At 44.7% G+C, this 111,291-nt stretch overlaps 14 protein-coding genes across 15 annotated transcripts; 8 read left to right on the forward strand and 6 right to left on the reverse strand.

Annotated features, from left to right (window-relative positions):
• Positions 1 to 7,578: 7,578 nt before the first annotated feature.
• LOC133883510 (expansin-A17-like) lies at positions 7,579 to 8,889 on the forward strand. The gene is made up of 3 exons (XM_062322859.1): positions 7,579 to 7,828; positions 7,922 to 8,240; positions 8,349 to 8,889. Exons 1-3 carry the CDS (start codon positions 7,618 to 7,620, stop codon positions 8,674 to 8,676), a joined length of 858 nt encoding a protein of 285 aa, XP_062178843.1. The 5' UTR covers positions 7,579 to 7,617; the 3' UTR covers positions 8,677 to 8,889.
• Positions 8,890 to 16,995: 8,106 nt separating this feature from the next.
• Positions 16,996 to 18,025, forward strand: LOC133883488 (B3 domain-containing protein Os06g0107800-like). Its single transcript, XM_062322829.1, has one exon. The coding sequence runs from the start codon at positions 17,190 to 17,192 to the stop codon at positions 17,799 to 17,801; it is 612 nt and encodes a 203-aa protein (XP_062178813.1). The 5' UTR covers positions 16,996 to 17,189; the 3' UTR covers positions 17,802 to 18,025.
• A 4,796-nt stretch (positions 18,026 to 22,821) lies between these two features.
• LOC133931017 (WAT1-related protein At5g64700-like) lies at positions 22,822 to 26,560 on the reverse strand. Its single transcript, XM_062377830.1, has 6 exons — positions 26,292 to 26,560; positions 24,621 to 24,683; positions 23,698 to 23,814; positions 23,363 to 23,612; positions 23,078 to 23,236; positions 22,822 to 22,977 (listed from the first exon to the last, which is right to left on the reverse strand). The coding sequence occupies exons 1-6, from the start codon at positions 26,534 to 26,536 to the stop codon at positions 22,822 to 22,824; spliced, it is 990 nt and encodes a 329-aa protein (XP_062233814.1). The 5' UTR covers positions 26,537 to 26,560.
• A 7,055-nt stretch (positions 26,561 to 33,615) lies between these two features.
• LOC133931016 (ferredoxin--NADP reductase, leaf isozyme 1, chloroplastic-like) lies at positions 33,616 to 36,059 on the forward strand. Its single transcript, XM_062377829.1, has 8 exons — positions 33,616 to 34,095; positions 34,201 to 34,334; positions 34,467 to 34,545; positions 34,976 to 35,067; positions 35,154 to 35,231; positions 35,328 to 35,390; positions 35,489 to 35,723; positions 35,824 to 36,059. The coding sequence occupies exons 1-8, from the start codon at positions 33,774 to 33,776 to the stop codon at positions 35,889 to 35,891; spliced, it is 1,071 nt and encodes a 356-aa protein (XP_062233813.1). The 5' UTR covers positions 33,616 to 33,773; the 3' UTR covers positions 35,892 to 36,059.
• Positions 36,060 to 37,978: 1,919 nt separating this feature from the next.
• LOC133931014 (WAT1-related protein At3g30340-like) lies at positions 37,979 to 40,212 on the reverse strand. Its single transcript, XM_062377828.1, has 6 exons — positions 39,641 to 40,212; positions 39,435 to 39,497; positions 39,223 to 39,339; positions 38,713 to 39,121; positions 38,462 to 38,613; positions 37,979 to 38,376 (listed from the first exon to the last, which is right to left on the reverse strand). Exons 1-6 carry the CDS (start codon positions 39,823 to 39,825, stop codon positions 38,229 to 38,231), a joined length of 1,074 nt encoding a protein of 357 aa, XP_062233812.1. The 5' UTR covers positions 39,826 to 40,212; the 3' UTR covers positions 37,979 to 38,228.
• Positions 40,213 to 43,171: 2,959 nt separating this feature from the next.
• Positions 43,172 to 45,157, forward strand: LOC133931019 (large ribosomal subunit protein uL6-like). Its single transcript, XM_062377832.1, has 3 exons — positions 43,172 to 43,619; positions 43,769 to 43,891; positions 44,798 to 45,157. Exons 1-3 carry the CDS (start codon positions 43,257 to 43,259, stop codon positions 44,882 to 44,884), a joined length of 573 nt encoding a protein of 190 aa, XP_062233816.1. The 5' UTR covers positions 43,172 to 43,256; the 3' UTR covers positions 44,885 to 45,157.
• Positions 45,158 to 45,449: 292 nt separating this feature from the next.
• Positions 45,450 to 47,410, reverse strand: LOC133931018 (uncharacterized). The gene is made up of 5 exons (XM_062377831.1): positions 47,043 to 47,410; positions 46,712 to 46,941; positions 46,522 to 46,632; positions 46,272 to 46,424; positions 45,450 to 46,187 (listed from the first exon to the last, which is right to left on the reverse strand). Exons 1-5 carry the CDS (start codon positions 47,294 to 47,296, stop codon positions 45,610 to 45,612), a joined length of 1,326 nt encoding a protein of 441 aa, XP_062233815.1. The 5' UTR covers positions 47,297 to 47,410; the 3' UTR covers positions 45,450 to 45,609.
• A 1,629-nt stretch (positions 47,411 to 49,039) lies between these two features.
• LOC133931020 (deSI-like protein At4g17486) lies at positions 49,040 to 52,004 on the reverse strand. Its single transcript, XM_062377833.1, has 4 exons — positions 51,760 to 52,004; positions 50,756 to 51,017; positions 50,456 to 50,523; positions 49,040 to 49,962 (listed from the first exon to the last, which is right to left on the reverse strand). Exons 1-4 carry the CDS (start codon positions 51,886 to 51,888, stop codon positions 49,621 to 49,623), a joined length of 801 nt encoding a protein of 266 aa, XP_062233817.1. The 5' UTR covers positions 51,889 to 52,004; the 3' UTR covers positions 49,040 to 49,620.
• Positions 52,005 to 57,422: 5,418 nt separating this feature from the next.
• Positions 57,423 to 59,752, forward strand: LOC133931387 (uncharacterized). The gene is made up of 3 exons (XM_062378258.1): positions 57,423 to 57,740; positions 58,130 to 58,356; positions 58,914 to 59,752. The coding sequence occupies exons 1-3, from the start codon at positions 57,446 to 57,448 to the stop codon at positions 59,481 to 59,483; spliced, it is 1,092 nt and encodes a 363-aa protein (XP_062234242.1). The 5' UTR covers positions 57,423 to 57,445; the 3' UTR covers positions 59,484 to 59,752.
• Positions 59,753 to 61,729: 1,977 nt separating this feature from the next.
• LOC133930295 (uncharacterized) lies at positions 61,730 to 62,440 on the forward strand. Its single transcript, XM_062376929.1, has 2 exons — positions 61,730 to 62,056; positions 62,141 to 62,440. The coding sequence occupies exons 1-2, from the start codon at positions 61,730 to 61,732 to the stop codon at positions 62,438 to 62,440; spliced, it is 627 nt and encodes a 208-aa protein (XP_062232913.1).
• A 10,690-nt stretch (positions 62,441 to 73,130) lies between these two features.
• Positions 73,131 to 76,667, forward strand: LOC133931021 (probable polygalacturonase). Its single transcript, XM_062377834.1, has 6 exons — positions 73,131 to 73,288; positions 73,969 to 74,313; positions 74,803 to 74,923; positions 75,114 to 75,288; positions 75,379 to 75,449; positions 75,572 to 76,667. Exons 1-6 carry the CDS (start codon positions 73,253 to 73,255, stop codon positions 76,279 to 76,281), a joined length of 1,458 nt encoding a protein of 485 aa, XP_062233818.1. The 5' UTR covers positions 73,131 to 73,252; the 3' UTR covers positions 76,282 to 76,667.
• A 971-nt stretch (positions 76,668 to 77,638) lies between these two features.
• On the forward strand, positions 77,639 to 80,361 carry LOC133931024 (uncharacterized). Of its 2 annotated transcripts, none has more exons than XM_062377839.1 (7): positions 77,639 to 77,880; positions 78,797 to 78,903; positions 79,017 to 79,058; positions 79,139 to 79,226; positions 79,668 to 79,761; positions 79,847 to 79,953; positions 80,052 to 80,361. In XM_062377839.1, the coding sequence occupies exons 1-7, from the start codon at positions 77,750 to 77,752 to the stop codon at positions 80,173 to 80,175; spliced, it is 693 nt and encodes a 230-aa protein (XP_062233823.1). In that variant the 5' UTR covers positions 77,639 to 77,749; the 3' UTR covers positions 80,176 to 80,361. The 2 variants fall into 2 exon arrangements, with proteins under 2 accessions (XP_062233823.1, XP_062233822.1); XM_062377838.1 differs by having other exon boundaries at positions 77,640 to 77,880; positions 79,014 to 79,058.
• A 303-nt stretch (positions 80,362 to 80,664) lies between these two features.
• On the reverse strand, positions 80,665 to 82,889 carry LOC133931023 (septum site-determining protein minD homolog, chloroplastic-like). Its single transcript, XM_062377837.1, has 2 exons — positions 82,405 to 82,889; positions 80,665 to 81,463 (listed from the first exon to the last, which is right to left on the reverse strand). The coding sequence occupies exons 1-2, from the start codon at positions 82,883 to 82,885 to the stop codon at positions 81,027 to 81,029; spliced, it is 918 nt and encodes a 305-aa protein (XP_062233821.1). The 5' UTR covers positions 82,886 to 82,889; the 3' UTR covers positions 80,665 to 81,026.
• Positions 82,890 to 83,012: 123 nt separating this feature from the next.
• On the reverse strand, positions 83,013 to 89,325 carry LOC133931022 (uncharacterized). The gene is made up of 10 exons (XM_062377835.1): positions 88,711 to 89,325; positions 88,514 to 88,615; positions 88,225 to 88,421; positions 87,679 to 87,860; positions 87,481 to 87,586; positions 87,117 to 87,391; positions 86,525 to 86,899; positions 85,871 to 85,955; positions 84,044 to 85,519; positions 83,013 to 83,528 (listed from the first exon to the last, which is right to left on the reverse strand). The coding sequence occupies exons 1-10, from the start codon at positions 88,734 to 88,736 to the stop codon at positions 83,359 to 83,361; spliced, it is 2,994 nt and encodes a 997-aa protein (XP_062233819.1). The 5' UTR covers positions 88,737 to 89,325; the 3' UTR covers positions 83,013 to 83,358.
• Positions 89,326 to 111,291: the final 21,966 nt, after the last annotated feature.

Consider the following 111,291-nt stretch of genomic DNA (forward strand, 5'->3'; position numbering starts at 1 on the left):
AGGGAAGAAGAGAAGAGAAAAGAGAAAAAGAAAAGAAAAGAAAAAAAAGAAAAAGAAAGAAAAAGGGGGCTGACGTGGCAAAAAAAACAAGCGATATGGCGTTCACATCATCAAAACCGCTTAGTGAAACCACTCTAGAAGGTTAAGTGATCTGGTATTGAATCTTTGAAAGAGTAAAATAGACGGTTTGAAAGTTAAGAGGGTTATCCGGACCACTCGCATAGTTCTGTAGAGTAAAGTAGACTTTTCCTGTATATATATAGCAACTGAGCGGGGCATAAAATTAAAGCTCACACTGAAGCATACATTACTCTTGATAGATGGTCACTGACACAATTTTTAGTTATATTTGATAGAATTCATGATTGGTGCTATATAGCTCACTGTACAATGAAATGAAACCTAACTGATGCCGACAAGAACAAAGTTTTGCTACACCGAACCGAAATAGCAGCCGCGCGCACGCGCATTTTAATTCCAATCATCCACACAGAAAATTGATGGGTAGGGCCATGCAAGGCAAGCCAATCCATCTCCTGTTCACACGCAGCTAATTCAATTAATATTGTCAAAAAATGTTTTATTTTCTCAATTTTTTGCTTTTGTATTTTCTATACTATGTGAAGAAATTGAGTGAGGTATACATACATGCATGAAACATTCATGCATATCTGAAGCAAAAAGTGTCAACAGATGCCGTACTAGTGTAGAACAAAAGATGACTTAATCTGGATTTGTCGCTCATGAGGGCCTATTTCATCAGAAATTCAGTTAATTCATCAGAATTTAAGCACCACATTTTCTTAATGAAATATGTGGCATGCACGTTCTCAAAAAAACAAGAAATTAAACAGCACATAAATTTGCTCTTAAGTATTAGTTACGTGATGCTTTCATGGAGGACCTACAGAACATTTAGGCCTTGGAGTATTTCATTAGTTAGCGGTTCTTCCTTCAATTTGTGGCCCATTGATATCCATTGGATTAGATCGATGATCGACAAACAAAACCAAGAGAAAATAAAATGGTGTCACAATCCAAGGATGGACCAACAAGATGCAAGTAGCTGGAAGGGAACAGCTGGTCCACCGAGGGGTCGATGTCGAAGGCAAATAAATTCGGTGGCATATATGTGCAATACATATATAGCACCAGCACACACAATCTTATGTAGTTTCCAAATTAATATAAACCTAGGAATCGCCTCTTTTAATTTTGCCCCCAACATATAGTAGTATTGTTCAGTACCTAACTATCAGTAATTTGTCTGATTAACTGATCAAATTAAGGTGTTAGCTAGGGGTCTGATTTAGCATTTCTCTCTCTCTCTAAATATGTGCTTGTTCGATCAAGATTTCTTGGCAAAGCAAGCAAGTGGCGGTTAGCACATCTGTTGTGCTGAGAAGAGAGAGAGAGAGAGAGAGAGAGAGAGAGAGAGAGAGAGAGAGAGAGACACATCTGTTGTGCTGAGAAGAGAGAGAGAGAGAGAGAGAGAGAGAGAGAGAGAGAGAGAGAGAGAGAGAGAGAGAGAGAGAGAGAGAGAGAGAGAGAGAGAGAGAGAGAGAGAGAGAGATAATAACCTAGCTAGCACAGAAATTGGCGTGCCGAATGAAGATGATGTTGATCCATATCCATATATCCTAGGAGACCACATATCTAGTGCATCATAAAGAAAGCACAAGCCAATGCAACTTCTAAAGAGGGCATGCAGCTGGCCTCGCTTTGCAGCAAACAGTTGTTAGGAATTGGGTGCGAATGATTCTTAGCCCCCACAATATAGCAGGAGTAGTACTATCCTATCTTGTAATTATATTCTCCTCTCTTTTGCTGTAGTTGTTTGCTGCTAAGCATGCATGCACACACACAATAGCTTCCTCCTCTGATTTGAGTACTTCTCTAAACTTCTATTAGAGAAGGAGTATGTACACTTAAAAATATATAAAAAGCTTTCTATATACCATAACAAAAAAATTAACGAAGAAATTAAAATAGATAGTAGCCAATAAATCAATAGATTATGTTGCTCAAGTTAGCTGCATGAGACTATCTTCAACGGTTTTCTTCAGTGGACAGAATCCCTTCACGACAGAGTTTTCGTTCACTGTAGCGCTTAAACAGTTTCCTTTCACGGTTCCTGTCACGAAGGATTTCACAAGGTCATTCCCTTCAGGACGAGATTCTCTCTTCTTTCCTTTCACAATTTCTGTCGAATATAAATTATTAGAGATGGATGGAAATAAAAGAAGTGGGACTGGAAAGTAACAGTTAGGAAAAGAAACGAAAAAAAATGGTTGGAAATAGTCCGAGTAAGGAAAAGTCAGTGAGGACCATCTTCACTGGTGGGCCCCCGAGGCAGGATCATGAAGGGGCGTGATGTGAAGCTTCACTTTTTTTTTAGTACAGATGTGAAGGTTCACCTGCACTACCCTGGACACTCGTTGCTAAGCTATCGTGTTGCTTGCACATAAGTACAGTATTTATTTTGCCACCGACACGACACGACACGACACTGTGAGAGTGAGAGAGGGAGAGAGAGAGAGGAAACAAAATTAGAGTTGGGCCCATCGCGGCATTCACAGAAGGCTGCCGGATAAAGCTTGTTTCGGCCCTGCTGGAGTAGATGTCTGATTTTCAGCTTGGCAGGGGTTGTTGCAGTGTGCACATCCCGCTGAAGCTCCAAGGTCTTCGTTTAGCATCACTGCCGGTGATTCTTGAATCCGACTGCTCCAGGGTGGTGTCTGTCTGCGTTGAAGCGTACTAAGGTGGATAGGTCAAACATTGCTATTAACATAGGAGCTAATGCAGGTATTCCATGATATAGAGATAGTTCAGGTAAACCGTGAGCGAAATAATTGGACGCACTTGTTGGCGCAATTAGCTTGGAGAAATATTTATGATGCCGTCTCGTTGAGGCACGTGCCCATTTGTATTGTCAACTAGTTAAACCTGACTATAATGTTTCTCCTTAATCAATAAAGCTCATTTTACCCTCAAAAGAAAAAAAAGAGAGTATTGCCTTCGTTTTTAAATACTTGTCACCATTGACCGTATTGTTTCAACTTTAACTAATAATAATTTTCAAAATATCTAGCCAAGTAAAGTGAAAATAGTACCGTTTGATTTTTCATCAAAAGAACTTTAAGAATGGTGTATATTTGAAATGATTTATGATTTGCATGTGCATTTGTGAAACATTAGGGACAAATATTGATGCATGAAATCAACCGTGGTAGTTTTATAAAAACATGGGTAGTAGCTTTCTTTAGAAAACAGTGGACTAGTCCAACTTTATATAGAAAGCCATACTTTTCACAGAGAGGTGATGAGATGGAGTACCACGAGTGTCACCGCTGCACAGAAAACAACATGGGAAAACATTTCACCCTTACCTACTAAAGTAGGGCTGGAAATAAAGCTCGAGGCTCGCGAGCCAGCCCAGGCTAAAAAAGGCTCGGCTCGGAGGCCAAATGAGCCGAGCCCGAGCTGCCTCCCCAACTCGGTGTCAAAATGAGCCGAGTCTGAGCTAGCTCGCGAGCGGCTCATTGGCTCACTTGTCGGTCCAGCCCAATAGCCCAGCCGCCTCAGCCTACCGTGTCTTCGCTTGTGGCTGCCCGCCCGCTCGGCTGACATGTCTACGCTCATGGACGCTCAGCCGCTCGCCCAATGGTCGATGCCTCTCCGCCTATAGCCGCCATCCGCCGTGTCTTCGCCAATAGCCTCCCACCCTTGGCCACCCAACCGCTCGCTGCCACCTCTCCGCTCAGCTGCTCGACCGTCGCCGCGTCTCCCAGTATGTGTACGCCCACTGAGGTTTCACCGCCAGGGTTTACGGAATCTCCTTCCAACCCAGAAGTCCCCTCTTGCGCCAAACGGTTATCAGGATCGTCGATCCCTTCCCCACACGTCCACTACCACTAGCCAAATGGTTTTGGCTCAAGAGTTGTCCTCACACATCCACTCCTACCGTTTGGCACACACAAACTGGAATCCACTAATTAATAAGCTAGCCCCCCCCCCCTCATTAGGGCTCGTGGTTGATACTTTATGTCTTAGGTTGTCACTCCACAAATTAGTCCTTACTTAGGTTACTTGAGCAAAGACTAAACTAACAATAATAACCATTATCATCATGACCAACACCTATTTGCTCGAGGTCTAAAGTTTCATGTTGCTATATCAAATTCGTCATCATATTTACTATCATTGTTAAATGTGATCATTAGTCAAGTATAAGACACTTCCCGATACTCCTGACAGCATGGCTAAGCATTTATACCCATAAAGATATCTAATCATAAACCACTTAGGCTTCAAGGAATGACAAGAGAATATCTAGGTAAACCCTACCATAGATGACTACCCATCAAATTGATACTGCATGCAATTTTGTAAAATAAAATAGTTTAAAACATAGGTTCAAGACGATCAAGAAGTGCACTTGCCTTTTACCCAATGCTGCTAAGTGTTGTCAAAACCTTGGTCTTGAAATCCCTCGAACAAATCTGAAGTATTATCGACTAATCGTAAATTCTATTGACAAACAAAACCAATACCGAATAAACGCCAGATAAACTATAAATTACAAACATAAAAGAGAGAGAATGATGGACTGGGGTTTTGATTGGGCTAGGTAAAGAGAACATAATTGACTGCAGATTTTATGAGGAAGGGTAAAGTGATAGGATCTAAGGTTTCATATGAATTGATACAAAAGACTGATCGAAGCATTAACATGTGTGACCTGCAAATTAATATATTATTTTAATATCATAAAATTATGTTTGCGGTGCAATGACATGCAGTTCATCAACTATATGTCATTGTGCAACCATAAATTTACTAATAAAAATAATATCTTTATGGTGTAGGGATCTAGATGTTAATAAGAAATAACTACTATAAAGCTGTGAGAATTTCTACCTAAAACTAAAATGGTTGGATAGATCTTGTTTTTAGAAAAATTTGAGTGTAAGAATCACTCAATCGGAGCTAAAACAAAAAAGATATGAGACTTTGAAATTTTAGGGGCTTTTCTGCAAAAGAGCTATTTTTAGAATTTCTAAAATTATTTTTGTACTGGAAAAGATTGAATTGCTGACTCGCTGTTGACTGGGCTTGGTTGAGCTGATGTGGCAGGCACGTGGGTTGACACATCAACATGGTTGCTGTTGTGGTGGCTGATATGGCAGAGTGAGGTGGCAGGCTGATGTGGCATGTGTGCTGACTGGGATTAAGTGGACAGGTGGGGTGGTTGGCCAGCGAAGGGGGTAGGTTTTGAATCTAATCCTGGACTTTGATTTTGGACCAGACGGTTGGGGTTTGATATGGTGGCCGGAGGGGAATAGGACCACGGCGGAGCGAGTCGGCACGATGGTGGTCAACCGGGAGCTCGCCAGACTTCAACTCAGACTTGCCGGCAGCAACAATGAGCGGCAAAACGTCACCAGGGCAGCACAACGAGCACAGTGGAGTGGGTGATGATAGCGGGGATGTGGCAATGTGAGCTGGCGACATCGAGAGAAGGGTGGACGGAAAGTGATGAGAAGCGATAGAATAGAGAGAAGAGTGGACAGAGATTTTACCTAGGGCAACGGTGAGATCGGGGAGGCGGCGAAGCGGCCTATCGACGGTGAGGAGATGCGTCGGTGGAGCTTGAACATTGTCGAGGAGGGCTCTCCCGTGCACAAATGACAACGATGAGGCTCAGGGAAGCTTCACTGACCTCACACGATGCTTCTAGGTGACTTGGCGATAACAATGTGGCACAGGCACGGCGGATCAACGAATTCCGACGAGATGCTTCAATTGTGTTAGTGGCGCTTAGGGTTTCTCGATGTCTCCGTGAAATAGAGCACGAGGGCGTTGGACTATGGTGGAAACGAGATGAGGGGCACGTCGGGGTGCTATATATAGGCGACCGCCTCGAGGAAACCATGGCACGCACGGTAAGAAGGGCGGCGGACTCTGGTTCGGATACGGCGTCGGGAGAGTCCAAGAGGACGACACACGTGGGTAGCTGGGCTGAGCGGACCCTGGAGCGGGAACGGGTTGGAGCGCGGGTGGGGCGTGCAGCCCGATGGAAGGGAAAGGAGGGGGAGAGAGGAGAGGGTTGGCTTGGGTTGGCCCGAAAGGAGAGAGGGGAGGGAACGGGCCGGGCTGGGCTGGACTTTAGGGAATCTGTTAGGACTTCTATTATGTTTTGGAATTTCTAGAAGAGAATAAAATCCAAATAAAATACTAATAAAGCCTAAAAATTCTAGAAAATTTTCAACAAGCTTTGAAAACATTTAGAAGACAAATAAAAATATTTTGAACTCATGAAAATATTTTGATATTTTAGAAATAAAATATAACTCAAATAGAATCTAAATAAGCTCAAATAAAATCCAATAAAAACCAGAGGAACTCAATAACTCAAAATAAAATCTAAATGCCTATTTTCAGCATGAATGCAAACAAATAATAATCCTAAATTAAATTTGAATTAGAATTAGAAAATATGTTTTTTCCTATTCTAATTATTCAACCTATAATCTAATCTTGAATTTTTTTTAAAAATTGTGAAAATTGAAAATCAGGTGTAACAATCTACCCACTACATCACCCACCACTTAATCAAACCCCAAAAATTCTTATAAAAGGTTACTGGTAGACCATCAAGGCCTAGAGCAGTATCTGTTTTCATCTCCTTAAGCACAAACTCCCCTCCAAAGTAAAAGGTTTAATCAAGTCAGCACCTTGTTCTTATGTTACTAATCCATCTCGATCCCAAACAGATTCATCCAGTCTAACTGATTCCCTTTCCTTAGACCCAAAGAGCTGCTTGCAAAAATCATAAATGCGATTCATCAATTCTTCTTGGTCAGGAACCACACCATTTTCAGCTTCATCAATTCTTCGTGGTGCTGTAATTAGACACTTTTCCCCTTCTCTTAATTAATATAGACAGAACTCCTGCCACTGCCCGCAAAAAAAAGTCTCAAGGTGATCAATTAGCTAGACATTTCCTCCTCCCATTAGCTACACTTTGGAAGAAACCTGTGTTAGCATCACCTTCAAGGATCCATTTCTCCCCTCCTCGTTGTTGCCAATAAACTTCCTCAGCCTTGTAAATCCCAGTCAACTAATTCTCGATCTGATATTTTTGTACCCACTCTGCCTCATTTAGCCCCACTAGGTCTGCCTGTTCATCTAACACCTTCTCTATCTTTTTTTTTTTTTTAAAAAGATCCATCCAGATCATAAAAGTAGAGAGATTATTTCGAGTTCGAAACAAAAGACGTCGGCAAGAAAAAAGAAGCAGAAATGAGACAAACACACCGGACAGACAGACGTATACATGCATGCCTAGCACAATGTTGCAATGGGAATAATGGATGGCATGCAAATTTGGATGAACAGAAATTAAAAGAAATAACAATCAATAAACTACCAGAGTCGTGCGCCCAACTCGTGTAGACGATCCAGATGATCGAGACGGCCGGCGTGCAATGCCCATATATCCGATCCATGGCTGCCTGTCATCAAGGCACTCCAGTGTCAACGCGCGCGCATGCAGGTGATGCATCCATCCCGACGTGCTGCCCAACACTGCACCGGGCAATATATAACATATATATGCATGCCGCGGTGCAGTGGCACACACATACCACGCTCTTTGGCACCATGGCGACTACTCCGGCGATCGTCGCGGCGCTGATCTTGGCGGCAGCACAGCTGGCGAGCGCGAGATACCACCGGCAGCCGGCAGCGTCCTTCAAGACGTCCGATTGGCACGACGGCAGCGCCACCTTCTACGGCGACTCCTCCGGCCTCGGCGCCGACTTCGGTACGTACCTACATTTTCATTTACACAGTGTGATGTGATGTGCTTCGCACCATCGACGACTCACACCTACGAATGCATCGATCATGCATGCAGGCGGCGCGTGCGGGTTCGGCGCCAACGACATCGTCTCGCTCTACTCCACGAACACGGCGGCGCTGAGCACGCCGCTCTTCGCCCAGGGCAACGGGTGCGGCCAGTGCTACGAGCTCCGCTGCGTCAAGTCCCCCTGGTGCAACCCGGGATCGCCGTCGGTGATCGTCACCGGCACCAACCTGTGCCCGCCCAACTGGTACCTCCCCAACGACAACGGCGGCTGGTGCAACCCGCCGCGGCGGCACTTCGACATGGCCCCGCCCTCCTTCCTCAGGCTCGCGCAGAGAGTAGCCGGCATCGTCCCCGTCCAGTTCCGCAGGTACTACCTAGCTACTTCTTCTTGTGTACAAAAACATACGCATCTTTTAATGTGATTTGATACTGCGATGAAAAATATATACTCATCCATGTACATTGGCTGCTGCAGGGTGCCGTGCCAGAGGACGGGCGGCGTGAGGTTCTGCCTGCAAGGCAACCCCTACTGGCTGCTGGTGTACGTCATGAACGTCGCCGGCAGCGGCGACGTCTACGACCTGGCGGTGAAGAGGGCTGGCGACTCCGATGGCTCCTACGTCCCGGCGACCCACAACTGGGGGATCACGTACCAGGTGTTCGCCGCTCTGGGCAACGATCAGGGGCTCGTCGTCAAGATGACCAGCTACAGCTCGCCGCAGAAGACAATCATCGTCAACGACGCCATCACCGCCGGCTGGACCGCAGGGCTCTGCTACCAGGGATCCAACAACTTCTATTGATCAAAACCGATCGATCGATCTACAACAGTCCGAATCAATCTCTTCGTTTTGTTCTCATATTCTGGCCCTGCGAGCGTTGATAAACTCTCTTTGGTTTCATATAGGATGGTGCTAATTCACCTTCTCCGATGCGTTTTCCTTAAAAAAATTGTTAAATGTATCGTATGTTTTGTACTTGCTATCTATGATTGAGTACAGTATATATCCCTTAAATGTGCTTGATTCTTGATATCGTTTCTCCTGCAAGAGTATCTTGATCTCTGTAAAACCGTAAATTAAGAATCAGTACAGGAACATCTAAAAAATAAGGAATTGATCTGGAGTTTTATGGTCTATATTCCATTTGATTATCGTTCCTCCGGAAATTTCAGTCCTTGGCAGGCACAGGGCCAGCCATGAGTTCGTGCCAACAACTACCTTTGAAAATAAACATCTAAAAAAAGGTATTATATCTTAGCGGTTCAAAAAAAGGTATCATATTTTGGCTGAGCCTGTTGTTTTTTTTTAAAAAAAAATAGTTGCTTAGATTTACATGTGTTGAATTCAAGATGAAAACTCCAATTGTATATTTTAGGTTGTATATAAGCCACAGGAAGATGCTAATTTTTGCAACTTGATTTGCTCCAACTTGGCTTACAATTCTGCTATAATGGGGTGTCTAAAAGGTCGCATCGATCTCATGCCGAGATACAACTTCCTGCTCCCACTTCACCCTTTACCATCCACATCATCGTAAATATAATGTACTCTCAGAGTATATACTTTCACATAAGTATCTTATTACATAGAGAATATCTCATATAATAAATAGTATGTATATGGAGCATGTGAGTATATAAGATCATCTAAATGGTATGTATAGTTTTTTAAGTTGGTTTGCACATGTTTTTTTAAGTGTATTACATTTTATGTACAAATACGAAGGTATTATCAAAATCTAATAAAATTGATGGACTTCTTTTCTATTTTTTCATGTAGTTCACATTGGAGTATCTTATAATAAGTATATAAGTATACTTATAGTGATAAATGAGTATATCTAGTTTATTTATATAGTATATTATAGTAGGGAGTACAAACTAGTTCCTCTCTCTCATATATATATATATATATATATATATATATATATATATATATATATATATATATATATATATATATATATATATATATATATATGAACTGAATTGGTAAAAGAGCTGTATGTTATATTAATAAGAAGAAAGTCCGATGACAGGCTGAAGTACTCGGTTAATTAAGAAAAACTGAGCAAAAATCACAGAACAAAGTGAGTTAAGAACCTAGCGAAAGAGCTAGGACTAGTGGTTTGTATATGGCCCTAGATAGCTGACCAGATTAAAGTGGCAAAGTGGCCAAGCCCACGCGTCAGCGATGAAGTCACCGTGACGTCGACGTCAGGGGATTCGGATCCGTATACTGCCCCTGAGAAGATAGAGGGGTGCATATAAGCTGAAAATATTGTGCACCAGTTTTTGGAAAATGGTGCAAATCTTTTCTAAAGCCTATTTAGAAGTTCCCATTTTTTATTTAAAAAAAGTGAATTGTAGATGTAGTTGTAGTTGTGTTCTACATCCATGCAAAATTTCTGTTTGTGAGATAACAAAACCCAATTTTCAGATGCAATAGCACCATAGGACAAAAATTGTCCTGGAGTGATATTGCACCTGAAATATATATGTCCTTTTTCTATCATGCAAACGGGATGGAATTTCAACTAGAAATTTTGCATGGAGGTAGAACGCACCCTCACCTGCAACTCAAGAGTCTGTGAGAAATCCTAAGTAGGGCTATAGGGAATTTGCACCATTTTCGAAAAGTAGCACATTCTCATCTTTTATTTTAGGGATTGACTATCTGCTGTCGACAGATTTTAGGCTCAAAATCTGTTAGATTTTAATCTAATGAACTGTTGTCATATTAGTTGCCTGTTTTTTTTTTTTTGGTCAAATACGCCCAACAACTATGGAGCAGCCTCATAGGTCTGCATAGGCAGCCCACAAACCCATATACAAAGCTGAACAAATGAAACGGGTCCAACAACAAGGCCCAAAACTAATCGAACATGCCTTGGACCAGGACTATGGGCCCGACAATTACAGCCACACATATATAAAAAAACATAGACATAGGGAGAAAGAGATGGAGAGATAGAAACACATGAGAGAGGGGGGCATAAAACACAAAGATAAGGGGCAGAGAGAAAGAGAGATAGAGAGAGAAAGAGTTGTAGGTATATTCATAAATAGAAACACATACACACAGAGAGAGATACACATAGAAAAGAGAGAAATAGATGTAGAGATAGATAGATAGATAGATAGATAGACAGACAGATACACACATAGATATAGAGAGATACATAGAGAAAGAGAGATACACATAGAGAGAGTGCTACACATAAATAGAGAGATAGAAATATAAATAGAGTTAGAGAAATAAATAGCAGTCATACACAGAGATAGAGAGATATACAGAGAGAGACACAAATAGATACATCAAGAACAGAAATAGAAACAGAAGTAGAGAAGGAAGGAGAGACATAAAAATAGGAAGATACATAACAAAATAAAGATAAATAGAGAGATGAATAGAAAGAGAGAAAAGATATAGTGAGAGAGAGAGATAAATAGTGTGAGAAAAGATAGACATGTTACCAGGAAATGCTTGATCAAAGGCAGCACAAATGTAGTAATGGCACACAAAATCACCAAAAATATGTATGAAGAACCGGATCAGTAACAAAATGAGACCAAAAACAGGGGACCAGCACAGAACCCTTATAAAATTGAGAGGCGCTACTCACCCGAACCGAAGCTGAACTCGTCGATTCCTCCATTGGACTCCTCTATCTCCAAAACAACCCAACCCTAAACAAGTTCGAGTCAAGAATGTGGCTCAACATGGATCAACTTGGACAAGAACAAAGATCTAAATTCACAAAAAATCGCTAACTATTTATGATGTTTTTGAGCCATTCAGGTTCTTTTTCGGTTCTGTATAACTGACAAAACCATGTTTAACAATATTTTACAGACACCCACGTCAATGGGAAACTCCCTAGGTACAAAGATGGAAAGAACATAAGAACTACTTCAAAAAATACTTTATAAGCATAGCAGAAATGGTTTATGAAAAAAAAATCATAGTTGCAGAACTAACTTGACCATAGTAGTTCTTAGTTGCACTTGCATCAACAATGTTGTGCTCACTTAACAAATAAATCATTGACAATTTAAACTCGAATGTTCTTAATGTCATCTAGAGAGAACTCATTAACCAACTTAGTGTCGAATTTCCATGGTTCCATGTACTTGATCATGAAAGCAACACAATCAACACCACATAAACAAAATTGTGAGAATACAAATTGTTCAGTGAATAACAGATTAAAATGAGGAGATAGAAACATAGGAATGAGGACAGTTCAATGAACTGACACATTATTTTATTTAGGAACATATGGATAACCAATCATAAACCTTTGAAAAGACATCTCAGCACTGGCAAGATCATCCCCCACACACCTAACACATGGCACATATGTTCAAGGTATAAAAGTTTATGAGATAGACAAATAGATGCAGCTACAAAAGAGAGAGATATATAGAGAGAAAAAGAGATAAATTAGTCAATGATTAATAGAGATAAATATATATAGAGGGAGATAAATAGAGAGAGAGAGACTAATAACTAAGTTTCTGTTTAGCATAAATTCAACATCAACATGTACAGCATCACAAAAGGAAACAAGAACACACAGCACATCTAAAACCTACTACACCAGTATATAGTAGAGATAGCACCTAAAAAACTCTGAGCATTTGAACAACAGAACTGCATATATAGTGTCTTAGGGGAAGCATTGTTATTGACACCAGTTACAGCTACAGATATGGTTAACACAATTTCGTGTACTCACCATTAGTGTAGAACTTACGAATCATGGATCATTGCAAAAAAAAGGAAAATAAGGTTCATAGACTGCATATATAGGCACTGAGAAACACTAACAAACATTCAATGAGCAGTTGAACACTCACCAATTCAAGCTCCTGATGGCGATAGAACCAAACACTTGAATAAAAATCACAACAGTAGGACCAAAAATAAGACAGCGAAAACAAGAGGATCCAGCACAAAATAACACAAAAATGCAAACAAATACACCTGAAAAAGGATCTTAGACTCCCTCAATTACCCTCCTGACCTCCCCCATCGAAGATGCTCTCACATGAACAGACCCTAAAACAATGAAACCAACTGCAAATGCTTAAAATAACCCGATAAAAACATCAATAGATCATAATACGAAACATTTCAACTCGTCAACCCATAAAAACAACCTATACTCCTCTACAACACTAGATGTCACTCAAAATCAAACCCTAAGCACTGAGGGGAACAATAATAGCACGTGAAATGAATGAATATCACATCGAATCATAGTAGACCCAGGGACAATGCAAAAATTGAGTGAATCGCACCTTCATTCTCTCTGAGAATGGAAGAGATAGAAAGGGGAATAGATCTGACTAGGGAGATGGGAGAGGGAGAGCAGTGCCATCTGTGCGTCGCTTTGTGAAAGACTCGATGGAGGGATAGAGAAGCGTCAGTTACAGAGTGTGGGTGAGAGAGAGGAACCCATCGGTTGCCAGCCAGAAAAATAAGAGAGAGAGAGAGAGAGAGGAGCACATATCAGATTCTCTACACTCCATGGGTTGCGGGCAGCTGGGTACGGATCAAAAACCTGATAGCACGCACATATTGAAGAAGAAATAAATTAAAAAACCACGAAGATTAAAGCAGATCAGACTGTTTAGGATTAGACAGATTTTGTTGTCACAAATCTGACGACAGACAAATAGCAAAACTCTTTATTTTATTTTCTGTAGAGGAAGTCCATTCTTCTCCTCTGAGTCGCACCCAAGATAGAGAGACATTGAAGTGGTTGCGGGCTGTATTTCTGTTAGAGCGAGGCCCTGCGCCCTGGTCATCTACCCAGCCCAATCATTTGTGTTACTGCTTCGACTTGGCCCAAGGCCCATTCTTTGCTCATCAGTACTTTCTCTTCTTCCAGGTCTATCAAAATTAAAATTATGTAAATAAAACTGGAAAATTGCAGGAATTATATATTCTGATCAGCTCCGTGTAAAGGTGCCAGAGGTTGCGTAGGCATCTTCTGATTTGTGCCAGACAAAATGGGAAAAATGTTATGTCAAGAGCCCCCAAGCCAACTTGATTCTGGAGCCAACCAAGACAGCGAACTAGCTAGACAGCTCAAGATGGGTACTATAGATACTACCTACTGCACCCTACACTACTTGTGCTTTATTTTTTTTCGGGAATTCTGTTTTGTTAATTACTTTAATTTCCCTTTCAAGGAAAGCAGCCTTGTGTTATGTATTGCATCTTGTGGCAAATGAAAGATTTTTCTTAATTTCCTCCATTGATTATCTTTGACTCTGAGCCGCTCAAAGCAAGTTCAGGTAGGGGTCTGGCCAACCTTTGGGCAAAAGCAAGGGTTGTTAGAATCTTTTCTATGCTGCCACTTCTGCTTCATTTTTATCTCTTCTTCAGAAATTAAATGAAACATGAATTAAGCCCCGCCTGGTCAATTTCACATCCAAGAATTAATCATGGTTTCAGGGAACATTATATTTAACTTGTGGAACTTATATATAATCTAGACAAAAAAAGAAAGTATTCTTTTTAGATCATCTTCAGCAGATACTCTAAAAATACATCCTCATCTATAATACTATTATAACATCCTTTAATATTATTATAGTATTTTCTATTTTTTCATCTCCAACAACTATCATATTTACTATCTCCAGCACATCCGTTAAAACCGTGCTTCCCCAAACCAGGAACCGATTTAAAAGCGGTTTCAGGCCAGGGGACAAGAACAGTGGGAAAATATACAAAACATGAATGCAAATGCAGTACTGCAGTACCACCCTTACGAAGTACTAGATCTATACAAAAATCTGGCGATTTAGTTGAGCCTACATTATACTAAACAAATTATATTGAGCTATATGACCAACAGGGTAGTTTTTGGATGGGTATCAAGTACCAATTGGTGATGTTTAGTACACCTAGGGTAAGGCTTGTATCCCAAATAATCTGGCCTGGTCAAGGAACTTAATATAAATCCATTTGCCATAAACAATAATGTGCTTGGTTAGGCAGCAACATGCAGCTTGGAGTCCCTTGAGGTGTCCCTGACCAGGGCCAAATAGCCAGGATGCACGCCTGGGATGACATAGGACACCTATTAAAGGGTGACATCACTCTAGGCCAGCTATCTAAATATCGCAAAAATGGCTGTGCATGCTGTTAGTTTACTCCTCATTCTTCTAATACTCAAGATTGTTTACTCCTAATCTGGGCGAACAATGGTTGTTGTAGGAGGGTGGCGAGCCCCCCACAAATCACATGCCCAAATTGCAATTCTATTTTCGATACACTTATTTATTTTTGTACCCTTCCATTATGGAGATTAATAATAGCTAGTAGTAATGCTACGTATACCGTATACGTACCCTTGGCTGTATTTTGAAACTTGCTCAGCTGGCATCAGTTTATGAATGATTGGAATGGGTAGTAATCAACATACATATATTTCAAAGAGGTATCATCCAAAAAGTTGCAAGTTTCACAGAGGTTTGTATCCATGTTATAGTTTTTTTTTCGAATACGCAGGAGGGTTGTGTATCTTTATATTAAGAGTAGAAAAAAACATGAGTTCTTACACATCGATCAATTTAGGTCTTAGAACAGAGCGAATAGTTTAAGCTGACTAACTTATACCAAAGCGAAGACAACCGAGGGGAGCTAAGAACGTTTCATCTAAACTATCCTATCCTGCCAACGATAGGTAAGTGCTGAAGGAGCAAAGGTAGACTCTTCGCTCCAGCAGAGCTCCAGAGTTCCGCTTCTTGCCATAAGCGGGCCACCAATGCGTCCGAAGAGGTGTGAATCCATGTTAGAGTTTCAGAAACGTTCCTTCAGGGAGGCTTTGAGGAGGTTTCATTGATATCAGATATCCCATTTCGACCTGCTGATCCCGTTGGCTAGACTTTGTAATATATAGTTTATGTGTGGTCGACATGCCTAGCTCGCTCAATTAATTGAGTTTAGTGCTACATATTAAATTATTTTGTTTAGGCTGGATACATCATAGTTTTCTAATGCACGCTTTGTCGATAACCTCCCGCGTTGGCCCCTAATAATTGCAGTAAGTTGTAACTGATACTCTAAGACTAGCTTGCAGCGCTATATATTTGGCTACACACATCCAGCTTGCAACTCATCTAAGCCTAATCTATCCTGATCTACAGATTAGATACTTGCCAATTTGTCTTTTTTTAAAAGAGGAATACCTGGCGCCTCTTGTCATGCTGCCAGATACATGTATGCATGTGAGCATTTTGTACTGGTATGTGCTAAATTTGAGCAGAGACTTTTCAAACAATCCGACAAATCTAGTAGTTGACCTTGCTAATCAATTTGTTCTTCTGCATCATCTCCCAAGAGTTTACTAAATGTGTATAGCTAGCTAGGCACGTAGAGTGTGGTTGGCTCATTCCTGCAAATGGAAATTGTTTGAAAATATAGTTGATCGAGGAAGCAGCTTGATCTCCCTCCGCTGGCCTGCATCTGTATGTATGGAAAGACTCGCTATATAAGCCACACGGTTTTGTATATATAATTAACCTGACCATCATGCATGTATGACGACCTGTTCAAATATTTCTTCCTAAAGTTTCATATATATTTTTAACAAATTGATCTACCGAGCTAGGCAGCTAGCGCGTAGATTTTCACCTGCCTGAAGCAGTCAGTGACTGACCAGAAAGCAACTCATGGTTTCACGTTTGTATTTTCTACTACCGTACATGAAATGATGGAAGCACATGACACAGCACTCTTGCATCTTCAATTCTACCAGTTCCACGCCGAATGTTTCAAACATATAACTAATCTTGTAATTAACAGCGGTGAAGAAGCATTCCTGGTTAACGAGTGAACAGAATTGAGCAAGTAAGTAATTGAAACAATAGAGTATAAGCAATGTGTAGCAGCTGGAATCTAAGCTTAGTTTTATACGTGCTTCCGGTAATATTTGTGGAAAGAGAGAAAGAAAAGAAGAAGATAAGAGAGTACATGTACATAGGGGTGGTCGGCGAATCAAAGACCAGCCACCCTTTGACCTAATCGAGCCAGCGAAATCAACGGCCTTGATTCGGTCAACACTGCGCACGGTCCATACAGACCGTTCGATCCGAGAAACCAACGGCCTTGATTAACGATGTTCGTTGCCCATGCAAAGTGGAAAAGTCGTCCGAGCGAGCTTCAACTCGTCACACCAATCCCGGCTGTCACATATCTAGCTAGCTAGCTAGCTATATATATTGAGAGTTGAGACCAAGCCATGACAAAATCACACAAGCTCGCATTTTCTTCACAATTGAAGTGCATTGCAGATGGCCTTGGCGCTTGCACCGGAGAGCAGGTCACATGACCGAGAGGTGGCCGGAGGCCTAGCAGAAGGCAATCAGTCGGGCGGCCAGCGGCGGGAGCGCATGTTCGAGAAGGTGGTGACGCCGAGCGACGTGGGGAAGCTCAACCGGCTGGTGGTGCCCAAGCACTTCGCCGAGAAGTACCTCCCGCTGCCGCAAGCGGCGAGGGGCGGCGGCAACCCGGCCGGTCCGGTGGGCACCGTGCTCAGCTTCCACGACACGCGGGGGCACGCCACGTGGCGGTTCCGCTACTCCTACTGGAGCAGCAGTCAGAGCTACGTGATGACCAAGGGGTGGAGCCGCTACGTCCGCGACAAGCGCCTCGCCGCCGGCGACACCGTCTCCTTCTGCCGCGACGGCCCTCGCCTCTTCATCGATTGCCGCCGCCGCCGGACGCCGCCGGACGTGCGGGTCCTTGTACCACGACAGGCCTGCTTGGTCCCCCAGGTGCAGCACTTGGCGCCGCGCGTAGGCGGGGTGGCCGTCGTTGAGGAGGCGCGCGGCCGGTGCCTCCGGCTGTTCGGCGTCAACCTGGAGCTCCGCGCAGAGCCGGTGCTGCTTGATTTGCAGCTTTAATTTTAGTTGCATCAATCCATTCGTATACATGCACTGGGAATTAAGGATAGATCCAATTCTAACTGCTAATGAGTGCCTTGGCATTCATGATTTCATCATCTATAGTACTGAATTTTGGTAGCAGGGCCTCGATCGCATGATTTCGATTGTAACCAGAATTGCTCGAGCGGTGTTAACAAAATAAAACACCATGCAACAAATTCTTGCACGAAACTCGAAACATACAGCGCGTAAGTATACAAGATGTACGATGATGAAGATAAGAATCATGATCACGAGAAGAGAATGGAGGCATAGAGATGAACGGAAGTGTGGTCGTGCTCGGCTCTGGTAGAGGTTAGAGACAAACGACGTTGACCAGTTGAGTCGTCCGCTCTCATCCGTACGCGCTTGCTGATTCCCTGTGGTCCCCACATGGCCACCTAGCTAGCTCCACGTAGGCATGCAGTCCACACCAGCAGACAGGACGGTGGTAGTCGCTTCCCGGCTCCCGACCGGTAGCCGATCGAAGACCACGTCAGCGTCACCCCCGCCGGCGACCACCGCGTCGCCCCAATCTTTTGCATGGCGGGCAGCTGGCAGGAAACGCAAACAGGCCTGCAGCAACGGGCGCGAAGTAGCCCATCTTAGCCCACCCAGGAAACGATGGATCGCGGTAAGAGGCCCACCCCGTTTTGAGGCCTTACCCCGGTCCATCAGCAAATTTCCTAGCTCTTTTGATTGATTCCCTTTTTGAGTTTTTAGAAGCACATGTACAACTCGTACTTGTATGCGTACACTCACATCACTACATGAACACACTCATATAGTACCTACTGAAGACTAGATATCCATGACAAAGTCACCACAGACTTCTCGCTATCGACGGATATGTTAATTGCCCACCACTGAAAGAAAATTATGCCTTGGTGAGATACAAATGAGCAAACCCGAGGTTTGATCTATGATAAGTAGGAGGTACAACCACCTCAACTAACCATCGAACTTTTGGGTTCTGATCATATTAGAACTACTCCAAACTAATCTACTTTTTATCGATTCCCATGCATTATATTGAGCGTTGTCATCTGAACCTTAGTTTAAAGTGGGAAATCACCTTCTTCTTCTTTTTGGAAAGACGGTATGAGTTTGACTGATTTTATTAGACTAGAAATAAATAGGTGTTCTAAAAGCAAACACAAAACAAACGGGGACACTCACAGAGGAGTAAACTGTCGGGACACAACAAAGGACCCAGGACAACAACAACGTGAATGACAACAACAACCTGAAAGCTGGAAAGATGAAGAATGCTAGAAGGGGGCCAGCAACCGCCTATCTGAGTTTTGCCACTAGCATGTATTGGTCAAAATCCTCTTTGATTTTAAGTACCACATCCAGGGTCGGACTGCTTGGTTTTTTTCTTTTTTTGAAAATTCTAGCATTTCTCTCCTTCCAAATGTTCCACCATAGGGTGATCGCAAGCCCGTCGAACTGGCTTCTGTGGCGTTTGCCAATCTTCCTTGCTGCTACTCGCCACCAACCACAAAGGGTGCGAAATCGGTCCATCCTAGGCAAATTGTTAAGTTGTAGCAAGGAAAGGAGATACGACCACACCTCTTTTAGGAACACACAGTCTTTGCCAAGATGATCTCGGGTCTCATTTTCTTGATCGCAAAGGTACCACACCTGATTATGTGGCCATCCTCTTTTTGCCAAATTGTCTACAATCAGAATCTTTTTTTTGCAGGAGAAGCCACGCAAAGGTTTTACACTTTGGTTGTACTTTCGCTTTCCAAACGACATTCATGTTGTTTTTCATCATGGTTCCATGGAATTGAGCCTTGTATGCACTCCGCGCCGTGTACTGACCATTAGTCTTCCAGCGCCAAGTAATTTGGTCAGGTACTTCCTGTGCCAAGTTGACCTGTTGGATGTTTTCCTAGAGCTCCGTTAGCTGTAATAGCTCCTCCTACGTGGTGATTTCATCCAAATAGTATAACCACTGATGATCATAGAGCCCTCGTTTCACACATAAATTCTTCCTCTTTGATTTGGCGAAGATTAAAGGGGCTATATTTCTGGGTGCCCTCCCATTAATCCAACTAGAGCTCCAGAAGTATGCTTTCTCTCTATTTCCCACTGATACTATTCTAGATGCATGAAAAAGGTCGCAGTCTGTCTGATCGCATGATAAAGGAAGCCCTTTCCGTGGGTGTTCTTCGTCTTGCCATAGAAACCAAAGCCAACGGAGGTGCAAAGCCCTTGCGAATATCTGAAGATCAACAATACCTAAACCTTCATTCTCTTTTGGTCTGGTTACGGTCGCCCAGATCACTAGGTAGTGGCCACCGCAAACCTTATCTGGCTCCTTACCTTTCCATAAGAAACTCCGTCGAACGCGGTCGATCTTCTTTTGGAGCCATTTTTGTAGAGGTAGAAATGTAAGATGGTAAGTTGTTTGTGAGGAAAAAATAGATTTTACTAGAGTCTCCCTTCATGCGATCGAGAAGAACCTACCTTGCCAGCCCGATAGCTTGTTTTCGACCTTATCTATTAGCGGTTGAACATCAACTTTTCGTAACCGTCTTGTGTGTAGAGGGAGTCCTAGGTATTTACAAGGGAAAGATCCAATTTCTCCTGGGAAATCTATTATATCATCCATATTGATGTCGTCGCACCGGATTGGGTAAATTTTTGTTTTCTCAAGGTTTGTTGTGAGCCCTGAGCATTTGCCAAAAGTGTCCAAGATCATACGGAGGGCATGAAGCTCCTCTCTATCCGGGTTGGCAAGGATCGTAGCATCGTCTGCGTAAAAGGAGCAATGTAGGTGAGCTGCTCTTGGAAGGATCTATTTGAGGATGTTAGCTCTAGCTGCCTCAATGATTAGTCTGTGCAATGGGTCTATAGCCAGGATAAAAAGCACTGGCGACAGAGGATCACCTTACTGTAAGCCTCTGGCATGCCAGAAAGCAGGGCCTGGGATCCCATTGAGCATGACCTTTGAAGAGGAGGTCGCTAGGATTGCTAAGACCCGGTTCCTCCATCTTTGACCGAAACCGAGCGCTTGTAGGACTTCAAGCAGGTAAGCCCAATTAATAGAATCAAAAGCTTTAGAAATATCTAGTTTGACGAAGAGTGTCGGTCGTTTCGTTTTGTGAAGCTCTTTGATCACATTCTATACATATAGGAAGTTGTCGTGTATGCAACACCTTTTTATAAATGCACTTTGGCATTTGGGTACCAAATCATGGAGATGGGGCGCAAGTCTATTCGCGAGCATTTTCGTGATGATTTTGGAGATGCTACTAATGAGGCTTATCAGTCTATAATTGGTTACCAGTTTAGCTCCTTGCTTTTTGGGGAGTAACACAATATGCGCCTCATTGATCAAGTTAAGTTTGTTCGAACCCAAGCGATGAAAGCTGTTTAACACTTGAACAAGATCCTCCTTGATTATTTCCCAACATTGTTTGAAAAATAGCCCTATAAAACCATCATGACCCATAAGCCTTTTTGTGGTGTAAGTAATTGATTGTATTGTGTATTTCCTCCTCAATGAAAGGATCTTCCAAATCCGACAGATCAAAAGGTTCATAATTCAAAGCTTCCCAATTGATGGCAAGTTCCATTGGTAAGTTTGTGCCTAGATGATATGTGAAGTGTTTGTGCAATTAGGCTTCTTTCTGCTGCTGGGAGGCAGCCATGGCATCGTTGGATATTAAGGTTGAGATGAATTTCTTTTTCCTCCTAGCATTTGCCGAAATGTGAAAGAAGTTTGTGTTAGCGTTCGACAATCTGATCCTCATCAATCCTGCTTGCTGTTTCGCACCAGATTTTTGCAGGACAACAAGGCCGGTCACCATCTCTTGAAGGCACCTACGAAGTTCTCTTTCATCCAGTGAAAGCAACCGGACCTCTTGCACAGCATCAGTCAAAGAATTATCTCTCGTGCTATTTGTACACGTAAGCTTAAATTCCCAACGTTCTATTTCCTCTAACACTTAAGCGCTTTCATCGTCCTGTTTAGCTTGACATGGATTTTGAGTATGTCATGGGAGACAAGAACCGGTTGTTGCCAGAAGTTTTGGACTGCTTCTTGAACCCAGGCATTGACGCCCAGAAAGACTCCATGCGGAAACCCGTATACCTGTATTCCAGGGCTTCTCCATTGAGGAAAAGCAGACAATGGTCCGATCCATCTGAGGAAAGCGCCAAGAGATGCACAGCAGGGAAGAGCAGGTCCCAATCGGTAGTGCAGACGAAAAGATCAATTATTGTCACGGTGGGCTGCGCGTGCTCGTTGCTCCAAGTATACTTGCGTATGTTCGATCAGTTCTGTTCAATCATTAATTTTCCGCTCTGAAATCTAGGAGTTGTTCATTCGACAACGATGCATTAGTTGTAGGAGACGGAGGCAGCCCTGCGGGGCGGGGGGAGCATCGAGCATGTCGTGCCAGCGCGTTGGAGAAGAAGAAGAAGAGTGTCACGGGGAGGGGCAGCTTTGGAGGAAGAAGAAAAGGCAAAAATCAAGCGCCTGGATTATAGCATCTCCCTTAATTCTCACCATCGTCACAAGTACTACTGCAAGGGCAATCACACTAGAACTAGATAATGTCTGCCAAGCCACCTGCATCTGCTTTGTTCTCTTCTGTTGTGTTCATCAGCAGGATACTGGGATTAATCTCTTGGTCATCTCGCAATCCTACAGCTAGGTAGCTTGCCTGCAGTGCATCCATCAGGATAGCCACCCAGGTTAGGCCATCTAATCTCCACCCCGCTGCTGCTGCTGCTGCTGAGCAGCCGCCGCGACGGCGAGCTGCAGCTCCTTGCCTTTCCCCCACAGGAACGCGTACAGCCCCACGATGATGAGCAGTGTTCCCAGCACGCTGCATAGATGTATTTGTCATCAGAGCGAGATTAATCAATCACACTGCTAGTTAGTTACTCCATCAGTGGTCGTATTTGCTACTTAATTCTGATGTAAATATATCGATCTTAAGGTCCCCAATGAAGAAGAGGTACGTGGTAGCTGCCGGCCTCACCTCCCCAGGTAGACGTTGGTGCCGAGCAGCACGGAGTCCATGACCGTGGTGATGATCAGCGACAGCGAGTTGAACATCGGAGGGTAGATGGGCCCACGGCGGCTGATAGACCACGAGATGAGAACGAAGGTGATGCCCGTGTTGAACACACCCTGATGATATATTTGAAACGGACACCAGGGGATTGATTAGCTTAGCTAGAGTGAATTGATCGATCCCAACACTGACGGCCAATCTTGGTTGAGTAATTACCGAGTAGACAACAGTCAAAAGCTGCAGGTCCCACTTGAGCTTCCACTCTGCTCTGTCATAGCTGAGAAAGACGCTCACCACAAAGGACTCCATGCTTCCCAGCAGGCACGTCAGCGTCGTCGCCCAGTACCTTGATGGGAACACCTTCGCAAGCCTTGCCTGTTTTTTTTCCCATCGATTCAATTTGTAGTGACAAGTAAGGATCATAATCAAACGTTCATTTAATTACAGGCTCCACGACCAAAGAGTTCATTGCAGATTCCATGGCTGAAGAGCCAGCAGTACCTGCACGATGAACCACAAGGCGTAGCTCAGGCAGCTGCCGCACAAGAACAGTGTGCCGGCGACCCCGTCGTGGTGAACGCCGGTGGGGCTCGCCGGTGGCTGGGCGTGGGAGTATTTCAGCAGGTGGGTAGGCCACAGGTGCAGCAGCCGGCCTTTGATCAGGCTCACCACCATCGTCCCACCCACGCACATCAGCGCGCCCAGGAGCTTCATCCTGCCAGGCCACTTCCCCAGCGTCAGCTTCTCCGCCCTGCAGAACATTGTGCGAATACATTTATGTGTTAATGGCTGCATGTGTAACATTCTGTATATTTTCATGCTTTGTTCAAATATACCGTAGTACGATGGCGATGACGAAGGTGACGATGGGGATCAGGTTCAGGAAGTTGACAGAGTACGCAGCGCTGGTGGCCTGCAGCCCGTAGTAGTATAGCCCCATTGCCAGGACGACTCTACAATACATGAGTCACGTTTTTTGTTTTATATATATATATATATAAAGCATATTTGGTACTCCCAGTAGTATGTACTTACATACGTATCTCATAACATAGTTTATATCTCATGCGATAAATAATATATACATAGAGTATGTGAGTATATAAGATCATCCAAGTGCTATGTATATTTTTTTAATATATTATATTTTTATGTACAAATATGAAAGTATTATCAAAATCTATTAAATTGATGGATTTCTTTTTAATTTTTTCATGTAATTCACATTGGAGTATCTTAGAATGAATATATAAATATACTCATAGTGATAAAGAGTATATCCAGTTCATTTATGTGGTATATCTTAGTAGAGGGCATGTACTCCCGGGAGTACATACTAGTTTATATATATATATAAAACCGAGTTCCTTTGAAAAAATTACATGTAACTGAGTTCAGAATTGCCATAACAATGTACAGGAAAAAGTAGTAGAGAGTAAGATAATTGGCAGTCAAGTTCATTTTTAGGTATTAATATACTTCAGGATCTGAATTCAGGTCCAAGTTTTCTTTTGTCTGGCGATAGTTCAGATTTAGACAGAGCGCAAGGAATTCACTGCAGAGCCGAGTAATTCCAAATTTTAGTTCAGACTATGTTAGCTAAACTTCTCTCCGCTCAAATTTGGGTGACTTTCTTCTTTTTAGTGCAAAGATGCCAAGTTACTCCTAGGTGTTCTTATTTCTATTTGCACGTCTAACATCAGCTCAAAAAAGAAAGAGGTATGATTACTAAAATCCAAGGCTGAGTGTGAGTGCGGACCCGAATGTAGCATTTAGGGAAATCCAGCCACACACAACCCAGTTCACTTTTCTCCACATTTCCCTGCAACATACAAAGATGACAAGAAATTATGGATCAGAGAACTGAAAGATGAGAGGATGCATACTTTGAGGGGAAAAAATCATGTTGTAATATTTGCAAGAGTACATCTTTCTCAATTCTCATGGGAAATCACTGTATGGACAACGATTTCCAACTGTTCTTTAACAGGTTAGTAGTATCACGAAGAATTACAGGAACGGCAGAAAAACATGAGTAAATATTAATCTATCATTTAGCCTGGCATATACATTGAGCAGCGCTTTATTCACCTTGTTTTCCCTTCCACCTTATCATGCAGATAGTGCAGTAACAAGCAGGCTGGCAGTACAACTTACCTGTTGACTGTGCTATTAATTCTGCTCGAGTTCATACAGATTTATCAAGTGTTTGATCATGGCTTAGGGCAAAATGGAGGTGGAGACAGCAAGGCTTGATCTCATCACTGATATGGGCGCGGAGAAGTAGTTAGGGAAGGAAAGAATTAGTTTTCTTTTAGATTTTGGAATAGTTAGATTTCAAGATTGATAAGTTTAGTAATTTAGGATAGAATCAGTTAGTAGATAGACTTGAATTTGGTTTAATAGTTAGTTGGGTTAGGATTAGAACTATTTAGTTAGCTGGCTATATATATAGTGGGTAATAGCTGTGTATTAGAATCAAACAACGAAATAAGCAAAATAAATATCAGAGCCCGCAAGGTAGGATGATCTAATTATCCCTGGTTACCGTCTTCAATATCACCATCACCCACCACTCCAAGAACGTTGCTATCTGTCTGTCTGTGAGCCATGAGATAAGATGATGACGGTCTGACAGACAAATTTCCTCTTGTGCCTCCTGCTTACTAGTGCCAGGTTAGTTGGATTAGCACCGCAATTAGAGGCAGTTCCAGCTTGGCAATCAATCATGCCTTTCTTCATCAGGGAAGTAACTAATGAGTCAAAAAAAGACAAAGACGCAGATCTAATCGCTTTGAAATTTGCCGGTTCCGTCGAATCTGAATACAGCAGCAGTCACTGGAGATGTGGGACTGGTTGTCTCGATATTGGCTTGCGGTCGAGTACAGTTGGTAGTCAACAGCTACTACCTGTTGCGCCTTGGATTCCGGGTACAAACAGTAAGAAGAAGAAAAACAACAGAGAAGAGACGAAGAAAGAAAGAAAGGGCCACGAATGCTTCAGGGTGTGCAAGTCCAGCTCAAAATTCTTATTCTGCTCCTTTGCACTAGTCCAGCGTGTTCATTGACGTAGCAATGGCGAGAGTCAGAAACCCAGGATGAAGTACCTACTGACGCGCGTACACAGAAAGAGCAGACGCGTTGGCTCTGTTCGTTCTTGAACGAGGCCTAGGAGTAACAAGTTGAGGAACCTGAACTTCTCCTTCATCACAAACACAAATAAACTAGTGGCAGGTGCGTGCATTCAGTTATCGTATTTTCTTGTTGCGGTACTGGTGTTAGGTCAACCACGTTCGTAATCACCGATCGTCCATAGGAGTTAAAATGCCAGGTCCAGATTAAACAAATCGTCAGGGGAAGATGATCTTTTTTTAATTTGGAGGAAAATTGAGGAGGAAACAGAACAGGTATTTTTCAAGTAGGTACCGTACCTCTCGAAGATGAGCGCGAAAGGCGCGACGAAGGCGGCGGCGGTGAGGTTGCGGTAGACGAGTAGGACGAAGGGGTGCATGCCGGTGTTGAGGGCCAGCTTGGAGAGGAGAAGCATCACCATGGTGAACACCTGCACCAGCACCATGCTGAGCGGCAGCGCCGCCGTCTCAAACGCCCCCGCCCGCGCAGCCATCGCCGGCTTCACCGCCACGGCGTCCTCCTTCTTCCTTGATTCGTCTGGCATATCCGCCGCCGCCGCGGAAGAAGAGAGACGGGCAACACAATGCACGGCAAGGTTGGGTGGAGGAGGATCGAGGCGTATATATATATAGCATGTAGTTAATGTCGTGCAAGCCTGAATTCCCCTGATGATGACGTGCTGTGTACGTGATTGCTGCAGAAAAGAAACGAAGGACACGCGCGATCTCGCCGATCGATCGATCTGGTTTTGCTGATGATCCTTGCCTGGGTTATATATTTGGGTTCTAGGTCCATCTTGTTGATATGTGCCGGTGCCGGGGCTGTCCTGATCCTCGCTTGGCCCGGATGAGAATGATCCAGATGGATGCATGCGCTTTACTCTCACTGCATTGACGGACTCAAGACTGCATGCTCAATGAGATGAGGCAGCGGAGACAACGATGATGACCTACAAGCAGCTAGCGGGTAGTACTAGTTGTTGTACTTGTAACAAATATATACTTAGTTAAGTGTGACAATATTACACATGATAATATTAAGATATGTAGATATGTTATGAGACTGTTGTGGAACTTAATTTAATTTTAGATTAGATCCGAAAAGTAGAACTCATATTATATATATAGTAAAAATTACTCACAGCTAGTCAGTGTTTAGCTTTGTGTGCACATACAAATATTATGAATGTACGTGGCAAATGAGATGACGACGGTTCAGTTTCAATGTTGAAACCACCCGAATCACGAGGCGCACTGGAGGGCTAAAATGGCGCATGCATGCATGCATGTACCAAAACGTAGTTCTAGCCCTCTCGAAGTTTCTAATAGAAACTATATATGACGGTTTAGAAGAATTAAGCTTATTAGATGGAATCATGCATTTGTTGTAGGAATTGTTTTCGTCTTGTGCACGTTCTAGCTGGTGCTAACATACATGCACACACACATATGAGAGAGAGAGAGGACATGCAGATCTCCCTGGCCGTCACCGTCACATATATTCGGGTACCCAGTCTCGATCTGCATCGATGCGGATATCCGATGCAGGTCTTAGTTTGCGTGATGAACATGCATGTAAGTGTGTGATGCGACATACTCGATGAACAAGAGGCAGCCGGATCGGAGTTGGAGAAGAAACGGCAGCTTCGCGTGGTTATGCGACTGTGAAGAAGAAATGGCCCGTGGTAATTCGTAAAAAGGGCCTCGGTGGCGATGCCGCCACACCTGAGATTTCGTCGCCACTGACTCGATCGATCCATGCAGCAAGTTAATATATCGATCGATCACATTCATGTGGCCCATGTACTTTTTGGTTCGTTCATGTCCAAGTCGGGAAAAGAGTCTTTGTGCATGGCCGGTACATATGCATGGTACAGGTACAGATTTTACTGGTAAAACAGGAATCCAATGAGGCAGCAGAAGATGCATGATCGATCGATCCATCAGCGGTTAGGCAAAACATGGAAGGAAGCAAAAGCAATGAGGGAGGGCAAGCAGGGTTGGTGCTCTGCTGCCCGTGTCCGTGTACAGTAGCTTGTTTACGTGTTGGAGTCTCATCGGTTGTCGGACGATCTGATCAAGTGCATATATGGACGTTTTCTTGGTTGTACGTAACCTAAGTGTGTCATGTCTCATCACATATGTATGTATGCGTGCAACACCTCTCTCTCTCTCTCTCTCTCTCTCTCTCTCTCTCTCTCTCTCTCAGTAGCCCAAGTTGCTATGATTGTGTCCATCTGTCCGCCATTTTCATAAATATTCACAATCTAAACATTTCTACACAGGAGATATCTTTTTCTTTGCGGGAATTCCAGGAGATATCCGCATCCAAAGTTTATAAGTTTGACCGAGTGGGTGTATCTGAAAACAAAAGGTCAAACACCTTTAATTTCTTCTCGTGGATGGATGATATGGACTCGATGAAAAGATTTGTCTAATCTTCCATTTCATATATAGAGAGCTATTTTACACCCACAGCACAGCCCAACTCGCCCACCCACACCTGTGTGCCACCACGTGTCCCCGCACCCTATGCCCGACCCCACGCACCACGACGCATGTCATGTGTCTCTATTGCCCGCGCGCACACGTCCCTCGTTCTGCGCTTGTGCGCCACATGTTCCCGCGCCCCCGTGCGCACCACACGTAATGTAGTTTATAGTCCAGTAGCGTTCAATAGCAGTTTTGTAGTTTGCTCAGTAGTGTTCAGTAGTTTAGTAGTTCAGTAGTACTCAGTAGTTAAGTATTGTACAGTAGTTTTAAGCTATAGAAAAATTATTTAATAGTGTCAATAGTTTGTGCTAGAGTATCAGTAGTTTGTTCAGTAGTGTCAATAGTTTTTTGCCAGTAGTTTGTTTAGTAGTGTCCAGTAGTTGCTAGTAGTATCAGTAGTTTGTTCAATAGTATTAGTAATTTTGTGTTTAGTATTATCAGTAGTTGTTCAGTTATTTTAAGTTATAGTAAATTTTGTTCAGTAGTTTATGTCAATAGTTGCCAGTAGTATCAACAGTTTAGTTTAGAAGTGTTAATAGTTTTTTTTAAGTAGTTCTCAGTAGCTAATCACGTCCTAGTGGTTAGTAGTTGGGCACAGGCGGAGGTGCGTGGGGGCATAGGGCGAGGACACTTGCCGTGCGCTAGCTCGTGGGCGCAAGCGCAAGCATGTGGCGTGTGCAGGCACGGGGGCACTCCGGCACGTGGGCGCGAGGGGCAGCTGCGTGGCGTGCTTTGGTTGCTTGCGGGTGGGTTGGGCATAGGGGCTACTGTGGCGGAGTGGTTATTCTACAAAATTTCAGTAATAAAATATGATTCAGTAGTTACTATTAAAATTTTGTTCAGTAAATATAGAATAATATATTACACCATAAATATAAAATAGCACTACTCGTATGGGTGTGTATATATATATATATGCGCACGCATGGTTAATGCACAAACAACCATTAACTCAACAAAAATAACTAGATACATAGATCCGAAGATTGCATGCGACATTTGCATCCATGGTCAGAAATCACAATAAGAATGAGAGCGACAAGGCATCATAATTCCTCTTCTTCTCACTCCCGCATATCACACTATAATACGATTTTTAACACAAATCATAGACAGAGAATGAAGCTATCTGTGTAAAAATGTCTATGATATTAAACTTGTCACATACAGGTAATCATCCATCTGTAATATGACATAGCACAAACGATTTTCAATAAAAACTATATGATATTATTTTTAAAAAATATTTTCAACATATAAAAATATTAAAAAAATATTTTTGCACCTGAGCCACCCCGCGGGGTCACACGTCAAGTCACAAGTCACACGATTTTCCGCATCCTTATTTGTAGACGTCGAAACCGTAACTTCATACCTTGTGCGTAGCTTCCTTATTATTTCACATGCACATTATTGCTAATAGTAATATAATATTTTATACTTGTGACCCTTGTTATACAAAGCTTTGAATAATTATTTGGGTATCTAAATAATTTTAAATGAAAAGGTTATAAACTACAAAGTTGTAGATCTTGTTGAAAACTATAATTTTCATATAAAATTTTTCTTCATCCGACTTCATATGAATACTTTATAAATTTTTAAATATATACTGCAGACAGATATTTTTAAAACTATTCTGTTTTGATCACCCAGACACAAATATATATTTATAAAAAACAGTCTCTGTCTAGAAGAGTGATACCACATAAATGGCTTTACTAAAATACTCTGTGTATAGATGACTACTAGACATATACGGTTTTTCATACAGAGACGTATGTATCGTTCAACAACACATAAACGATTTTAAAAAAAACTGTTTGTGTCTAGGAGCTGTTAACACACTGACAACCTTTAGTAAAACTGTATGTGTGTTCGCTCTCCTACATAGTTGTGAATATCACAAACATTTTTTCTTATCAACCGGCTATTCCTAATTTATTAATGATGACTTTTAAATAACTGTCTACGACGTTGTTGCTTTTAAGTAACCTTGTGTGACATAATATCTATTATTGTTGTTTTTTGGTAGTGTCTTCTTCTTGTGTCGACTATGACTGTTGGGGGAGGGCATGGCCGGAGCCAGGTGGCAAGTGAATGGTGTAAGAAAAACTCGTGCCTCGTGCCATACTCACTAGGTACGATCGGCCTATCGTAACATGCTGTGTCAATACGAGTTAACTCTAGAAAGATCTAAGTCTATGTGGCATGATAATACTTACATATTTATCTCTTATCATCTCACACTTATATATTTTATGCTCACATATCTTTTTTATGTCTCACACTTTGTACGAGAGAGGTTAGAGAATAAGCAAGATAAAATAGTCATACAAATTATGGTATATCCTTTTTGTGTTGTAATGGCATGTGTACAGCACAAGCTATCGTACCGTACCGGCACGCTCACGGTGTCAAGGTTCTAGGCACAACACGACCCTCCGTGCCGACCCACTTCAAAATATTTCATGCCATATTGTGCTTTGTATCGTACCAGAACTCGTACTGTGAGCAGTCCAAAAATGATATAGTCCAAGTTCCAGCTCTAGCTGCGCCTGTACTGGCAAGCGGCTCTTCTGCATGCATATATAGATGTCAACATTAAGATCGAATTAGTCAAGGGCGGTCCTACCTTGAGACAATTAAGGGTGTACCGTTGCACACCCAGTAATTTTTAGAACAAAATTTTAGTTTAGTAGTTATATTATATTGCATATATATATATATATATTAATTGATAGTTTGGTCACTTTAATTGTATTTGAGTCCAAAACTACAAAACAACTCACATCCATCTCTCCCCTGGCATCCCCTCTCGTGTTGGGCCAGCCCAAAATTGCATGCATATAAGAGATTATTGAGTGTGCACGACAAAAAAGAAGGGGGAGAAATTCAAAAGGCGTGCATCTGACACTGCTAGCCGTGAGTTTCACTTGAACCGCGGTCGTCAATGACTCATAAGCTGTACGTCGTCAATGAACTATATATTGAGTCCTATATATGTATGCTGCCTGATCGAAGAGAGAGCAAGCAATTCTTGAGTGGAAACCGAAGACGGAGAGGAGGAGGCGATGCTGGTATATACTCCTATGTCGCTTCAGCTGTACATGTGCGGCATGTCGATGACAGCGGACGGCTCGGCGATGATCGATCTGCGCTCCGCCGTCCAAGGCCAATCCTTCCTTCATTCCTTGCCGTGGACGTGGCGTGCTAGCTTTTGCGGTAAATGTCTCCAATCTCACGAGCCAGGACAGGAGCCTCGATGGCTTTATCTTATTTATATAGGCCATGAGGGAACCTGTACTGTACATCGATTGAAAAATGGAAAGAGCAGACCTTAGTCCATCTCCAACAGTAACCCGACAGTGTTTTCCCCTCAGGATTCACTGGCAGCCTCCGTAAAAAAGTATTACTACAGTATTCCGGATGCTACAGTATTCCGGCAAATCCACAGCTCACTACTCTTTCCGCAACACTGTAGCGCAATGTAGCACTGGATTCGGATATGCTGGAGATGCTACAGTACTGCTACAGTGGACTGTAAAACACTGTACCATCGAATCTGCAAATTTGAGGAACCTGTTGAAGTTGGCCTTACGTTAAGTCGGTTGCATGGAAATGCCCTTTTTGTCAGAGCAGAACTAGCATATATTCCAAAGTCCGAACCGAGAATTGATTCAGGTTTTATTTGAAGAATAGCTCCATCCAAACAAGATCAGACAAGTGTCGGTATCATCTCACAATGAATTTGAATACTACCTAACGACAAGCGTGTTGATCAATGTTTTTGTAGTTGGATTGACATAACGTAAGAACGTGAGAATTTATTCATATTTAAGTCTTCTGTAAAATAATAGCTTTAAATTATATGTATTTTTTATAGATTGGATGAACTTGATACCAGAAATATTCTATTCCTACTCAGTCTCTCCTTCCCACCTTTATATAGCAAGAGAAAAAAAGAACCTTACAAACGGCCAGGGTTAAGGGGTACGCACGTCTGGCCTGCTCTGGTCGTTCTATAAGTCATGTCCTGTCCATTAAGAACCGTCACGCTCATCTACCAGCCATCTCCACGCCTGCCCACGGCCCTGCTCACCAAAAAGAGATGTCTAAGAAAGAAAATACTTGAGTGGACGATATTAAATATGATTTGACTGGTTAGGTGAGTACATGCTAAAGATACCCAAGTGAGCCGAGCCAAATAGCCCGGTACAAGACACGATCATTTCGGTCCGGCTTAAGCACGGCACGTCATGACAACTAACGGGCTAGGATGGTACAACACGACAACCTCGGTTATGCCTGGGCTGCAGCCGCGGCACGCCGGGCCGGCATAGCACGATCCATTTATATTTTTTTCTTTTTTTAAAGATCTTATATTTTGTTTAGACCTAATACAAACAAGACTTCGTGACGCAGTGGTAGCGCGTCTAACTTGCTCGCACGAGGTCTGCTGTTCGATTCCTGACGGCCTCATTTTTTCTTGATTTCTTGCGTGTTAACGGGCTAACGAGTAAAAAAAAACCATCAGGACTACCGTGCCGTGAGCTAGCGTAGCACGGCTAGACCTTAGGTGAGTCGTGCCTAGACTGAAGTCTCAGCACGTGGACTGACACGATACGATCCGCTTAGCTAACGGATCTAAATGAACCGTGCCTAAATGGGCCCAAGTTGTGTCGTGCCAGGCTATCCATTTTGCCACCTTTACCTGCCCTACGACCAGCGAGGACTGATCAGGTCGATTGAGTCCTATCCTGATCGTATGGTGAGACTATGGTCTTAAGAATATCTGTCTGTCAACTAACATGTGGCAGTAGAGCACCCATCTAGTGAGACACCTCTTTACCTATTACACCAATAAGAAGTAGCCTAATATTTCGTATATTCAGACTTATTAGAGAAATATTCGGAGATGTGGAGCCACATGTCATAGCACAGCCACGATGTAAATATTTGAAGGGATTCAAAATGTTACACGCCGAATAAAAAAATTACTCCGTAACATGTATGTCTGTCTTTCTCTATCTCATCATTTTTTCTATAAAAATAGCCATCGAACAAGGCCTGAATTGAGATGAGAATTCCTTCCCTCCAAAACCAACTTAAAAATAAAATAGAGCAAAGCAAAGCTGCACCACTTGGTCGTCATCTCTTCCGCCTTCCACTCATCATCTATCTACCTGCACTCAGCACTGGCTAGAGTATCTTCTCTTCTCCTGGATTCATTGGATCCATTTCCCCCCTCCCCTTCCTCTCCCCACGCACCCCAGTAGCTCGCAAGCCATGGCCGCCGTCACGGTCGCGGCCGTCTCCCTGCCGTCCTGCTCCTCACCCTCTGCCAAGGCCTCGCCGTCCCCTTGTACCGCACACTTCCTCTCCTACCACCGCCCGAGGACCGCGCGGGCCGTCATCCGGGCGCAGGCGTCCGCCACCGACGTCGCCGCGCCCGCCAAGCCCAAGAAGATCTCCAAGAAGCAGGACGAGGGCGTCGTCACCAACAAGTACAGGCCCAAGGAGCCCTACGTCGGCAAGTGCCTCCTCAACACCAAGATCACCGGTGACGACGCGCCAGGGGAGACATGGCACATGGTCTTCAGCACCGAAGGTTGGTGGTGGTATCCTATCCACTCCTCCTGCTGCCTCCTCTGCTTCACCAGATCAAAGAGGCCACTCAACTGCAACACATCTCTTTTGTCCACTCTTCCTGCAGACGAGATCCCGTACAGAGAGGGCCAGTCCATCGGTGTAATCGCCGACGGCGTTGACAAGAACGACAAGCCGCACAAGCTCAGGCTCTACTCCATTGCCAGCAGTGCTCTCGGAGACTTTGGCGACTCCAAGACAGTCAGTCCTTCATCTCTGCTGATTTTCTTTCGTATATATACACACACTAGGGAGGGTCGCTGGCCACGGGGAGACAGAAATGTTCAAGTCGATGCAGTTTGGCACGTGTGCTTTATGCTTCATCATCTGTAGGTTTCACTCTGTGTCAAGAGGCTTGTTTACACCAACGATCAGGGAGAGGTTGTCAAAGGAGTCTGCTCAAACTTCTTATGTGAGTTGCTTGCATTTTTCTTCTTTGTCTCTCTTCTCTCAACAGAGCACTGCATTTCTCTGTCCTGAAGAATTGTTTTGCCAAGACGTGAGAATTCAGATCTCGACATCTGTTTCTGAAGGCACAGGCTTTGTCAGTTTACAACTTCATTTCCTTATTGTGTATAATGTATTAATGTTCCACCAATTCACTGTTCTAATGCCATCCTTCAGACTTTATTGTATACTTTAGTTCATTAATCATGACTGCATTGACCTGACAGTGTACCAAATCAAAGCCTTAGGAAGTAGTACTATCATCACCTTGTATCATCCAAAATTCTCTGTTGATTAACATGTGTTTGTGTCTGCGGCTCTACGCATTATAGTTTCTCACTTTGCAGGTTGATATCTGAATATATGATGCAGTTTGCTTCCCCGTGCTAATGCAGGCGACCTGAAGCCAGGTGCTGACGTCCAGATAACAGGACCAGTTGGTAAGGAAATGCTCATGCCCAAAGACCCCAATGCTACTATTATAATGGTAAGCTTGCACGCTAAAGGGAATTCATCAAACACATGTAACACAAAAAAGTTTAATTATCATGTCAAATTGTCAATTACTTGCAGCTTGCGACGGGTACCGGTATTGCTCCATTCCGCTCATTCTTGTGGAAGATGTTCTTTGAGAAGCACGACGACTACAAGGTACAATGGTGTTTTTTATCCCGGTAGTTTCAGACTTCATATCTCCGAATAAGCTTACTTAGAAACTGAAACGACGGTGCTTGAATTCTTGTGCAGTTCAATGGTTTGGCATGGCTCTTCTTGGGAGTTCCGACAGGTAGTTCATTGCTCTACAAGGATGTAAGTGCATCTCTGTTGTTTCCATGAGTACTTCACGAGTATTACTTATTTCCTGTGGTACTCAACCCCCTAGTTGTACTGCATTTGTGAACATTCAGGAGTTTGAGAAGATGAAGGCGAAAGCGCCGGAGAACTTCCGGGTTGACTACGCTGTCAGCAGAGAGCAGACCAACGCTCAAGGAGAGAAGATGTACATCCAGACCAGGATGGCCGAGTACAAGGAAGAGTTGTGGGAGCTTCTCAAGAAGGACAACACCTACGTCTACATGTGTGGGTTGAAAGGCATGGAGAAGGGTATTGATGACATTATGGTCTCATTGGCTGCAAAAGACGGTACTTATGCTTGTGATTTTTATTTTTATTCTTTTTTGTGCTTGAGCAGTTTTTGCTATGTAAGTGGTGCTGAATTTTGTTGCATGGTTTGCAATGTTAGGAATTGACTGGATGGACTACAAGAAGCAACTGAAGAAGGGAGAGCAATGGAATGTGGAAGTCTACTAACTCTTGCATTTTACGTCTCAAAGATCTTTCTTTTCTGTGTACCTGTGGGCACGCCTGCGCGTGTGATCAGCTGTACGTATGTAATGTAAAATGTAGATAGTGAGTATGTTCACTGTTTTACCATTGTTGTTTATTTTGAGTTCCATATATACTCTTTGTAAGATACTATATCTCCTGTATCAGTTCTAATTAAGTGACTGATACGTATAGTATAACAATTATGACATCATAGTCATACAATATATATAAAAAGTATTAAGGTTACAACAATATAAATGTTATAAATCATAGAGTATTACAAGCCTGGTCAACAAGCCAACAAAAACATAACAGAACAACAACCCAAAGCCAGGATGGCTAAGGTGCAAATGCGACCATTAATCTACTCCTCATCCGCGTCTTCGTCTCCAGCAAAGTCGGCATCAGTTGCTTTCTCATCTAAATGGTAGTGAGAACAAGTACGGAAGATACTCAACAAGTCCTCTACTATTACAAAGGTTTGATAGATGACTCAAGGATAAATTTTTATGGCTTTAGTTTTAAACGTAAAGCAGTTTATACAGGTATCAAATTATATTCTCTATTGTTACCTTTAAAAATAGTGTAAACAAGTTAACATGGTATATCTGGGGGGTTTCGGTTTTGAAAGGGGCTACATCTCACTCCACAGTCCCTATCATTATGTCTGATGTACCTCTAGTAACACACAACTCTTGACGGACTGAGCCAGTAATCTCATCACGTGGACATCTAGTCCACACACTCACTCATCAAAGATACATAAGCCCCGAGTCTAACCAAGTGAGGTAATTATTTTGCATGTTTATGACCATAGGCACTACTATTCGAACAGATTTACACTCTGCAGAGGTTGTATATTATACCCACACGATATGCTCAACCTCCAACTGTTGAAAGCGGATGAGCGAATTATATCGAGATGCTTCAATCACCTTCCTTTGCCAGACACTACTTTGAGATATCCCAAGTGCTCTAGGTCTCGTATAGAGTGCACTCCCCCACTAACCATCGCGGCGTGGCTGAGTTGGAAACACCTACGTAGAGTACCTGACATATGCTTAGGTTCTTGTTGCTCACCCGGCCCTTCTAGTAGGATGCCAAGCTCGGTAAGGAGAAAGAAAAGTCAAGTCATGCCCCATACAGGACACATGATTGCACTGGGTGGCTTAGCATGACGATGCAATGATTCGGTATTTATACGGTCGAGGCAGGTATCATCAACGTTGACAATGAGTAGCACGTGGTAACTCAAGTCCCCTAAGAACATCCTCACCGGAAGACTACTCTATCTGCCCCCACGTGGAGGACTACTCGTCCTGCACGTCCTGTCCCATTACCAAACACCATCACACTCACACGTTTGACCATCCCGCAGCATTAAATGCTATAGGATGGGACATTGCAACACCACACCGCTCAGCAACCACGCATCGCCGAAAGAGAGCGTCTAAGGAAGAAAAATACTCGAGTGACATCATTAAATGAGACTTGACTAGTTAGGTGAGTATGTGCTTCGCGATCAGTAAGGACTTGCGACCAGCAAGGGCTGGTCGCAGGATTTTGCTCTGCGACTAGGGGTTTGGTTGCACGAGCCTCGCCCTAGTCGCATGATGAGCCTGTGATCTTGAAAATACATACCGTCGGCAGACATTGGGCGGTGTGAGGCCCACCTCGTAGGGTATATACATTTCCCTAAATTTATATTGTTTTAATTATTCAGATTTTTTTTAAAAATAAAGTGAATTTTGCTATATTCTAAATGCTAAAACTTAAGATATTACACTCTTCTATTATGTATACTCAAATTTTATTCAAGAGTAATATCATACATTGTTTCTCGTGAAATCCGTCCTTTGGGGGGGAGGGTCCGTTAAATCTGAGTGAATTTTAGAATGAAATTTTGTAGTTATGCATTTTTTTTTTCCTGAGAGCACACAGTTACACAATAAAAGTACAATAGCATATCCATAATTCTTTTTGCACATTTATTGGATTCCTTTTTGTGCAGTAAATGTAGTGATGTAGTATACGAAAAGGTGAACAGCTGCTTATATGTGCCGAAAATCTGTTCCCCAATATTGCGCATATTATTATGTATTTCTTCAAAGGACTGCAACAGGCTGCTAGCAATTCGTTCCTAATGTTGCTATTGATTTTGATTTACGATAGCTCTACTGTTTGGATTTGGATCTAAACACTTTCTTGGCACCAGACTGATTTTACAAGAAGATTGCTCCCTGATACACCAAAAAAAGATGGAGAGCTTATTGCTGCAGCTGTTACAACCGAACTGTCAGAGGATGCTGTCTTCACCCTTCAGTTGTGCACTTGCTGCTCCTCCTGCTGCTGCTGCTGCTCTTTATCATCATTTTGAGCAGCTTTTGGTGGGCAGTTCAAGGCCTCCTGCCTCTTGCCCCAGAGCAGAAGATACAGACCACCAATCACAAGAACAGATCCCAGCACACTGCACAGCACAAGGTCGAGGTGAATTCAGTGCCTGAATTCTGAACATGGTGGCAACACATGCTACTGTAATTCAGTACTTGTACCTTCCAAGGTAGAGCTGTTCGTGAAGGATGCAGAAGTCGATGACCGAGACGATGATCTGCACAATCGGTATGAAGGCGGCGACGAACACGGGGCCACGCTTCTCGATGCACCATGTCAACAGCACGAACGACACGCCGCATCCCAAGATGCCCTGAGGAGATGACAAGCACATCAAGTTCAGAGCAGTCACAACCAGACTGAAACTGGAAAACAACTTTAAGCTGCCAAATTCTTCAGGCTTAGTGATTACAGCGTATAGGACGGTGAGGATCTGGAACTTGCTCTTGACGATCCACGGGGAGATTCTCCTCTGGGTGCAGAGGCCGACGACGGCGACCTGGAGGAAGCTGAGCGCGGACATGAGCGCGTTGCACGAGTACACGTGCGGGTACTTCCTGGCAAGCCTGCCGTGGAACAGGAACCAGCAGGAGAGGCACACGCAGTTCCCCAGGATCGCCACCGTGCCCAGCGTCCACTTCCCGCGGCTCATCGAGTCTGCAGCTCCCCCATGCTGCCGGGAATGGAGGTGCTGAGGCGGCGCGGCGTGGGTGAGGGCGACGCCCTTGTAGAAGGTAAGCACCATGGCGCCGCCCAGGGAGACCAGCGTGCCCACCAGCTTCGCCATGCCCATCTTGCTCTTGAGGTTCAGTGCCTCTGAACTGTGATTGTTTGATGGAGAACACATACTTAGCAAATTACAGTAACATGATTTCTCCGATCTCTCTTATGTGCATGCAAGAATCTGGAGGTGTTCTGTTACCGTGTTGCGACGGCGAGGAGGAAGGTGAGGACTGGGGCGATGTTGGAGAAAGCTGTAACGAAGGTGGCCGTGGTGTACTGCAGGCCGACGAAGATCATGTACTGCCTCAGAGCTGACCTGCGATCGAGCACAATTTCATGCACGTATATGAGCTTTTCGTTCATGGATTCCATGAAAGAAATAGCTCTGCAATTAGTTGCGTTAGGTGGTACCCGAGTGCGGCACTGACGAAGATGTAGCCGAAGATCTCCAGCGTCAGCTTTGGCCTCGATTTCCTGAAATTTGCAGCAAAAGACAAGCAACAAACGCTGAGCTTGAACTGAAAACAAAAGGAATTCAGAAAATAGAATGTACCATTCGCTCTTTGCTTCTTTTTTTTTCAATGTCAGTTCTTGCTGGGGTCAAGCGATAGATTCACCTCTCTTTGAAGTAGGCGATCGGCGCGAGGAAGGCAGACGCCGTGAGCTGCTGCAGGGTGACGAGCACAAGCGGGTTCATGCCGCCGTCCATGGCCACCTTGACGAGAGACACCATGATGGCCGCCACGATGTTGAGGCAAAGCATGACAGCCACCGGCAAGCCATCGCCAAGCAAAGACCCCATGCTCAGCTCCACTCAGGCACACAGCTGCCTGCGTTTCTCTTGGGACAACAAGTGCAGTTGCAGCTCGCGGAATTTATAGGCAGTGTAGTGTTTTCTTCCTCTGAGGAGCTAGCGTACGATGGATCCGACCAGACGATACTGCCCTCTCGTCCTGGCGAAGAAGAATGTGCTCAAGAAGACATGGTGATGAGGACGTGAAATGGGAAAGAATCATTTCGGGTACATTGTCTGACGAAAAAGATGGCTCAAATTAGTTTTTTAGGTAACATGATCTACACACCTCACGAAGCTCCACGTACGCACACGCTTGCGTATCCTAACTCACATTAAACTAAATTAAAAGGTCTAAACTTTCAGTGTGCGAACACATATATCCTATTTAACGCTCACATATGTGCGTAACTCTAAACCTAGCTCGGACCTATTCGGAAGCAGCTGGGGTTAAAACCCGGAGTCAGCACGCGCCGAAGCCAGAAGCATAGCTAGTGCACAAGAACTGTAGCACGTCTGTGATCTCCTTTTTTCTTTTGTGTGGGCAATGATGCAGTTGCCATTCGGGACAGCGAGAAATGTGGCCACCTATCTATCTTTCTCAAAGGCAAAAAAAAAAGCCCTTTTACTGTGTGAGATGGGTGATACATATCATATCCATTTGCAATGATGTATAACAAACACTTTGATATGCATATCCATGTTATTCCTCACTAGCTAGCTCCTAACTCAGTGCAGATAATTAAGCATATGCATCTGTTAGGTATATATGTCGCAGTTAAAGTCTCTATTATATAAAACGCATATTGGATTTAATCCTATATCAAAAATTGATGATAGAGAAGCACGACTTAAAAGGTGAAGGATCACTTAAACTAGTTTTTTTTAACACATATTGGATTTAGTCCTACATAAGAAATTGATTACAAAGAAGCATGACTTAAAAAATGAAGGATCTCTCAGACTAGTTTTTTAGGTTGCGTTGACCCATGACCTTGGTTGTAGCTCTGGTTGGGTCTGCGCGCATAGCAGTCACATTGAGATTTGAGTTAGGGGCGCCGGCTCGTGGTTATAGCGAGCTGAGCCAGGATGTTGTGCACTCTAACAACATGAGTTGGTTCATGTGTCATATCTTCCCTCTACTCGCCTCACAACTAATAAAAATCTCTAAAATTTAAATAATTTACCTATTTTTACTATCTATCCTCGTCCTCCACGTCTTGTTACCGGCTACCGATATGAGACATATTTTACTCATGAAAATAAATAAAGAAATTAGAAGGAAAATTAGCAGATAATATATATCTCCTCTTTTTTTGGATCTCATTTGAAATCAATTTACGACATCACTCCTGACGTATCCGTTCGACATTGCTCCTATGACGTATATATATCTACGTATATTGAGTTTGTATTTGATGTTACCGTGTCTAGTGCTTATATTTTCGTTGCAACATATGTATACTTAACTAGTAAGAGAGAATATAGGGGTAGCATTTATCTTCTCTTGCGCTTGCGGAGTCGGAATAATCGGAGGGGATTCTTTAAACTAACATTTAACAGAAATTAAACTTTATTCGATCCCTTCCGGCGTCACCATGTCGGCGAAATGTTAGATTAAAATTTTTGCAAGACAAGGCGAGGCAGGAGGGAATTGTCCACCTCAAATACTGTGGATTGAGATGAGAGGTGAGAAAGGAATGGTTGGGGGGAGGAAAAGTGATAATCACCTTGCTACCACTTTGTGCCTGAGATGACTAGAAATGAAAACCCTCAGGGCATGGGGCAATGGGGCGTTGCACTTTCTTCCCTAGCTAGTAGCTAGTGCAGGAGAGAATCAGTCAGTCGCTTGAGCTGCCGTTTCTTTCCTTCCTCCCAGCTAGCTGTACGCATGTAATATGGTAATGCACCTGCTGGTTTGCTAGCCCTCAATTCAGTTGGCGTGAAAAAGAGTGTCACAGACAGCATGGATCTGATGCTACTCTTTGGCTGCAATTGCAAGAAAAAGAAAAGAAAAGAAAGAGGAGTCAGCTTTCAAGCACATCTCACCGAAACGACATCTTCGGTCTATACTTATATCAGTGTACTATCATAAAAGAGAAAGATATCATGTGACCTTTTCTTATTAACGGAAGATGAGTAGTCTTTTAATTGTTGGGATCTTTGCACGACTACTAATTTGATTAAAAATAGTTAAGTACCTTTGATTTATTCCGCACACGTAGGACTTTGCCTTCATCACCTTGGTAATTTCATGATCCTTCGCAGCCTTTCATTGCCTTCTAAATGAGCCTTTCACTCTCTGTGTGTGTTCTTCTGAATTCTGAATTCTGAATTCTAATGGAGAAACAACTGAAGAACTGTATCTGCGTGCTATGGCAAGGTGAAAGTCTGAAACAGCAAACAGTCTGACGTTTTCAGACATGAAACGTAGCCTAAAGGATACGTAACAGACAGGCTCGTACTTGTTCATTTAAAGTCAGTCGTTCTCAAATGGAGCATCTGCATCAGTTCAGACTTGAGATCAGATCCATGAGAGTGACCAGATGATCAAAAGATCCAACCCCCTATCTTGAGAGGGTGAGTGATCCGGAGCAGTCCAGCACATGGGTTTTCTTTTTCTTTTGTGCATGATCAACACTACTAGTCCTGCTTCAGTTAGGCCATCCATGAGTAGTTTTCTTTTGCAGGATGAGAGGTACCAAGTGTTGTTGCCCAGCTAGGCCAAATCCCTGAGTAGTTGCTCTTATGTTCTTTGCCCCAATCATCTGATATTCTGATTAGACACCGCACACAGCTCGATCTGTAACATAGCATAGCATTGGTTTGGCTACTCCAATATTTCACCCATGAGCAACCTACCCTAGGCGCTGCTCCAACAGTACCACTCTTCAGGGCCACATTGCACTGTCTCCTCATTTTTTCTACTAGTAAAATATATAGAGCCATATACATATCGCCCCTAGTAATTTTACTACTCCAATTAAATAAAAATTCTTCACAATTTTATCTTGATTTATAACGTGTCTTTTTATCAAAATCGAAACCAAAGAAAGGGATTTGAATTTCAAACTAAACAGTTCATCAGAAAATATAAAGAGCAACACAAAAAGAAGAAGAAGAAGAAGGAATGCCTTTGTGTTCTCTTAGGCCTCCACTCCACTCAGAGTCACACACGGGGCCCATATAAAGCCCACACTGGTCCATAAGCGGCCCAGATAAAGCCCACACTGGACCAGCAGCGGCCCACCTCTTGGAAGGCAAACCCTAACTACCCAGCGATCCAACGGCGCAGATCGCCCGATCAAACTCTCAAAACCCTACCCTTCACCGTCCCACTATATAAAGGACCACCCCTCTCCGCGCCGCCGCTCCTCCGCGCACACAAACCCTCCTCAGCCGCCGCCGCCGAGGAAGAAGGGTGAGAGAAGCCGGCCAAGATGAAGACGATCCTGGCGTCGGAGACGATGGACATCCCGGAGGAGGTGACGGTGAAGGTGGCCGCGAAGGTGGTCACGGTGGAGGGCCCCCGCGGGAAGCTCACCCGCAACTTCAAGCACCTCAACCTCGACTTCCAGCTGCAGGAGAACGGCCGGAAGCTCAAAGTCGACGCCTGGTTCGGCACCCGCCGCACCATGGCCGCCATCCGCACCGCCATCTCCCACGTCCAGAACCTCATCACCGGCGTCACCAAGGGCTACCGCTACAAGATGCGCTTCGTCTACGCTCACTTTCCCATCAACGCCTCCATCACCAACAGCAACACCGCCATTGAGATCAGAAACTTCCTCGGCGAGAAGAGGGTAAGCGCATGCTCATGTCCTTGTTTTTCTTTTTTCTTTTTCCCTTCAGATGCGCGGATCATGCTAGATTTGGGAAAAAATCTTAGATGAGGGGACGGAGATGGGTTGTGATGTGTTCTTACTGGTTGATGTGATCCCTTGCGTTTCAGGTGAGGAAGGTGGACATGCTCGAGGGAGTGACCATCCTCCGGTCCGAGAAGGTGAAGGATGAGCTCATCCTCGACGGCAACGACATCGAACTCGTCTCTCGCTCGGCCGCCCTCATCAACCAGGTGAGCGATATGATCCTGTGCTTACTTCCTTGCGTATGATGCAAAAGATCATGTTGTTGTATTCATGCCTGCTTATCAGTGATAAAACTTAGTGTAGTAGATGTGCCCACAGTTGTAGGAATCTATGTTGCTAATCTCAGTACCCATATGATGGTATGGAAAGAGAACGGTCGATAACCCACCGTACTACCCATTTTGCGCTACTGCTGTCTGCTAATGCACATGCTCTAAGTGAGGTTGTTCATAGTAATTTTTAGTTCCTGCTTCTGCTGATTGCTGTACAGTTTTAGGTTGAATGCAACAAGAGGTCACAAGACTAGTTTATCACATTGGTTGTGCCCATTCCATTGTTTACAGTGGTCTACTTGAGGTTATCATGATGTTTTTTGAGTAGGTAAATCACATTTTTAGTTTATGTGACCCTAGTTCTGCGAAGCAAGTACAAACTAAGAGAACCAAAATTCCACATTGCGATGTACATATCCATCATCTATGTGTTTCTGTACTGCTCAAGTGTAACATCGTAATGCATGGCAGTTTTTTTGTAGTAGCACGCACCTAAAGCCCTTTGAATTTCATGACCGATCCTAGTGCAAACATGGGGTAGTAATGGACTTTCTAAAGGTGACATGTGATGTTATATTCAGTAAGGAAGCATATATTTATATTCTGGTATGCCAGTTTTGTTGCTTGTTTCGTAATAGTACACTGGAAGATGATTGTTCTGTTGGTTGTTTAGATGTGTAATACTGTGGTTGTGACTTGTCTTTGATCTTTGTTTTGTTTCATGTCATTTGTAGTATGTGCATTTGGTCATTCATCATGAGTTTGCTGGTCTCGTTGATTCTTGTGCTATGATTCATATTACTGATGCAAGTTTTCTTTGTCTTCTACTCTTCTCCGCAGAAATGCCATGTGAAGAACAAGGATATCAGGAAGTTCTTGGACGGGATCTATGTGAGCGACAAGGGTGCCATCAATGTGGAGCAGTGAGCTTCATTCCCTGCTTAGTCAGTAGCGAAAATGCCTGGATATGGTCTTGAAGTGTCGTTTCTGCCTGCTGTGTTTCTATCATCCATGTGGTTGCAATTTTCTGAGACTGAATTTTGTACTGGGTTAGGACGTGTAATGTAGCATGCTATCTTATCTTACATATTGTCGCTGTTTGAGAGTCTGGACCCTGTTTATCGTCCCCTAAAGATAGTTGACTGCAAGCATTCGTGGTTGAAACGAAGATGAATTATCCAAGAGACCAAGAGGTTTTTTTATCTGAATTTGGTTATGCATTTGAATTTCCTGACTGCTTCATCCCATAATGATTTTGTTATAAATGTCATGTTTGTGCTGGATTAGCTGTGCGATATGTGAACTCCGTCATATCCCACGAAACCAACTCTGGAGATCGAGAGGTGGAACAGCGAGAAATTTGTAACTTGATACTTTTGAACTTGAGTCCGAAGTTTTCAACTTTTTCTACAGTTGTCGCTCTGCATGAGTTCGATGTATGTGTGTGTTTTATTCTATCAAAATCATGCATGCTGAGTTGCACTTATCGGAATAATCTCCATATATCATCTCTTCCATAAGATGGCCAATAATTGCCAGAAACAAATTCCAGGACAGGCTTTTCTTGGTTAATATCCCCTTCACGCATTGCATACTTGTATGGTGGCGTGAATTCTATAGACCTAACAAGTGTGAGATACATCGACCAACAATTAGTAGAAGCCGCAAATTCTTCTCAGGACGAACATGCCAAAGCCGATGCCAAGAAACGTGGCAATGGAGATCCCAAAGATGCCGACGAGGATCCCCGGCACGATCAGCGAGCTCCACCCCTTGGCCGTGGCCATGGCTGCGGCCGTGGTCGGCCCGCCGACGTTGGCGTTGGAGGCAATGAGCAGGGACTTCCTCTCCAGCCCCACGAGCTTGCCGATCCCGAGCACCACGGCGAGGTGGACGGTCACCTGCACCAGCGCGAACGCGAACACGCTCGGCGCCTTGGTCACCGCGTCCACGACGTTGCCGTTGGCCCCTACGACGGTGAAGAACACCTGCATCAGGATCAGGGCCATGGTCTCGCCGGCTGGCGCCAGCCTGCCGAGGTACCCCGGGAACGCCGTCGCCAGGAACACCACCAGCGCCGTGACGCAGGGCAGGGTGCCACCCTGGAAGCCCAGCCGGTCGGCGATGGCCGACCCGGCCTTGCAGATGAGGAACGACAGCGCGATGGCCGTTCCGCCGTGCAGCACCGACAGCCGACCGCCGCCCTCAGACTCGCCGTCCTTCTTGGCATCTGTATCAGAATTAAGAGGCATGGATGATGAATATATGATCACAAGAACGTTGGCATTAGCTCTACAGCTGGTTCAACTGTTACCTTCAGAAGTTTTAGCTTCTGCTGGTATCTTCGATGCCAGTGAGAAGAGGGTCATGAAGTAGAGCGCCGAGATGAGGTTGTCTGCGGCCACACCGGCAGCGAGAACCGACGGTGAAAGGCCGAGAGCTTCCGAGATGGCCACGTAGTTCACCGCTATCGCAATGATGAAGCACAAGCTCACATCATGATGGATCGAACGAATGTGGAGTGGTAGCAGCAGATAATGGTTTTGTTCAGTGATTAGATATACCTCCACCAGTGTAGCTGCCCATGAGTGCAGCTGCAATCTTCCAGCTATCTTGGCCGAGTGACCTCATCGGAACCAAAAGATAGGCCACCGTTGTGCCGATTACAGTAGCAACTATTAAAGATTCAAAATTCATTCAAACTAGTAATCCCCAATTCCCAAGTCGTAGTAATTCCACTGTTTGAGTCAATACCTGATCCGATCAAGAAGGCCTTGAGGAGGTCGCCGGTGGTGCGGACGACGCGGCGGAGGTCAGCGCCGAGGAGCAGCAGCGGCACGGAGGCGGGGAGCAGGTACTCCATGACGGCGTCGTGCGCCGGCGCGCCGGGGGTCACCAGCCCGGCCGCCGTCGCGGCCAGCCCGGCCATGATGCTCACCAGCGCGCCGCTCAGCGCCGCGCCCCACGACGTCCTCTCCTCGGACCTTCAGCAGTTCATTTCATCCATCACACACACGAGCTAGATCTGCCCATGAGCGAGCTCACGTAGTCACGCGCGAGAGTGCAAAGCAGAGGCTGTTGTTACCATGTGCCGAAGGCGGCGGCGGAGAGGAGGAAGGCCCAGTTGCCCCAGTGGTCGCCGGGCGCGATGGCCACCACCGCGGCCGCTCCAAGCGGTCTGGCATGGCGAAGGCGAGGGGGGGAGGAGGAAGAACACCTGTTGTCGCGAATGTGTGGGCGAGGCGGCACAGAGAGCAGTACGGGCGGGCGGCCGGGGAGACGGTAGGACGGCGAAGGTGAGGAATGGCTGGACAGGAGCAGAGCGGCGGGTGGCGCCATGTGTCCTGTTGGGCCAAGTGTTCCCTGCTTGCTGTTTCCTTGTCCACACACTCTTGTTTTGCTCTCCTTTTCCTTTCAGCTGTAATTCTTGGGGGCACATTTGTCCCACGAAGAGCGTTGGAGAAATATCTTAGCATGCATATATTACTAAAGGGTCGGGCTCCGGATCCTCACCCGGGGTTCGATTTTTAAAGACCATGAACTCTCCGGTCACTGTCTTTTGAGATATGGGAAGTTGTTGGTCTAAAAAAAATTGTTAGGGTTGCTTTTAAGGACCTCTAATGCCCTGACCTCGCCTGTGAATATCAGGTCCTCGAAGACCTCTTAGGTCTATGGGCTCCGAAGCTCTCCAGAGCCTCAGCCTCCTGGAGGTTGGGCAAGCTCTCTATAGCCCGAGGAGTGGGCTCTCAAGCCTCGGATATTGACAGGGCCACGAATTCAGATATTAAGTTTTTTTAAAGTTCCACGAATGCTGCTATTTTAATTTTTAAGGTTTTTTTTTTCATATAAGAATGGTTCAACGAATTCTTCTGAAAACTCTCCTTTCCACTACTTTGCAGAGTGTTTAATGTTGTTCCTGTGTATTGAGTTCTTCAACGAAGGTGTAATTCAGGAACCGTCTAAAACTCATGCGTCCCAAATAAGGCTTGATGTGCTATCAAAATAAACATGAAGCTCTTTTAACGTTTTGAGTTAGAAGAGCGTCGAACTCCTGCTGAGCTCAATCCTAATGTCCAAGCTGACTGGACCCAATGGTTTTGCATACCACAACTCCAAAAATGCCGCCGGCCCGAGGCATAATGCTCTGCTGCATCTGTGTGGTCACTTTGTCACTTGGCAGTTGGTGTAATGCAGCAGCCGAACTGTTTCTTGGCTTCCTTGCCTAGGATGCTCTGCTACTGGCCTTTTCTCGTGTCGTCTCCGAAGCCTCCAAGCGTCCGCTGGCCGGCGATGCAGCTCGTTTTCTGCTCACCTGGCATATTTAATCATGAAAAACAGAGGTCTGTCATGTTCTCTCATCACACTGGGAGACTACTTCCTTGATTGCTAGACGATCACTCCTTTCCCTCATCATCATAAATGATTAAACGTGTATAAAATGGAGAAGATGATGTAATATCAGTTGGATCACAACCTGAAACATGGCATCCCAGTAGATTGCTTACTAACTTGTCGTTGATCCCGGGAGACAGCCCTCCATGAATTTCAGAAAACGACGTGATATATGAATCAAGGTCCAGGAAACTTCTTCTCCATCAAACCACAAACGACTTTCAACCAGTCAAGGCCAATCAGTCTGTCACAGGACTGCAACTGCCACACAGGGCGCAACTAATTACTAATAAGATTGAGACATTCCTACGAGCCTTGTAACCGCTGCAATTAACAAGCATAATCACAGATGTTTGTTCAGCGACGAATACTCGGATTTTGGGACACGGCAGGCCGGCAACAGTTCTCTGCTCTTGAGATACATACACATGACATCACAGTTGGCAAATGCCCTTGTGTCTAGTACCTGCTTTGGCCCTAAATCAGCTGCAAGTCACAAATGATTGTTCAGCAGCAAACACTCAAGTTTGGGGACATACCAGGTTGGCAACAATTCTTTGCTCTCTGGATACATGCATATGGCATCACATGTCGCAAATGAGACAAATGACAAGTCAATCATTTGTTCTACAGATGCATACGTCTCTGTTTAAGAGAAACCAATGTCCAAAACTAAGTCAAAGTTTTGCAGATTCACACACACAGACAAACAGCCCAATCATGACTGAAACATACATACCAGTAAAGGTTTCTCATAACTACAGAGACACTGGATAATTATAAAAAATAATGGTATACAGATGATACTACAAAGAAAAAAGAATTTAGTTGTCATGTCTTGCATCCAGATAAACTCCTCAAGGTCTATAAATACACCACAGGAACAATGATTAAGCACAGCGCAAGAAAGCTCTCAAATATCTCCTTCATTCAACATCTGGTTCTGCAGAAAAAATATCTCCTTCACCAAAATGGAAGACAAAGCAAGCGCCTGTCATCTCATCAAAGTTTACAGGGCTGAAAGACAAAGGAGAGTCCGCCCACTGCCGCGACGTGGACAAATCAAGTACAAGATAGCACAACTTGTGGTGCACTCCATAGCTTCAGCGCTTCTCATCGCTTTTCAGGGCCTTTTCACAGCTTCCAGTCCTCAATCAGAAGTGAATGTTACAAATTGTAAAGTTAGTTTTGCTGTAGATTTCTCCCTGTGTTGTCAGAAAAATGGCAGTATGTAGACATTGTTCCTCTCTCTGCACATAATGGTGTGAGCTTCATGAATGATGGCGTGGTCCATTCTCACTTCTCATGTCACGCTCCTGTGTTGCATCTTGCTGGTCAGCATTGTGAACACTACTATCAGGCTGATTGTCATCTGATTCTGATTCACTCTCATCGCTAGATTTTTCATCATCTGAACCATCTAAGCAGACAAGGCTCCTTGATGGCTTCATACTGATACCGATGATACTTCTGATCCATGTCCCCTCAAAAAGAGAATTGCCTGTTGAGCCGCCCGTATCTTCCACATTTGATGGGGTACTTGAAGACGTGCCAGTCAAAAATGTTGATGCCGCTTTGCATGCAGTCACGATTTCCTTTTTCGCTTGTTTCAGCTGAGTGGAAAGTAAAAGATTAATGAAACTCAAAAGGTCAGCCAATAACACAACAAATTTGATTCAGGACAGTACTGTCAATGGATAAGGCCATTGCTATTGTTGCACATACCAACATATGGTTCTTTGCATACAGATTCTTAAGAAACAGATTTCCAACATCGTGCGATAGTGTGCACAACTTTCTTTTAATCTTTCTGCAGCTAGCATGAGTATTCGTTTTTGGGTCTTTGTTCATGGGTTCACACCCTTTTGGTTTCAAATTGCCATATTCAGTTATTTGTTCAAAGTTTGGTTAACATGATGACACAGTTTACTTGCTACTGAGTTTTCCAACAGTGAGATGCTGAAAAAAAATCTAGAAGATACACAGAATTTGAGGACAAATATATCAAGTTTCACGGCAAATATATCAAATTCCAGTGGTACTACAAGTGATGATAAGATTTTCCAGAGAAAACATAAAAGTAGCAGAAAAGCCTGGAATGTTTACCTTCACTGCTGTAGTTTCAGCAACTTCTAGAGCAGCATCACCAGCATTCGCAAAGCGATTCACCCAACCTGCATATAATTCAGTTGTACATGAACTAAAGAACTTGGAATCATTCTGGAGTTGTAAAACAGTCTCATTTGGATTCTCGAAAAACTGTCTTTATCTTGAGTGTTTACTTCGAAACTGATTCATGATGTAACTTCAGCTAAAAATAAATGGCATTTGTCTTTCAGCAACCATTATCAAATGGAACAACCAAGTAAATTATTTAGGAACAATTCAGTAAGCAATTGGAAGTACCTGGAAGTTTTGGCACATCAAGCTTTTCGCAGAAGGTATTGCAGAAGTGATTGCAGTTTCTTGACAGAAGTCCATATGAGCCTCCAAGCCACTCCCAGCTCAGTTCCTGCAGTATCTGATTTACTGTGAAAATAGAGCAGTTCGTCTTTCCCAGCACTATAGACTCGTGAAAAGTGTACATGGGGTTTTTGCATGGGGGGCAGCTGAAAACCCCAGTGCCCCGTTCGCAGTAACCAAATGACCATTCTTCATCTCCGTAGACCTGTTAGTTGAGATGCTCGGTAGTTCTTAAAAAAACTAAGGACTCATCTAACTGTAGAGCCTCAACAATAAGCATATAATAATCAACACTTAGTAGCTAGGAACATAGGAGTGCCATTGCAGATTTTATCACTCACACCATACATAACTTGTTTGGTAGGATGAATCAGCAAAATTTTATTAACGGGAGCAGTAAGGCAGCCTACAAATCTGTGTTCCATTTCTAGAGGGCCAGGAGTTTAGCCAGTTCATAAAACCAGGAGGATAATGCTTATGTATAAGTGGTTTTGCATAATTCGTTGCATCACCGTTAACCTAACTCTGATATCTCTTTTACCAGAGCGCTGCATTCAATCCAACTGGCTGGGTAGGAAACCTCCAAGTTCCGAGAGAACATTACAGTTTCAGATTATACTCTCTGCGAGGCGTACGGCATCAATAAAAATGGTGGCTTGCAGAACAGATATCGATCAGAATCACACTGCGTCACTTTTGCGATTCCATGCGGAAAATCAAAATAGCTTCTTAACATAGTCGGCCAGATGCAGTAACAGCAGCATCCAATTTAGATTAGAAAAAAAAACTCTTTGCCGCATCAGAATCATCATGTACGAGAACACATTTTTTCCTCTCTGCAAGACGAGCCCACTCGCCTCAAGATCCAATCTTTCTTTCTGAATCGGCTGTGCAAACGCTCCCAGAGGAGAAAGGATGGGGAATGGGGATTGGGAGTAATGACGGACCTGGATGGCGGTGTGGAAGATGCCGCCGAGGCCGATGGCGTCCTTGAAGAAGCGGTTGATGTGGAGCACGGTGGCGTCGGAGCCGGCGTTGGCGACGTCGTAGACGTGCGCCACCACCTCCTGGCCCATCCTCGCCGCCGGAGTCTCTCGCCGGGTGCCGGGCCCCACCAGTCCGTCGATCTCCGCCTATGTCGTGTCAGGCAGTGCGCACTTTTGTTGGCGCTATTCTGTTTTATGACTTTTCCCGTTCTTATGCGGGGTCGAATTCTTTCTTTTCTGCATAACAAGTGATTAAAATTTTAAATTCATTGAGGATAATGTGCATGAAATTTAATTAGCAATAAAAAAGGTTAATTGAACTACGGTAACGATTCTCCAGTGAATGATCTCCAATATACAATTTTCTTCTGCTGCCCGTGCTAATTAAATTTTATTCTGCTGCGCTGAAGGTGGGAGAAGTGCGCGAACTTGTGTAACAGCCCCCTTAGAGCAACTCCAACCGACTCCTTTCTTGGGCCCTTACCCGTAAAAAGAAGGAAAAGTGTAAAAAAATCGTCTCCAACCGACTCCCGTTACAGCCCCCGGTCCGTCGGGCATCCCTACTCCTCCCCTCTCCACCCCCACTCGAAGGGAAGCTCCCAGGATTCCTGATTCGACCGATCGGAGCAACCGCCGCCTCTCCCGCGCCCTCTCGGAGGTTTCATCCTGGAGGTACGTTTTCCATCTCCTCCTTCCCCATGCTCCACCTCCCGCTGCCGCCCATCGTTGCCTCGATTTGGGCCGGCAGCCATGGGCACCGCCTCTGGTTCTCCCACCGCCGCCCTGCACCGCGCCAGGCCAGATCTGGGCCGCTGCGCTCCCCACGCCCCCTTCCTGCCCTCCGCCACAGAGAACCGGAGAGAGAGAGAGAGAGAATCGGAGAGAGAGAGAGAGAGAGAGAGAGAGAGAGAGAGAGAGAGAGAGACCAACCTGGGAGAGGAGGAGGGCGCGGTCGATTCGCCTGGTCAGCCCCCTGCCGCCGTGCCCTCGCGCGAGTGCAGCTCGGGCCACCGGCCCCTGCACCATCCACCCCGGTCGGCCGCGGCCCCTGCGCCATTCGCCCCGGTCGGCCGCTGCCCCCTGCACCATCCCCTCCTCGAGTCCCCTCCGCCCATCCGCACAGCACACCGAAGGGGTCGGCCCCTCCACCCGCCGCGGTGCACACCGGAGGGCACCGCCCCCTCCGCCCCTTTGCGCCGGAGACCAGAGGGCGCCGCCCCCTTGGCCCTCTGCGCTGCACACCAAGGGCGTCGGCCCCTCCACCATGTGCGCCCCCATCAGAGAGAGAGAGGGATTGGAGAGAGATTGGAGAGAGGGAGAGATGTGGGGGAGAATTTGAGAGAGGGAGAGTTGCGGTTCAGAGAAGAGTAGAGAGAAGAGGGAAGAGAATGTAGAGAAGAGAGCAATTCAGATAGAAGAGTGTTTTATGTTTGCAAATTCAGATAATTTTGTTGTTTTCACATGCATATGATTTATGATAGCTATACACTTGCCACATGCTGTAATTTAATTGCTTTGCAATGTGATGTTGTGATGCAGGGGTAGGAATGGCTAGCTTCATGGACTTGTTGAACGGAGGAGCTGGGGGCGAGTGGGATGGCTCCCAATATGCAAGCCCCCCTGAAGAACAACTCATTGCAGGACATCAAATTGTCGAAGCTACTCCGGTTGTGACACAAAAGGCGAAGAGAGGTGGAAATTTTAGTGAGAAGGATGACCTTTTGTTGGTCTCGGCATGGCTTGAAATAAGCCAAGATGCAGTCCAGGGCATTGATCAAAACTGTAGTACGTATTGGAAGCGTATTCATGATCACTACCATGCCCATAGGAATTTTGATTCGGATCGTAATGTTAGCTCGCTCTCTCACCGTTGGGCTCTCATTCAAGAAGGTGTAAACAAGTTCTGTGGCTGGTATGCTCAGATTCAAAATAGGAGGTAAAGTGGTGTGACAGAGCAAGATAAGGTAGAAAGCAATGTATTTTTGTTGGTTGACACATGTCTATGTTTCCTGTATAGCTACTAACTCATATTCACTTGTGTAGGTACAACAAGCATGTGCGATCTACAAGGAAAAGGATCCGAAGAAGATGTCATTTCCTTTCTTGCATTGTTGGAATGTGGTGCAGCACACACCAAAGTGGAATGACGCAATCTCTCATAAAAAACAGAAGACAAGCTCCAATGCAAGTCCAAGCTCATGCACTTCTGGAACCAATGAAAGCCATCATGGTGATGAGGAAGATGGTGTCACTCATACTTCTCCAATGAAAGGAAGGCCGGATGGTAGGAAGAAGGAGAAGACCCGGTGATATAAAAATACTATCTCACAAGGAGATACCCTTTACATGGAGGCAATGGAAAATCATTGGTCGAGGAGGGAAAAGGTTGATGAGTTGAAAGAGATGAAGAAAAAAGAACGTAATGATGAGAAGCTTGCACTTGAGACTAGGAGACTTGAGTTGAAACAAGAAGTTAAGAATAAAAAGATTGAGGCCTACAAACAAGTAGAGAATATGAAGCTTGACATTCAGGAAAAAGAACTTCAGTTGAAACAATCCATGGAAGATGAGCGAGTGATGAATATGGATCTGAGTGGTTTGAGTGAGAGGCAAAAAAGATTCTACATGAGCCTACAAGATGAGATCATTGCTCGACGGGAGCGAGGTGGCGCGAGTTGAGATCTCATGTATGAACTTTGATGTATAAACTACATGTTTGGACTATGTTCTATGTTTCCTGCAGTTTATTTATGTATGATCTATGTGTTTGGACTACGTGATTTGTTTCCTTCATTTTTATAATGTGTCAACCTTGATGTTTGATATGTCTGTGTTGCCTTTGTGCTATTGTTTAAAAAAAAAATACAAGGATACTTTATTGAAAACAACAGAAGGATACATGGATGAAAACGAAATACATGGTAGGGAAATAAAACACAAGGATACATGATTGGGAAATAAAACACAAGGATACATGATTGAATAAAAAAATACTACGAGCTCTTAATCAATACATGTCTACATGACGTTGCCAGAGGTGCTCAACTAGATCTTCTTGAAGTTGAGAGTGAGTTTCCCTATTCCTGATGTTATTATGAGCTTGAAGGAAATCATGTAGCTCCGGAGTACGATTACGAACTTCACGCGGTGTAGGTCTCACAAGTTGGCCAACATACTCGTACTGCATCTGTTCATCTTCATCCCTCTCATCTTCAACAATCATATTATGCATTATGACACAAGCTATCATAATTTGTCTTAGGTTATCTTTATCTCAGAATCGGACCGGTCCACGAACAATGGCGAAACGAGATTGTAGAACTCCAAATGCTCTTTCAACATCCTTCCGAACTGCCTCCTGTGCCTTGGCAAAATATTTTCTCTTATTTCCCAGTGGCTGCGGTATGGTCTTCACAAATGTCGCCCATTGAGGATAGATACCATCTGCAAGGTAATACCCCATTGTATAATTATGACCATTGACAATATAATTAACTTGTGGAGCTTCCCCTTCGGCTAGCTTTGTAAAAAGATGAAAACAGTGAAGAACATTGATATCATTGTGAGACCCTGGTAAACCAAAGAAAGCATGCCGAATCCAAAGATCTTTAGAAGCAACAGCTTCAAGAATGATTGTTGGCTCATGCGCATGGCCGGTGTACTGTCCTTGCCATGCTGCAGGACAATTTTTCCATCCCCAATGCATACAATCTATGCTCCCAAGCATTCCGGGGAAACCTCTACTCTCTCCAATCGCAAGTAATCTAGCTGTGTCTTCCTCATTTGGGGATCTTAAATACTCATATCTATAAACTTCGACAACCGCTTTGGCAAACCTTCTAAGACTTTCTATGTTCGTGCTTTCAGCAGAACGGACATATTGATCCATAAAATCAGCTGCTACTCCATAAGCTATCATCTGGAATGCTGCGGTAACCTTCTGCAAACATGATAACCCAAGACGTCCATTTCTATCTCTTTTTTGCATAAAGTAATTATCATGTTGCTCTACGGCTTGTGCTATGCGAAGAAACAGATCACGTTTCATTCTAAACCTGATCAGAATACGATAATAAGAAAACAAGCGGACTCACAACAGAAAGAATATGAAAGAAAGGTTTGACTGATTGCAAACCTGCAGCGAAAGAAATTTGCCCCGTAGGTCGGAGCATCTGAAAAGTAGTCGTTGTACATCCTCCAATGCCCGGCTTCTCTATCGCGATGAACATACTAACGCCCTAGTACAGACCCGCCCCATCGAGGAACTTGCATAGCTTGATATTGACTGTGTGCTTGCTGCAATGCGATGAACAATTCTTCGTCTTTGTCATCGTCCGACGAGGACGACGACGACGAAGCTAAGTGAGAGAAACGACTCATTTCTGGAAGAGGTGAAACAAGAAGGCCAATGGATTGGTGTAGGAACCAGACGGTTCGAGCATTCATATATAGAGCAGGGAAATATAGTCATTGGAAATTGAGCCATTGGACATGTAGCCGTTAGAAATGTGACCGTTGTAAAAATAGTTATTTGAAATATAGCCGTTACAAATATAGCCGTTGAAGAAATATCCATTCAAATTGAAAGTATGACTTGTTAGTTACATGATTAAAATAGAGGAGAGTGGATTTTAAGGTGTTGAAGTAGAGGTTCGGTTGGAGTGCGCAGAGTAGTAGGGGATGAAATCTGGATAGGGAGACCCCTACTTGAAATAGTAGGGGACCAAAAAAAGGGATTCGGTTCGAGTTGCTCTTACACGAGGTATATAACAGGCTCATTTTCTCATATTGTGTCTTCTGTTTCATTAGAAGTAATAAATAATATAAAAAACTGATTCTTTGTAACACCCTAAAATTTTATTATAATATATGGGCTAGATCTACCGTAGATGGTAACAAAAACACCTTTCACCCCCACCATCGATGAGGGTGACGACTCGAAAACGAAACCCTCGAAAGGGGATAGCAAGAGCTCCCTCCCATTCATAAAATAGGAAAAGCAAATCTAAAGATCTCAGCACAAACATGAATGAGCCAAGAACAAACAAACCTTGATGTCGGCCTGAGGGTGTGCCAGATCCAAAATCGACATGGGGCTTTTGTATTAACCCTAAACACTATGAAAATTGCTAGATGTATTAGGAGGGCTCCCTGCTCCTTCCTGCTGCCGGTAAAGACGACGGTGTTGGTGGCAAAAATTATGAAATGAAGGGGAGAAGGATAGGGCCGAGGAGGTGGCGACGTGTTTTCGACCAATCACTTTATGGTCCAGCAGACCAGACTCTCCAGTAGCTTTCATCTAGCATCCCAGGTTAGAGTGTGATGGATGATGCTTCGAAGGAGGACGCTGAGTAGAGGCCATAAAGAATCGAGTTCATGAAGCAGATGCTAATGACAACAGTTGCTTAGACAGATTTCCTAGGTTCTCTTTCAGATTTGGAAATTTTTTTCTAGAGGATTTCACATCTATTACTCTGTCTGTAGATGAATACAGTGGGCTGGGCTGGGCCGGGCCGGGCTGAAGCTCGTGGAGTTATCCGGGCCCATCCATCCATGTAGGAGGATAGCGGCGGCTATAAAATAAGGAAGCCCTCGTCGGCTCGTCCTCCCTCACAAACCCGAGAACGGATTCCTTCCCCTCGTCGGCATGTTCATGACGGACGCGGAACGTGCGGCCCGGATCCGGGCCGCTGTCGAGCGGTGCTCCGCGGTCAAGGATGAGGATTTCTCAGGCATGACCGAGTCTCAGCGAGCGGCGGAGGCGGAGAGGCTGAGGCAGAAAGCTCTGGAGGAGGCGCGCCGTCTTCAGATGGAGGGGCATCCACGCGGTCGGGCCAAGGAATCGCTGGCTCGCATCCTCGACTTCGATCCCAAGCAGGAGGGTCGCTACTACAACCGCATCTACTTCGTCGACCACGCAACATTCGACCTCGACGAGGAGTGTAAGATGATATCTTCTTCTTCCCTCAATTCCATCCTCACTCATCACATGCATTCTACTACTAGGCTGCTGCATCTATATATGGTGATCGATTGGTTGTTGTCTACTCGATCGATGCTGAAATTTATTATTTTTTTTCTTTGTTTGTTTGTTTTGGGGTTTAGATCAATTGGTTCCGCGTTCAGGTAATCTATTAGGTCCTAGTTTCAGTCTCGTTAGCCTAATTGACCTCCCTCTGCATGCGATATTATCTTCAATTTTAAGCATGAATCTAGCTATTTGTAGATTTCAATATGCAGAGGCTGGAATAAGTTTCCACTTTCTAAGAAAGAATTAAGCTAATATGTAGAGAACCTTAATTCCTTTGCTTTTGTTTTTGCCTCGCTGCAGCTCCCATCGGTCCAATGAGATACACTGATAGAGTCAGCAAGCCGGGCGGACGTCAGTACGAACCGTGTGATGCGGGGCTAAACATCTTCTCCGTGAAGATAGGCTCCTCGGATGTTGGCTTCCCAATCCATGTGTATGGCACTGTCATTGCCAGAGACAGCATTGACAACAAGTGTCTTTATCTCTTCCGTCGTGATAGAGACCATTGCCAACTCATCAACTCTGAGGTACAACTTCCTTTTGAACTCCTAGTATGCATTATGTTCTTTCGTTCTGTATACTGCCCTGCAGTAGATCGACAATATGTAACTGCTAGTGGTTGTTATTTGTCAATAAACATATGCAGTTCCCCTTTGTTATATGATATACATCCTCATTTCTCGTTCTGAATTCATACGGTGCTGGAAGTTGAAATTTTACAGGTCAGTGATCAATCATCAGAATATCAGATGATCGTATCGTAATGTTACTAAAATGCAGATGTTCATAATGAAGCATATTCGTGTTATGCGTTTGTTTTTTAGTGCTTGTTTGTAGACATAGTGGGCATTCCGTATGTGCATGGTAGTACTGGTAGAACTAGATGATCCATATGTGGCTTCTGATCGATCTTCATGATACTATCCATCTTGAGACCTACAATATAGTTATAGCATCGGTCCATTAACAGTTTCATCTATAATAATAGTTTGATCTGCTGTGGCTGAAATTTTGTCTAGTTCGATAGCAGCACTATATATTCAGAGAAATATACCGCTAGCTTATCATGTAAACCTTTTCGTAGGATGAATCGTTGATCTTGACTGGCCCAAAAAGAGGACTTTTGTTATTAAATGATGATTATGTTGAGATGGATCTGAAGATCAAGGATCATGGAGGGCAGGACAGAGAACTTAGTAAAGGAATCTTAACGATCAGGGGCGTAGCAATTCGATATTTGGACCAATGTGAGGTTGAAAGCAAATCTCTTGCTACCAGGCTCAGTACTGTGGATGTGATGTATGCAGTTGTGAAATGTGCAGTGGAGGCTACTATTGCGATTGAAGTTGTGCAGGGAGGTTTTTATGGAGAAATAACTGCCCACACCACCAGCGTCAAGAACAACCTTGTGCTTTACGATAGTGAAGTGGTTGGTGGCATGAGTGGCGATGGTAATGGTGTTATCCAACTTATGCGACCCGTCATATGTGTCTATGTGAAGGATATGCTGATAATTGTTGCCCAGAATGGTGATGGTAAGTCACAGACCGTTGAATTTACTCCAAGGTTCACCGGTGGAGAGGAAGATGTTATTACTGTTGGTGGTGTCACTAAGATGCGCGTGAAGGTTACCTGGTCGATAATGGACCTTTGAGTGTGAACTGTTGGATTGGCTCGTTGTTAAGCATTATTGGCATGATCTGTATGCTCTGGTGCAACTATATTCCAGTCATTGATGTTGCGGTTACCATTAAGTTATGCTGACTCTGTTGGACACTAGATAAGTAATATATATATAGTATGTAACTCGTGTGTACCGTATTGGCTTGTTATGTTGAACTATCTGTCTTAACGTGTTGGGCTTGTTATGTGGTAATCAATCATGAACGTATGCAACAATTGTGCCAGATTATTCTGGTGGATGGTTTGGTGTTGAATAGTTTTGCCCGTTGTGCTTTGATCAGATGGGCGATAAGGGAGCAGGAGGGCGATGGATGGAATAGGCAGCATCCATCTTCATGGTGAGGAGAGCAGCTGCTTAGGTCGGTCCAGTCGTCTGAGCCCATCAGTTGGAACTGGGGTAAGTCTAGTTAGTTACAATGAGCCCACGTGTGGATGGAGAAAACAATTATAATAAATATATGAAAATATCAAATAATGAAGCTGTCACTCTATAGCATGGCAAACCATGATTACAATATTCGTAGTAAATAATAATATTACGGAAACCAACCTGGTGTACCTTTGATCAGTGCTAATCCGTAATCACTTGTAGCAAGCATAGCGATAGCATGTTGGCCTTAGGTATTTGCATTCGTGAAGACAGATAAATGCAATCAAAGCATAACAATATATGTAAGTGCATATAGTGTGAGACTGAGTCTTGGTAATGCAACTCGCTGTTGCTAAATGACATCTTAGACCTGGAATAACAGAGATTGCTACAGGGCTCCACAAGATGTTTAAGATCCTTCCCAAAATTATAGTGGTTGTCGTTTTGTTCGAGATCCATATTTAGGGCCTTTCATCGTTCGGATCAGCTACTGGGAGCCTGGGATTCAGGGTTGTTTTCCTGCATCTGGGCTAGGAGTAGATTGCTACTAGTTGATCTTCTAGTAGAATGAATGTTCCTACCAATCTTTATGATATCATATAAGCAGTGCAAGGACAATAAACACACATGATATGAAGCTTCCAAGTCTAAGGTTTACAATTTATGGAAATTAAGCTCATAACCTAGATATTTAGGCTGTAGTTTTATTAGAGGAAACTAATTCTAATTTGATTTGAACCATTAATGAATTGAATTTCTAGGAGTGAAGCGTATAGAAAAAAACCAGCCAGAAGAGGGTTTACATGGAACTACTATTGATAGTAAAAAATGGTATGATCCAGGTTTTTTTAATACCGGATAGTTCGATGATCTATGCCGTGATTTTACCGGATTATCCGGTGTGTAGAGAATGTTTTTTGTAGAGAGGTTGCAGAAGTTTTGCTCTGTAAAAAAATTAGTCCGATGCTAGAGCTATGTCAACACTGGACTATCTGATGCTTATAGGTCAATTCTTGTCGAAAACTTTCTCTTTGGAAAAAATAGTCCAGTGAGGTGCCCCATGGTCGCCGGACTGTCTGGTGAACACAAAGATGATTTCTTGCAGGGCGACATGCTATCTGGAACAATTGGTCTGGCGAGGGCTCCGGCATTAGCGCCGGATTATCCGGTGAATATAGTTTAGAACTTGCAGAGAGAATTGTTCTCTAGAAAAATTAGTCTGGCGATGTATCCAGTGGGTGCCGGACTATCCGGTGTGAACAAATGAATTTTCGTACAGAGAGTTTGCTCTCTAGAATTATTAGTCCGACGATAGTATGTAGTGAGTACAATTAATACATCGGAATATCCGGTGAGCTTTGGGATGGAATTTAGGGTTTCAACTGAAGTAAACTCGCTAGATGGTCTGGTGTTAACATTTTTGTTCTCACTGAACCATCCAATGTTTAGTCCGAAATCGAATCGAGGTGGATTCGTAGATCTGTTCGGATTCCTTTCATGTCTTTGGCCGAACATGGTGTGTTTGCCTAGGTTTTAGGGTTGAGAGTCATATTTTCATAAGGCAAAGTCCAAGCCGCCTTATATATAGTTGAGGGGGTGGATGCCAATTCAACAACTCAGTTAATCGCAACATCTATTTTCGTTCTCCTTTATTTTCCTGCACATTAAGGTAGTTCTTCGCTGCTAATCAACCAGCGACACTCTACCGTCGCCCTAATCCTCTGTGCCGCCGCTGCCAATCAATCCTCCGCTGCCCTATCCGCTCTTCGGCTCTAGCAATGCGCGCTTCTCTCTCGGTCACCGCATACATCGCACGACCTAGGCCCTGCTTCGTCTACATCCTAGCGATGTCTGTCACAAACGCAAGCACCAGCGCAGGAACTGGTAAGGGAACTGGCTCCGGCCCTACCGGTGCTGATGGCACCAAAGGCCCCATCGTCAATGCCGCACCGACCGTATTCATCAACCTGTACTGCACCATCGTCGTCCGCTCTCATGTCCCCGTCGTCCTCGATCTCAAGAACCCTAACTATACCAAGTGGTTGTCTTTCTTCCGGACCATGTGCGGCAAGTTTGGGCTTCTCCACCACATCGATGACTCCGCTCTGGCTAACCTGGATGATCCTAACTGGGTCCAGGCGGATTATTCCGTGAAGAGGTGGATCTTAGGCTCTGTCGGTGATGACGCCCTCAACCTCGCCATGGACGACGACTAGCGCGCACACGACCTTTGGGTTGTTGTCCGGAACTTGTTCCAGGACAACAAGGAATCATGTGCCATCTTCCTCAGCAACCAATTCCACTCGCTGGTCCAGGGCAAGCTCTCTGTCTCCGACTACTGCCAATGCATCAAAGCCTTGGCTGACTCGCTCCGTGACGTCGGTCACGCCGTCCGTGACTCGCAGCTTACCCTCAACTTGCTTCGCGGCCTCAACCCTCGCTACTCCAACACCGCCGACGATATCGCCAATGTGACGCCCTTCCCCACCTTCGCACAGGCTCGTTCCATGCTCGCCCTGAAGGAACTTCGACTAGCGACCCTTTATAGCACACTATGATGAGACCTTCAGTTAAGTGGTCAAGCCAACCACCATCCGAGTTGTATCAATACATAACTCTTTATGGCACACCTGTATATTGTATACCTAACTATTTATTAGCTTTCCTAATTGTATTAGGGTTAGGATCCTATACATCATTGGCCGCTGGCCTTATATAAACGGTGCCTCTTTGCCTAGAGCCGTGCGTGGCCTAATTCTCTCTCGCTCAACCTCTCTACAATTCTAGGTACGTACTGCCGACCTCCTATATCCAAACCAAAAATATATACAGGGGCTACTCGATGCATGCAAAGCAATGATGACGTGTGAGTGTGTGATAGGCTAATTAAGGTAGAGTGCATGCTTACCGTACCAATCACTCCGTCCTGATCAAAAGCTAGTATAAACTGGGTTAGGTCGTCCATGCATGTTTTCCGTCCATAGGAAGGAGGCATTATTGAAGCTAATTTGTATCCTTGTGTCTGAAATTGATTGCTAATATATATGCCATTGAGCTCTTTTTTCTTTTCTCGAATACGTGGGAGGGAGAAGTGCGCATCTCATTTGTGCTCCCTTGGTTTCAAAATATATACATGGCGTAATAGGATTTTTTTTAAAGTCAAAGATTGTAATTTTAGTTAAAAATGCAGTGTACATAAGATGTATCAGAGTATCTCACATATCTCTTAATACGATATTAGTTTCGTTGTGATTGATAATATATTATAATGATCAAAATATACTTTGGATGACTTTCACAAATCCTAGCTAATATGTATATTGAAAAACAAGTTAGTTATCAAATTATACCTTGAAATATTTTCACAAATCCTAATACAACCTGATCTGTAAAAAAAGAAAAGAAATAGAGGATATATATATATATATATATATATATATATATATATATATATATATATATATATATTAAAGCTGGAGAATTAGAGTGCACACACACAGACAAACGCGTGTTGCTTAATAATTTGGCACCGTACCCTCGCTCTCCTCTTTCATATAGGCTGTGCTTAGAGAAGAAGAACATAATACACGACCTGAGCACGCGATAGAAGTAGGGTAGGAGTAGGACGGACTAATCATCATCACGTAAGCTGTGACCTAGCTAGTTTTAATTTCTTCTCGGATATATTACGACTAGTTGTAACTTGCTATTTAACGGATCATAACCTAAGTACTTTTGATCGTAGTTAGGGTAGAATAGAATAGATACCCTACTAATATGCATGCGATTAGGGATAGCAACGAATACAATAATCTATGGATAGAAACTATATACCTATTCGTGAGCTAATTCTCAAATCCGCACCTATACCTATTATCCGCTATGAATAAAAACTGGAACACGTACCTCTCACCCACGGGTATCACATTCCCGCGGGCACACTTGTATAACCACGAATATAAAGGATAGGTTGATACAGTCACATCTGATGTTCTCCATTTTGCAAATTTTCTTGCTACGATCATAAATGTTTTCCTTGAAATTGCTGCCAGCTTGGTTTTACCACTCATTAGGTACTTAGAGGGCAGTGACAAATAGAACAACAGAAGCTAAAAAATTCAAATATAAAGGATTTGCCCTAACAATCTAAGCAAGAACACTTTCAGGGTAGCTATATCTATGCCCTATGAATATATATGATTTGAGATGGCCTCCATATCCTAATTAAGAGTGAGTTAGTAACTTAATTTGTTTTGATCATAGATGTGTGGAGCGGGTACACAGGCGAAACGCATACGGGTATGCCGATTTCAAACCTGTCTTTCTATACCCGTTAGATTCAACTTCAAATCCGCACTCATACCCATCGGTAAAAATTGAAACACAAACCTACATCCATTAGGGTTTTTACCCGCAAGCTCGCGGGTAAAATGTGCCCACTGCCATCCCTACGAGTTTAATTAACTACACTGCAAATTAACTCATTTCCACATATCACCATGCATATATCCTGAGATCGGAGGACTAGAATTAAGTAGTGCTCCAAATCACGCGTGGTTAGTTGCCTAGGACACGTACGTTTGCATTGCATTGCATGCGGAAGCAAAGAACAGGAAGTCCGGTCCGCCGAGTGGCAGGGGCATGCATGCATGCTGATAACTGAAAGTAAATTCTATAGAATCCGATCTAGAAAGACTCACGTGAGATCCTATCTATATTATCTATCTTGTGATCTAATATTTGAACTGAATAGAAAAGAGAGAGTCTAAACATGTATCATCACAAGGAAGAGGATCTTTCGTAGTACTATGTCCTATAGAATTTGCTTCCCTGATCGCCTGATCTCTGGTCTTTCACCGCAAAGTGGGCCCGGGGATACAAAGTGATGGGGCGGGAAGATCGGTCAGGTTGCGGCATTGTACGTCTGGTAACTGGGACAACTGGCTCCCACCACCCAGTTACCCTCCCTCACCTAGCCACTCCACTCCGCTGGCTACAGACAAGGAAGGGGGTTTTAGGGATCTTCTTGGCCGCTCCATCGTGTTGATCCCGTCGCCGCCGTCACGAGGTTGCTGATGTCGGGTGAGTAGGAATGCGATAGGACACTTGAAGCCATCCAAGATGGAGATCCCTATCCTTAACCCATTGTTCCAAGGAGTAAGTCGATCGATGGTATACCTAACGTCAACCATTTATTATTGTCTGCTCTGCTTTGTTTTAACGAGATCTATCTCGTTTGATAATAGTGGGGTAATTTATTGTAGGCTTGGTAAGGATGTTTTGAGATGCATGCTTGTGCTGCTGTGTTGAACATTGATTGGGAGGGATGAGGCAAAGCTTTAGTTTTTATCTTTTTTCTTTGCCACTATGTGTACGTATGTTCTGTTGTTTGCATAGACATGTTGCTGTCAATCCTAGTCCACTCTAACTTGATTAGGCTTGTACTGATGATTTGAGAGTAATAGCAGCAATCATCAATACGTACGTGGAGTAACTTCGTACCTTGGTATAGCACAAACTTAGTGCTCAGACAACTTGATGCTTTAGTACTCTGCCTTTGGATAAGGCAAATGTTGGTTTTTTCTTTCTTTCTTTCTTTGTCACTTGTATGTTCCGCTAAGTGTATGAGTTTGTTGTTGTCAATCCTAGCCCACTTTTACTTGTTTACGCATGTGCTAATGATTTGAGAGCAGTAGCAGCAATCATCAGTACGTACGTGGAATATATTACTCCCTCCGTCTCAAAATAGATGATGTTTTGGAGTTGTATATAAGATTAAGCTAAACAATAGAATGATCATTTTATTCTCTTTTAATAACATTTATTACGTGAAAAATGAGACTTTTATTGAAAATGAAGTTACTTAATGAAGGTGATAAGATTGGAAAACTTGGACTAAAGTTACCTTAAAATCGTAGAATATCATGTGTTTTAAACATTGTAGAAGATGTTTAAATGTCATCTATTTTGAAACGGAAATAGTACTAACTAATGTCTTAATCGAGGTTTGGTGAATCTTAGTACTGTAACTCTACTAATTAAGCTAGTGTGCGAGCTAGTGTACTCCAGTTAAGGGCCCCATACAGTACTAAGTGTCTTCGGTTAGAAGTTAACCAGCTGAGTTGCGGCAGACCATTCACTCTGTTAAGACTTTGTTTCTTGGAAGTTTGATTGCTCTTGTGTTCCATATTTTGCTGTCGGACACTATCTAATATTACATCCATTCTCACATATATGTTTTTTTTAAAATGTCTGCGGTCAAACTTTAAAAACTTTAACCATTATTAAAAAAAATGCTATGCTTGAAACATGCAAATGATATGAATGGATTCGCCATGAAAAATAATTTCATTTGACTATATGTTTAACATATTTCACTAAAAAATAATATTAAAACATGTGTATTGAAGACCATATCGATGTCTAAGTGACAAGTAATAAAGAATGAAAGTAGTATTTGATAATACAATATTATTGCAGCGGTTTAATGATATGGTATAGAACATATCGAATACTTAAGTCTTCACTCTTGTGCCTAGATATTTCAATCACATGTAACTTTTTTTTATTTGAGAATTAAACAATTATACTACAATTGTGTTCGATGAAAATTGGTTTGCCCGTTCATATGCGGTAATTAAGGACCTAATTTCAATTTTGCACAGGCCCTGAGTAGCAGCAATTTCTTCTTTATGGTACTGTAGTAGTTTTAAAAAAATGTAAATGGTTTGATCAGTGCTTGATTTGATTATGTAGGCGCCTGTCCGAGTGTGGGAGCTGCACTGGGAGCCTCTGCGGATGGCGGCATCCCATCAAGCCCTGATGGCATGGACACATGAGCAGCTGGCCACGCAGGGTGCGGCACAAAACGGTGGCAACCCAATGGTGTTCATCGTGGTGGTAGACTCGGGCTTTTCCATTGTCATGATGAGAGTGCCAGGGAAGGAGGACGTCCCACTCGTGTGCAGCTTCAGAGACCTCTACTTTTTCAGTAGGGTTTCTGCATGAGAACGTGTGGTATGTCTTGGACGACGCGAGCCCTCAAAGGCAGCGGCCACCTTCTGTCAGTTTCCACATGCTTACCAGCTGCTGGGCTTCGACGGATCGGAGGATACAGTTCGGGTAGGCTGGCTGGACTCGGTGCCGGTGGGGATTGACGAACTCTTCGTCACTCACGACTCACTCGACGACGACGACTCCCGCCGTCGGGTGCACCGGCTAGGTGACATCAAGAATGCGCTCTTCAGGCTTATGGTGAGGCCGCACGGTTCCCGTTGTGGAGGTTCGAGTCCGTTAACAATGTCAACACGTTCTCGTTGCTATTCAAGGGCTGGAGTAGCATCAGCAAGAGGGTGATGGCTGGCCCAGATGTCTTCGATGCAGGCGATGGCTTTGCCACATACGCGGAGCTGCTAGCGGCATTTCGCTTCTCCTCCCCCGGCGTCTGAACCAGAAGAATTGAGCTGCTAGCTTCTGCTGCAGCTACAACTGGGAGACCCCAACCACTACATTGATTACGACTTTAGGAGGAACTCTGAATGTCAGTTAGACTGCGTCAAAGCGAAATTCTCGTTATGAAAGGATTTTTGTTTTCTTCAACGTTTTAATGATTTCACTTTACAGTTTCCTTCACGACGAGATTCACAAGATCATTCCCTTTAAAACAAGATCCTTTCTCATTTTTTTTCACGATTCCTATCAAAAAAGAGCTATTAAAAATAAGAGAAAATAAAAAAAATAAGAACAGATAAAAGAATCAGGAACGGAAAAAAATAAAGAAAATACATGCAAGACGTACGTGTCTGTCTTAAACTATGCTGCTACTTTTAATTTTGGCACATTGAAATGCGTGACGCAGGTGAACTGTTTGTGGCTTTATCTGAGCTTGCTTGCTTCTTGATGGTGTTTGAGATGCTGATTGGTTATGAGTTATGACTCATGAGTGCCTCGAGTGGAAAGTGGTGCTTCATCTCTTTTCAATACTACATGTGGACAAAAACGGGTTCTCTGATCATGTGCACCCATCTGAAAACCCTGAGAAGAAACACAGGGACTCTGATTTGATTATGCCAAGGAAACCTTAAAAAATTATAAGACGCAAATGGAAGGGGAAAAAAATCGTGCGTGAACTACTTTCAGTGAAGTGTTCAACATTTTCAGTGTCACCGACTCTGAACGAAGAGGAATACCTGTAGAAAGAGAGACTGACACTCGTGTTCATGTAACCTCATCTGATTGTGATCAGCAGGAGCAGTATAGTCAATGGCCCAGGCTGCACACGGACGGTACTGAGCGCAACATCTCTCACAGAGAGATAGTCACATGGTGCACTTGATACCAAACTGGAAAAGTACCTTAGAAAAATTAGATAGTTCAGAGTACCCTGAAATTAGGAATATCAACATGTACAGTTCAACCTGCTGTTATAAATTTTCTCCTACATCTCACACGTACAGTACAAATGGAATGCGCTGAAAATGTTCTAGGATTTTTCTACGGATTAAGGAGAGTAAACTCTTCCAATGTCCAAGCTCCATCAGGTTTCTTGGGTTAAAATCTGAAATTTGATTTTGGCACCTCTGTTTGATTCTTCCTGTCGTAACCTATATATGTTATGTTACTATTTTCCAGACTTGAAGCTGAATGAATCTTCTAGAATAGACATGAAGAAAAAGTGAAGGCAGAAACTGACGAAGGAAAACAAATTAAATGCTATAGAATCTCTGATTCGTCTCCAGTTTAATTATGTCCAAGCATCCAGTATAAATGCATATAGATTATAGCATGCAAACCGTACCGTAGAATAATGGTCAGAACAGTATGGTTTTCTCCCCTTGCTGTGGATCGGTGCAGCCGTAATGCGCAGTCCTCAGCTGTTTTTGCTTTTGTCACGTTTAAACTGGGTTGGTTTCATTTGTAACGTTGGAATCTGACATGCGTTGTTGCAAATGTGGGCGTGTCGTACGTAGGTATGTATATAGATGATGATGTCTTGTAAATATGGCGTATCAACAGAGCGAGATCGTACGGTCACCAGCATTCTGAATTTCTGATCAGCAACCTGCTGCAGCTGATCATTGTCTGCAGAATAGAGAAACTCTTTTTTTTTGCCGATGTTGAACTTCTAATTCTAGCCTTTAAATAGAAAGCATTACTATTGTAATTGTAGATCGATAAAAATAGTTGAAAAAGAACGCCCGTAGTCATATACTGAAAACATAGACAAATTGATCGAACTTGTTAAAAAATATCATATCTTATGTGTTAATTTTATATTTAACTTGTTGATTTGATGATGCTTCCACTGCATCCATCGGGCATCAACAATAGGAAACAGGACAGAAGCCCGATCCAGATCCAAAACTGAAGCTCCTGGTGGCCTCCGCACGCGCTGGCGGCAACAACGAGCTGGCTTCCATTCTCTCTCTCTCTCTCTCTCTCTGAAAAAACAAAGGTAACAAAAGAAAAGCTGTGGCTGTTATTCATGTAAAGTGCACGTACAGTAATCAGCAATAAGATCTAGCAATAACCAAACAAATCTCTGCCTGTGGTATATATGGAGAGGGAGTGGAGTATATGTATATATGTGATGGGTTGCTGAGTGCAGGCCGGTCACTTTTAATTTCGGTGGTCAACGATCGATCGTGTGGATAGAAAGGCTATATACTCCGTATTAATTGGGTTGGCTTGCCGCCAATTCCATCGTAATATAATCTATTATATTATTATTTGAGTGTTAAGAGAAGCTACTATATTTACTCTTAATAAAAAATAATAAAAAGATCTAGATCACTCATTATTACGAACCTGAAACATTTTAGATTAAATCAAAGAGTTCATATCAAATACGATTAATAAATAACTAAATTCAGAATTAAAAATTATAAAAATTTAGCATTTCGATTTTCATACGGCTTAGGAAGCAAAATATCTAAATAAAAACTCTAAATAAAATAAAATTAAAAATAATTAAAATTGGGGTAATCAAATACCTAAATAAAGAGTCCATATAAAATACAACTGGTCAATAGCTAAAATTTATGATAAAAATTTGAAAACTCTTACTAAGACAGTAGATTAAGAAGTTTCGTGTAGTTCAAGGTCATCGTATCAAGCAGCCAGTAGACAAGACACAACATGCAAGTGAGATAAACTTATTATGTTTTTGATTGGGTTGTCTATGCTTGACGCGTGATTTTAGCAGTTGATCACAACATATACGAATCGAACAAATACATGTAATATATGATTTGGATATAAGTTTAGAACATAAATAGTTTTCTCTTGTAGTAACATATTTTTTATCTCTTCTTCTCATTTTTATTTATTTTGTAACTAAACAATATTAACCTCATAAAAAAGCTAAAAAGATTGTTTTTACATTAAAGATTATCGTAACAAAATATTATAACAAGGCTAGTCACGTCTTTAGTGTAAACTACTTTGCTAGGTTGCTAGTATAATATAATATATTGTTCTTTACACTGTGACGGGGGAGCAAGCAATAAGCTAGATGAGGATGTGCACTAGCAATAAGCTGCGATGCAACCACTTGATTAAATTTCGGCATGCCACTAGCTCCTAATCTTGGGAGTTCTGAATGGGCTCTCCCCAACCTTACTATTCCATCACCATAAGCTATATAAATAGGTCATGGATCTTTAAAAACAATTTGGAAGAAGGAACATTATCATGCATTCTCCTAATCTTTTTCAACTAATCTCATTAATTAGCTAGTCCAGTAAGCACAGGCCGGTTGGTAATTAAGTGTAAAGAGTTAGAACTGCAGTGATGAGCTAGAGGATGGCAAGGCATGGCTGTGGATCGATATCAGCATCAGAGAGAGGCGGGAGGAAATGCAGGAAAGATGGAGCGGTGGGCCGGCAAAAAGGCCACGACAAGATGAACACGACCGAGCAGCACCACAAACACAAACACTTTCTTTCTCTTTCTTTTGGATCAAAAAGCAGGCAGGCAGGCAGGCAGGCATAGATCCAAGTAATTTGATTTCTACCCCTTTTCGTCAGTGCTGTTTCTGGTCCAGTCCGGGCCTCTTTTCCACGGAGATAGAGAAGAGAAGAGAAGAGAAGAGAGATAGAGAGAGAGAGAGAGCTGCGGCTGCCACCACCGACCCACTGAGGCCTAAGCACGCATGCACTCGTGACATGGCATGCATGATCCAATTCGTCCTTCATTTGAGGCTGCCCAAGCATGCCTGCCTAGTAAACGGCGATATGACCAGCAGCATACAGGATTTTGTTTCACCTTTTGTTTCCAAGTGAGTAGGGTAGGAATCCATTTCCGGATCACATAGCAGACAACTACGAAAAATAGTACACTACTTATCTATTCGCTGCTTCTGCCTTTTTCTCTAAGCATGGCTCAAATGTTGTTACTTGCTTCCTAATAACTAATAGTGATTAATTCAGGAATCTCAGAAGCAGCAAAATTAGAATTAACCTCCCCAATTAAATTATATGCTCAAATTTCAGCAAAATGCATGCATAGCCAACGCAGTCGCTGCTGCGTGCATTTCCGGATGAGTAGTCTCCTCGATTTGAGAAATTTGATTATATGTTTCGATTGATTTATTTTGATAACATATCTGAAGTTGATTATCTTTTAATTATATATCTTACATAGACTAGTTTATAATAAAGTTTATATGTCACCTTTATTATTCAATACGAAATTTTATTACAAACTAGTCCATATGTGATATAAAATAAAAATGATTAACTTAGGTCATATAATCATTTTTCACGTTCGACTAACTTGGTTATAACAATATACATTAGCTGGTCTAACTTGGTTAGTCCGGCTGGAAAACTATATAGGCCACATTCCCTACACTCAGATGGCACTAGGAGTGGCACCATGGAAAAGATCCAGAGATAGGAGACAGACCATTTCTCCATCGTTAGATTATCTTTAACGGTTTTTTTAGCTAAAATTATTTTAAGATAGGATTTTCGTTTCCTTCAGAGTTTTAACATTTTTTTATGGTACCATCATCAAGGGATTTTCAAGATCATTTCATTCATAACGGAATTCTCTTTCATTTTACTTCACGATTCCTTTCGAAGGAAAACTGTTAAAGATGAATGGAAATAAAAAGAATAAGAACGGAGAATGAAACAAAATGAAGAAAAAATAGTTAGCGATAGTCTTACAACATAGATTCTGAGCGGCTAATTTCAACATAGTCCAAAAAAACGCAGCAATGCACGCGCGGGCTTTGGTGGATTGGATGGATGTTGCTCGTGATCCAGCTCGCGTAATGTGGAGGCCGAAAGCAGCATGCATCACTGAGGTGGGACCCACAATAATGTCACGTAAGCACCACCCGTGATGTACCATCCACCACTTGAGGGAACAGCGGAGGGGCTTGACATCTTTTCTTGTCTGAATTCTCCTGTAATTTTGTCAGTAACAGTAGCCGTTTCTACTAATACATAGTAGTTCTAGGCCAGTTCAATACTTCAATCCTACATACTAGTCCAGTGTACTGTTCAGGGTAACAGCCCAACAGACTTGCTAGTATAGTAGTAGTGGACACTGAACACACAATGACAGAGACGCCCAGACTTCACAGTGACAGAGACGCAACATTACCCACCTTCACAGTAACAGTATTACAGCCAGCGCATATTAACATAGGACGGTATTACTCCTACTACTCTACTTGGTAACCGAGAAACACTTAATTCAGAACCTGGCAAATTAAGCTCAGGAAACAATCTCACAGCAACAGGCTTCTCCTCAGTCATTTGTAGTGCAAAGTAATTTCCAAAGTTCAAACAACTCCAGTACTCTCCACTCTGTCAGTCACCATGCTAAAGTGCAATGCCCCGTGACAAGTACGGTGTCATTTTTTTTTTTTGGCAGAGCTGCGCTGCAGAACAGTCTAAAAAGGGCATTGCGCTGGATATCAATAAGCAACGACAAAAGTGACTGAAAATAAACAATAAGAATTATTCCATAACTGATATACTAGGTTAAGAGTAGGCCGGTAAAAAGGAGTAGCTAGATTCAGGCGACTGAAACGTCCGTAGAAAGAAAAAATGTACTGCGTAGCAAGCAGGAGACTTGCGAATTTTCATCGGTGGTAAATACTGAAGAGTCACTAGTACAGAAAAGATAATGCATGAAATGTCGGTTGTGGATTGCATAGATTAATCAATCAGTTAATGAATTGAGCAGCTAATGCTCAACAGTGCAGAAATGACTCCTATAAATGGCCTGCCGCTCTTGCCACTACAATCCAATCCACTCCACCACATCTCCTCTCCTCTCCCGTGAGGCCGTGACTCACGAGTCACTACTCACTCACTAGGCTACACTGCGGCTACCAGCACAGGGCAGCAACAATGGCGTTGCGGATGCTCAACGCGTCACCTCTCCATGTATGATTTCGCTGCCTCCGTTATCATTCGCTGCTGCCTCTTGCGAGTCGCAGCGGTTGCGTGTTTCTTGTTCCAGCACAGTTCTAGTCTTTTGGGTGTCCTGAAATATTTGTAATAGCAGTTGCAAGTACGATCCATCTGATTTCCAATCTGTTCCTCTCATCGCTGTTCTTGCGCTTTTCCTATGTTGCGCCTTGGTCACTACCCGTTTCTCTTGTGCGATGCCTTCCCGTAGATTGCTCACACGCACCTTCTGGCCTCTACACGAAATGGCGCGCTGAAAAATACCACCTTTTTGCTCAGATTATAGAGAAATGTCTCAACAATTTCCCTTGAAAAACTTATCTTGTGCGGCGTCCTGATTTGCATCTGCCATTTCTCTCTCGGATTTCCAACAAGACGATGCTATTTTCCCCATGCACAACCAAAATTTAGGCTTCACATTTTTGTTTGCTCTAGTGCTGCATACAGCAGTACCAAATTTCCGAGAACCTTCAATCAAAGTCTGTGATTCTTCATCTTTTCCTCCAAAAAGATCGGTTTTTTTTTAAAAAAAAACTTTGCTGAAATTGAACTCCATCCACCAAATCAGATGAGCTCCTGTGAAGAGTTTATAAAAGAAGATGCAGAATTTTCAAGTACAATAACACGGGACTGACAATCTCCGTTTCTTGGTACAGCTTCTCCGCTCCCTATGCTTCCTCCTCCTCGCCGCGTCGGTGACGGTCGCCGCGCGCCGCCACGGCGCTCCAGCGGGCGGCGCTGCCGGCCAGAGCATGTACCTGGCGCCGAGCTGCCGGGAGCACACGGCGTCTCTGGCGGACTTCGGCGGCGTGGGCGATGGCACGACGTCGAACACGGCGGCGTTCCGGTCGGCGGTGGACCACCTGTCGCAGTACTCCGGCGAGGGCGGCGGCGGCGGCATGCTGTACGTGCCGGCGGGGAAGTGGCTGACGGGGCCCTTCAACCTCACCAGCCACTTCACCCTCTTCCTCCACAGCGATGCCGTCATCCTCGGCTCACAGGTTCGTTCTTGCGTCTCCTCTCCCCTCCCCTCCCCCTTCTTCTTCTTCACTTCACAGGACATTACTATTACCGGTGCTCCTCTCCTCATGTGTGAAACGGCCGCTAATATTGTCTTATTATATGATAACCAGCGAATATAATAGCATGGGTGTACTAAGCATTGCAATTTGGATATCTGTACGTTACCCGACACGCTTAGTGATCTGAAAGATTGCAAGTTTTTAGTTCAGTCTTATGCATAATGCGGTGTCTGTACATCCAGTTGTTCAGATGTTAATTTGTGCTTGAACTGAAAATTACAAAGTTCCCATCAAACAGTGCAGCAATGCTGGAAATAAGTAAGGCATATAACCTGCTCGTGATGATTTTCCATATGCATTCACATGATCTTGATTAAACTTCCTTGAAAGTTTAAAATACGTCATCGGGCTTCTTCAGTTTCCTTTGCTAGTGGTGGTGACAAGTAACAAGCTAGTTTGGTGGTGCAGGATGTAAACGAATGGCCAATCATTGATCCTTTGCCTTCTTATGGAAGAGGGAGGGACAAAATTGGAGGAAGATACGCTAGCCTTATCGGTGGATCAAACCTCACCGATGTAGTCATCACTGGTGAGTAGTCAGTCTTCTTCAGACTTGAGCCTGATTAAATGTTCAGAATTTCAGCTGTTCTCTGTAAACCGAATTCAGAACCCGAAGCAATGCTTTTACGATCCTGCAATAACTTTTCCATTTGACGATACAATTGGTATCCATCTGATTTGCTGCTGCGATGACCAAACCATGCAACCACTTCATTCAGGCAACAACGGGACAATAGATGGGCAGGGTGCGATGTGGTGGTCGAAATTCCACAAGAACCAGCTCAAGTACACACGCGGGTACCTCATCGAGCTCATGCACTCCGACACCATCTTCATCTCCAACCTCACGCTGCTCAACTCGCCGGCGTGGAACATTCATCCGGTCTACAGCAGGTGAGCTTCTGGAATTCGCAATCTGAACAGTATGCACCATGCATGTTTCTGTGGTGAGATTACTGACTCAAAGAAATTGTGCAACTGCAGCAACATCGTGGTGCAAGGCATCACCATTCTCGCGCCGACGCATTCTCCAAACACCGACGGCATCAACCCTGGTATGTACTGTATTTTGTTCATTCATGAGTCGGAACATATAATATAGATAGTGTTGAACCAAAGCGAAGAGCATGCAGGATGGATGCAGATGCTGGAAATAAGTGATGCCTCTGTATTGCAGACTCGTGCTCTCAAGTTCGCATCGAGGACTGCTACATCGTGTCAGGCGACGACTGCGTGGCGATCAAGAGCGGGTGGGACGAGTACGGCATCGCGTACGGCATGCCGAGCCAGCACATCGTGATCCGGCGGCTGACGTGCGTGTCCCCGACGAGCGCGGTGATCGCGCTGGGCAGCGAGATGTCCGGCGGCATCCAGGACGTGCGCGCGGAGGACATCACGGCCATCAACTCCGAGTCCGGCGTGCGCATCAAGACCGCCGTGGGGCGCGGCGCGTACGTGCGGGACGTGTTCGTGCGCGGGATGAGCCTGAACACGATGAAGTGGGTGTTCTGGATGACGGGCAACTACAAGTCCCACCCGGACGACAAGTACGACCCCAACGCCGTCCCCGTCGTCGACAACATCAGCTACCAGGACGTGGTGGCCACCGGCGTGAACACGGCGGCGCGGCTGGAGGGCATCCAGGGCGCGCCGTTCAAGGGCATCTGCATCGCCAACGTGACGGCGGAGATGGCCAAGTCCAGGAAGTACCCGTGGACGTGCACCGACGTGGAGGGCGTGTCGGCCAACGTGAGCCCGTCGCCGTGCGAGCCGCTGCAGGGCGCGCACGACGGCGCCTGCCCGTTCCCCACCGACACGCTGCCCATCGACCAGGTCACCGTGCAGCAGTGCGCCTACGACGTCCCCACCCCCAGCGGCAGCAACTGAAGTCGATCGAGCTTGTGGCTCATACTGACTGGCATGCATCCAGCTGCTTGCTGATCGATACAAGAAACAAGACTAGATCAATACTTACACATGCATGCTTCTCCAAGTAATCTGAAGACAATAACGAGCGAGTGGTCCCATCCCATCTGCTTAAGATGAAGATGAAGATGAAGATGGTGGCTATTGCTCATGTTTTAGTTTCAATGTCCTAAATTAAAGGTCCTGCACTGCTCTGCAGCATCGGTCCTGCAAGTCGTTCCTTGCATTGGCAGTCAGCTGTTGTTCAGGCCAGTCGTTTGCTCATATATGTACTTACCAAAACTGTCTGAAGAGATCGTGCCTGTTGTTGAAATCTGCTATGAAATAAGAATGCAATTGTTGCGAAATGCATGTGAAGTAGGACAGCTGTGATGAATGTGGGGATCACATAAACACCCCTCTGATTTGATCGAGACAGTTGATGCATGGATCTCAGGTCCAATGTGTGTACGTGTTGCACATCTGAAAGTAGCATGCATGTCTCGTTGGCCGTGAACCTAGTGCACGATCATGCATACAAATCAATCATTTGTAGAACTTTGCTACCTTGTTGTTACTATTTTAGTTTTGAGGGACGACCAAGGCGCCGACATTTGCATCAGGTAGAATACAATGCACCCATTCCATCCTGGATGACGTACTTTCTTCTTCTTTTTTTTTAGGGGAATTGGTAATTCCATCAGTGACTATAGCAAAGCTTGCCAACAAAGTTTCGATGCAGAGACAGTACACAACTTGAAATTCAGAGTTGCTCCATGTGAAACAAGTTCATGAACCCGGAGACAGTTGACACGACTTGAAATTCAATAAAATTGCATAAAAGCAAGAACTTAGCCTCCCTAAACAGCACCCCGTTGTAGGAGTTATCATGGATGATGTACTCTTACGAATGTTATTATGATGCGCTTTCTCTCTGAATGACTTATGACTCCATGCTGTTTCTCATCAATACAATAACACAGAAAGTTAGGACTCAACGTTGCCGCTTGGAATTAAACCCTCGGATAGATTATGGTTTATTGGGAATGGGATTTCCTGACTTTACCGAGAGTGGTGATTTCAAATAGCTGCACACCGTTGGATCATATAAATTGACATAGCAGAGTTCAATACTACAGTATCTTGTGAACAGTAAAAATAACAGAGGTGCTACAGTGCAGCCGGTAGAGTGTTTTAACGTTATGACCATCTCACATTTTATTGTCCACCGTGACTTAACACGTCTGAAATCAGGGGATTCGCATCCAATCTGTCCGGGTTTCTGGCTTCTCGTGTGTAAGGGACGCGTAGGTGTGGTGTGCTTAAAAAATAGAGAGAAGCTTTTCGCCAGGGTCCTCTCCGCAATTGTGTCGTAACGCAGCAGCTGCTTGCTTCTTCGTCTTGGCTAGGGTTTCGATTCCGAGCAGAGGAGAGGAGGAGGAGGTGAGAGATGACGACGGCGGCGCGGCCGACGTGGGCGCCGGCTAAGGGCGGTAACGAGCAGGGGGGCACCCGCATCTTCGGCCCTTCCCAGAAGTTCTCCTCCCGCGACCTCGCCGCCCACACCTCCCTCAAGCCCAGGTATCCGTCATACCCCCAGCACCCATCCTTCCTTGGGACCAGACCGTCTTCGCTTGGGATTGCTTGCTTGGCTGGAGATCCGCTCGCTTCAATTTTATTACCCTTCGCGCGTAGCTCGACCAAGGATTGGGGAAACGGCTAGGGTTTGTTACTAGGGGAATCTTGATTTGGGGTGATTTCCCAATCAGAGCGGCCCCCCGTCTTTGATCCCAGCACCACAGAATCGCCAAGTTATGACGGGTATCCAGCAATAGGCGCCTAGCGCTTACTTCTATGTCGTCGCTGGCTAATTGCGGTTGGCATACCAATTATAGAGTGCCTAATCAGTTTGGTTGCTAGATACTAACATCTTTTCCCCCATGCTGGCAGCTTGCAAATAACAATACGCAGTTGCTCCAGCTCTAATGATCATTTTGACTGCACCGGGTAATTTGGATTACATTTGGAAATTTGGATAGAGAAAACTAGTATTTTTAGAAGGTGCAATTTTCTGAATGTCGAACTACTATCGTGAGATTCCATGTTGTCGTAGGAAAATAAGGCTAACAAACTAGCCGTTTGTTATATTGCTAGTCCATTGTACAGTGCGTTCTTTTCGGATTTTGGATATGGGATAACTATATCATAATCAAGTGTAAGCATTTACAAATCTAAATTGCTGCCTCTGCTGCACCAATACAAAGAAAATCTGCGCACAACTTATTGTTTACAGAGATGTATATGTTCTCTGTTAGTATCTGTCAATCAGAATCAACCTCCTCAGATATGGCTAAGATATTCCTTTTTATTTTTGTCTCACCGATTGTCTCTGTCAAAACCTGAGAGTAGGATTGGCCGCATATTCTCATTGCCAATTTGTCAGACTGAGGGTTCTTCCTCTGTGACACATATTGACTATTTGCACCCTTATTTACAGAAAAGAGGGCCAGCAGACCCAAGATGAGCTACAGAAGAGGAACCTCAGGGAGGAGCTTGAGGATCGTGAACGCAAGCACTACTCTTCCAAGGATAAGTCCTATGCTGGTATTACCTATTTTCTCCCTCTTTTGTTCCCTTAGATGGCTATCTAATTGTAGATGGTAACCTGAATGCTCAACCTCTATTCCTCTAACAATGCATGTTCTTGCTTGAAGAAGAGAGAGATCAGCGGAAAAGTTCAAGTCAGCTACTCTTAGAAGGTTGGTGGCACTAATGCTGCGTGAATATCTACTACGATGTGGCTTAGTGATGACTTATTCTTTCTTGTTGTAAATCATAGGTTCAAAGAGAGAGGCTGAGGATAAGATAGTTCCACGAGAAATTGATGCAGATGACTCCGACTTGGAGCCTAAAAGTGATGATGAAAGGTCTGAGCTGTCTCTTGGTGATTTATGAACCTTGCTCTTGTGAAATGCTGCTTAGATGCTTCTTGTTTCTGCATCAGTAGGATGAACTGTACCTAGAACTATGCTAACTATTTTGTAGGATAGGATTAGATTAGTTTTCTGTGTCATTGACAACAATTTGTTGTATTAGTCAGAAGGCTACTTGCTAGTGGTCGATACTCATTCTTGTACATTGCCTGGCATTCTAGTTGGTTTCGGTCAGGCCGTCTTCACAGCAAATGGCAGATATTATATGTCAGCAATTTTCTTGAAATTATTTAGGATTACTCACTAGTGGTCGATACTCATTCTTGTAGGTTGCCTGGTATTCTAGTTGGTTTACAGTGGTTCATGTTCTTGTAACATAGTTCACTTTCATAATGTATTCTTTCTCTTACACATTGAATTACAAATTATATTCAGTGATGAAGATGACGACGACGATGATGACACTGAAGCTCTGATGGCTGAGCTTGAGAGGATCAAGAAGGAAAGAGCCGAGGAGAAGTTTAGAAAGGTTTGTTATTTCCCTATCTCTATCATGATTTCATTGCAATGTTTATTGAGGTTTTGGAAACATAACGGAAAATGTTTAATTGCAGGAGCGTCAACAAGCGGAAGAGGAGGCCAAGATGAAGGAGGCTGAACTGATGCGAGGAAACCCATTGATCAATGTTAACAATCCTGGCTCCTTCAGTATTAAGAGAAGGTAATGCTGAGCTTGTGCTAATCGCTTTTGTCTTACCATCTAATAGAAATCAAGTGGCTTATTGGGAGCCTAATCTTGTTTTATATATGTGTTTGCAGGTGGGATGATGATGTCGTGTTCAAGAACCAGGCACGTGGAGAGGCTAAGACTCCAAAACGGTTCATTAACGACACCATCAGAAGTGATTTCCACCGCAAGTTTCTGCAGAGGTACATGAAATGATGCTGCTGTGACACGCTGTATGTGGCCTGGCAGCGTATGCCGTGGCTTCCTGGGTTGAGCTTGCTGATGTTTCTGTATGAGTGGAAGACCAGTCTGTAATCTGTATGTGACATGACTATAACATCTGAATTATTTCTATGATACTTTTACCCCGTTCCAGAAAAAAAATCAGTGTGCTTTGTATAACCGATGTTGATGTGGCAAAGCTGACGAAAAACTTTCAAGTATTTGTTTGAATACATTCTCAAATATGTTACCTGCTGCTTTTTAAGCCACTTCCCTCTGGTCGTTCTTGCTAGAAACTGCTGGCGATATCTGCTTATGGTACTCCCAATATCCGAAAAGCTTGCGGCACTCTCCCTCCGACTTTGAGAAATAAGATACATGATAAAAAAAAAAATTATGCGATTCGCACCCCCGGCCTTTGCATAGTATATAATTGCCATATCTGTGATCCACTTGCGATACGCTCACAATACAAACACATACAATTGGACATTCTTATGATATATACAAGTGTGATTCTGTTACAATTCTCGAAGAACATACAGCACTATGATGCTTATATTATCAACTCGCACAACAACAATCTAGTACACTGTGCACATGATCGTGCAGTTCCATGTGAATAAAAGAAAAGAACGTTTTCTGTTCTTGATGCTAAAGTCACCTAACGTAGAATCAAATCTTCCAACGACCAACAATAAAAGCATCAAGCCAGAGTTATATATTTCTTATACTCAGCACAAAACGACTCATTCTACCCTAGAACAAGGCAAAACGGGAAACAATCGGAAACTCCAGATTGCTAGCCTATACACCACCTACAAGTCTAAACTGCACGACTGGACTCACCTACTAAAGAATGAAAAGAAGCCGCCTTTCTTCTTGGGTCTCTCCTGCTCCTCGACCATGACTGCTGTCATCGCATCTCTTTCAATTAACCGCCAAGTAGCCTGCTCCAGAGCAAGGCCAGCCGGTGTGGGCGGGTCGTTGAGCACCAATGGCACACCCCTATTTGTACTCCGGATCACCTCCGCATCCTCTGGCACCACACCGAGCAAAGGCAACCCAAGCATTTCTTGCACGTCAAGAGCTGACATCATGTCCTCTCCTTTTACCAGGTCTGGTCGCACCCGGTTAACAATAATCTTGATGTCTTTGATGCCGTCGCACTCCAACAGCCCAGCAACACGGTCAGCATCACGGAGAGCCGTAATGTCAGGGGTAGTAACAAGCACGGCCTCTTCTGCCGGGGCAATGGCAGTGACGAACCCAGCATCAACACCTACAAGGCAAACCTCAGTCAAGCAACCTTAGATAACAGGAGTAGATGCAGATTTCTTGTTCTAAATAGACATCATAACTTGTTTTGAGAAAAAAGAAAAATCTACATCTGGTCTGCAGCTTTGGTGGAATAGGATTGAATCACCTGATGTGGCAATATATATAGACCAAAGAGGAGAAACATAGCACACAACTTTTTATCAAACAGATCACAGGGTAAAGTTGACAACGCACATTACATTAGGACTAGAATAAACATGAAAAGGTTGAAGGTTGCATATGACCACAGTTAGACTTCTGCATCGAACAATTTGAGACCCAATCAGAGAAGAGGAAAGTCACAGATAAATTAGGTACCCTGATCTCTGACTCTAATAATGCCTGTATATGGAAGTTTTGAAATGCAACTAAAGATACCACAATCTAAGACTAACCTCATAATAAATTGGCAAACAAATGGGTAAAATTTGACAAATCTGAACATCACATCGTGAAAAACGAAGTAGTTTTATTAGAGGAATGATGAGTATCCAGGCTCTAAAATCCTTAGTCTTGGATAATCAATGCATATTAATGTGGGGAAACTATGAGGTTGAAATCAACATTACAACTGCTGTTAGCACTCCTCGAGCGAAGATCCTAGACCATACCTTCGAGGGACTAATAAAAATTATCGAAATTGGACTAGAGCGAGGCTCCTGGAACATCCCAATTCAGTTCATTTCATACGATTAACTAATGGGAGTCTAGGGTACATGTATTCTTAGATAGGAAATTATATAGCATCTCTAACAATAGGCGAAACAGTGAGTTAAACTCATCAGAATGGTTCCTTAATCCGCTGCTAGTAGATGGAGACAGTAATTAATCACGCTTAGGATTAGATGGCGCCCATGCAACAATAAGGAAGAGAAGTGATGCAGGGTGTTAGGAGTGGCTGACCTGCGGGGCAGTCGATGAGGATGAATGCGGGTGGGTTGGCGGCGCGGCGGAGCGCGTCGGCGACCCAGGTGAGGGTCTTGGATCCGAAGGCGAGCGGCAGCTTGGAGCGGGGCTTGGAGAGGCAGAGCAGCTGGAGGTCCTGGAGCGCGCGGTGGCGGACGAGCGCCTGGTCGAGGCGGCAGTCGCCGGCGAGAACGTCGGCGGCGGTGAGGTGTACGCGGTTCTCCAGGCCCAGCAGCAGGTCGAGGTTGCGCAGGCCCGCGTCGGCGTCGACGGCGACGACAGGGAGCGAGAGGCGCGCGAGGGAGGCGGCGAGGTTGGCGGTGGTGGTGGTCTTGCCCACGCCGCCCTTGCCTGAGGTGACCACGACCACCCGCGGGGTGGGGCCCGAGAGCTCCGGGCCACCGTGGTGGCGCGTGGGGGCGCTGGCGCAGCGTGGAGGAGGGGGGAGGGGGAGGAGGCGCGGCGGCGCGAAGGCCATTGGATGGAGACGGGGTAGGGTTGGCGAGTGTTTGGGGAGGTCACAGCGACGAGTCCGAGGTAGTGACGGCCATGGCTGCGGCTACACTACTAGAGATTGCGTTGAGGAAGAGGAGACCTGTTGATCCTTTTGCAAGCAAGCAGCAGGTCACTTGTGAATTTCTTCTTTTTTGCAGAATTCAATAGCGTTTATACAAAATCGAAAACGGGTAGGAATTACAGAGGTGGCTGCTACGACGACAGCATGCATTCCCTTCCCCAGTAGACCAGACCAGACCAGACTTGCATAACTAGTAGTACATACATGCTACGCTACTACCAGAGAAACAACCATCTTGCAGCAACCCAATGTCTGTGTCTGTCAATTGTAGAGGCTAAACCAAGTTACACAGCGATTTCTGTGACGAGTACTGACACACATACAACAAACCACGCTTCTCCATCCCTTGGATCGCACAACCGACCTCGTCTCCATCATCTGTATCTCAAGTTCATGTCAAGCTCATGCCCGTACATCCCACCGGGTACAGGGCCGGCCATTGCAGGGTGCACCTGCTGCTTTGATCTGGCGGCTGACATCTCCATCTGCATCAACATTTCAAAGGCCTCTGCATGATTGCCTCCAACATCTGGGCCTGATGGGCCTAAACAGTGCAAGCAAAAAAAAGAGTCTTTAGAAAGCTGGCATGTGTGGCTAAAAATGCATGTGATACACCCAATCTCACAAATGCTAAAATCAAGATAAGATTTACCCATGATACTTTGAAAAACGAAGAAAGACGAACTAAAAAACAAGGAGCAAAAAAGGGATAAGGCTTAACCTATTCTCCTCGACTCAGAAAATAATAGAACAGGTCAGTTATTTGTTTCTCCTATAACAACAAAAGTCCAAACGAAATCTTAACCGCCAAAAGAAGCGAATATCATTCCATTCAGCCTATGTACCATCTAAATTAAACTATGAGCGTTGTGCTTCTAAGGTGAATTAGTTAACTTTGTGCCGTGTGACCAGGGATATCAGATTTAGGAAGGTAAGCACTTTCTCTTAGTGCCTTGACATTTATAGCAGGCCAGCCATTGTGCCATCTAAACTTGCAAACAGTGACAGGTACAATCTGTAAGAAAACACGACATACAAAATCAGCATGTAGAGACTCACCTGGCATCATCATTCCAAATTCTCCATAGCCGGGCTGGCGAGGGTGCATATGGAAATTATTTACATTGCTCATCTCAGGCCTATAACCACGCATGTGATGCACAGGCTGAGACTGAGATGGTGGGACACCTCTTGGCAAGCCTTCTGGTGGAAAACTACGAGGCATGGAGATGTGTTGCAGCATAAGATGATGGGCAGCTGGGTCCAAGTGGGGGACCCCTGGAGCATGTAGACTATGTTGCATAGGATTCACATTAGTTGGGAAAGAACGGTGGGGATCATGTCGTATCGATTGTGGCATGTCAAATGGGGATTGCTGGTTTCTATTAACAATGCGATCCATCATAGGACGAGGTGCCATCATAGGTGGTCTACCCTGTAGGCGATAAAGATTCTGAGACTCAACCTGATAACGCTGTTCGCGAGAATGAGATCCAAGCGCATCAGGACCAAGTACTTGAATGTGTTCTGCGTCGCCAGGCACAAGACTTTGAAACCTATAACTGAGACCATCAACTGCCTTCTCAGGCAACAGCCCTTCAACCCTACTGGATTTCACTGATGGCAGAAGATCAGAATTGTGAATAGGCAGAGAGTCATTCATTGTAAACAAATTATCTTCTTCAGGCAGTAGAATTTCCAAACCTTTCTTGTCAAAGCTAGCATTTCCCTGACTTGGACCAGGTAGTGCTGAATTCCTGAACTCAATTCCTGATTCTTTAGGAACAGCAGCATCCTTAGCGCTATTGAAGGGTAGGGTTGGTTCAATAGGGTAGTATACTTCATGGCAAGACGACTCATTACGACCACCAGGTGCAGATCCTCTAATAGAAACTGGTGCATCTTTGGAATGCAGCTCATTCATAAATGCAGCCCCAAATAATGCTTCCAGTGTCAAGTTCTTCTCTGAAGTAGGAACATTTTCAGCCTTATTAACTGGATCACTTGTAGATATCCCACCATTGGCCATTATATTTGCGTCAACACTCTGCAGTTCATCAGCTGATCCTATCTGGAAACCCAACGACGACAATCCCTTATTATCTGGTCCCTTTTGTAACAATGAAAGAAGATGCTGTGATGCATGATTATCTACAGCAACTTTCTGCGTGGCAATTGACTCATCCACAACAGTCTGATGCTCCCGTATAGCATTTTCCCGAGTCGAGCTGCTATTGCTCTTAACCTGAGCCAGCATCGTCTGCTCAAGATCCTCACACGTCATCATTACTGGAACCGTCTCTGGAACATCAGAACGGTTGTACTGTTCCAGGATTCCATCAGCAGGTGTAGGAGATGTAAATGAGAAAAGCTTGGATGCAGAATCAGATTTATCAATAGGTGATCTCGGTGATAAATTCTGAACAGCACCATCAGATAAAGGAGTGTGAATTATATCTTCTGGCCCTGAATTTTCATTTTTGACAATCATGGAGAGCAGGCTCTTTGAAGATAAGTCTTCTGCAGGTTTCAAATCTGCAGGAAATACAAAGTTTGAAATCATCAAAAGAACGGATCACCAAATGGACGCTGTGGAGTAAAGAGGGGCATGTCCTCAGCTCTTTTTATTTTGGGGAATTTTTGTGCATGATGATTTACCTCGACCAACCTAGGAGGAAATAGGTGGCTTTGACATTAAGAAGAAATAGGCACCCAAATTCGAGTTGAAGAGGACTCGAACCTAGGTGGTAGAGATGTACAGCCACACCTTCCACCAACTGAGCTAGGCTCAGTTGCTCGCATGATGATTTACAAAGATGCTAATACCACTTTGACCAAATGTCTGACATAATGAAACCAGCTAGCAAATTAACGAAACAGGGTTACCTTCATCAAGAAACCAGCGGGCAAATTTGGATGATTCTGGTAAAGAAGAAACCATCATATGGTCATCAGTTTTCAGTGGCTGACTCTGCAAAAGGCATCAAAGTCAGAATAAACACATGACCCATGCAACAGGTATTTGAATGCCCAACAAAATTGGAACTCTTCTTTCCAGAGCACCTTGGTGCTACATGGCAAGGACCAGAAACAAATTGTAATTTCTAAACTGTAGCTGTAACCCACCAAATGTTTCTTTACATTTAAACCTAACAGGATAAGATGTGGATTCAAGGCCATTTGAGCAAGTAAATCAACAAAGTAGGAAGCTATCACATCAATGCGCAAAACACAAAGATGTTTTAAGTTAGATTATCAACTGTCACCTTTCTTATAAACAATAATAACTGAACTGGAACAGTAAACGAATTATATCTAAGACCTAACTGCATTTTAGAAAGCATGAATTGTGCAATAAAATCAGATATAAAACTGTGAAGGTGCAAGTTTAAATCACAATTACATCACAAGATTTGGTTGGATCACATTGCAATTCATAGCTTATATAAATATACACAGAATCATAAAGATCCATGAGAGGCTTCTGCACAGATAAGGAACTAAGACTAAGCAGGACCAAACAAGGATTTGTGGCCGTACCTCAACATAAATCGGTACATTGCTGCCACTTTTTGATAATGCATTGCCAAAGAACTGTTCCAAGATTGAGATTGAATTGTCCTTCCTAACTGGATCAATATTTTTTGATTTGCCTTCCTTTTCAATAGAATACTTATCCATTACATCAGCTTGCCAATCTTTGCTCCCTTGCAGTTTGCTAGAAGCAAATTCAGTCGAAGAGGTAACACCCACAGATGGAAGCATGTGCTTTTGAGCCATAGTAGAAATGTTATCGGAAATACCCTTCTCTTTGCTTTCACATGCAGCAATCTCTGCTGCTGACTGGTTTCCCTCTAGATGACCACCAAGTCGTGCAATATTCGCCATGTTAGCCTCACTAGTTGCATTGTGAGCCTACAAGTACAAACATAATAAGTAACAATATGGCGTTGGTGGATAGTAGATTTGCTAAGGAAAAGATTCTATCAGAGAGAAGATGAAGAACTAAAGGTTCAATCTTCAATGAACTCAAATTTTTCTAAAGGCAACAACTGCATGGTAGGAACAAACTGTGTGTAATTGCTGGCATTCAACTAATCTGTTAACTATTGAAAGAATGTCTGGATACTACCTTTGGTTCAAGTGAGATGTTGGACGACTGTGACTGAAGCTTTTTCTCCACAAATGCATTTGCAAAACCAGGCGGCACAAGTGGCCTGGCTGCGGGAGCTGGTAGAACTGAAGATCCATCTAGCTTCTCATTTTTGGTTTTGGCATTTGCCTTTTCAGTAAACGTCTGTAACTGTGAAATGATATCATCACTGGGATTTTCTTTCAGGATATCAGGACCATTTTTCTTTCCTTGCATGGTTTTATGTTGCTCTTTCCTCATCAATTCAAATGACGCTGCATATAAGGGCAATGTGAGACTCAGACACTATAGATGATTGTGGTGCAAAAAATGGATATTTTATGTTGCAGTAAGAGACACTGACCCCTCCGTTTCCTTTCTTCTTCTGCTCTGTCGTCATTTGAGCATTCAGAAGACCCAAATGTCTCATCATTTATTGAGTCAATATCTTTCCGTGAAAAGGGAGCAGCCTGTCATTAATGTGTAACGTACTCACTAAGGTTGCCGAGATTGTCAATCTATAAGAGGAAGGAAGGAAAGGCACATGCATGCAAGCTCAAACCTTGAACGGACGTGGTGGCTGGTAACGTTCAGAAGTCCTGTTTAGCTGATACGCATTACCATGATCCTTCGATGCCAACTGTCCAGCATATCCTGATGGTTTAGGGAAACCACCACTTCCCAGTAGGCCGGCATGCTCCGTGTTCTGCCAATTCCGTTTGAATTGGTTTCCACTGCGCATATCTGCATGGTAACATTATTAACTCCACAGCAGAAGGACCTAAGTAATGCAGTCGACATTCCTAATATGCCCATAAATAGGATGGGCAACGTGAAGTAAAATATGGCTAACTAAAAAAATAATAATCATGCAATCAATGTATCTCCACCTTCCTCTGTTTACTATTATTGGTTAAATAAATGCACACATCTATGAGTATACACTTGAAAGCTTCCGAATGGCAAGTCCACAAGACACTGAATCATTTCACAGGCGAAAAAAGGGCAAGGCGAACAATTCTTTACTAATCTTTCACAGGCTACCAACATTGACAAAATAAGGAAGTAAGGAATTACGTAAACACTGTCCAAAAATAAACAAGCTTACCCTGTGTTAAAGACTCGCGGTCAGGTAACTCCCCATCCCGGTCGCTTGATCCAGTCGAGCGAGTGTCCCACCTCCCTCCTGAGTTCCCGCCACGAGAAGAGTAAGTATAGCCTCCTGACACATCTGACCTTCCTAGGGGAGTATTGTAGTAGCCCTTGTTCCTCTCAAGCACACCTGATGACAGCTCCTCCAGCTCACTGTTGGACAAGCAAACACAAAGATCATAACATACAAAGCCCCCGGGCCACTGGGCAAAATGCATAACCAATATACAACAAGGCAAAATGACCTAAGGAGCGCCGAATCAAAGCCGGCGGGCAGCTTCTTGCAATGCTCCAACTCGCCAAACGACAGCAGAAAATCCCTGGAGTACACTATCCTCATCTTCGTCCTGTCATAGATAAACAGACACATGTACAACAGGTCACGATTCACAGAACTTTCAAGTTGCAGGTAGCAACAGTGAAACGAACAAGGGATACTCACTTGGGTTCTGGGGGCTCGGAGCTCATCTCGACACAGCACCAAGGACCTCGGCTGCCCGCCTCTAAGCCAAATCTAACAGCTCGGGCGCTACCCTCAAATCACGAGGACTCAAGGGCGGCGGTCAGCGAGCGGCATGTGGGTTTCAACAGAAATTCTGGAAACTAAACCGCATCTGCACCTCGGGCGGGCTAATCTTGCGCGCTGAAGACGACGACGACGAAGAAGAAGAACCTAATCGAAGCATGGATTAATCGAGTAGACAATCAGGGTACCACGCAGCAAACAAATCCGCGACTAACTAAAGGGGGGGAGATCCGTCCAAGCAAGCTAGGTTAGGGTTTCTTGCCAGCAGAAGAAGAAATCGATCCTGAGTCCGGGTGGATCTACACTCCACGCTAGTCCAGAACCAGTGGAGGGCGGGGAAGAGGAGGATGTGGACGTCTCTCGACGGGAGGAGGAGAGCTAGGGTGGAAGAGGGAGGCTTGGATTGCCGTCGGTGAGGTGAGGTTCGCCGATGATGAGTCGCAGCGAGCGAATTGTGGTGAGGGAAGGAAATGGTGAGAAAGAGAGAGAGGAGAGAGACCCTCAACTTTGGTGATTTCCAGATCCACCCCTGGATCGAGGCAGAACAATAAATACTGCAAATGTTGCGTTGATGTATTACTACTTCCTTCGCTCAAAAAATGCATGATGTTTTTATTTTTTTTATGGTTTTATACGCATAACTTTAATTATTATTTTTATTAAATATTTTAGATGCTATTGACAATCAAAATGTTAAATTTTTATGATCGAAAAGAGTATTACTCTTTTGTCCTAGATAAAAACATGTTGGCGGCGGTGACCCCTTTAGTAAGCCCCCGCCGCGAACTCCCTAACGTCGTCGTCTCAGCGCCGCCCCGGTGACCACTCGCTCCCGTGATGGCATGTGTCTAACCACAACACCAAATCGATGCCACCTCAGCACCGACCCCATCCCTTTAACCCAGTCGGCTGCCATTTCAGCGTAGTCCACAGCCCCGATCCACCGTACACCATAGACTAGATCTCTTCTGGTCCACAGGTCCATGAACCTAGCCCATAGTACAGTAACCTTTCTTTTTTTTTTCCAAAAATCTTTTTTCCAAAGAATATTCTCCCTTTTTCTTTTTCTCGGATTTATTTTACCAGCCAACTTCTGAAGCTCATATCTACTTCATTTCAACTTCGATTTTTGATGATTTTTTCATCAATATTCATCTAAATTCAAACACTATCCATTTTCAACAGGTTCATAAATTTTGGAGTGTAGTTGTATTTTTTGTTTGTATTTATTTGTGTTGTTTGTGTGCTGTATTTTAGAGATTGGAGAATTCGAGGAGGAGGAGGAGTCGGTAACACAAGACTTCAAGCAGAACCCCCTCGAGAACTTCAGTGGAGGAAAGTCTCAATCCATTTTCTCTCGTTGATCATATTATACTCATATTTATTACCACAACTTGTAGCAGTCGTTTTTCCACCAAATAATTGCATGAGTATTGTTTATTGGTATAATTTGAATTGTTAATCTAGCTATGTCCTATTGTAGATTAGCCAGCATGATTGCTATCATTCCGAATATAACCTTGATAACCCTAGAATTATCATCTCGGTAATATTAATTACGCTAAGATGAATCCCTTATTACTAGTATGCTTAGGCTATGTATTACACTTTACACTATTATTTCATGTTCTACCATAATTAGTTTTTATGAACTGTGTAAAATGTGGTGCTTTGGTGATGTGTGGATTATCGGGATGGGAAGAGTTATTAGATGGCTAATAACAAAAGAAAACCTGATAGAGCTGAGGTAAATCATGGTTCCCGTCGGGAATACCTTGGAAGCTAAGTGTTGCCTGTGTGGTAGGCTTATTGCGGAGATATTTACCTTTGTTCGGTTAAGGACCGAGTTGGTATGACATATTACCTAATCTTCACAGTACAGCCACTCGACCCTGTATATGGCAGGGCTTAGTCTAAACCCCACTAGCTGGTCTGCTAGTCATTCAGAGGCAGGAGTGCCACAAAAGACCATGGAGTAGGTGCAGACTTGTCGACCCGGTTGGAGGCCTAGCTTGTAGGCCAGGAACCCCTGGTTAGTGTCCGTAGGCAACTAGTGGGGTAATGCTATGGTGGGTAATGGCTTTGTTGATGGTGGTATGCTGTCAAACTCAGCTTATGGGTAAAGTGTACCATTCTATAGAGGTAAAATTATTTAAATAGTCGTGTCCACGATCACGGACGAACTATGACTCGATCACCACAACTAGCATGGGTTGTGTGCATTTTTTTAGAGTGTGAGTGGGCAAGGTGTGCCCGTTTTTGAAAATAGGTCTGGCTGTAAGCTGTGGGTTGTTGTGTACAGAGTGTCCGGCAACATTAAAAGTTATGCCCTAGTGACCTTCCACCACGGTCAAACTCTCTTTCATTTAATAATGATGATATATTTTTTTTACAAAATCCGTCTTATGAAAATAAACCCTTGCATATGTAAAATTGGTATTTTCACAAAACTAAATTTATAGCATTATGAAAATAAACCCCTTGATGTAGAGCAAAGGTTGGGACTTGATGAGTACGTTTGTATTCACCCTTGCTTATGATTTTAGAAGAGGATCCAGACTTCACCACGCTGACGGTGAGGCTGATGCTTAAGGCTGTGTTTGTTTGCTGCTTCTGAAACTGCTTCTGCTACTGGCAGAAGCCAGAAGCCAGAAGCCAGAACAAACGAGGTTCTGAAGAAGTGGCTTCTGGAGAAGCCAGAAGCCTGTTTCTGAGGAAAATGAACTAAAGCTGAGAAGCTCGCTGAGATGTGCTTCTCTGAGAAGCTATGTGCTGAGAAGCCAAAAATTTATTGTAGAAGCCAACAACCTATTTCCAAAAGCAGCTTTTCAGAAAAGCCAAAAGCACTGCTTTTCAGAGAAGCTCAAAAGCAGAAGCTCAAACAAACACGCCCTAAGTCTTGGTCGCGTCTGCATCCGAGTTGCTTTTAGAATGACATGATGCCTCATGATGTGCCCTATGGTGATGTGGACCTGGTTGTTCGTGAGCCTTAACAGAATTATTTATGTATTATTAGCTTGGTAGATTTATTTCACTACTTCTTTTATTGTAGAACTATGTTACCATATGTTGTAAGACTTATATTCTAACGATGACTGATTCAAGGACTAGTATAATAAAGTTTAAGGCACCAAGGACGACCTAGGGCGCTTCAATACCACATCAAGGATTCCACGAACACAAAGTTTTATGGCGTATGAGTTGAATTGATTAATCAGTGAAGCGACATTTTTGAAGAACTCAAGAACAAGGGAACAAGAGAGGAAACACAAGATTTGTTTCCCGAAGTTCGGATACCTCATCTAGAGATTTCTACGTATTTGTTGAGGGGCTCAGTTACACTTGAGCTGGATCTCTCTCGATCCTTTTTCTCATCAAGCTCGATCACATTTAAGCTTGGGTTTTCACTTTTGATTTCTTCCATTCCGGAGGTGAAATAGAAGCTTTCACAAACTTTCTATAGCACACCACAACCTTGGGTGCTCATCGGCGACGTCTAGCCACCTAGGAGCTTCAAGCTTCAATAGTAACAAACGCGACGACAGACTTCTTGTCAATGAACTCAAGTGCTCAAGAATATAGTGTAGCTCACTTGCACTTAATCTTCCAATTTATCAACCCAACTCACTTTTCTTCTCAAATCTCACACTAAATCGGAGTGGAAAGGAGTTCTTTTGGCTCTAGAATGTTCTTCTTTTGTACCCTAAGCAGCAATCCCTTCAAAAGGGGTGAGGGGTATTTATACATAACTCCCCAAAATTAGCCATTAGAGAGTTTTCTAGCTCAATCCGGAACTTTTGGGTTGCTAAGTTAGACCCACCCGAGACCCCATCCAGATCAAGAACGGAACCTCTGAACTGACCGCAGAATCCAGAACTTTCGGGTTCAACCTGAAACATTCAGATTGAAACTTCAAACCAAAACCGAGAACCCTAACCCAAATTTAACCTGGAACTTCTGGACAATCTGGAACTTCCGAGTTAACCTGGAAATTCCGAGTTCAGCACAACAAACCCTCTAAAAAAAATGATAATTTTTTATCTCGATATTCGATTTCGACGAGTTTAGACTCTACAGAAAGCTTATTCAGAGGGCTACACACCCCAACTGAATTCATGATATCAAACACATTGGATCAAAACTAGAAACACTATAAAACACGATTCAAACACTTCCACACTTTCCGCACCGGACTCCTAAAATGAACTCTCACTTTGAGTTATTTAGAAACTTGTGAGCACTCAGACATGACAATTAGCTCTATGTTGCATCCCTCTTAATAGAGCGGCAAACGCATACTTAAATTCAAAGATAAAACTCATTTGAATCACTTTGAGCTTTTGAATACCTTTAAGTACTGCTTCTTTTCTTCAAACTTAGAGGGTTATTGTCGGTAACATGGGAACCAGGGGTCCCCGAGTCCTGAGGCCGCGACAGTAGTGTACGATGCTATTTTGACGTATTTTTGCACCCCGTATTCATTCACATATGCACATATACAAAAGAAAAAGAAAAAAAAAGGAAAAAAAATAATATCCTTTTCTCTCCACACATCAACTTTAGTCTGTACGAGAGATGGGGGCCTGTCCTTTTCTCTCCACACGTCATGGCACATCAAGGTAGCCCATGCCTTTCTTTTGCCGATTGGGCTGTCCCCTCCGGCCTTTTTTTTTTTCTTTTTCTTTCTTCCTGCCGCTCAAGCCCAGGGAGCGCCCCCTCCTTCTTCCTCACGCTCCACATCGAGCAGCTCCTTGCAGCCCCCTCTCTCCCTCACGCCGCCACCAAAATCAGCCCCCTCCTCCTCTCATCTCTATCCAAATCAAAGCCCCATCTCCTCTCTCTATCTCTAAGCCCGATTTGAACCAATTCCGGGTGGGATTAGAGAGGGACTCATCCGGATTTGTTTGGATTTGGGGAAGGTTCCGGACTGTGTCTCTCGCAGGGATTTCTCAACGATTTTCGGTTTGGATTCCCCTCTATCTCTACCCGACCGGCGCCCACATAAAGCAGGGGGAATTCGGCTGCAGAGGGGAAAAAAAATTCTCTCCCACCGACCCCCTGCCACATTGCGCCCTCGCTCTCTGAGACTTGCCGCCGCCGTTCAGTACACGCCGCCGACGTACAGTACTCGCCGTTGCTGTCCAGTACTCTCCGCCGTTCCTCAGTGCGTGGCCGAGGCCTTGAAGGGGTGCTGCCTCCCCGCTGTCCGTCCACATTGACGATCGGAATTCGCTGTTGCCGCCGTTCTCGCCATGCCGTCGACCCAAGGTGAGCCTCGGCCATGACTGCTCCTTCTTTCTCCTCCCCTGATGCGCTGAGGTCGCCGGGGGGCTGGCCAGTGATGAAACCTGAGGCCGCCCCCGGAAGTCGAACTCGTGCTATTCTCTGCGATGGATGGTGGCTGTCCTGTGATGGTTGTCTCTGTGCGCGTGCCTTCGTGCCGCCGTCGTTCTGCATGCACTAGCGTCTGCCGCGGCCGATAAGGAATAATCCGAGGCCCGGTTGTTCTGCTTTGCATTTGCGCTGTGATGGTGTTTTCACTGATGTGGGCATGCTTCTGATTGCCCCAAATACTAAATTACCCCGTAGCCGATGGCCGGTGATGAAAGTTCTGAGGCCCGACGACGATCTATTCTTCTCCCTTCTATGCTCTGGTGCTCAATGGTGAAGGCCTCTGTGCCCGTGCAAAAGCAAAAGAAATACCGACCGGCGTCGGTGCCGTGTTTATGCAAAAATCAAACCGGCTTTCATGCCGTGTTCATGCAAAAAATCAAAACAATTTCTACGCCATGTTCATGCAAGAATCAAACCGGCCGGCGGCGCCGAGCTCGTGCAAAGAAGGTGGCCTCTGTGCTGTGCTTATGAAAAAACTGCAAAGGGCTCTCTTGCTGATTGCCCTGTTATTGATCCTGAGCTATCCTACATGCCTTGCTCAATGGTGATGATCCGTTTCAGGGAAAAGAAGCAAAAGAAAAAGAGGGGCTGTTGTTGGCATTATCTATTTTGATCTTGTCATTTATGTGGGCAATTTCATACTGTCCCTTATGCATTTTGATCCTATTCCATGTGGCTAGTTACGGCTTGTGATCATTACTTATCTTGTGCTGCTAGCTTCATGTTGAGAAAGAAGAAAAGAAAGAAGAGAGGAAAGAAAGTTCAGTGGACTCAATGTTGATGGTCCATGAATTCTATATTGACGCCTTTCGATGATGCTTACCACGAAAGAAAGAAAGTCCCTACTGTTGCTTCATGAGATCTGTTGAGACCGATGAGGTCGATGATGACAAAAACATAATTCTGAGGCCGACGAGGCCGATGATGACCCGGGATCCATATACAGTCCCGAAGCTTTGGCTGGACTGCTTATCCCGACTTTTATTACTTTTGATTTCTAATTCTGTCACTTTGCTTGGTCTGTTTTGCGTGTGACTACAACCTTGCAGACTCGGAGACGACCTGAATACGACGACCGCCAGCAGCTTAATCGGAGGTAGCCCGAAGACGGGCGTAATTAACCGGAAGCGCTTCACGAAGCCCCGGAAACCAAAAGACAAAGGAATCGCCGAAGTAAAGCAAAAAGTCAGATAGCGTGTGCGTATGGGTGTAAAACAACTGTAATCGAAGATGTACTTTATGAATTCTACACGAATGAATAAAGTTACGATTCCATTACATTGTCTCCCGTGTTCTACTTTTGTATACTCTGTATACTGGCACGCTCGCAATACATACAAAGTCTCTGTAATACAAACATCGACGCATGTTTTCCAAAATGCGCGAAACAAAATGGCACGCCCAGTGGGACATGGTTCTCCTCCCATCTTTGCTGCACTGCGCTGGTCGTCAAGATGGTCTCCCGAGTCTACAAGTGCTACTTGCAAAGAAATCGTCGGGAAAATACTAACCAAGAGACGCTGTGGCTGCAGGTGGATTCGTTCATGCCCGCGACTCGATTCCCACGATCCTACAGTTCGGAACACTCCCGCCGGTGGTCATCATCCAGCACGAGGGTGCCATCTACTCCAAAATGACGAAGGAGCCAGCTCAGGCTCCTATAACAAACATGGCTCAAAAGAGAGCCTTTTCACAAATCAAGGATGAGTGCCACAGCGTTATCACTAAGACCAAAGCTATGCTAGAGGGTTTACCCCTCTCCGAGAAAACAAAAGCTGAGTTGGTCGTGGCACTAGACGCGGTTTGCGAGAACTTGCGTCGAAGCGTCACCCTTGCTCGTCTAGATAGGAAGGAACATGCACGCCGGAATTGCCGGCGTAAGATCATTAAAGCTCAGAGGCTCCGACAGCGGATCGCCTCCCGTTTTACTTCAAATTGCATCACAGATGAAGAAGCTGCTTCGAGTGAGCTCATGCCTCGCGCATGGATTCATCACGAGACACGAGCCAGACTCCCCGCTCGAGAGGCCATAGTGGAGGAATTTTTGTCTCATCGCCTTGGAAGGAGGCGCAGGCTCTACAACCCCAGTCTTGCTGGCTGCCAGCACTGGGTGCCTTGTTTTCACGTCAGTGTGACGACTGACCCTTCTTCGTCCAAAGACACAAAACAGTTCACCGTGCTTCCAAGTGAAGTGCCGGCGCCTCGACCTGATGAGCTACAACGACAACTACAGCAACTTAGAGACCAAATGAATGGTCTCGAAAGACAGCTTCGCAGTACAACTGTGTTAGAAACTTCACGGACTGGAGGCAATCCCCGTCCTACAAATCATCATGAACATCAAGATCGCCACGCCGAGGCTCCTCGACGAAGAGGCCCTCCGCCAACAACATATCGGCCACGTCAAATGCGGCCACCCACTCGTTGGGATCAAGAGTCACATCACCAAGACTACGCGTATCCAAGAAGGCCCTTTGGGCGCGATCGAAGGCCTCCCTATGAGGTGGCTTCCTCCAGTCATGAAGCCCCGAGGCACGAGGCTCCTACACGACCGGCACGTCGTCCCACTTCATCGGCTAGATACTCAGCCCCGTATATTCTCAACGAGAATCAACGTAGGCGCGAGCGAAGAAAGAGAAACCGGCAAGCCTGGTTTCGCGAATTACAAGACCTTGTTCTACGTCATGTACAAGTCCGCGTTCGGGCAGATGGCCAAGTACACCCGGAGGATGGAAGAGTTAGCGTTCGGGTAACGCCGAATCTCGAACAAAACCCGAGATACAATTTCCTCTTAGAGCGCCTGGCTCCAAAACCACGTCAAACACAAGACAATGGCACTATCCCTGTTTCAACAGGGCCTGCCATGCACCAGCAAAGGGTTGAGCCAATTCAACCCTCCCAAATTCTCGCTACTAAAGAAAATGAAAAGCCAGTAACGGAGGACAAACTTGCAACTGTCCCTGAGGAAACGACACCGCCATCTACTACTAAAAGGTCCCAACAGCCTGTAGAACCAAGCTCGGATGCTTCGACAAACTATGATACTACGTCCGAGAGCTCTAAAAAGTCCAATGACGGAGACATCATGATGTGCGGCACCATCGGGGTCTTCAACCCCGAAGAATCAGACTCCGACTGGGAACCCCTTCCTATCACACACGAGCTAGCATACTCCTCCGAGGAGGAAATTTTGCCAAATCCAAAGGCTTGCTTCGGCAGGTCCTCACAAACTGCTGCAAGACTACAGAAGGAGGCCATAATCGCCCCTTGTTTCCCCGTGTCCGGGAAATACAAATCATTTGAAGGAGGGTCTTCTTCGTATGACCACCCTGATACCTACAGAAGTATTTCTTCGCATTTACCACAAGATCAAGATCAGTTACACACGGTGGCTACACGTCCTGGCCCCGACACACGCTTGAAGATGACTGCTCGACATCGAATAGAAAGTAGCCCCGTCACATCCGAGGATGAGGGACAATACAGTCCCGGGGCTCATACATCAGACTCGCTTGAAGCACGCTCTCAGTCGCCACATTACTCCCGGCTAGCACCTTCGGCGTTGTCCGGAGACGAAAAAGATCCAGAAGGCCTAAACGTTGCGCCTGTAAATATGGCCAATGAAAATGAAGGCATTTGCGAAGAACCACCCCTGGGCGCGGGTACAATACCATCTACAGTACCCCTAGGGGGTACAAGCAGTCAACATCAGCAAGTACCTCTACCACATTTGGGCACTCAAAATGAGCATAATAGCGCTCTTGGAAGACAAGTAAGCGAGTTGTCCGCGAGAGTGGACCAGCTCTGCTCCATGATGCTACACTTTACATCAGGAGGTGCACCGCCACCACCACCTAACGTACTCCGGGTCCCTCAAGTTGATCCGCAGTTTACTGAGTTCGAAGCTGCGTCTCAGTTGCGCAATCCTCCTCTGATAGGGGCAGGGGGCACGCATACTCATCAAACGGGCGCCACTCCTCCACATGTCATGGCCATGCCGGCAAATTCAGCCACACATGTTGCGCCGGCTGTGACGCTAAGAGACTACCACAGTATCGCAGAAGACGTAGTCAACAGAAGAATGCGTCAATTGGTGGCCGAGCAGGCTCCAAGACCATTAGAGAGTGAGCTCGACAAGCCATATGAAGTGTGGCATGATCGAGTCGCATTCCCTGCAGGTTGGCATCCACCGAAGTTCCGTTTGTTTGACGGAACCGGTGATGCCACTGAACATCTTGTTTACTTCGAGTCAGTGTGTGGAGACACTGCAAATAACCCATCACTACTACTGCGCCAATTCTCAGCTTCCTTGACGGGAGCTGCCTTCCACTGGTATAGCCGTCTGCCTGCGGGTTCGGTGCACAGTTGGGTTGCTATGAAAGAGCTATTCAAGTCACATTTCATCACTATGAGAAAGGACATCTCGATTCTAGAGTTGTCCCAAATTAAACAAAGACGGGATGAGAGGATCGAAGATTACATCGTCCGTTTTAGAAACAACTACGTTCGTCTCGCAAGAGAGATGCATCCAGAAGATGCCGTGCAAATGTGCATCCACGGCATGCTACAACACTGGTTGGTCGGAGTCTCAAGACGTGATCCCAAGACATTCAGTTCACTTGGAGATGCCGTTGCGGCTACCAAGCTTGAGTTCGAGAAGGTACCACACATCATGGAGATGTACAAGAACGCAGGCTCCACCGACAACACTAGACGGTTTGGGTCTTCGAGTAAGCCGGCCGGAAATGGCAATAAGGCAAAGGCATCAATTGAGGCAAACGCTACAAGTGCCGTTCCAGTCTTTGGCCCGAAGAATGAACGGCCAAGACCAACTGTGCGTCCTAATGTCCGGGAGATGCTGAATAAGCAATATGTCTTCCGACGAGACCTCATCAAAAGTCTCTTCGAACAGATGAACGAGCAAAAGCTTGTGAATTTACCTACTCCGGCAAGACCTGAGCAGGTCGCCATGATTGAAAATCCTTTGTATTGCCCGTACCATCGGTACGTAGGGCATGTTATTGAAGATTGCATCGCTTTCAAAGAGTGGTTGCAAAGAGCGGTCGACGAGAAGAGGTTGGCCCTAAAGCCTGAAGCCATGAACCCAGATTACCATACTGCTAATGTGGTAACAGTGAGACATAATGGCTCATCATCTATTCATATAAATGAAGAAGAAGAGTATTGGGTGCCATTCGCCCAAGTAGAAGATCAGTTCGAGAGGCTTCGGCTCACGCCCATCACTCATCGCGTGAAGGAGCAACAGTGGCAGCAGGTACCGCAAAGGCGCCCTTCAAGGGCTCGACGATCAAACTATCAAGTTAACCCTCCTTCAGCGCAGGTGCAAATTGCATGGCGTGATTCAAGTCAACGGCGTATGCCTCCCCGATTCATTCCCGAGTCGGAGGGAGATGAGGCTTTCCCGCGGAGAATTACCATGTTGCCTACACTAGGTCAATTCTTCCCTAGGACCTGGGGGCAGCCAACGACGTCAAGAGATGAACACATTCTCGACACTACTCCATCCTCCGAGGCGGCGCAATGTAATGCCATCGCCGCAAGTGAAGATGATGAGGATTCAAACTCGGGAGTCGCTATTACTCCCGAAGAGCGTGAGGCTCTTGAAGCGGAAGCTGCATTTACTGAGGAGGGTGACATGGAAGAAGTACATATGAACTTGAGGAATGGGAGAGAACTTCCCGAACCAGCAAAGCTCCAACGGCCTCGAGTTGAGAAGGCCGATGGGTTGCAACGTGAAAAGATCCCCACTAAAGAAGCCAAGCCTTCATCATCAAAAGCGTTAGGAAAAGAAGATGATGGCGTAGAGTACAATGTTATTGCTCACTTAAAGCGCATTCCAGCATTATTGAGCGTTTATGACGCATTGATGCTCATGCCAAATTTAAGAGAGGCCTTAATCAAGGCCCTCCAAGCTCCTCATGTATACGAGACGGCTATGGCCAAACACCGGCTCCTTAGCACTCTTGCTGAAGCCAACGAAATTTCATTCTCCGAGGAAGACAAGATGGTTGAGACGAGTAATCATAATCGGCCACTATACATTGAAGGCAACATTGGGAGCGCACATCTTCGTCGTGTGCTCATAGACCCTGGCTCGGCAGTCAACCTTCTGCCTATTCGCAGTTTGACACGAGCTGGGTATACGATGGATGATCTCGAGCCAACCAGCGTGGTCATATGTGGCTATGACAGCAATGGGAGCAAGGCGTTGGGCTCCATCACCGTGAGGTTACAAATGTCCACCTTCAGCTTTAAGGTGAAGTTCTTCGTCATCGAGTTTGTGACATCATACTCGGCGCTATTGGGTAGACCTTGGATACACAAATACCAGGTTGTTCCCTCTACGTTGCACCAATGCTTCAAGTTCGTGGATAATAAAGGAGAACAACATCAAATCATCGATAATTTGTCCCCATACACGGTGCAAGAAGTGCACCATGCAGATGCTAAGTACTTCTTCCCTAGCGCCGGTGGAGAAGATCGTTTGGGTCGCTCGACCCCAACAGTGGATGTCATGATCACACCCGACCCAACATCCTCCAGTTCCGAGATGGAGTTCCTAATCACACCATGCTCAAGACAACGAGGCTCTTTCCCTCGCGTTCGTGGCAGTAGGGACCGAGGAAAGCCTCGATCGTACGCTCCCGTGTCTCGACGACAGCAAGGACCGGGGGCAATCAAAGAGGACAATTCAGGCACGTTCTGGAGTTGGAACTCCGCATCTCCCACCTCCACGACGCCCTTAATCTCGGGGAACTTGGAGGCCTCTTCGTCAGCATCATCAATGACTACTACCCTGACAAGGTCAGAAGCAAGGCCCTGGATAGAGGTGCCTTCCGTTAAAGTTGAAGGGAATATATCTTCCCCGATACTTTTCGAGTATAATGCTAATATAGAAAAACCTCTTATAACAGCGCATGAGGGCTCAATAGATGCCCCTCCGGCCGCTGCGCAAACACTTCAGGTGACTAATAAAGTAGCCACCTCTACATCCCCTGAGCATAAAGAGGGGAGAGTGAAGAAGATAGTCGCTAAAATAGAGAAGGTGGCCTCGAGCTCCCCTCTTCTTCCGCTTCCATCACTTTACACTTCAGTTGCTACACCATTAGAAGTCTGGGCTATTCCTGATCCTCAGGGATACACAAGCCCGACCCTTTTCTATAAGGTTCCACATACTCAGTGCTGTAACCTTGTGTTGAATTTTCCAGATACTGAGTCGGATAAGGAGGAGATCATCGGGACTTTGAGGGTGGAACCAAGCATGGTCCCCTTACTCGAGAGGTCCGGAATAAAGCTCCGAAGGAATCAGCGATTACCATCTCCACCCAACGTGTGTGAAGAATGGTGGAGCCAGTCAGAACGACTCGTGAAAAAGGGTCGTCTCCCTCGTACTAGGTACGGACTCGGCTATCGTCCCTTCACCTCGTGTGAGAGCGATGAAGAGTGTGAAGATGTTTCCGAATTTGTTATGTGTAATACTACTTGTACAGGTGAAGACTGGGGGCACGAGGATGATGAAGAAATGCCATCCGATGAAGAGGACTTGATCGAGATATATGAAGTCCCTCATCAACCTCGATCATTCTGCGCTGCTGCGAACGCGCGACATGGCTTGAGAGACGAGCAATACCTCTTGGCCAAGATACATGAAGCGACGCCAATTCATTATGGAGAAATCCTCAATGCTGCCCCGGCTCCTTACCAGTTGGAGGACGGCGGGCAGCAAACTGTAGATGAGCTTATAGAGATTAATCTCGGGAGTGAGGATGATCCTCGCCCCACTTTTGTAAGTGCTACGCTCTCACCCAAAGAGCGCGAAGATTATAAGCAATTTTTAATGAAATATCGAGACTGTTTCGCATGGTCGTATAAAGAAATGCCGGGCCTTGACCCATGTGTTGCTACTCATAAACTAGCGATAGACCCACAATTTCGTCCCATTAAACAGCATCCGCGGCATTTTCGCCCGGAATTACAAGATGACATTATTGCCGAAGTCGATAAGTTGATTAAAGCAGGATTCATCAAAGAGGTGCAATATCCTCGATGGCTCGCTAATATCGTTCCGGTAATGAAGAAGAACGGGCAAGTCCGGGTTTGTGTAGACTTCCGTGACCTGAATCGCACTTGCCCGAAAGACGACTTCCCTATTCCGATCACCGAGTTAGTGATCGATTCTACTACAGGTTTTGGAGCCCTCTCTTTCATGGACGGGTTCTCTGGCTATAACCAAATCAAGATGGATCCGCACGACGCCATCGACACAGCATTCAGGACCCCGAAGGGTAATTTTTACTATACAGTAATGCCCTTTGGTTTGAAAAATGCAGGTGCTACATACCAGCGCGCTATGACGATCATCTTTGATGACCTCATCCACCAGTCCGTAGAATGCTACATTGACGACTTGGTGGTCAAGACCCGAGAGCGTGAGCGTCATCAAGAAGATTTGCGCGTCGTATTCGAGAGACTGCGTAAGTACCAACTCAAGATGAACCCGCTCAAATGTGCCTTCGCCGTGCAATCCGGCGTTTTCCTAGGCTTCATCGTCCGCTACCGAGGCATTGAAATCGAGCCTAAGAAGATAACGGCGATCCTCAGGATGCCTCCACCGGAAAATTTAAAAGAACTCAAGTCCTTGCAAGGAAAATTAGCGTACATAAGACGCTTTATCTCTAATTTGTCCGGGCGAATTCAGCCCTTTTCCAAACTCATGAAGAAAGGTGCGCCGTTCATTTGGGACGAGCAGTGCCAAAATGCCTTCGATAGCATTAAGCAATATTTGCTTCATCCACCGGTGCTGATGGCCCCCATCAAAGGGCGGCCTCTCATTTTATACATCGCAGCACAACACGCTTCCGTCGGTGCTCTTCTTGGGCAGATTAACGACGAAGGAAAAGAAGTTGCATGCTACTACTTGAGTAGAACCATGGTGGGAGCTGAATGTAATTACTCCCCCATTGAAAAACTTTGCTTAGCACTAATCTTTGCACTCAAGAAGCTACGACATTACCTGCTAGCACATGAGGTCCAGCTTATTGCGAGAGCGGACCCTGTGAGGTACATCCTCAGTCAACCCGCCCTTATAGGCAGGGTCGGAAAATGGGCATTATTGATGATGGAGTACGACATCACGTACGTTCCTCAGAAAGCCATTAAAGGACAAGCTTTGGCTGACTTCCTAGCGGCGCATCCCGTTCCGGATGACTCGCCCTTAGTCACAGAATTGCCCGACGAGGAAGTATTCACAATTGTCATGGAGGCTCCATGGGAACTCTACTTCGACGGTGCTTCACGCACGGAGTCCGACCCCGACGGGACTCCTCGTAGGAGAGCCGGTGCAGGAATAGTGTTCAAAAGCCCCAAAGGAGAAACTTTATACCATTCTTTTTCCTTGCTTAAGGAGGAATGTTCCAATAATGAAGCCGAGTATGAGGCCCTCATCTTTGGGCTCCTTCTCGCATTATCCATGGAGATACATATTCTTCACGCGTACGGAGATTCTCAGCTCATTGTGAGACAGGTTAATGGAGTCTATGAAGTGCGCAAACCTGAGTTGGTAGCATATTGGGAAGCCACTCACAAACTCATGGAGAAATTTGAACTCATACAAATCAGACACGTCCCTCGAAGCAAGAACGCCTCAGCGGACGCTCTTGCAAAGCTAGCCGCAGCCCTCGTATTACCCGATGGGCAAGCAGAAGTGAAAATCGAAGAAAGATGGCTTCTACCAGCCGTACTCGAGCTCATTCCCGAAGACCACGAAGTGAACACCGTGGTGACTACCGAAGTTGATAAACAAGATTGGCGCAAGCCTTTCTTAGATTATTTTAAGCACGGTAGTCTGCCAAGTGACCCCGTCGCAAGACGTCAATTGCAAAGGCGACTCCCCTCATACATATACAAAGCGGGAGTCCTGTATCGACGCTCTTATGGGCATGAGATGCCTCTTCGATGCCTGTCCCGAAGCGAGGCAGATAAAGCCCTGAAAGAGGTACACGCAGGTGTTTGTGGTGGACATCAGAGCGGGCCAAAGATGTACCATAGCCTAAAGCTTTCAGGAGGCTATTGGCCCGGTATGATGACCGATTGCATTCAAGTGGCACGATCTTGCTATGACTGCCAGATACACGGGGATTTCAAGCATCGTCCCCCAGTTCCGTTACATCCGACTATACCCTCTTGGCCTTTTGACGCTTGGGGTATCGACATAATTGGAAAAATTGAGCCGCCCTCTTCTAAAGGGCAGCAATTCATTCTCGCCGCCACTGATTACTTCTCCAGGTGGTCGGAAGCAGTTCCTTTGAGGGAGGTGAAATCCGACAACGTCATCAACTTCCTCGAGCGTAACATCATATACCGTTTCGGAGTTCCTCATCGCATCACCTCTGACAATGGACTGTCTTTCAAGTCAAGTAAGATCTATAAGTTTGCTGAAAAATACAAGATTCAATGGAACTATTCCACAGGGTATTATCCTCAGGCCAATGGCCTGGCTGAAGCTTTTAATAAGACCCTCGTGGGTATTCTGAAAAAGACAGTCACAAAACACAAAAGGGATTGGCATGATCGTCTCTTCGAAGCATTATGGGCGTATCGGGTCACCGTTCGTACCCCCACACAATCGACGCCCTACTCACTTGTCTTTGGTACGGAGGCTGTTTTGCCACTAGAACTGGAGCTTCCTGCGCTCCGGATTGCCATACACAATGAAATCACACAAGATGAGAGGGCTTGCCTGCGGCTCCAAGAACTGGATGCCCTTGAAGAAGAACGCCTCAACGCTCTCCAAAATTTACAATTCTATCGACAAAACATGATCCGAGCGTATGACAAGCTTGTCAAACCTCGCGTATTCAGGAAGGGTGAGTTAGTACTCGTTTTGAGGCGCCCGATCATTCTCACCGGCAAAAGCAAAGGCAAATTCGAGCCAAAGTGGGAGGGGCCCTATGTTGTAGAGCAGGTTTACGATGGAGGTGCGTATCAGCTTATTAATCAGGAGGGCGTTCGTCCAATGCCCCCTATTAATGGCCGCTTTCTTAAAAAGTTTTTTGCTTAAAAAAAAAAACGTCTTCCATTCCCCTTGGATTAACATTGAAAAGGGAGAAATCCGAGGATCGTTGTGTATTTTCATAAAATAAAGGGTGTTGATTCACCCAACAATAATCTTTGCCTTTCTACCTGTCACCGAGTTGCGATCCCAGGGTATGGCTACTTGCAGGATTAACCTCCAGAGATGTATGAAGTGTCATGACAGCTTTAAGCTATGATAATAAACACACATTGCACAAAAGACACATGTTCCTCTGTCTACGCTTGGGCGTCGAGGCTGACTCATTCTGACTTTGAAGCGACCAGTCGTTGTTAATCCTGTACTCTTCTACCCCAGCATAAGTTCACCCGGGGACAACTATAGGAAAAGAGCGAGAGATGGCTACCTTCCCGACACAAGTCGTGGGTATGTGTGAAGCTTCTTGCCACCCCGGCATGATCAAAACAAGGGCCTTGCTACACCAAAAGTTGCCCGCGAGGTTTAGTACCACAGAGCGTGGATGGTGGAATCTCAAAGGCATTCACATTCTCAAGATCAAGCTCAAGTTCAAGCAAATTCAAAGACTCAACGAAGGTCAACCAATGATCAAAACATCCAATCTAATGTATCATCTGGTCAAATTCATCCCAAATTTAAGAGAGAAGAAACATCAAAGTGCAAGAGAGTCACCATCAATGGGTGGCATGAAGACTGCGAATGCCGGCGAGTGATCATCATTCACCACCCTCGCAGAAAATGGAGGCAACAATGCCACATCTTGCTTTCTACCCATCTTTGATCCATGCCATGCACAAATTCAGCCTCCAAGGAGTACAGGATTGTCAACTTGCTTTAGCCGACGAGGCAGTTTTGGGGAACCCCCATCGTTTTCAGAAGCACTTTCAGACATGTGTTCTTCACACGTACACTGATGTGTCATACAACTAAATGCAACTGTCATGACTCTTCGTCGTCTCCTGAGGAAGGAGTCTCTTGTGGCTGTATCTTGGGATCACCTCATAGCTCAGTGACACAAGAAAAGCCCATATTTCAAAATATCAAATGCATTAAACGGGACTGTTAGTATGCATTTTCTTTTTCTTTTTTTTTATTAGTATAATTTAGCCATATTTTCATAGCTATTGCAGCTTGATGAAGCAGAGAAGTATGCCATCTTCGTGTTTACGGATCTGCGAAATCTACACCTTCACTGGCTGGCACCTCCCAAGGTCGCAGTGGAGTTTACCCTTCTACACCTTCACTGGTTGGCACCTCCCGAGGTCGTAGTGGAGTTAGTCTCTTCCTCGCCTACGCTGGTTGTTCCTCCCAAGGTCGCAGTGGAATCAAGGATCCCCTCGGAAGTGGTGCCAAGTACGCCGTAACTGAGAATTTCTGGGAGCAGTGAAGCGTGCCAGTGCGGTACACGTGGAACTGTGACACCCTTCAACCCTATTGGCTGACACCGTGGCTGCTACATGGTCGCAGTAGAGTTGATAAAACCTCTCCAGATGTCCTTCACTGGCTGACACCTCCCAAGGTCGCAGTGGAGCCTTCTGCCTTCTATGACAACGTTGGCTGGCATCTCCCAAGATCGCAGCGGACTCAACCCCTTTTCAACGATACTGGCTGGCGCCTCCCAAGGCCGCAGTAGAGTTCATTAGTTTCCTCTGAGGAGTGGTGCGTCTGTGCCCACAAATCAAAGATCTTCATCGCTGGCTGGCTCTACAAAGCGGACGCAGCGAAAGGCTGGTTCCGGAGTGATACTCGGCAGCTATTCTTTCTTCAAGTTCGTGCACCAAGTAAAGCTCCGCTTTGTTCCTCGCGTGAGCTCAACTTGGTGGGGGGCATTTGTACGATGCTATTTTGACGTATTTTTGCACCCCGTATTCATTCACATATGCACATATACAAAAGAAAAAGAAAAAAAAAGGAAAAAAAAAATAATATCCTTTTCTCTCCACACATCAACTTTAGTCTGTACGAGAGATGGGGGCCTGTCCTTTTCTCTCCACACGTCATGGCACATCAAGGTAGCCCATGCCTTTCTTTTGCCGATTGGGCTGTCCCCTCCGGCCTTTCTTTTTTTTTTCTTTCTTCCTGCCGCTCAAGCCCAGGGAGCGCCCCCTCCTTCTTCCTCACGCTCCACATCGAGCAGCTCCTTGCAGCCCCCTCTCTCCCTCACGCCGCCACCAAAATCAGCCCCCTCCTCCTCTCATCTCTATCCAAATCAAAGCCCCATCTCCTCTCTCTATCTCTAAGCCCGATTTGAACCAATTCCGGGTGGGATTAGAGAGGGACTCATCCGGATTTGTTTGGATTTGGGGAAGGTTCCGGACTGTGTCTCTCGCAGGGATTTCTCAACGATTTTCGGTTTGGATTCCCCTCTATCTCTACCCGACCGGCGCCCACATAAAGCAGGGGGAATTCGGCTGCAGAGGGGAAAAAAAATTCTCTCCCACCGACCCCCTGCCACATTGCGCCCTCGCTCTCTGAGACTTGCCGCCGCCGTTCAGTACACGCCGCCGACGTACAGTACTCGCCGTTGCTGTCCAGTACTCTCCGCCGTTCCTCAGTGCGTGGCCGAGGCCTTGAAGGGGTGCTGCCTCCCCGCTGTCCGTCCACATTGACGATCGGAATTCGCTGTTGCCGCCGTTCTCGCCATGCCGTCGACCCAAGGTGAGCCTCGGCCATGACTGCTCCTTCTTTCTCCTCCCCTGATGCGCTGAGGTCGCCGGGGGGCTGGCCAGTGATGAAACCTGAGGCCGCCCCCGGAAGTCGAACTCGTGCTATTCTCTGCGATGGATGGTGGCTGTCCTGTGATGGTTGTCTCTGTGCGCGTGCCTTCGTGCCGCCGTCGTTCTGCATGCACTAGCGTCTGCCGCGGCCGATAAGGAATAATCCGAGGCCCGGTTGTTCTGCTTTGCATTTGCGCTGTGATGGTGTTTTCACTGATGTGGGCATGCTTCTGATTGCCCCAAATACTAAATTACCCCGTAGCCGATGGCCGGTGATGAAAGTTCTGAGGCCCGACGACGATCTATTCTTCTCCCTTCTATGCTCTGGTGCTCAATGGTGAAGGCCTCTGTGCCCGTGCAAAAGCAAAAGAAATACCGACCGGCGTCGGTGCCGTGTTTATGCAAAAATCAAACCGGCTTTCATGCCGTGTTCATGCAAAAAATCAAAACAACTTCTACGCCATGTTCATGCAAGAATCAAACCGGCCGGCGGCGCCGAGCTCGTGCAAAGAAGGTGGCCTCTGTGCTGTGCTTATGAAAAAACTGCAAAGGGCTCTCTTGCTGATTGCCCTGTTATTGATCCTGAGCTATCCTACATGCCTTGCTCAATGGTGATGATCCGTTTCAGGGAAAAGAAGCAAAAGAAAAAGAGGGGCTGTTGTTGGCATTATCTATTTTGATCTTGTCATTTATGTGGGCAATTTCATACTGTCCCTTATGCATTTTGATCCTATTCCATGTGGCTAGTTACGGCTTGTGATCATTACTTATCTTGTGCTGCTAGCTTCATGTTGAGAAAGAAGAAAAGAAAGAAGAGAGGAAAGAAAGTTCAGTGGACTCAATGTTGATGGTCCATGAATTCTATATTGACGCCTTTCGATGATGCTTACCACGAAAGAAAGAAAGTCCCTACTGTTGCTTCATGAGATCTGTTGAGACCGATGAGGTCGATGATGACAAAAACATAATTCTGAGGCCGACGAGGCCGATGATGACCCGGGATCCATATACAGTCCCGAAGCTTTGGCTGGACTGCTTATCCCGTCCTTTATTACTTTTGATTTCTAATTCTGTCACTTTGCTTGGTCTGTTTTGCGTGTGACTACAACCTTGCAGACTCGGAGACGACCTGAATACGACGACCGCCAGCAGCTTAATCGGAGGTAGCCCGAAGACGGGCGTAATTAACCGGAAGCGCTTCACGAAGCCCCGGAAACCAAAAGACAAAGGAATCGCCGAAGTAAAGCAAAAAGTCAGATAGCGTGTGCGTATGGGTGTAAAACAACTGTAATCGAAGATGTACTTTATGAATTCTACACGAATGAATAAAGTTACGATTCCATTACATTGTCTCCCGTGTTCTACTTTTGTATACTCTGTATACTGGCACGCTCGCAATACATACAAAGTCTCTGTAATACAAACATCGACGCATGTTTTCCAAAATGCGCGAAACAAGTAGAATGCCACGTGGCGCTTTCCCTCGTGGACTATCTCCCCGAGGTCCAAGAAGGCCCAGTTCCGAGAGGGGTGCTCGGGGCCATGAACAGTAGCCCCCGAGTACCCGAGTTCCCCGAGGACCAGATAAGACAATTGCGGGAGTGGGCGCTCGGGGTCATGAACAGTGGTCCCCGAGTACCCGAGTTCCCCGAGGACCCGAGAAGACAGTTCCGGGAGAGGGCACTCGGGGCCATGAACAGTGGTCCCCGAGTACCCGAGTTCCTCGAAGACCTGAGAGGCCCCTTGCCGGTGGACCCCACAAGGGCTCAGCGGTGATGTGTCAACTGGTGAGAGGTCCGATGCTACATTTAAGAGGGAGTATGGTCTATCACTTCCAACCACTCCCCCCACGCCTGTTGTCAGACCCTGCCACCGCCTAGCAGGGAGGCGTGGGGACATTTAATGCGACGGGTTCCATCGTGTGTCATCCTGCGTGGCTTGGGGATATTGTCGCTGGGCTCGAGGCATATCGCCTGCCGCCCTGCTGTGTCAAGCTTGCTCTGATCGGGAGGGCACGCGGGTTGCTCGGTGGCTGCCCGGTGGGCCCCCCTTGCTGCACCCGCTAAAAGGTGGCATGATGGGCAACAGGACCGGTCGGGGACGTATTTTCAACCCCCCCCCGTAACATCAAGCTACAGCCCCATGATGGTTGCTTTTCATTTATGGCTCATGGGAACTCGTGCCCTCCTTTCCGGGCACGCCAAGCCTCCCCGACGGGATATAAAGGAGGGGTGCACCTTGGAGGAGGACAGAGTTTGACAGTTAACAAGTCAGGACACACGAAGCACAAAGAAGAACAAGCTCAGAGAGATCGACACTTGAAGACCGAAACCCTAGACTTAGACAAAAACCCTTGTAACACAAGAGATTCAGAGAAAGGTATTCCCAGAGCATTTATAGCATACACACAGGAGTAAGGTATTACGCTCCGTGCGGTCTGAACCTGTCTAAACCCCCTCGAGCATTTACTCCCTCCAACATCCGATCATCCGTCCCACCTACATTCCATTTACTCTCATTAATTCACATACGAGGTAGATTCAGAATCATTCCCTCGGCCGAATCTTAAAGGGGGTCCCTCAGGATCCCCGCTTGAGGAGTTCATCCTCCGACAATTACTAACTTTTATATCATCTTCACTCTATCTCTTCTTGATTCTTCATGTGATTGATTCATCACTCGTAGCTTCTCGTTGTCTCGCACGATATTGACGTAAAATCCTTCACTTGCTCTTCACCACTGCCTTGGTCCTTCAGCGTCAAGCCATTTGCTTGCCCTTCACCACTGGATGATCCATCACAGCCGAGTCTTACTTGTCCTTCACCGCCTTACCATAGGCAACAATTTTGTATCCGAAATCTTTAATGAATTCACTTTATCAAATATGAAATCCAATATTTGTTCTTCACTTTTGGCATATTGGATTTCAATTTAAATTATGACTTCTTATGGATCATAACCCCTAACTCACTCTCAATCACAAAACACATGGGTTAGTCCATAATTATAATTGGCAACTTTATACCTTAAGTTACTTGATCTCCACAAGTAACTTAGCCTTCATACTTATTGTCATTCTTCATATAGAACCTAACTCCACTCATTTTCAAGCACATAGCACACATGTGAGCTCATAAAACTCTATTGATAATGACATATCTTTAGTTACTTTTCTCCACAAGTAACTTAGCCTTCATTCTTCAAGCTTCTTCTTCTTCTTCTTATGAGTATCACTAAGATCTCAATGACTTTGATGCAATTCTTTGAACTCATGACATTTCTCAACTAATTCATGCTTTATCATTTATGCATCTC

The sequence above is a fragment of the Phragmites australis genome, chromosome 10 (assembly GCF_958298935.1).
Source record: "Phragmites australis chromosome 10, lpPhrAust1.1, whole genome shotgun sequence".
Lineage (NCBI taxonomy): Eukaryota > Viridiplantae > Streptophyta > Magnoliopsida > Poales > Poaceae > Phragmites > Phragmites australis.

Excerpts from the sequence above, each read along its gene's own strand:
- LOC133931024 (XM_062377838.1), top strand. The coding sequence starts at position 77,750 with ATGACGACGGCGGCGCGGCCGACGTGGGCGCCGGCTAAGGGCGGTAAC. Across the intron at positions 79,227-79,667 it reads CCTAAAAGTGATGATGAAAG|TGATGAAGATGACGACGACG; the intron begins GTCTGAGCTGTC and ends AATTATATTCAG. Across the intron at positions 79,954-80,051 it reads TCCTTCAGTATTAAGAGAAG|GTGGGATGATGATGTCGTGT; the intron begins GTAATGCTGAGC and ends ATGTGTTTGCAG.
- LOC133931387 (XM_062378258.1), top strand. The coding sequence starts at position 57,446 with ATGTTCATGACGGACGCGGAACGTGCGGCCCGGATCCGGGCCGCTGTC. Across the intron at positions 57,741-58,129 it reads ATTCGACCTCGACGAGGAGT|CTCCCATCGGTCCAATGAGA; the intron begins GTAAGATGATAT and ends GCCTCGCTGCAG. Across the intron at positions 58,357-58,913 it reads GCCAACTCATCAACTCTGAG|GATGAATCGTTGATCTTGAC; the intron begins GTACAACTTCCT and ends ACCTTTTCGTAG.
- LOC133931014 (XM_062377828.1), bottom strand. The coding sequence starts at position 39,825 with ATGGGGTCTTTGCTTGGCGATGGCTTGCCGGTGGCTGTCATGCTTTGC. Across the intron at positions 38,614-38,712 it reads TCCTCACCGTCCTATACGCT|GGCATCTTGGGATGCGGCGT; the intron begins GTAATCACTAAG and ends TCATCTCCTCAG. Across the intron at positions 38,377-38,461 it reads GAACAGCTCTACCTTGGAAG|TGTGCTGGGATCTGTTCTTG; the intron begins GTACAAGTACTG and ends TGTGCTGTGCAG.
- LOC133883510 (XM_062322859.1), top strand. The coding sequence starts at position 7,618 with ATGCATGCCGCGGTGCAGTGGCACACACATACCACGCTCTTTGGCACC. Across the intron at positions 7,829-7,921 it reads CGGCCTCGGCGCCGACTTCG|GCGGCGCGTGCGGGTTCGGC; the intron begins GTACGTACCTAC and ends TCATGCATGCAG. Across the intron at positions 8,241-8,348 it reads GTCCCCGTCCAGTTCCGCAG|GGTGCCGTGCCAGAGGACGG; the intron begins GTACTACCTAGC and ends TGGCTGCTGCAG.
- LOC133931020 (XM_062377833.1), bottom strand. The coding sequence starts at position 51,888 with ATGGGCCAGGAGGTGGTGGCGCACGTCTACGACGTCGCCAACGCCGGC. Across the intron at positions 51,018-51,759 it reads TCTTCCACACCGCCATCCAG|GTCTACGGAGATGAAGAATG; the intron begins GTCCGTCATTAC and ends CTCAACTAACAG. Across the intron at positions 50,524-50,755 it reads TGATGTGCCAAAACTTCCAG|GTTGGGTGAATCGCTTTGCG; the intron begins GTACTTCCAATT and ends AATTATATGCAG.
- LOC133931021 (XM_062377834.1), top strand. The coding sequence starts at position 73,253 with ATGGCGTTGCGGATGCTCAACGCGTCACCTCTCCAT. Across the intron at positions 75,289-75,378 it reads ATTCATCCGGTCTACAGCAG|CAACATCGTGGTGCAAGGCA; the intron begins GTGAGCTTCTGG and ends GTGCAACTGCAG. Across the intron at positions 75,450-75,571 it reads CACCGACGGCATCAACCCTG|ACTCGTGCTCTCAAGTTCGC; the intron begins GTATGTACTGTA and ends TCTGTATTGCAG.
- LOC133931023 (XM_062377837.1), bottom strand. The coding sequence starts at position 82,885 with ATGGCCTTCGCGCCGCCGCGCCTCCTCCCCCTCCCCCCTCCTCCACGC. Across the intron at positions 81,464-82,404 it reads CCTCATCGACTGCCCCGCAG|GTGTTGATGCTGGGTTCGTC; the intron begins GTCAGCCACTCC and ends TTTGCCTTGTAG.
- LOC133931017 (XM_062377830.1), bottom strand. The coding sequence starts at position 26,536 with ATGCCAGACGAATCAAGGAAGAAGGAGGACGCCGTGGCGGTGAAGCCG. Across the intron at positions 24,684-26,291 it reads TTCGCGCTCATCTTCGAGAG|GGAAATGTGGAGAAAAGTGA; the intron begins GTACGGTACCTA and ends TGTATGTTGCAG. Across the intron at positions 23,815-24,620 it reads TCCCTAAATGCTACATTCGG|AGTCGTCCTGGCAATGGGGC; the intron begins GTCCGCACTCAC and ends CATGTATTGTAG.
- LOC133930295 (XM_062376929.1), top strand. The coding sequence starts at position 61,730 with ATGTCTGTCACAAACGCAAGCACCAGCGCAGGAACTGGTAAGGGAACT. Across the intron at positions 62,057-62,140 it reads AGAGGTGGATCTTAGGCTCT|GACAACAAGGAATCATGTGC; the intron begins GTCGGTGATGAC and ends AACTTGTTCCAG.
- LOC133883488 (XM_062322829.1), top strand. The coding sequence starts at position 17,190 with ATGGCCTTGGCGCTTGCACCGGAGAGCAGGTCACATGACCGAGAGGTG.
- LOC133931016 (XM_062377829.1), top strand. The coding sequence starts at position 33,774 with ATGGCCGCCGTCACGGTCGCGGCCGTCTCCCTGCCGTCCTGCTCCTCA. Across the intron at positions 35,068-35,153 it reads CCAATGCTACTATTATAATG|CTTGCGACGGGTACCGGTAT; the intron begins GTAAGCTTGCAC and ends AATTACTTGCAG. Across the intron at positions 35,232-35,327 it reads AGAAGCACGACGACTACAAG|TTCAATGGTTTGGCATGGCT; the intron begins GTACAATGGTGT and ends ATTCTTGTGCAG.
- LOC133931019 (XM_062377832.1), top strand. The coding sequence starts at position 43,257 with ATGAAGACGATCCTGGCGTCGGAGACGATGGACATCCCGGAGGAGGTG. Across the intron at positions 43,620-43,768 it reads ACTTCCTCGGCGAGAAGAGG|GTGAGGAAGGTGGACATGCT; the intron begins GTAAGCGCATGC and ends CTTGCGTTTCAG. Across the intron at positions 43,892-44,797 it reads CGGCCGCCCTCATCAACCAG|AAATGCCATGTGAAGAACAA; the intron begins GTGAGCGATATG and ends TCTTCTCCGCAG.
- LOC133931018 (XM_062377831.1), bottom strand. The coding sequence starts at position 47,296 with ATGGCGCCACCCGCCGCTCTGCTCCTGTCCAGCCATTCCTCACCTTCG. Across the intron at positions 46,942-47,042 it reads GCCGCCGCCTTCGGCACATG|GTCCGAGGAGAGGACGTCGT; the intron begins GTAACAACAGCC and ends GAACTGCTGAAG. Across the intron at positions 46,633-46,711 it reads GGCCTTCTTGATCGGATCAG|TTGCTACTGTAATCGGCACA; the intron begins GTATTGACTCAA and ends AATCTTTAATAG.
- LOC133931022 (XM_062377835.1), bottom strand. The coding sequence starts at position 88,736 with ATGAGCTCCGAGCCCCCAGAACCCAA. Across the intron at positions 85,520-85,870 it reads CCGCTGGTTTCTTGATGAAG|ATTTGAAACCTGCAGAAGAC; the intron begins GTAACCCTGTTT and ends TATTTCCTGCAG. Across the intron at positions 83,529-84,043 it reads ATTTGGAATGATGATGCCAG|GCCCATCAGGCCCAGATGTT; the intron begins GTGAGTCTCTAC and ends TGCACTGTTTAG.